This window comes from Culex pipiens, chromosome 1 (assembly GCF_016801865.2).
Source record: "Culex pipiens pallens isolate TS chromosome 1, TS_CPP_V2, whole genome shotgun sequence".
NCBI classification, from domain to species: domain Eukaryota; kingdom Metazoa; phylum Arthropoda; class Insecta; order Diptera; family Culicidae; genus Culex; species Culex pipiens.
In genome coordinates this window covers 48,357,787-48,462,156 of record NC_068937.1, presented here as the reverse complement: position 1 = coordinate 48,462,156, position 104,370 = coordinate 48,357,787, and the positions used below count along the sequence as shown (strand labels likewise).

Sequence of the window (104,370 nt, the reverse complement as noted above, 5' to 3'; positions counted from 1 at the left end):
TTTAGAGGCCGGATCTCATATATTTCGATGAAAACGTTGTCCGGATCTACCATGCGACTTGTCGTTGGATAGGTAATCGAAAGACCTTTCCAACGAGTTCAATAGATTGCAGATCTGATAACCCTATCAAATGTTATAAGCACTTAAGTGTTATTTATGAACTTTTTTCAGGCCGGATCTCATATATATTAATGAAAACGTTTTCCGGATCTATCATGCGACTGGTCGTTGGATAGGTAATCGAAAGACCTTTCCAACGAGTTCAATAGATTGCAGATCTGACAACTCTATCATAAGTTATAAGCACTTAAGTGTTATTTATGAACTTTTAAGAGGCCGGATCTCAGATTTTTTGATGAAAACGTTGTCCGGATCTATCATGCGACTTGTCGTTGGATAGGTAATCAAAAAACCTTTTCAATGAGTTCAATACATTGCAGATCTTACAACCTTATCAAAAGTTATAAGCACATAAGAGCCCTGAATTATGAAGATCTTACTACCCAATCTGATGGTATGAATCAAGTTGATAGAACACTGAAAGGTCCGTCCTTTTGTATCTATTTTGGATAGCATTACTCTCTAAATGTGAGGAAGGCACCAACTACCTAAGGGTAGATAAAGTAACTTTTTTGAGTAATATTACACAACAAATGTGAGTTCGGTACGAGACGTCGTGCGGTGCGGTTCGCTCTGGAGCGAGTACTTTTATAGACTCGAATATCGGTTGTATTAGGCGTGCGATTTACCTAAAAAGTATTCAGGATTGTCCAGAAAGTGTTGTGTGATGTGTGTTGCCTTTAAAATCTGGAAATTTTCTCGGTTTTATTAGAAAATTATCATTTTATTTGAGTTGTGTGATTGGTGTCGGCCATTGTTCGCATTGCGTCGGTTGCGCCGGAGAAAAAATCTTCAGCTTGGTGAAAAAATCACACGAATACAAGGCCAGGCAGTAGTGTATTGGTGTGATGTTGTCTTGTTGGCCACTGGAGGAAAAGAGAAGGATGGCCATGGCGAGTTTTCGCGTGTTAGTGTGTTAGCGAACGGAGAGGAAAAGAAATTCGTGAGTGCAGTCGGCTATCATCGGATGTCATCGCACCGAGCCTCTCATGCCGGCTTGGGGAGAGTTGATGACGCTAGCGATTCGTCATCGTCATCGCGGACCGCTGAGCCAGCTGAGCAAATGAATGAGCGGAGCAACAACATGAGTGTGAAAGAGATGGCCTTTCGAGTTGTGTGCTTTGAAGGAAAGTGGTGTAAACTTGAAGAGGTGGCAGTGTTGTTAGCTAAGCTTAGTTTCTTAAAATTTCTTCTGAATCGCTTTTTTCTGAAGTGGTGGTGAAATTGGTGAAAAAAATTTTCTATCGAGATTGGGATTACCGTTACGGCTGCCGCCCTCTAACTGCACTGGTATTGGTGACGACACCGATGACAGATGTAGATGAAATGAAAGAGAAGGAAAATGCCGCTGCTGTCAAGATGGATGCGTGTTTGGTCAAAGTGATCAGTGCTGCCATTTTTTCGAAAGAGACTAAGTGAGACAAACATAGGTGTCTCAAGTCGTTGCAGTGGACAAAACAATTCCAACGGATGCCTAAGATGATAAACTTGGTGAGGACTTTCCATTATTATAGTATTTATTTCAATAATATTGAATATGCCGATTAATCACATTACACATAAAAGTTTAAACATTAACTAAGTATGCTTTTTGAATCGGTCGTTAATATTAACTTCTAATTCTTACATTCAAATAAAACAAATGAATAAATAAATAATTGATGTTCACTCTGCATCGCTGTAAGAGTTTAAATTCAAGATTTTAATTATGCGTTAAATTACTTTTAACCTCGAATTCCGCTTAAACACATGATAAGTTATAGAAAAATATATAAACATCGCTTTACTCTTACAGTCGATAGCATGAGTTTAACAGCAGACATGTTAAAACTGTGTTTAATCGGCATTGTTTTTACCTGAGGAAATGGTTGTTTTAGTATTACTACAGACAATTTAATCATGCACGGCTTCGTCGCGTTGTATCTGCCGTGGCTTTAAATCGAATATATATAAATCATGCATCTTTTATACTGTACAATCATCTGTATAAGTTTAATAATCAAAAAACTAAATCTACTTGACTCGCCCGCAATACCTTTCGGGGTATATCCTAGGGTTCTACCTCTCCTACTAACATTGAGTCCAAAACCTCCCTACAAACATCTATACCACTAAGGTGACGTAGGGGTCCCTGCGCACTTTAGATAGGTGTTTACTAACATTCCGTCATTTCCCCGAGGATAGCTTGGACCCGGCGTGGACCCCCTTATGCCCTGGGCTGTATTACACACTCATCAAAAGATGAAAACATGGTATCTCCCGTGTTGGATTATTATTCCGGATGAGGGTCTAACACAACCACACCAAACAGTGGGATAAGCGTTGTGGAGCCTTCCGGTGGTGGGGCGTCCTCCAAATGCTAATGCTAATGCTAATATTACACAACAAATGTGTAAAAATGTGAACCTGATGAATATTTATCAAAAACTGATGACTTGGGTAAAATTAATCATTTTTTTTGCCACAAAATTTGTCACCATTTCCTGATGAATATCACCATCATTTTTTTTCTGTGTAACCCCTCAGCAAATCAATAATTTTGTGATAAATTCCACTGTTTTGCAGTTACATGAAAAATAAAGGAAAATCCCAAAACCAATAAATCACTAAAATTTCAAGGTTTAGCGAAATCTTATCACAAATTCACTTAACGTCAACAAAATTTTCTACCAAACTGATAATCTCATCTCGCCGCGTCGCGTGTGCATCACGATAATCACTCACCCGTCATTCGGCAACTCGTGAGTTGCGCGGGCGCGCGTACTTCTCTCACTCACTCACCGTGAGTGCCCCAAGAACACGCTGGCCGGTACTTGTGTATTGTGCTTCTGACGAATGATAGTAGGTACCACTTACTACACGCATATGGTTTGCGCCGCCGCGAATCAATTAAAATTTGCCACCGGCCGCGGACGATCCTTCAGTCAGCTGTCAACGTGCCGCGAGGGAAGATCCTCCTCCGAGAGGTCTCGAAACGAAAGAAAGCGAAAAGTTAACCTCAAAGTTCTAGAAACGGTTTCATTTTGGGTGTGCGAATTGTTCACAAGCGCGAGAGAAAAAAGTGAAATTTATTTGATTGGAAGTTCGCGAAAGCCGTCGTGATTTGCGAAGAAATATGTGATTGTTTTCGGCTTTTAGCGCCCGGCGTGTGTGACAGTGACAGTTGTTCGGTTAGTTATTGTTTTGGTTTTGCCTAGCCGATCAGGGGACAGAGTGCAAGCAGATTTAATTTTTTTTTGACGAAAAGTGACAGATTTATGTTGTGAACGACGAACGACGACGAGGGATCGTGATCCGAAAGTGAGCCAGTGGCAGTATTTTATTGCGATTTTGGCTCGATTGTTTCTAAGAAGGTGCCTGACTTAGCAGCAAGATGTCGTAAGTGTAAAGAACTTGTTTATTTTTATTTTTCCGTTTTGTAAAAAAAATCAATTTACTTTGTTATAAAATTTTAGCAAAAAAAAAATACAATTGATTGCATTAATCAATATTTCAATTATAAAAAGTAATTTTCTTACGAGTCGAGATCATCTGTCAGAAAAGTGAAATTTAGCACACACGTGTTAAATTTTTTTGTCAGTACATATGACACGCACAGATGGACCAGGTGGGCAGAAGAGTATGCTTATTTTTAGGAACGAACCAGACTTTGGGGCATCCTGTTGTGAAACGTCAGGTGACCAATTGTGTCACATTTGTATGATAGAGAAAGTTATTTTCATCGAACAAATTACTAAGTTTCAGCTGGTTATCTATTTCCACAACCTTATCTGAATTTCCAGACCAAAATTTTATTTTTTCAGCTTCAGGACTTCCCGGGACAAATTATAAAAAAAATCGGGGTCGAGAATTCCTGGTTTTGGAAAAATCCCGGGAATTTTGTCCCGGAAATTTCGGGGATATATGCACTAGTTGTTTGCAACTCGTTGGAAAATTTGATTTTGATGCTCGATTGAAGCTCCAAAAATACTATTTAGGCTATGAACTTACCAGGAACAGCACCGCCTCAAGTAAGCACGCAAATTTATGCCATTTACTGGCCAAAAAGATCAAATTTAATGCACTTTTGATCATAATTTCTATTTTACGAGACCATTTCTCATCATTTTGGTGGCACACACATCCTCACGTAAGATGAGAGGTTAACTGCTTAACGAAAGTCGCCATCAATATCTTTTCACTTGCGCTAACGTTTTCAAAGCGCATAAGATATAAAATTGCTTCCAACTGCCGGCAACATGTTCCTTTGCACATTAGTTAGTCACTCACTTGAAAAATAATCCCGAAAAATGTAAATAATAAGCAAGCGCCATCAAAAAACAAACGCGCCAAGTCTTTTGACGTTTGAATTTTGACGACCTATTCCAATCGAAGGCTGCAGAAAACCGAGCGAGAAGCGAAGGCAAATAAAGAACAAAGGGTGGCCACCAACACCATAAGCAGCGCCTGTTGAAGTGAGCTAGTGATGCCAGGAAATTTTCTCTACAAATGCTACTTTTCGTGAGTGTTCGCTTAAAATTTCATCAATTTTAGCAGCACTAAGCAGACCTAAAAGAGCGCTGGACGAAAAAAAGAACTAAGCTGAAAATAGGAAAATGGGCGTAGCCCAATGCACTTGACTGGTTAGAATGCATTTGGTAAACATTTATTTTCAATGCTACTTTTAATAAAAGTGACCAAAATAAACAGAAATATTCACAAAAGTTTCTCTACTCGTTGTTGTACTTGGTTTTAGTAAATTTCAAGGAACACTCCAGATTATCCAGCATCATTCAAACACGACCGCTTATTAGGCTTAAATTGGGTATATTTCCCCTAGTTAACCAATATGAGACATATTTTAAAAAGACTTATGTTTGGATATAAATTTTCTGTTTTTTTTTCACATAATTCACATGTGATAAAAAATGATTGCTTTACCGAGCTAACGAGTTTAAAAAAAAATGGGAAAAAACAAAGGTGTTTTCTTTTATATTAGACAAAAGTTTTTTTTCACTAATAATCAAACAAAACTACACAAAATATGGTAAATCCTTCGAAATTGTTTATACTTTCATTTTGGTTCCTTGATTTTTATAGGGGGCGCTTCATAGCATATTTATAAAACACAATATTTTAACATAAGATTGAACAGTCAACCAACATTCTGCATCAATCTTAACCAAAAATCTTTAAATTTTCTTTACATTTATTTAATTATCACTATAAAGTGTTTTTTTTAGGACAATTTAAGTAAGTAAAGTTGATTAGTCATTTGCTTCGTACTCGGTTGCTTCTTTATAATTTATTGTTTTTTGTTTACATAAACATCCGATTAAATTGTACAGATAATCTATTGTTTTTTATTTATTTTTTTGAAACTTTACCTTCAATTTAAAGCGTTTTAAAAAAAAATAGCTTGGCTTGGAAGTTTAATTTTTTTAAACCTAATTATTAAACCACTTTCAAGCATAAACAAAAATAAGTTTGGATAAACTTAACAAACTTCACGAACAATCTAGATTCGTTTAATATAGACCCAGATAATTTGACTATACTCACCTAACACGTAATCTAAAATTTTATATAAATTGTTGAAAAATGTTGCAACCCCAATGTCATCGCCCCCATTACAGCTAATCTATCAATTTCTGTTTTCGCTCTCAACCGAATCAAATGGCCACTTTATTGAGTTTTAATGATATTCGCGAAAAAAAAACCCTGCCCCGCGATAAGCCCCGAATAAAATTCGCAATGAGGGCAATATAGGTTAAAAATATCGCCATTTTCTACTTCACCCGATTGTCCCACCATTATTTGCCGGACCTTTTGAACAGTTTTATGGTCCGTTGTTTTGTGTGGGTGGAAAAATCGGTTGTTAAGGTGGAGACAATCATCGATAAGAACCATTTGCGGAAGTTATCATTGTTATTGGATTTAAGTAAGGTAGATGATTATTTTTATGCAGTGTGTAAACAAATATTTGAAAAAATAAAACTAGCTGCATGTGCAGTTTCAAGTTAAGTCACCTCGAAAAATTCGAAATTTTGGGAAAAAATAACAAAATCTTTCCAGACTGAATCGTAAAACAAATCCAGCCGAATCCAGTATTGATTAAGTGAGTGCAAATCCGGTGTAATTGCTGGCCCGTGTAGTGAATCGTTTTATAACACCTTAATCAAATCGTATCACGTGTTTAATTTATGGTCGGGCTCTCTTTTGTCATAAAATTGAAATCAAATTTCTTTTATCGCACAATCAACGCTTGTAATGCGTCAGCCTATGAAATGTGTAGGCTACGCGTTTCCAGGCTGGTAAAGCGCCTAATTGTTAAAGAAGGCACTGCACTTTCAAGAATGTTTTCGAATGATTGCAGGATTTGTATTTTTCAACTTAAAGTTTAATTTAAATTGACATCTTAAAATCAAAACCTCAAAAGCAATCGACAGAAAAATAAACATTCAGGAATTACCTTTGATGACGCGTGCACCAACGTCAATTGCATAGGGATTAAGGCTAAAGTCTTTATTGCCCCCTCCCCTCTCTCGTGGCTTATCAGGGCGCAAACGTATCGGCTTTATATCAATGATTTGTTAACCATTCACTTTTTAAAGAGTTGAAGGATTTGACATTTATGGCTTTTCCCCTGCACTCTTCAAGTGGAATTTCGCGTGGTCTAGCCAGGATTAAGTGGTGCGCTCTTGGCGCGGTGCAGATTGTGCCACCAACGCTACTGGAATGATTACACCTTTTAATGAAACACGTGTATACGTGTGTTTGATAAGCTGATTAGTTGATTGTTACACGAGGCTGCATCAATTTGATGTGATGCAAGTTGGGTTTTGACGTTTGAAACATTTTAAGAGCAGTGAACTTTTTAAACGTACCTTAAAAATGTGACCATTCATTCGCAAAAAGCAAAAAATCTAGTACATTCTTTTACATAGTTTTTTTTCTTTTCAATTTTTAGGATTATCGATCTTGTGTCATGTTTTTAGCTTAATTGATTTTAGGAAAAAAAATTACCGTTAATTTTAATCGATTTCTTTAACGTTAACTTTGTTTCGTCAAACTGCTGAAGGTTGTTTTCAAAATATTAAAAACTAATTTAATCCGCCTATGTGGTTGGTGCCTTCCTCACTCTTTACCAACAATTGGTGATTCGATGGGTTTGGACCAGTGCACAGTGGTCCAGATCGCAAAATTAAGTGGAAAATGGATTTTCCGAAAAATGGTGACGTTTTGGAGCTTTGGTGTCTTGAGAAGAGTTGTTGCAAATGGAAAGGGGCAACTTTTGGTTTGGTTTAAAATTAGGGTGGTTCACGATTAGGGTGATTTTGAAAATCTAACTTTTCGGGAATATTTTTGGGAATTTTTATGTCTTATAAAATGTTGTTGGGCTGGCCAATTCAAGCAACTTTGTCGAAGACACTAAAATTTTATCTCGTAATCTACGCCTTCTATGACCAAATTTATAGAAAGCATCTGAGCAAACCTGCAAAAATCAGTTTTTTGAACGTGACAATTCAGGGTTAGCTTTTAGAGAAAAGTGATATTCGGAGCACTTTTAGAGCTCTACAAAACGAACATTTTCATTTTTTGACATGTCAATTTGGACTTAAGGGTCAAAAGCTACAGCCATTTTAAGGTAAAAAAGATGCAAATTTAAAACTTAAATATCTCGAAATGGCGCAAGCCAAATTTTAAGCACTAGGTTGCATTTGAAAGAGGAGATCTAGCACTACAAACGCTGAAAAAATCTCAGGGGTGTTTTTCTTTAAACTTGAGATATCTTCATTTGAAAAAGTCTAATTTTCAAGGGAAAACCATATGGGACCACCCTAACGAAATTCGAAAATTGTCCAAATATAAGTTCTTCCATGTAATTTTGCCAACTGAATCTGAATCTGTCCTCAGAATTGAGCCAAAATGTCAACAAATCGATTTTTGGTCATATTTTGGGTTTCCAGGTAAAATTATCATTTAAAAAAACTGATTTTTGCAGGTTTGCTCAGATGCTTTCTATAAATTTGGTCATAGAAGGCGTAGATTACGAGATAAAATTTTAGTGTCTTCGACAAAGTTGCTTGAATTGGCCAGCCCAACAACTTTTTAGAAGACATAAAAATTCCCAAAAATATTCCCGAAAAGTTAGATTTTCAAAATCACCCTAATCGTGAACCACCCTAATTTTCAACCAAACCAAAAGTTGCCCCTTTCCATTTGCAACAACTCTTCTGAAGACACCAAAGCTCCAAAACGTCACCATTTTTCGGAAAATCCATTTTCCACTTAATTTTGCGATCTGGACCACTGTGCAGTGTTGCAAATGATTGATAGAAAAGCTATCAATTGATTATCTCTGCCCCAAAAACATCCGAGCGAGAGTATAGCGGCCGTCACTATAGGTTGCGAGATCTCTTCTTGTGTCTCGTGATTCCCAGCGATGTCAATCTCTCTCTATCATTCCTCCCCTTTTCCTCGACTATGCGCTCTCACCGCTGAGTCTCTCAATCTCTCCGAAAACTGCAATGAACTAACGCGAGATGGCGATTAGGAGCCGACCACGCACACAGAAAAAAATAATTTAAATTTGGAAGCTTTAATTTTGGAAGGTTGAATATTACCTCTTTTATGATGTAATTTTACCTCAATTTAGAATGAAAAAGTGACATTACACCAGAAATGTGGTAAAATTACACATTTCCAGAGGTAAAATTACACCTTTTTTTTACATAAAAGATGTACCCCTTCCCAGATGTAATATTACCATGATTTTTTTTTCTGTGCATGACGTCCCGTTAAACTGCGTTTGCGAAATTGGTTTTGTGGCGGCTTTTGTGGTTGAACGCTGTTGTGGTAGGATGATCGTGGAAGCGGGAATGAGAGAGAAAAGGAAAATGTCAATCGCGAGTGGGTAAACACGAAAACGTGTTCGGCTATGTTCGGAACTGAGAGTTTCAATAAGGAGAGAAGAGCAGTTGTCAGTTGAGGCCTGAAATTTCATCTAGTTTTCATCTAGTTTTTTTTCTTAAAATCCGCAATAAAAAAGTACAAAAATATAAAAGGTCAAAACTCGTGACAGGGTTGCCAGATCTTCAATGTTTTGGACTCGATGGAAAGGTCTTTCGATTACCTAACCAACGATTTATAACATGATGGTATTTGAGTCTATTCCGGTCACTTTCTAACATAAATTCAAAAACAAATTTTTACACATAACTTTTGAACTACTTATCGAATCTTTATAAAACAAGCCTTACCCGAAAAACTTTGTCTTTTCCTTTTTCGTTTGTTGACGTTTTTAATTTTTTTCCTTAGGCTGAGGCTGCTGTGATCAAAATTTGATTTTACGCAACTTTTCCCATACAATCTGCAGATTTTCCGGAATCGGTTCCAGAGTGGCCAAAGTTGTAACTTTTCAGCGTAAGAACCTTCCTTAGACTTATACGAACCCAACGCAACAAAGAGCACCTCGATCCGACGTTCCGTGTTGAATTGATTCGCGTTCGAACAAAACCGTCGAAATTTTTTATATATATAGATTGAATAGGTAGGGGAAATATACCCATTTTAATCACTCTAAGCCGTTCGACCAATTCTCATCACTTTTGCAGTTTTCCGCAATTAAATCAATATTTCAGATGTATCAACAATGGAGAGTTGCTTGCTCACTTTTATTACAGGTATTTTTTACTTTGGAACAGTCAAAAACACTTGATGAAAGCTGTAATTCATGATCAAAGTGCTGATAGGCCGATAATAGAAATAGGCTGAGAAAGGGTATAGTTCCCCTACGTATTGGACCTTAAACCAAATCGAATGCAACTGGTTTGACCAAAATCGGTTCGGCCAGTTCTGAGAAAAGAGAGAATTTTGGTCACAAACACACTCAGACATTTGTTCATTTTTCGATTCTGATTCGTTAGGTATACATGAAGGAGGGTCTACGAGCTTTCTGTGACAAGTTCATTTTTAGAGCCGGCCTTACCTCAGTGAGGAAGGCAAAACAACTTAGTATATTTTAATTATTTCAAAACTACGTTTATTTTTTTCAATTCAAGGGAGGGATTTATCTAAAAAGTCCCCAGAATCACATGCATTTTTTTAAATAATGGAGCACTATATAATTTCGTAAAAAATAACTATATTAAATTTTTATATTTATGTTTTGGATAAATCATTGTTCACCGATTCGTTTGGTCAAAGTAAGCCATTGTCATCATTGATTTCTCCATACAAGTATCCATACAATTTAGGGGGCCGTCCATAGACAAGTGAAATGCAATTATTGAAAAATTTATATCTGTATCGTTTTGGTGTCTTCAACAAAGTTGTAATTTATGGATTAGGTCTATTCGGGGATAAGTACCCGTAATAGTAATATTTTTTTTCATTTATCTTTTTATCACAAAACCTTGATGTTGACAAAGTTTGACCATTTCGATTTTTTATATGTTTTAGTGAACAAAAAGTGCCAACTTTTGAGCTATAGGTTTATGACAAACATTTAGTTTATCGCCAAAATAAAGATTTTTGGAAAAAAGTAACTTTTGGAAAGAATCGATCCAAAAATATTTTTTGAATGCAAAATTGAATTTGAACTTTTGCGTATTTCTGATAGCGGGCTCCTTTTTCGAGTTAAGCTATTTTGAGGTAAAAAATATCAGAACAATTGTTCTTTTCTATTTTTTTAAAATAGAGTCCATCCTCGTCCAACTCTGAAAAAAAGATACTAAAAAAGTTGCGAAAGTTTTCTACAATTGCCTTATTTGGACATTGTTTATCCGAAACGAAGTTGACTTTATAGCTGTCGGCCACCATTGTTAGTACCAACCACTAGTGTCTTCCTTTTTATCTAGAAGGACTTCGCCGCCCTGGGCTCCTAAGTGTATGAAAGTATGGCACGGAGCGACGGCGCCGAATACCCATATTTACACAAAGAATTTTAGAGCGCCCGCCGCGGGATTCGAACCGGCGACCTCTGGATTGTAAGTCCAGTGCGCGGTCCGATTGATCCACACGGGTGGGACTCCAGAGTTTATCCAGACAAATAAAAAAGATTGATGAAATTTGTTTCCGTATATATTGCTTCAACTCGAAAGCGTTTCATTTAATCGAAAAATCACAAAAATACTTTTTCATTTCAAATTCAATTTTTAAGCCAAAAATGATACTTGGATTTTGTTTCACGAAGAATTTCGTTAGGTACTTTCCAAAAATCACTTTTTCAAAATTCTTAAAGCCGTTGCAAATATTTTTCAAAGTTTATGTCGCCCCCCTTGAAAATTGGTCGTAAAAATCAGGGGGCAAAAAATATTTACCATGTTTGAGCTTGTTTAAAAATGTTTTTAATTTTTATGAAATTCCAATGTACAGCACCGCAAAAATTATATTTTTCGCAAAAAATAAAATTTTCGCCAATACTTAGATATTTTGGAAACTAATGATGGCAAAACAACTGGACAGGTATATAATGCATTTAAAAACACTTTTTTCATTAAAATGTTGAAAACATGGCTTGTAATTTCAATTTTCAATTTTCAATTCGGTTTTATTGGTGAATATAATCAAGATACAATAAGTTCTTTTGAGGTACATTACAGAGTTTTAGAGTTTTTTTCAGCTGTGTGTTACATCATAATCAATTTTGGAACAATAATTGCTTGTAAATAAAGGTGTCACCAAGAGTCAGCAAAATTAAGAAAAAAAAAGTTACTAAAATTGCAAGGGAAGGCTTGTAATTTCATTTTTTTTTTTACTTTTGTAAAAAACAATTGATTGGTTCGAAAAAAATTGTGAAAGTTTGAATAGATCGATATAAATTTAAAAATTCTGTTTTAATCATGGTAATTAAATTTTTCTAGATACAGTATTTTTTTCAATTACAAAATTTGTAAGAAAACAAAAGCGAAAAAATATGTTTAAGTCAAAACCTTTCACAATTAATTAAGCCTGTTTATTTGATGAAAACATCAGTGTTTAGTATGGAAGCTACCAGATATGTGATGTTTATGAGCCAACTCTAGATAAAAACAACAAAATCTCATTTATGGCTCTGCAATGTTTACATGAACCCCACAACCTACCTCAAAATGTGTCATTTCTTGAAAAAAAGATTAAAATTTGCAAAATTCCCAGAGATAGAGGCATCATGTACGGTGGATTACATCTTCCAACAATCTCATGTGACAATGATTTGTTGTTTTTTTTCGCCTGCGCAAACTTCCTAATCTTCTTGAACATTTTCACCTAACGTCATCTCCCAAGACATAATGGTAACGCAGTGCGAAAATTCCAACCTGGCTGACCAAATGACGTACGATTCGTACGAATGACTTATTTTCATTCATGTGCTCGCACACCTCCACATTCAACAGGATTGCGGGCAGACTTGTCGGTATGTTTAAAACTAGAGATATTGAAATGTTTCCCCTCCCTAACTGGTGATTAGTGCAAATGGTGATGCCAACCAGGAGATTTTAAGAAAGGTTAGAACTTTGAAGAGAAATTTGGAATTTGAATGAAAGGAAATTAAACTGCTTTAAATTTTACAAATAAGACACAAGATGGTGCCAACCTTAGCAGGCAGGGTCTTGGACGCCAACGACCGTTCGTTTGGCGTCGCGTCGCATGCCAAGATTTTTCGACTCATCTTGAACTTGACAGTGATCCAAGAAGTTTGTGGCCGCCCACCACCACAGCCAACCATCAGACTTGGCTACCGTTGGGAAACCAACTACGGCCCATTTGAGATGGCCCTTTCGGCGAACAGCTGCGGCCAGTGAACGGACGCCCATGAACTTGCTCGGAAGTTCCGTTAGGTGGTTTTGTACTGTAGAACGGGGAAGCAATTCGTTGAGGTTATGTTCTCAAGTCACATTGTCAATGTTGACTTAGAACTTCTGCATCAAAACGTCAAAATTAATTTATGCTATGCTATGCTATGCTATGCAAGCATTTCTTGACAAAAGAGAGTTTTGCGGCAAGCGAGCATCACCAAGTCAAATTTCCCACTTGAAAGCATCGCGAAATTTTCCTAGTCCTAGTGTCTAGTTGTTTGGCCATGTGTTGGTTGGTTTTTGCTGCCAAAAACGGAACATGACCGTTGGGATGGATGTTGCAACGGAAATTTGTGGCTTAGATTTAGTCGGGGTTTGGGTCGCGGATCGTTGCGATCGCCGCTAGGGATCGTTTAGTCGGGAGAGATACCGCGGGCGGGAGTGCGCCTAGATAGTTGGTTCAACTACTATTTGTGGCGCGTAATTCAGGTGGCGGTGCGAAGATGGATTTGAAGATTCCTCGGATTGAGATAAGGTGAGAGGTTGGCGGTGGTGAAGATGTGGGAAATGTCCGTTATCAGTGCGCAAATATGGAGGAGATGTGCGCCGTAAGGGGAAAACGTGCAAGTTGTAAACAACAGGAGAAGTGAAAATGTCTCAATTTGTTTTGAGGGGGATTTTGACATTATGTAATGATGATGATTTTTTTCACGACTGGTTCAAAATATAGCTGCTTTTAAAAATTCATACTAGTCATGGTTTGCTTTTATGCTAAGACTTAGAGCAATAATGTTTTGAGTTTATGATTTTGCAGCTGATTTTGGAATTTTGCCAATAGTTAAACCTGATATTTTTTTGCCTTTCTTATCAATGAAAGGTATAAGATTTGTTTTTGGCTTTTTTAAATCAAATTTTAACTTTATAAACTAAATCATCTTACCATAGACAGAAGAATTGAAATCAGGCAAATATTAGAAAATCTGTATCTTAAGAATGGATTTTCTAAACAATTTGGCAAAGTTGTGGACTATGATTAGGACTTTTCAGAAAAAAATGGGTACATGGAAGAGGGAGGGAGAATTTCCATACAAATCCCACCTCTTTCTCGAGCTTGGGAGTTTTGTTGATAAAAAATGATCACAAAAACTCGATTTTGATAAACTTTATCCCTCTTGATTTCTATATTTTTACAAATATAATCAAATTTTGAGCTTTAGTGTATTACGGAGGTTTAGGTTTTCATCATGTTATATGTTTTTGAATAATAGTGGTTTTTGAAAAAAATAAGAGCAATTCCATGTCAAATAGGGAATCGGTTGTACCGGACCCTCTCTGATTTCAATGAAACTTTGGAGACATGTTATCCTACGCTTATGTAAGCCATTTTTGTGTATATGGAGCCAATTTCACTCGATAATGACATTTGGGAAGGGCGTAAGTGTTTACAATATTTTTATGTTTCGTAATTTAAATATCGCTATTTCTCAAAGCCGTTGCATAGTATCAAAAAGTGGTCAAAGACAAACTTGTAGGATATTTGACGGGTTTACGAAAAAAATACACTGAAAGAAATAAACACGACAATTTTATGAGATTTTTTGATTTTTATGTTCAAAAGTCAAATTTAAAAATGAGCCCACGTTTTTTTGTTCAAAATTTTTGTGAAGATAGCTTAATGCAGGATTGAGCTATATTCACAAAAATTTTGAACGAAAAAAAATATATTTTAAGCTTAAAAATCTAATAATCTCATAAAAGCGGCTTTGAGATACAGAGATATTCAAATTACGAAGTACAAAAATATTGAAAACGCTTACGCCCTTCTCAACTGTCTTTATCGAGTGGAACTGGCTCGATATACACAAAAATGGCTTACATAGGCGTATAATAACATGTCTACAAAGTTTCATTGAAATCTGAGAGGGTCGAGAAAAAAAGAACCTAAAAAATTCCTGTTTTGGGCTGGAATTGCTCTTAAATGGAAATTCATCCTAAAAAGACCAAAAAAACTTGTTTGTTGCAAATTTTATTTTTTATAATCAAACAGTTTTTTTGCGACTTTTCGAAAAAAATGCGTAATTTTCGAGTAAAAGTCATAAGGGCTGTTGCAAATGTGTTTCAAAGTAACTTTGAAAACCTTGAAAATATTTATTTGCATCGGCCTTATAAGGATGAATTTTCAAAGCAAAATACCTTTTTTTACTTATTTTTAAATTGTTTCAGTCTTGTCATTCTCTGGAAAAAAGATAAATCTGAAAAAAACATCCCTACAATTTTCTTGTTAAGACATTGTTGTACGCAGGTTGCTGCTACAAGAACTGAAATTTAGATTTTTTGATTTCGAACCATTCGATCATGAATTTTTAATCGATGGTATCTTGGAAACTATCGATTTGAGTTTGAAATAATAATGAAACTCGTGTGAAATTATCTGATTGCTTTGGAAAAAACAAGTTTTTTTTTAAATCAAGACTTACTGTTGCCAAACATTCAATTTAAGCCCTTTTTGGATGATAAAAATAAAAAAATAAACAGGAAGCAGAAAACAAATCTCGATTCTCAAATCATTCTAAAAAATAATCCAATTTTTTGCAGCTAAATTATTTTCGTAAAAAATACTGTTAGTAAAAAATAAGCCATCAAAATGTGTTTAATATTTAATTTTGAATAACTTTTTCTTTAATCTTTGTCATATTGTTTTTACTTATTATTATGCATTGATTATTTCTAAGTAACATTTACAGATTCGTTTTAAATGTATTGTGGAGTCTTTTTACGTGGAGAAAAAACATCAAGCGTTCTCAAATTCGGAACCATGCTCAAAAATGGTGCGTGGTTCCGAATTTCATGAACACTTGTTCACGATTATCGAAACTGTTTTTCTCCATGTAAAAGGTACTGAATTGTTACTAAATTTAAGCGGCTGCAGTCGAAGAAAACCCTTAAATGCAATTTCATGCGATTTTCTTATTAAAACATTACTTAACTCACCTCGAGATGGTTGGCGCTTTCCCTATATTTATGTAGTACATTTATCAAAAAAAAAACTTTTTCCGCCTTTAAAATGTTCTATAAGCTAAGCTTAATCACTCGTTTTTTTATAAGGTTGTTAGATGTTCAGATAAAATCGATTAAAATATTTAGATTCTGCTTCCTTAAAGGGTATAATCAACACATACATGCTCACAATTTTTAAAAAAGTTCTCAGATATTAATAATAATAATTTCTTGGCTCATCGAAAAAAAAAATCATTCTATTAATCAATCAACGATGGATCGCATGATTAATCCGGACATCATTTTCATCAGAATATCTGAAATCCGGTTTCAAAAGAGTTTATAAGTTACATTTAAGTGCTCATAACTCTTGATAGGGTTGTCAGATTTTCAATATTTTTGGCTCACAGGAAAGATTTGTGTGTGAGGAATTGCCTTGTTGGCGTTAATTTTGCAATCCCAACAGAATCAAGTTCTTGTTAGATCAAATGCAAAGCTGACTACAAACATAACGCAGAATACACACCTCCAAAAAATTGCGATAAGCACCTCCAGGATTCGCGTGCTGTTTTGTTGTTGATTTTACGTGTCATTTATTTGTTGCTTTAATTTTGAAAAGTACCTGACCGAACCTTATCTAAATTGATGCTGCAATGGCGCCTTGTAAAATGAAAGATGTGCAAAAAAAGCAAAATTTTCGTCCTGATAAGGCTAGCAGAGATAAACAAAGGGCAATTTTTGAGTCATTTTTTAAAGAAGAGGACCCATCAACGGAAATCGTTTTATAAGGCGGTCATATAAGTGTAGAATAAATCAGCTGAGCTCACTTTTGGCAGTTGTGTTGCCAAGAAGCACGTTTAAATCACCTGTGGTGGCGCGAGTCTTATCAGCATCAGGCGAGCGAATTTCGAGTCGATTTCTAGAACAAATGTTAAGAAGTTGAGAAAAAAGAAAAGATTTTTTTTTAATTTTCTTATCATATTGGTAACATTGCACTCTTGTTAATTTTCGTTTTTTTTTTCATTTTGACAGCTCAAAAAACTGCAAGTCATTACAATTTCCCTTCTCACAAAGTCGTCCCGTTAGGTGGTACAGTCATCCCTCATATTCGGAACAGTTTACAGATCGGTCAATGTTCAAAAAATCATAGCAAATCGATAATTGAACATAATCACGGTGGGTAAGAAGGGGATTATTATGTAACTTGCATGCACCTCGTAAATTCCTCCTGGAGGTTGTTGGGGAGACTATTCTGAGTCAGAAAAATCGATTTCCAAAATATTCTGTCGGTGAAAACTGATTTTATCTCGATTTGAAGTTAAAAAACCTAATATTTCACCTAAAACCTCAAACATACGTCTACAATCTCGGTCTAACTCTGGACAAAGATGTCAATTTTCATCAAAATATCAATTCTTATTTCCCAAAATATATTCCTGACATAGTGCACCTTAAATCGGTCCATTACTTGAGTCCCAGCGTCATGAGAAGGTGTACAATAGTGTTTTTTCTTAAAAAAATATTTTCAAATTGCTCTGGTAAATAAACTGTCATGTCTGAATTCCAAAACTAACGTTGCAGCATTGTTGCAAACAAAATGAAGAACAATTTTGCAGAAAAAAGAATGAAATTTTATCCATTTTCAGTAATGTTATGTCTATTTTAGTGAGGAAATTGTTTCCAATTTTCAAAATTCTTCGATATTGACCTCATTCCTGTTATAAACAGCTACTACGATCATCCTCAGTAGGATGTAACAAAAATTACTTTTTGGCGTGCATTCATGGGCTGGTTCCGGTGGGCGTACTGAGCTCAAATCCCAAATATGAGCTTGATTGAACTTAATAGGAGCTGTCGCTTTGCATTTTAATTTTAAATAGGATTCAACTCGTAAAAAAATGGTTTTCAAAAATGTAGATTTTTAGGCACTTTAGCCACTAAAGCGTTTATCTTCAACATCATTGGCATGTAGGACAGATCCTTGCGCATGTTTTGGTATATATAACATTGAATTGAAGCACTCTGGAGCTCAGGCCTTCAATGTCTTGATTTTTTTTTTTCAAAAAAAAAACAGCTCAGCAGAAAAGATAGGCGACGCGCCATTTCATTTTGCTCAAAACTTCAATGTTATTATACCAAAAAATGCGCAAGGATCTGTCCTACATGCCAATGATGTTGTAGATAAACGCTTTAGTGGCCAAAGTGCCTAAAAATCTACATTTTTGAAAACCCATTTTTTTAATGGTTAAATCCCATTTAAAATTAAAATGCAAAGTGACAGCTTCTATTAAGTTCAATCAAGCTCATATTTGAGATTTAAGCTAAGTATGCCCACCGCAACCAGCCCCTGAATGCCCGCCAAAAAGTAATTTTTGTTACATCCTACTGAGTATGATCGTAGTAGCTGTTAATAACAGGAATGAGTAAAATATCGAAGAATTTTGAAAATTGGCAACAATTTTCCCACTGCAGCGACCTCAAATTTAAATCATTAAATTTGTCCATTTTCGATCCTCACCACAGTTCTGACCATGCGCGCTTACGCAAGCATAAATAATTTTACACGTCGACTCGCGTTGCGCGACAAATAATTAAGCTTATGTACAGGTGTGGATCATGAGTCATTCTCACCTGAAAAGCCCTTTATTAAATTTCGCCAATTGTTAGGCAATCAAAAAAATGGTTAAGCTTTCAATTATGAATGTGCGATGTTATTCGACAGGGGAAATTGAGGGTGTGGCTTAACCAAATTCATGGGCATGTTTGTTCAAAGGAGAATTCGACCTTCTCATTATTGACTTACATTTTTGAGAATGTTTTAGGAACATAATTTTGATATTCCAATAACATATTTTAAAGTTTCACGACAATGGTTCGAACCCATGACTTCCGATTTTGAGGTGTACTCACTACACCATACGGAAAGTCATGAAGAATTGCAGAGGTCTGCATAATTTAATTCATGAGGTTCATCGATGCTTCTCATCGAAACGGACCACTTTTAGTAGAACAAAATTTAGTAGAGTTTTCGGGGACTGACTATAAAAACCCCAAAATTCTTGAGGAGGGCAGTTAGTTCCAGTTAGTTCCAGTCAGTTCCAGCCAGTTCAAGCCCAGTCCAGTTCCAGATCCTGAAGAAGCCCCAGACCAGCCGGACCCGCCAGCAGCCACCAGTAGCAGAGGCCCCAGTCCAGCCGGACTTAGCGGTGGAGGCCGCAGTCCGCCGGGACTTAGCCGCTGTGAAGAGTCCGCCGGGACTTAGCCGCTGTGAAGAGTCCGCCGGGACTTAGCCGCTGGGAAGAGTCCGCCGGGACTTAGCCGCCGTGGAGTCAACCAGGGACGTAGCAGAGTTCGGGTCTGGCATGGCTCGGCGAAGAGGTCTGGAGGACAAGTCTGGAGCAACATTTGAAAAGGGCGCATGAGCATTTTGACAGCTGCAACTATTTTACAATTTCCCAGGCAGTAGGCAACTATTTTACGAAACCTATTCTGTTAAACGGTAGCTGGGAAGGCCAGCTCTTGTTTCAAACATTAAATTTTGAGAAAAAGTTACCTGTAGCTTGAGAAATAGCAAAATAGTTCAAACTGTCAAAATGCTTATCCGCCCTTTTCTCGTGTTGCTCCAGAAGTCTGGCTTCAACGTAGAGAACTGGTTCGACGAAGATCTCAATGCAAAGTGATGTGATCGTGCGCGTAAAAGTTGAAAGTGTTACCGCAAAAATGTAATCTTCAAAAAGTGTAATATACAGATAAGTGAAGTTTACTGATCTGTTTTGACTCTACGAGTAAATATCACAAAAGTCCTGAAAGCCTAAACCGCTCGGGCCGTTCACCACTAAAATGAACATAACTTTACTGAAAATGAATAAAATTTCATTCATTTTTCTGCAAAATTGTTCTTCATTTTGTTTTCAACAATGCTGCAACGTTAGTTTTGGAATTCAGACATGACAGTTTATTTACCAGAGCAATTTGAAAATATTTTTTAAGAAAAAACACTATTGTACACCTTTTCATGACGCTGGGACTCAAGTAATGGACCGATTTAAGGTGCACTATGTCAGGAATATATTTTGGGAACTAAGAATTGATATTTTGATGAAAATTGACATCTTTGTCCAGAGTTAGACCGAGATTGTAGAAGTATGTTTGAGGTTTTAGGTGAAATATTAGGTTTTTTAACTTCAAATCGAGATAAAATCAGTTTTCACCGACAGAATATTTTGGAAATCGATTTTTCTGACTCAGAATATTCGCCCCAACAACCTCCAGGAGGAATTTCCGAGGTGCATGCAAGTTGCATAATAATCCCCTTCTTACTCACCGTGATAATGACCGCCATGTGAAAGCTTTTCTTGTGATCTTTCGATTGATGTATAGACTGGCTGTATTTTTTTTACGTTTTATATCAAGTTTTTAAAGAAAAACATTGACCCTTGAAATCCACAAATTCGGAACACTTTTTTCTTACGGATGTAAACAAACTTTGGTTCTCCCAAGGAGCACATATTTTTTACAAAATAATGACTTCACACACTGAAACCAATGAAACTCAAGCTTAGTTATGTTTAATGAATGGTCTAATAACTTTTTTTGTGAAAATATCTGTTAATTTTAGGTGTTCCACAATTGTGGGAGGCACAATTACATCCCACAATTATGGAACAAGCAATTTGGAGGCAGTGTTTTGCTGCTCAGAATAAAATAGTCTTGAAATGCAGTTTTTTGTTGGAAATGTACTACTTTTACTAGTGAAATAGCAAGAGAATGTCCAAATAAAGGTCCTACGAATAGTAGGGTCGCCAAAAATATGCATTTGGCATGCTATTGACAAATTATCTCAAAAGTGTTCCGAATTTGTGGGTGTTCCGAATATGTGGGATGACTGTACATTCTTCTTGGGACATTTATTGTCATGAACTTGATCTTCAGTATAAAGCCGCCGCCGCTGCCACAGCAGTGAAAAGATTCGCGAATGAAAATTGTTTCAAAAGAGGCTTACATTTATTTTTATCTCTAACAAAGGGCACCGTACGATATTTTTCGGTCTCAGTGAAATTTGTAACTGAGAGAGGAAAAAAGCATTATATTTCATGTGATTTAGTTAAATTTATCACTAATAAGCTTTTTAGTTATCTCTTAATCCTCCAAATGTCAATAGATATTTAAAGTTCATCTGTTTAAGCAACGCATTCATTTATCTTTCGTTTTTCCAATATCTCACTAAAGAGAGAAGTGTTTCGTGCAGCACGTTTAATATTGATTCTTTCAACCCTGTTCATGATTTTGAACGACTTCTTTTCACTATTTCACTAGATATTTTTCAGTTCAACTACGATTGCCAAAAAAAGTGTAATCGTACTGTTGAACTGAAAAATTAGTGTCAGTAAGGGGGAAAATGAACTCATTAAAGTGTAATTTTTCAATTTCTGTGTAGAAGGTTTAAATATCAATATTAATCAGAATCAGACAAATTTTCCAAGAAATTTGATAAATTAGCACAATCAACAAAACATTACTGCAAGATTCAATTTGCCTCCTCAAAATGCGTGCATTTGACTACGACATAAGTGACGATTGCCACGAATCAATCAAAATCAATTACTGATACCCTGACAAGGTAACATTCAAAACTGGCGTAAAGCCCATTATTGTCAAGTCAAGTCGTCGCATGCCGATGATAGCTATCGTCACCGTTTAAATGCGTGATAAGGTAATTTTCCTACATCAAGTCGTCAATGGATTCTCTCCCCGTTTTTGTTTTGTTCCTGGTCGTTATCAAATTGTATGATTTGAATCATACACTGGTTATTTTTTTCGAATATTGGCGCCAAAAATGCCTCTTTTGTGTTTCAGTTAATGTTTTGCTTAAAAAAAAATCCACCTAGTATGACCTTCCAGGGGGGCTTAGTTAGGCCATTCGCCTACGATGTCCTCCACTATTAAGTCATAGATAGTATGTAGTTGTTTACGCCAGGTGAATCGCTGTTGGAGGCTTTTACACGGTGAGGGCGATTGTACTCTATGCGTGTGTCATTGGCGCTCATCAAACTGATAAAACGGCAAATGTGTGTCATTGGCATCCGACGGCAGATTCCAGAAACTCTCAATCACTCGTTGACACTTGTTCGATTTGAGGGATTTTTCTCGAAACCATATAAGCTAGATGAATTTAGGTCACAGCACTTGTCCAATTAGTTTGATGTATGGTCTGTTGCCAAGAATATCAGATTATTTGACAGGAAATCCTGTCATAAATTGAACCATCGCCTTAACCTTGAGGCACACCCTGTTGGCGTGCAATTTGCTCAAGATTTTTAATTTGCCTCTTATTATGACACTAAAAGAGCTTATTATTGCAGCACAAAACTTGTACGTTTTTCTTGAACTTGATTGATCCATTCAAATTCTAATGTTTTGTAAATATTGTGTTAATGTGACCTTTTGGATTGAAAATAGAAAAAAAGTTAGTCAAATTAAAAACAAATAACAATTCCCTAAATAATTTACTTTAAGTGAAATTTCTGGATTAAGTTAGGAGATTGAAGGTTCGAGTCCTGTCACGGTCGCCAGACGGTTTGTGAATATCCACTGAAAAGGCCTGGAGGCTTGTGAATGTCCACTGAATAGGCCTGGCGGAGTGATGGCTTGTGGATGTTCACTGAATAGGCCTGACGGAGAGATGGCTTGTGAATATCCACTGAAAAGGCTTGGTGAAGAGGAGGCTTGTAGATGGCTTGTGACCATCCACTGAAAAGGCCTGGAGGGGTGGCTTGTGAATGTCTACTGAATAGGCCTATCGGAGAGATGGCTTGTGGATGTTCACTGAAAGGTCAAACTCGTCAAAGGGCTTGTGGGAATCAACCGTGCTTGTGAGAAATCATTGAAAGGCAATACTCATCGAAGGGGGAATCCACTGAAAGTGTCCTGGAATGAAATCGCAGAAAGAGGGGATAAAACTGGATTAAGGGAGAAGAGACCAATGGAAATATCAAATGTTGGTTGGCATCAGAGAGAGCGCATCGAAATAAATTTGTATTTCTTTTTAATATGCAAATGTTAAAGATTTTAGGTGTTAACGGAATATATATATGGAAAAAAGAGTTTCATGTCTGTTGAGGCAGATAGAAAAGTGTTATTGGATTGATAGTGGTTTGTGGGAACGGAAATCAACATGTAGCAGGATCGGCAAGAGTTGGTTGTCGAAATACATGTTTGTATATGAGCGTCAACGTTCTACGTTATCATAACTTATTTGAGTTGTTAATTATTTTAGAGAGGGGGGAAGATGTGTGGGCCCGAATAGCCCCTCGGTTTGGTTGCTTCGAGTGACAGCGCACGGACGCATCTGACAGTTCGCGGGACAAAGTCAGCCGTCGTCCTCTTTCATAAAGCAACCGTCGAGGAAGCAAGGTGATCGTCACGCTGCGGGGATTCCTCCAGCTAACCAACTTCTCCACAATAACGAATGCCTAGGGGAAGAAGAAAAGGTTATGAACCAAACACTTATTATATCAATTGTCATTAGAAAATAAGAAAATACTAGTTTTTGAACCCAGATTTGTAAAGTACATATTAACAAAGGCTATTCTCTATAACAACGAAAGTGCTGAAAAATTTATTTTGAACTGTTTCCTATTAATTTATATTTGGCTCAATCACCTTTTTGAAAATATTTAATCTTAGAAAAAATATATATTTTCCTCAAAAATTAATGGCAAACACTTTTAAAATTTTTGTGTAATTAAGGGGTTACAAATCACCAAAAATATCAAGAGTTGGTATGAGTGAACATTTAAACTTTATGAATCTGTATTCAGGGCTTGGTTCAGTTCACACATTTTCGACTGTTAGCAAAATAAATTTGAAGATTGGTGTTTGTATCATTGCTAAAATAAAGCTATTTGAACTAAGTAGCTCAAAAAAAAAAAAAGAAGTTAAAACAGTCCCGTAAGCATGACGAAAACCCAAAAAAATGGTTTCCAGATAAAAAGATCATCAGTTTTTGATTTTTGTATTTATAAAAAAAAACAAATTGGGCTTCTTTGTGCAAACGAGATATCTCTTAAGAGTTTTCAATTTGGTCCATCCCATCTCGAGATACCGTGGCACCCGTAAATCAATCCGGTGTTTCGAGAAAGACGCTCAGAAAGTTTGAAGTTCACTTTGCGCATGGCAAAAATCCAAGCATAAATCGTCTGTTATTCACATTCATAATGAAAAATCTTCATGAAACTTTGAAGAGTGATTGGAAATCATCTTTTTAGTGGATTTAATATTTTTTTGTGATATATTTTTTCCAGATTTTCAACATGTATGTGAGTGTTGATATTTAACAAATTTAATGTTAGTAGAACAAATAATACAAAATAACATAAAAAAATCTAAATGAACGAAAAGTTTGTGCTTTTGATTTAACTACAAATTGTATTTTGCTGTTGTCATCAGCATTTTGACTATATACGAAAGTCGTCTTTTTCAAATCCCATTTTTTTAAGCAATTATTTAAAAAAAACTAGTACACAATATAAATAAGTTAAATTTTTACCTCAATTTATGTGAACAATTGAAATTAAATCATTAATATATAAATTTACGTATTTTGTACGCATTACAAATTGTGTCAACAATCTCTGACGTAAAATAACCATAATTGTTTAAATGTATAGTCTACTTTTTTATCATAAAATCTTTGAGAGCATTTAAAAGAGACCTCTTTTTAAACGTGAAATGTCAGTATGCAGCCGAATCTAGATAAAAAGTGCACCGATTTGGCTCAAGTTTGGCTTGTGAGTACTTTGCCCAGAATAATCAGACCCATATTTTTTTGTGATGAGGGTTGTCCTATCCAAATCAGATTAGTGCGGTGCCTGTGGGAACGCGCAGTCTTGTTTTTTCGTGTTATTTTCAATTTCTTTTGTGTCACTGTTTGTGTGCATGGGATGAGTGGTTATTATAAATAGGTGAGGGGATTTGATTAAATGATCATTATATTACCTTTTTTTTATTTAATTGGTTTAACACTATATTTAACACTAAATACATCCTACGAAACACATATAACTGTAATTAGGAGCGTTTGGTACGGTATGTCCACGCATCCTTCCTCCTCTGTAGATTCTGTGAATTGTGATCCTTTCTCAGAATCCTCTCTGCGGTAAACACAACGTAGTAGGGCTGGCCGTTTTAATTTTTGCAATAAATTTTCGGGTATTCTCGGATGTACTGCAATTATTAATAATGACAAGAAAAGTGCTTGGGGCGTAATCTAATCACAAAACTTTCCAGCGTGCTTTCATCGGACTGGCTGCGTTTGAGTTAGATTAGATTAGATTAGATTAGATTAGATTAGATTGGATTAGATTAGATTAGATTAGGGTTGTCCTATCCAAATGAGGGAGGTTCAGGAATGGCGTTTTCAACAATTTTCGCAAAAAAAACGTATTTTTTTAAATAATTTTTCTTTTTTTTTCGAATTAGACAACCTTAATCGCCAAACAAAAAAATACTGGTCTTATTTTTTTGTCCAAGGAATTTTCATGCCAAGTTTGAGCCAAATTGTATTTTTGAGATTATTTCATATCTGCTACTCATTTGAAGCGAAATTCAAAGCAAGTCGCTCTATTTCGCGAAAATAAAAAAAAAAAACAAATGGGTAATTCTCTACCAACTCACACGAAATCGGGAAAAGTTGCCCAGACCCCTCTTCGGTTTGCGTGAAACTTTGACCTTTTCACAAATCCGTTTTTTGATATCTCGTGACGGAGGGGCGGTACGACCCCTTCCATTTTTGAACATGCGAAAAAATTGGTGTTTTTCAATAATTTGCAGCCTGAAACGGTGATGAGATAGAAATTTGGTGTCAAAGGGACTTTTATGTAAAATTGGACGCCCGATTTCATTGCTCCGGCAGAAGTCTCAGCGGTTAGTCGTGTTTTTTCGCGGTGTGTTTGGTGCGTTTTTCACGGCGATTCCGAGGCGTGTGCGAGCGGACAAGCCCGTTCCGGTGGTCAGAGAGGCCACAATCTGGTCGTCGTAGACACGGCGGCGGTGCAGCAGCGGAAGAGGAACGAGTTCCTGCATCCGAGCAGCAGCAGCAGGAGGAGTGAGCAGCAGCGGCCGCGGAGGCAGCTGAGGCGAGAGACGGTCGTTGGTCGGTGGAATCGGCCCCGGAGAGTCGACTGCGGTCGGCGGACCAGTTTTCGGCCAGGCCAGGTCGGAGACAACCCCGTTGTTTACGTGGCTGGCAGCAGGCAGCACAACAACAACAACAAGCGCGCGCAAACGAGCTTCCCGCGCATCCCGCTGCGGGCGGCAGCCAGTGCGGCCAGTTCGGCGGTGAGTGTAAAAGGCGAGTTAATTAGTTTTTTTTTTTTTTTTTTTGGTCATAGTTTTTTTTCCGGTCAGTTTTTTTTTTTTCTTCTCGTAATTTTTATATTGTTCCTATTTCTTTTGCGTCATTTTAGTCTTATTATTTTGGGTTTTGATTAGTTTTCTTCCGTTATTTCCTCAACCATGGATCCGACCGAGTCGGACCATGAGGAATCCGACCTCAATTCAACCCTTGATGGTGACGAGGACGTGGAAATGGAGGACTCTGTCTCGGGAGTTCCTTCAAACACCACCAACAGGGACCACTTCCTGAAGGATAAGGATGCTGACGGTAAAGGGGGATCCACGGACGGGTCTAAGAGGAAGAAGCGAAAGCGTCCTAAATCAGATCCGAATCCGGTTCCCCCTCAACCACCGATTCCTCCCTTGACTCCAGACCCGATTCCCCCCTTGACTCCAAACCCAATTCCTTCTCCCAATCCAGATCCAATTCCTCCTAAAACACCGGTGCCGAATCCGGATCCAAATCCCCCCCCGCCCCTGAATCCTCATTCCCAAAAACCGATTCCTCGTCCTCGTCAGTATCAAGAGGGATCGCAAACGGAATGGGTGGTCTTCTTCCGGCCCAAACAGAAGCCGTTAAACTTTGTACAGATCACCAAGGATTTGCAGAAGCACTATCCTGGGGTGGTCGAATGTACCAAGCTGAACAAGAGCAAGCTCCGCGTGATCGTGAACTCCGCGGTGCAAGCGAATCAGATCGTAACTGATCTGCGGTTCAGCATTGAGTACCGTGTTTGGATTCCGGCCCACAAAGTCGAGATCGACGGCGTGGTGACCGATGACAGTCTGTCGCTTGTCGACCTCTCAAGGGCGGTGGGACGCTTCAAGAACCCTAAACTTCCAGCTGTGGAGGTACTCGAGTGCCGGCAACTGGGCAACGTCACCTCCGAGAGTGGCCAGAAGAAGTTCATTCCTTCTGCCTCGTTTCGGGTGACTTTTGCAGGGTCAGCTCTGCCGGACTACATTGAGCTGTACAAGCTTCGGCTTCCAGTTCGATTGTACGTTCCGCGAGTGATGAGCTGCGAAAACTGCCAGCAGTTGGGACACACCAAGACCTACTGCAGCAACAAGAGCAAGTGCTCAAAGTGCGCCGGCCCCCACAAGGACGTGGATTGCCAAAAGCAGGCTGAAAAATGCCTGCTTTGTGGCGGGGAACCGCACAAAACTCGGCAGTGCCCAAAGTACAAGGAGCGCGAGGACAAGATGAAGCGATCCTTGAGGGAACGCTCCAAGAAGTCCTTCGCGGAAATCCTTAGTCAGGTGACCCACCCCAATCGCTTCGCTCCTTTGGCGGACGAAGATTCGGGGGACGAAGATTCCGATGTGGAGGTCCTCTTCCAGAGAGACGAGGAAAGTGACTCTTCCGGGCCAAACCCGAAGCGCAACAAGGCTTCCAAGTCCAGGAAAGCCGCTGGCGGCAAGGGTAAGGAAAGTGACTCGTTGAACTTCGAGGAGGATTTTCCTTTCGGTCCGTCGGGTAAGCCCGCTCCGAAGCCGGCACCGAAGCCGGCACCGATTCCTCTCAAGCCGCTGAAGCCCGTTCCCAAGCTGCCAAAGATTCCCCTGAAACCGGTTCCTCAACCGAATCCGATCACCGATGCCTTCAAAGGAGTCCTTCCTTTTTCCACAATCGTGGAATGGCTGTGCTCTTTTGTGAGTGAACCGACGCGTTTAATCATAAAGCGGTTTGAGCCTCTCGCTAGACACATCGGGAAACAGCTTGCTACCACGATGCCCCTCTTGTCGTTCATTTCCTTTGATGGGTAATACACCAAAAACGAAAAACGGCATCTCCTTTCTACAATGGAATTGTAGAAGTTTAACCCCCAAGTTAAACGATTTTCAACAATTCGCATTCGAACGGGACTGTGATGTGTTTGCGCTGAGCGAAACGTTTCTTATCGGAGATGAGACGCCAGCTTTCCGGGGGTACAACATCATCACAGAGAGCAGGCCAGGGCCAAATAGAGGTGGAGGCGTACTGATTGGGGTCAGGAAATGCCACACTTTTAGAAAGGTCACGCTCCCGAAGCTAGGAGGAATCGAAGCAGTCGCAGTACAGGCCAGGATCAGAGGACTGGACATTTGCATTGTGTCCGTCTACGTTCCCCCACAGGTGTCGTTAACTCGACAAAAGTTGTGGGGTATGCTTGAGCTGTTGCAGGCACCGCGACTGGTTCTGGGTGATTTTAATCTTCACAGCACCGAGTGGGGAAGTCACAAGACAGACCCTCAAGCATATCTGATTCATGAACTGTGCGACGACTTCCAGATGACCCTCCTAAACAGGGACAAGCAAGTTACGCGGATTGCAACTCCACCAACGCCAACTACGTCCGGTACGAAGGCGAGTGCCATCGACTTGTCGCTCTGTTCCAACAGTTTGGCAGTTCTCTGTGACTGGAACGTGCTTCAAGATCCTCGTGGCAGTGATCATTTGCCGATCGCTATTCTGGTTAGCCACGGCCCACAGCAATCGACAACGGTGGAGATGCCTTACGATCTGACGCGAAATATCGACTGGAAACAGTACGCGGAGGCAGTCTCCATTGGAGTTGAGTTGCGAGATGGGTTGGCACCGCTTGAAGAATATGCGTTTTTGGCTAACTTGATCTATGAAAGTGCTATACAAGCTCAGACGAAACCCGTCCCGGGACCATACATCCGAACGCGCCCTCCACTTCCCTGGTGGGACAAGGAGTGTACGGATCTCTCGGCGGCCAGGTCAGAAGCTTATGTGGACTTCTGCAAGTGTGGAATCCGAGCGAACTTCCAAAAGTACAGAGCTCTTGATCGCAGGTACAGTAATACTCTGAAGCGGAAGAAGCGAATGTACTGGCGGGAGTTCGTTGAAGGACTACCAGCAGATACGTCCATGAGCACTCTGTGGCGCGTTGCGAGGGCCATGCGTAGAGGTTCCGTTCCGAACGAGAGTGTGGAAAAATCGGACAAGTGGATATTGGATTTCGCCAAGAAGGTGTGCCCGGACTCGGTGCCGACACAACCATCATTCGACGTTGTTGATGGGAGCGATTCTAATCCTCCCTTCTCGATGGTAGAGCTCTCCATAGCACTATTGACGGGCAACAACACTGCTCCTGGTCCGGACAAGATCAAGTTCAGCTTGCTGAAGAATCTTCCGGACGTCGCCAAGCAGCGTCTGTTGAAACTGTTCAACACGTTGGTGGAGCAGAACATAATTCCACACGAATGGCGACAGGTCCGGGTGGTTGCCATTCAAAAGCCCGGTAAGCCGGCGTCCGACCACAACTCGTATCGTCCAATCAGCTTGCTGTCGTGTCTACGCAAGTTGCTTGAGAAGATGATCCTCGACCGCCTCGAACCATGGATGGAACGAGAGCACTTGCTGTCAGACACGCAGTATGGCTTCCGGAGAGGCAAGGGAACAAGCGACTGCCTAGCCTTGCTGGCCACAGGGATCGACATAGCCCGTGGTAAAAAACAGCAAATGGCTTCTGTCTTCCTAGACATCAAGGGTGCATTCGATTCAGTCTCCATCGGTGTGTTGGGAGTAAAGCTGCGGCGGAGCGGTCTTAATCCGACGATGTGCAACTTTCTCATCAACCTGTTGTCAGAAAAACACATGCACTTTGTGCAAGGTGATCTGGCAATCACCCGGATAAGTTACATGGGTTTGGCACAAGGCTCACGCCTAAGTCCATCCATGTATAACTTCTACGTCAGCGATATCGATGATTGCTTGACCGGAGACTGCTCCCTTATACAGTACGCAGATGACGCAGTGGTTTCAATCGCTGCCAAGAAGGAAGTCGATCTGCTAGAACCCTTGCAAGATACCCTGAACAACTTGGCCCATTGGGCAGTTGGAAAGGGTATTGAATTCTCTCCGGAGAAGACGGAACTGGTCGTTTTTACGGGGAAGCATGAACCGCCGCAGCTCAATCTTTCTCTCTCGGGAAAGACTATCGAGCAGTCGGACCACTTCATGTACATGGGTACCATCTTCGATCAAAAGGGAACATGGGGGAAGCACATTAACTACCTGAAGCAAAAGTGCCTGCAAAGAACTAATTTTCTGCGCAGCGTCTCTGGCAACCGGTGGGGTGCTCATCCTTCTGACCTGCTTCGACTGTACAAGACAACGATACTCTCGGTGCTGGAATATGGCAGTTTCTGCTTCCAGTCAGCTGCGAAATCACGCTTGTTGGTTCTCCAGCGGATACAGTACCGATGCCTTCGCATTGTCTTGGGATGCATGCACTCAACTCACAACATGACCCTCGAGGTCTTGGCGGGAGTGTTGCCTCTGCGAACTCGTTACTACGAACTGTCTTACCGGTTCCTGATCCGGTGTGATTACAGGAATAAACTGGTAATTGACAATTTTGAAACGTTGCTGAACCTTCACGTTGAGTCTCGGCGCATGCTTCTATATTATGACTTTATGTCATCGTGGGAGTGGAGCCCGAGCACAACGGTACAGCGCACGCCTCCGTTAACCAGCAGCACCCTGATTGGCTTCGACACGTCCATGAAAGCCGATACTCGCGGCATCCCAAACCATCTTCTGCGGGGAGTTGTACCGTCGATCTTCGCATCTAAGTACAACCATGTTCCTCCAAACAACAGATTCTTCACCGATGGCTCCAAGCTCGACGGCTGTACGGGCTTCGGTGTTCATCATGAATCTCATCAGCTGTTCTTTAAGCTGAAGGACCCGAGTTCGGTTTACGTCGCAGAGTTAGCCGCGGTTTACTGCGCACTGCGAATCATCGAGACCATGCCACCTGACCACTACTTCATCTTCACCGATAGCTTTAGCTCTGTTGAGGCTATCCGGTCTCTGAAGCCGACCAGGGAGTCTACGTTTTTCCTCACGGAAATACGTAAGACTTTAAACAACCTGGCGGCTCAGTCATTCAGCATCACGGTGGTATGGGTCCGCGCTCATTGCTCGATTCCGGGTAATGAGAAAGCGGACTTGCTCGCCAAGAAGGGTGCTGAGAGTGGAGACATTTTTGAAAGGCCAATTAGCCTACAAGAATGCTACGGTTTTCCGAGGCAGCGTGCGCTCCTGGATTGGCAAACACAATGGGACGGCGACACCAAAGGACGTTGGATGTATTCCATACGACCTAAGGTGCAAAGAAAAGCCTGGTTCAAGGGAATGGACTTGACGCGTGGATTCATCAGAACGATGTCCCGCCTTATGTCGAACCATTACTCGTCCAAGGCTCATCTTTACCGTATCAACATGAGTGATACGAACTTATGCGACTGTGGGCATGGTTATCAGGACATCGACCATCTCGTATGGGCGTGTCCAGATCACCAGGCTCACAGAATTAAGTTGAAAGATACCCTCAGGGCCCGAGGAAGACCACCAGAAATCCCGATGCGAGACGCGTTATCTCAACTTGACCTTGATGTTCTCTATCCGATCTATCAGTTCCTCTCAGATTCCAAAATATCCATTTAGTTTTCTTCCAGTTTGTTTTTCTTCAGTTAGTTTTCCTTCTGTTAGTATAACTCGCCTTCGTACAAAGCCGTCGTTTCTGGTTGCACCGGAAGCAAAGCAAGAACGCCCCAGCAGCTGGACACCGAGTTGCGGCTGAGGACAAAACGCAAAGGCCAGCAGAGCCAACCAAGACCCCTACACAATCCCCCTTCCCTTCCCACGCCTCGTCTTTAACATCAATCCCTTCCCTACTAACCCCGAGTAGGCCGCGGGTAATCGGCTCCCCTCCCACTAACATTTACACACAAGATCCTCTGTAATTATTAAGCCAAATGTAATTACAAAAGCCGACTCGGTCCTAACCAGGTCCCAGTACCGAAAAGGACCTAATAAAAATAATTTTATGAAAAAAAAAAAAAAAAATTGGACGCCCGATTTGATGGCGTACTCATAATTTCATCGAAAAAAACTTTAAAAAAGTTTTAAAACTCTACCATTTTCCGTTACTCAACTGTAAACAATTTTGGAACATTTCAGTTTTAGGGAAATTTAATATACTTTTTGAAAATACATAAACCCAGAAGGCTCATGTTTTCATTTAGAATAAAAAAATAATTTTAAAGTTTTGTGTTTTTTTTTCTAATTTTGCAGGGTTTTTTTTAGAGTGTAACAATGTTCTGCAAAGTTGTAGAACAGACAATTACAAACATTTTATTTTATAAATATCAGGGGGTTGGTTGTAACCATCACGAGTTATCGCGATTTAACAACAAAAAGTGTTGAAAAAGTTACTTTTTGGTTTCTCTTTGTTTCGTCGTTCGTGTCTGTCGCGACCATGAACGGCCATGATCAACGACGACCAACTTTATCAAAACTTTTTCTCGTAAAATCGCGATAACACGTGATGGTTACAAGCAAACCCCTTATGTTTATATTTTTTTTTTTGTAATTGTCTGCTCTACATTTTTGTAGAACATTGTTACACTCTAAAGAATAACCCTACAATGTTAGAAAAAACACGAAATTCTAAAATGAAAAATTTTGTTCTTAATGAAAAAATACCTTTCTGGGTTAATGTAGATTCAAAAAGTACATTAAATTTCCCTTCCAAAATTTTTGACAGTTGAGTAACGGAAAATGGCAGAATTTTTTATACTTTTTAAATGTATTTTTTGATGAAAAATACGTTTTTTCGGAATTTTGAGTACGCCATCAAATCGGGCGTCTAACTTTACTTAAAAGTCCCCATTGACACCAAATTTCTATCTCATCACCGTTTCAGGTTTCAGGCTGCAAATGATTGAAAAACACCTCTTTTCCGCATGTTCAAAAATTGAAGGGGTCGTACCGCCCCTCCGTCACGAGATATCGATAAACGGACCTCGGATTCGTGATCAGGGACAAAAGTTACCCCTTGGGACAAAGTTTCACGCAAATCGAAGGGGGGTTGGGGCAAGAATTACCCAAAAATCAATTTTATTTTTTTATGAGAAATTTAAATTCCACTAATTAATGAAACCATTTACCTAAAATAATTTTGATGTGCCGACTCCTCCTCTTTGTTCCGACTTACCTGAGAGTCTAGTTGTCAAAAAATGTTAATTAATTTTATTAAACACTAACTAATTAATTTAAATCTCCTCTCCCCTCACATCCACTTGATCAGCTGATCGTCTTACCTTTCAGCAAAACTCATTTCATTGTCCGCTGAAGCTCATTTCCTTCTCCTTGCTCTCTTCCTCCCCCCAAGCAGGTTATTTCGGTACAATCCACCATTCACGTCATTACGTGTAGATTCTCGCGCTCAGATGTTCTGTCCGCTTGCTTGCAGTCCTCATCCCAAGAGGCAGACTTCTCGATATGAGACAAGTTGGCTTGGTTCTATTTTAAACCAAGCATCTTTTTTTTCTCTGACACAGTATTTTTCCTTTCGATTTCCGATGACAAAAACGACGACGCCAAGCTCATAAAGCATACTCGGCGGAATAAAAATGGGCGAGATTTTCTGGCTTCTGGGGAAGGAAGTGGTCAACCACCTTTTTCGCGAGCTCGGGTGACGTAGCTTAGGAATGACCTCGAAAGCAGCAGCTTGTCACCGAGCTGCGTTTGAGCCATCCGTCTTGGATCGGGCGGTTTGAACCGGCGAATCTTTTGTTGCTCTTGTGAGCTCTTGAAAGTTTTTAAAACAAATTAAAAAAAAAAAACGCGATTCTCTGTTACCAAGAGGGTTGACCCGATTCTTACCGCTGAGAGCTAGAATTACTAATTTGGGACACTTTCTTTTTTTGCCTTACTTGCAGACGAACATCGAGCGACTCGCAGCTGGACAAGCCAAACATCCAGAAATCCGCGGTTTACAACATCCATGGCTTGGGCGGTTCACAAGCGTCGCTCAGTATTCCAGCAATCCACAAGGACGTTCCGGGGTACAGAGGAAGCAATGAGTTTATATGTGAGTAATTAGAAAACATCAAGTTGATGAATTTTTTACCTTCACGCAAAACATAAGTACTTAAAACAATAATTTTACATTTAAATGCTCAACTTCAATTACCTTTAAAATAGTTGTTTATGCAGAAAGTTTGCAAAAACTTGTCATGTTTATTAAGCAGGCGTAGGGACACTTCGTATAGACGCCCTTGCTTCTATCACGTCACTAAAGGAATTGACCTAATATGACCTTGCTCTATCAAATTTTGGTTCATCCATCTAATCAATGCCTTTCCATCTCGCCCCTTTCCAGTATCCGACGGCAAAAAGTCCACAATGGACCACCTGCGCGAGGTCGGGCCCTGGTGCCGGCGCAAGTACCAGCAGGTGTTCCGCAAGAAGATCCTCTACAAGCGCGTGCCCGTGCTCAGCTGGCTGCCCAAGTACAACACGGACGACTTCGTCGGCGATCTGGTGGCGGGCTTCACCGTCGGCCTGACGGTGATTCCACAAGCGCTGGCCTACAGCAGCATCGCGGGACTTCCGGCGGCGGTGAGTTCACTTAGGCTGCTGAAGTTAGTATTGTTGCTAATGATTGTTACTTTCGTTGCAGTACGGTTTGTACGGCTCGTTCCTGGGTTGTTTCGTGTACATCTTTCTCGGCTCGAGCAAGGACGTCCCGATGGGACCGACGGCGATCGCCTCCCTGCTGACGTTCCAGGCTACCCAAGGAGTGTGGCAAAAGGCTGTCCTGCTCTGCTTCCTCAGCGGTGTCGTTGAACTGTTGATGGGACTGTTCGGACTCGGATTCCTCATAGACTTTGTATCCGGACCGGTCAGTTCCGGGTTCACTTCGGCGGCGGCGTTCATCATCCTCAGCTCTCAAGTCAAAGATCTACTCGGAATTACCGCCAAAGGTAACACCTTCGTCCAGCAGTGGAAGTCGATCTTTGCGGACATTCACCACACCCAACTTGGAGATGCCGTTATGGGATTCACCTGCATTGTCGTTCTGCTGCTGATGCGCCTTCTGCCGCGACTTAAGGTCGGTCCTCCGGACGCGGATCAGCAAACCACACTCCAGAAGATCGTCAACAAAACGCTCTGGCTCGTCGGAACCGCTCGTAACGCGATCATCGTGATCGTTTGCGGAGCGATTGGGTTTGCGATGTACACCGAGGGCCAGGATCCTCCCTTCAAGATGATTGGTGACGTGCCGAGTGGACTGCCGGCGGTTCAGCCACCGCCGTTTTCGATTCCGGAAGTGGTGGACGAGGCGGGAGTGGTGATTCAGGAGGCGCAGAGCTTCGGCGATATGTTCAGCAGCTTGGGGTCAATGTTGATCGTAATTCCGTTGATTGCGCTGCTTGAGGATATTGCGATTTGCAAGGCATTTGGTGAGTTCTGCACAGTAATTCTCAATTTACTCCACTAACTGCAACTTCTTCTCTCCCATTCCAGCCGACGGCAAATCGGTGGACGCCACCCAGGAACTTATCGCGATCGGTGTCTCCAACATTGCCAACTCGTTCGTCCAGGGCTACCCGGGCACGGGCGCCCTCTCCCGCGGTGCTGTCAACAATGCCAGCGGTGTCCGAACGCCCTTCGGCGGTCTCTACACCGGAATTATCGTCATCCTGGCGCTGCTCTTCTTCACACCGTACTTCTTCTACATCCCGAAGGCCGCCCTCGCGGCGATCATCATCGCCGCTGTGGTTTTCATGGTGGAGTTGCGCGTCGTCAAGCCCATGTGGCGCAGCAAGAAGGCGGATTTGATCCCCGGATTGTCCTGCTTCATTGCCTGTTTGGCACTGCCCATCGAGTACGGCATCCTGGTCGGAATCGGGTTGAACATCCTGTCGATCTTGTACCACGCTGCCCGGCCCAAAATCCACATGGATCAGCTGATCACACCGTGTGGCATCAAGTACCTGATGCTGACCCCCGATCGCAGTCTGATCTTCCCCTCGTCGGATTTTGTGCGCAACCTGATCAACAAGCATGGCCTCAAAAACCAGACGCCTGTCGTAATCGACTGCACGCACATCTACGGTGCGGACTTTACCGCCGCCCAGGTCATCGACACGCTCATCAAGGACTTCAAGAGCCGGAACCAGATGCTGCTCTTCCTGAACCCCAAACCGTCCGTGTGCAGCGTGTTCGAGGGAGCTGAGCTCGAGTATCGAGTATTTTACGACATGGAACATCTGGAGAAGGCGATCCAGGAGATTCGGAGGAAGAGCTTCCAGGCCTAAGCAACTAGAATAAGAACGTTTTCGTGCGGTGACAGAAAAGACAGAAACTCAGGACCAAGCGATCAAACGCCCCGAAAAACACACACCCACAAACACACAGTTTAGCTTTAGAGGTTAGAATTTAGCGATCGTTTCAAATCGTGTTGTGAACCTTCTCCTCCACCTCCCCTTTTCGGAACAGTGATTTAGAATTTAAGAGACGTAACGAGTACGTGGAGGTCGAGAAAGCCCGGAAAGGCGGGAGTTGTGTGTTGCGTAACTTACTGTAGGAACGACGACGATGAGAGGGCGATGCAGCCAAAAATCTTTTGTAGGTGTTAATTGTACAGTTGATTGTAAGATGAAAGTAAATAAATGTTAAGTTCCTAAACTTTTAACGGTGTTAAATTGATCGAGTTCATTTATTCTTCCAAAGATCCCAAATAGCGATAGACATTTACCTATCACCTATCATATTTATTATGAATTCCGGTTTTGCTGACAATTTCATCCAAAATTTACAGTTTTACAACAAATCCATCGGAAAATCCGGTTCGATCCAGAACCGGGTTGTCTCTCTGTGGTATACTTTTCGAATAAGGAAAACGAAATTCCTTGCAAAATTGTTTCAAACACTGAGAGTTTCATTCTATCCCGATGGGCCTCTTTTTCTGACTTTTCGATGGTCTTAGGTATGTCGCCGGCATTTTGAACTTACAAAGTTAAGACGTTCATCATTTGTGATAAACGAGAAAAAATACCTACAGTTAATTGTTGAATGCATAAGCATACTAGAGTGAGAAACTTAAACTCTAGATTTTAAGTTTTCATTGCAAAACCAACCATAAAAATCGAGAATAACAGTCGTTAGTCACCAACGGCCCGCGCCATGTCAGTTTGTAGATCTCAGAGGGAAGGGACAGGTATATTGCTGTTGTTGTCGCCGGACATTTTCAGCAATAACGATATTGTGGATTTAGCTGGTAGCTGGATTTCTGGCATCTTCTCACGGTCATTTGAAACGTTCGTGAATAGACCGAGGGGTTTCCAATTGGAATAAAAAAGTTTAAATTATAGAAAAAAAATATGGATTAAAATTTTGGTTTTTTAATCACTTCTCCGGTACAGGAATAATTGTTTGAACATGCTCGCAATTTTTTTATGCAGTAGGAAAGATATAATTTTTCTTGAAAAAACTTTCATTTTTAATCACATTATCATGGGTTTCTGGCTTGATGCCGTCATCATGCGACCGCGTGCTCCGTTTGTTTGTCAACAAAGCTGCAGCTGGATGGTGAGACGAAGTGAGGGGGGGAGAGATTTTGACATTTCTAGGAACTGATCGTCTTTTTGAGGCCCAAAATCAATTAAACCATCCGAATTTAGCATCTTCTTGAATTATTTCATATCATCCCACTTCTTCCTTTTTCCCAGATTTTGTTGGGTACTTGATCAGATATTTTCAATTTTGCCCTGGCAACCCTGCTTCCTCACGATTCGCTACCGAAAAATTCTCTCTTTGCTCTCTCTCTCTCATTCCAATCAGGTAGTATAGCGAATTGCTCAAAGAGACCGATTGCGCAATGTCGCTCAAAGCTGACTCAAAATAGTCTGCGATCGGCTTTATTTGGATCATTTTTAAAACTGCTTAATAACAATGTTATCAACAATATTTTGCAATTTTGTTGATAACACAAAATTATTGACACATTTAGCATACAAATTTACGACAAACTTAAGTAGCGCAGGCCAAGTGAGTGCCACGCTGGAATTTCGTTAGATTCTCTCCTCTCTGAGCATATTCGATTGTGACTCGGGTTAACGTACGGAGTAGGCAACGAAATTCTCGAAGTATTTGTATCGCTGTATGAAGCGATTGAGCATGCCACAGCTAGCGAGTTGTGTTTGCTCGCAAGTGGTTGCGCGCTCCAGTCGGCAAAGATGCGTTCGGCGATGAGTGAGTGATTTCAGGTCTTTGGCACCAACCATATAGGAGGGTGAAGTTTTTCTTTATTTTTTAAGCTTTGGGATATAAATAATTGTGATTTTGTAATGATGTCATCCAGAAGAAGAGAAAAAAAATCAGATTTTAATATAAGCATTTATTTTATTATTTCATATTTATTCATCATCCGTTCTAGCTCTAACGATTATAAAAGAAGGAAATCATTCTGTATATACCTCAGTGTGATATTTTGCTTGCTTGTACTGAACTCATAAACCAACTGTTTTTGCTGTTGAAAGTAGGGTTTAAAATCGAGATAAGTTGGTAGTATCTGGACACTATTTCTCTAAGCACTGCTGACTGGAAAGCGACTTTACCACACATAAGTGTGTGAATATTTACTGACTGAAAAATACCAAAAAGGTGCCATCACAAATACTATTTTCTTTTGCTTTGTAAGATACAAAAATATTTTGGTCTGCTGTTTTTGCTTTTGCAATTTCTTAGGATTTGATCCTTAATTTTTACTTTTTGTGTGTATTTTTTTGTTTTATAAAAATGCTTACAGCGAATATTTGCGCCCTTTTTAATGGATTTCTAAATTCTTTCACGATTGTTTGGTTTTCCAATTCAGCTTTCGGCGCTTAATAATTTCAGCTAGCTTTCCAATTGAGAATTGACAAATTAAAAGATATTTAATAAAAAAGAAAAACAGTTCAACCTAATCCTCCAGGGTGACGTTCTTAAACAGGTAGGACATCGATTCCTTGTTGTGGATGCGACGGATGGCCTCGGACATGAGCACCGAGATGTCGACGGTTTTGATCTTGTGGCACTGCATCTTCTGGATCTCGTGCGGAACGGTGTTCGTGACGACCACTTCGTCGATCGCCGAGTCCTCGATCAGTCTGGGCGCGTCCTGGCTGAGCAGACCGTGGGTGGCCATGACGTATATCTTGTACGCGCCCCTCTCCTTGAGGACTTCGGCGGCCGCGACAAACGACTGGACATCGTCGATCAGGTCGTCAACCATGATGGCGATCCGACCGCCAACGTCTCCGACCACGTTAATCGGGGGCTTCTCCTTGGCCGGATGGACCGGAACTCCACCGGAAACGTCCATTGTGCGCGACTTGGGCAACGTCGGAGGCGAGTTCCTGCCGTCGACCTCGTCCGTCTCGGACTCCTTCTGCTCGCCGTGAATCACGGCAATTCCCAACCTCAACCGCTCGGCATAGCTCGTGGCCTTCTTGGCCGACCCGGGATTGCGGGCCACAATCACCGAGTTCCTGTAGTCAGGAATGCTCTCCTGGATGTACTGCAGCAAGAACGGCGACGCCCTCAGGTTGTCCACCGGACAGTCGAAGAAGCCCTGAATCTCCTTCTGGTGCAGATCCATCGTGATGATGTGGGTCAGCCCCGAGGTGCACATCATCCGGGCCAGCAGCTTCGACACGATGCAGCCCCGTTTGCGCATCTTGCACTGCTTCGAGTACGGCAGGTACGGAATGACGCCCACGATCGACTTGGCCGACGAGGTTTTGCACGCGTACGCCATGATCAGCAGCTCCATGATGTTGTTGTTGACGTCCCTTGAGGAAGTGAAGGATTAGTGGATTGAACGAGGCTGAAATCTTTGTGCTCTTACTTTGTTCCGGTTTGGATGATGTAGATGTCCTTGCCGCGCACGGAATCGCCGATCTCGACCATGGTTTCCCGGTTCGTCTTGTGGTAGACAGAGCAGCCGCCATTTTTGACGCCCAGGCGACTAAAACATGATATAGAAAATCATTAATTTCTGAATAATGTCAAATTTTTATTTACTATTCTAATAAATTTTTGTCATGCCAAATTACAGCTAGCGGAAGCGAGCAAACTGGCAGGTCTCAAATGCAACGCACCCGCGGTAATTGCTGGTGTGATTACCTTCACAGTTCGTGCACTTAGTGCGCGATTTAACATTCCAACTCCCAAGGCTCCAAAAAAGTTGGAACGGTAACTTCAATTCGTTGGTTCTCGGGCATAACTCAACCAATCAAGGCGATTCTTTTTTGCAGTGATTTGTTAGGGGACCATCCATAAACCACGTGGACACTTTTTTGGAAATCTCGAACTCCGGTCTTTGAAAAAACCATTCCAAGATGGAATGATTTTTAAACTATTGTTTATTTTTAAGTTTATAAATATAGGTCTATACAAGCCAGATGACACATGTCGCCATTTTGAATTTTCTTTGTGCTAAAATTTAGTGCTCATTTAGTGCTATTTAGTGCCCTATACCCCACATTTAGTGCCCTTATAGTTTCCATACAAATTGCCATACAAAATTTGAAATACAAGCCAGATGACACATGTCGCCATTTTGAATTTTCTTTGCGCTAAAATTTAGTGCTCATTTAGTGCTATTTAGTGCCCTATACCCCATATTTAGTGCCCTCATAGTTTCCATACAAATCGCCATACAAAAATTTGAAATACAAGCCAGATGACACATGTCGCCATTTAGAATTTTTTTTTGTGCTAAAATTTAGTGCTCATTTAGTGCTATTTAGTGCCCTATACCCCACATTTAGTGCCCTTATAGTTTCCATACAAATCTCCATACAAAATTTGAAATACAAGCCAGATGACACATGTCGCCATTTTGAATTTTCTTTGTGCTAAAATTTAGTGCTCATTTAGTGCTATTTAGTGCCCTATACCCAACATTTAGTGCCCTCATAGTTTCCATACAAATCGCCATACAAAGTTCAAAAGTCAAATTTCAGATGTCGCCATTTTGAATGTTTTTTCGTGCTAAAATTTAGTGCTCATTTAGTGCTATTTAGTGCCCTGTATCCCACATTTAGTGCCCTCATAGTTTCCATACAAATCGCCATACAAAGTTCAAAAGTCAAATTTCAGAAGTCGCCATTTTGAATGTTTTTTCGTGCTAAAATTTAGTGCTCATTTAGGGCTATTTAGTGCCCTTTATCCCACATTTAGTGCCCTCATATTTTCCATACAAATCGCCATACAAAGTTCAAAAGTCAAATTTCAGATGTCGCCATTTTGAATGTTTTTCAGTGCTAAAATTTAGCGCGCATTTAGTGCTATTTAGTGCCCTATACCCCACATTTAGTGCCCTCATAGTTTCCATACAAATCGCCATACAAAGTTCAAAAGTCAAATTTCAGATGTCGCCATTTTGAATGTTTTTTCGTGCTAAAATTAAGTGCTCATTTAGTGCTATTTAGTGCCCTATACCCCACATTTAGTGCCCTCATAGTTTCCATACAAATCGCCATACAAAGTTCAAAAGTCAAATTTCAGATGTCGCCATTTTGAATGTTTTTTCGTGCTAAAATTTAGTGCTCATTTAGTGCTATTTAGTGCCCTATACCCCACATTTAGTGCCCTCATAGTTTCCATACAAATCGCCATACAAAGTTCAAAAGTCAAATTTCAGATGTCGCCATTTTGAATGTTTTTTGTGCTTAAATTTAGTGCTCATTTAGTGCTATTTAGTGCCCTATATCCCACATTTAGTGCCCTATATCCCACATTTAGTGCCCTCATAGTTTCCATACAAATCGCCATACAAAGTTCAAAAGTCAAATTTCAGATGTCGCCATTTTGAATGTTTTTCAGTGCTAAAATTTAGTGCTCATTTAGTGCTATTTAGTGCCCTATACCCCACATTTAGTGCCCTCATAGTTTCCCTACAAATCGCCATACAAAGTTCAAAAGTCAAATTTCAGATGTCGCCATTTTGAATGTTTTTCAGTGCTAAAATTTAGTGCTCATTTAGTGCTATTTAGTGCCCTATACCCCACATTTAGTGCCCTCATAGTTCGCCATACAAAGTTCAAAAGTCAAATTTCAGATGTCGCCATTTTGAATGTTTTTTCGTGCTAAAATTTAGTGCTCATTTAGTGCTATTTAGTGCCCTATACCCCACATTTAGTGCCCTCATAGTTTCCATACAAATCGCCATACAAAGTTCAAAAGTCAAATTTCAGATGTCGCCATTTTGAATGTTTTTCAGTGTTAAAATTAAGTGCTCATTTAGTGCTATTTAGTGCCCTATACCCCATATTTAGTGCCCTCATAGTTTCCATACAAATCGCCATACAAAGTTCAAAAGTCAAATTTCAGATGTCGCCATTTTGAATGTTTTTCAGTACTAAAATTTAGTGCTCATTTAGTGCTATTTAGTGCCCTATACCCCACATTTAGTGCCCTCATAGTTTCCATACAAATCGCCATACTTAAATTTGAAATACAAGCCAGATGACACATGTCGCCATTTGGAATTTGTTTTGTGCTAAAATTTAGTGCTCATTTGGTGCTATTTAGTGCCCTATACCCCACATTTAGTGCCCTCATAGTTTCCATACAAATCGCCATACAAAGTTCAAAAGTTTAATTTCAGATGTCGCCATTTTGAATGTTTTTCAGTGCTAAAATTTAGTGCTCATTTAGTGCTATTTAGTGCCCTATACCCCACATTTAGTGCCCTCATAGTTTCCATACAAATCGCCATACAAAGTTCAAAAGTCAAATTTCAGATGTCGATATTTTGAATGTTTTTCAGTGCTAAAATTTAGTGCTCATTTAGTGCTATTTAGTGCCTTATACCCCACATTTAGTGCCCTCATAGTTTCCATACAAATCGCCATACAAAGTTTAATAGTCAAATTTCAGATGTCACCATTTTGAATGTTTTTCAGTGCTAAAATTTAGTGCTCATTTAGTGCTATTTAGTGCCCTATACCCCACATTTAGTGCCCTCATAGTTTCCATACAAATCGCCATACAAAGTTCAAAAGTCAAATTTCAGATGTAGCCATTTTAAATGTTTTCAGTGCTAAAATTAAGTGCTCATTTAGTGCTATTTAGTGTCCTTTACCCCGCATTTAGCGCCCTCATTGTTTTCATACAAATCGTCATATAAAGCCTTCGGCTAAGTGCATACTTGATTTAACATATTTTCACACTGGAATGATTGAAAATATTTTCACACTGGAATGATTTAGTGCCTTTGACTAAGTGCAAGCATCGTGCTGAAAATGATATTTTCTTAAAATTCAAACATGATTAAATATATTTTCTTACTGGAATAATTTAGTGCCTTTGACTAAGTGCAAGTATCGGACTGAAAATGATATTTTCTTAAAATTCAAACTTGATTAAACATATTTCCACACTGGAACGATTTAGTGCCTTCGACTAAATGCAAGTATCGGGCAAAAAATTATATTTTCTTAAAATTCAAACTTGATTCAACATATTTTCACACTGGAACGATTTAGTGCCTTCGACTAAATGCAAGTAGCGGGCAAAAAATGATATTTTCTCAAAATTCAAACTTGATTCAACATATTTTCACACTGGAACGATTTAGTGCCTTCGACTAAATGCAAGTAGCGGGCAAAAAATAATATTTTCTTAAAATTCAAACTTGATTGAACGTATTTCCACACTGGAATGATTTAGTGCCTTTGACTAAGTGCAAGCATCGTGCTGAAAATGATATTTTCTTAAAATTCAAACATGATTAAATATATTTTCTTACTGGAATAATTTAGTGCCATTGACTAAGTGCAAGTATCGGACTGAAAATGATACTTTCTTAAAATTCAAACTTGATTAAACATATTTCCACACTGGAACGATTTAGTGCCTTCGACTAAATGCAAGTATCGGGCAAAAAATTATATTTTCTTAAAATTCAAACTTGATTGAACATATTTTCACACTGGAACGATTTAGTGCCTTCGACTAAATGCAAGAAGCGGGCAAAAAATAATATTTTCTTAAAATTCAAACTTGATTGAACATATTTCCACACTGGAATGATTTAGTGCCTTTGACTAAGTGCAAGCATCGTGCTGAAAATGATATTTTCTTAAAATTCAAACATGATTAAATATATTTTCTTGCTGGAATAATTTAGTGCCTTTGACTAAGTGCAAGTATCGGACTGAAAATGATATTTTCTTAAAATTCAAACTTGATTAAACATATTTCCACACTGGAACGATTTAGTGCCTTCGACAAAATGCAAGTAGCGGGCAAAAAATGATATTTTCTTAAAATTCAAACTTGATTCAACATATTTCCACACTGGAACGATTTAGTGCCTTCGACTAAATGCAAGTAGCGGGCAAAAAATTATATTTTCTAAAAATTCAAACTTGATTGAACATATTTCCACACTGGAATGATTTAGTGCCTTTGACTAAGTGCAAGCATCGTGCTGAAAATGATATTTTCTTAAAATTCAAACATGATTAAATATATTTTCTTACTGGAATAATTTAGTGCCTTTGACTAAGTGCAAGTATCGGACTGAAAATGATATTTTCTTAAAATTCAAACTTGATTAAACATATTTCCACACTGGAACGATTTAGTGCCTTCGACTAAATGCAAGTATCGGGCAAAAAATTATATTTTCTTAAAATTCAAACTTGATTGAACATATTTTCACACTGGAACGATTTAGTGCCTTCGACTAAATGCAAGTAGCGGGCAAAAAATGATATTTTCTTAAAATTCAAACTTGATTGAACATATTTCCACACTGGAATGATTTAGTGCCTTTGACTAAGTGCAAGCATCGTGCTGAAAATGATATTTTCTTAAAATTCAAACATGATTAATAGTAGTTTATGCAACAAGTTGCAAAAAGAGGATTTTTTCAGCACGAGTCGTACATTTATCCAACGAGGTTCACCGAGTTGGATAAATACGAAGAGTGCTGAAAAAATCAAGTTTTGCAACGAGTTCCATACAACATTTTTTGCAATTCCGAAAAACACCCATTGAGTGAAATTTTATGTCAAATTTTCATGTATTTTGTCAATAAATCGTTTGAATCAAAAAAATGTTGAAAAGTGTTACTTTTCGAAACAAGTGCTGAAAAGTTCAAATTTTCAGCACCCATTTCAGTGCTGAAAAGTAGAACTTTTCAGCATTTATTTTGAAAAGTGTTGCTATTCGGTTCTGTTATTTTTGGTACAGAAAAGTAGGCTATTTCGTCGTTCAAGAATGACAGGAAAAGTAAGTAGTTTCAAAACGGAATTGCAAAAATATATTTTCTTACTGGAATAATTTAGTGCCTTTGACTAAGTGCAAGTATCGGACTGAAAATGATATTTTCTTAAAATTCAAACTTGATTAAACATATTTCCACACTGGAACGATTCAGTGCCTTCGACTAAATGCAAGTATCGGGCAAAAAATGATATTTTCTTAAAATTCAAACTTGATTGAACATATTTTCACACTGGAACGATTTAGTGCCTTCGACTAAATGCAAGTAGCGGGCAAAAAATAATATTTTCTTAAAATTCAAACTTGATTGAACATATTTCCACACTGCAATGATTTAGTGCCTTTGACTAGTTCCCACTAAATTATTCCAGTAAGAAAATATATTTAATCAAGTTTGAATTTTAAGAAAATATCATTTTCAGTCCGATACTGATAGTCCGATAGTCGAAGGCACTAAATCATTCCAGTGTGAAAATATGTTCAATCATTCCAGTGTGAAAATATGTTTAAACATGTTGAAATTTTTAGAAAATATCATTTTCAGTCCGATACTTGCACTAAGTCGAAGGCACTAAATCATTCCAGTGTGAAAATATGTTAAATCAAGTATAAATTCAAACTAAAAACAATTTTAACCCCATACTTGCACTTAGCCGAAGGCTTTTTTGACGATTTGTATGAAAACAATGAGGACGCTGAATGCGGGGTATAGGACACTAAAAATCACTAAATGAGCACTTAATTTTAACACTGAAAAACATTCAAAATGGCGACATCTGAAATTTGACTTTTGAACTTTGTATGGTGATTTGTAGGGAAACTATGAGGGCACTAAATTATTGGTATAGGGCACTAAATAGCACTAAATGAGCACTAAATTTTAGCACGAAAAAACATTCAAAATTGCGACATCTGAAATTTGACTTTTGAACTTTGTATGGCGATTTGTATGGAAACTATGAGGGCACTAAATGTGGGGTATAGGGCACTAAATAGCACTAAATGAGCACTAAATTTTAGCACGAAAAAACATTCAAAATGGCGACATCTGAAATTTGACTTTTGAACTTTGTATGGCGATTTGTATGGAAACTGTGAGGGCACTAAATGTGGGGTATAAGGCACTTAATAGAACTAAATGAGCACTAAATTTTAGCACTGAAAAACATTCAAAATTGCGACATCTGAAATTAGACTTTTGAACTTTGTATGGCGATTTGTAGGGAAACTATGAGGGCACTAAATGTGGGGTATAGGGCACTAAATAGCACTAAATGAGCACTAAATTTTAACACTGAAAAACATCCAAAATGGCGACATCTGAAATTTGACTTTTGAACTTTGTATGGCGATTTGTATGGAAACTATTAAGGCACTAAATGTGGGATATAGGGCACTAAATAGCACTAAATGAGCACTAAATTTAAGCCCAAAAACATTCAAAATGGCGACATCTGAAATTTGACTTTTGAACTTTGTATGGCGATTTGTATGGAAACTATGAGGGCACTAAATGTGGGATATAGGGCACTAAATAGCACTAAATGAGCACTAAATTTAAGCACAAAAAACATTCAAAATGGCGACATCTGAAATTTGACTTTTGAACTTTGTATGGCGATTTGTATGGAAACTATGAGGGCACTAAATGTGGGATATAGGGCACTAAATAGCACTAAATGAGCACTAAATTTTAGCACTGAAAAACATTCAAAATGGCGACATCTGAAATTTGACTTTTGAACTTTGTATGGCGATTTGTATGGAAACTATGAGGGCACTAAATGTGGGATATAGGGCACTAAATAGCACTAAATGAGCACTAAATTTTAGCACGAAAAAACATTCAAAATGGCGACATCTGAAATTTGACTTTTGAACTTTGTATGGCGATTTGTATGGAAACTATGAGGGCACTAAATGTGGGGTATATGGCACTTAATAGCACTAAATGAGCACTAAATTTTAGCACGAAAAAACATTCAAAATGGCGACATCTGAAATTTGACTTTTGAACTTTGTATGGCGATTTGTATGGAAACTATGAGGGCACTAAATGTGGGGTATATGGCACTTAATAGCACTAAATGCGCGCTAAATTTTAGCACTGAAAAACATTCAAAATGGCGACATCTGAAATTTGACTTTTGAACTTTGTATGGCGATTTGTAGGGAAACTATGAGGGCACTAAATGTGGGGTATAGGGCACTAAATAGCACTAAATGAGCACTAAATTTTAGCACTGAAAAACATTCAAAATGGCGACATCTGAAATTTGACTTTTGAACTTTGTATGGCGATTTGTATGGAAACTATGAGGGCACTAAATGTGGGATATAGGGCACTAAATAGCACTAAATTTAAGCACAAAAAACATTCAAAATGGCGACATCTGAAATTTGACTTTTGAACTTTGTATGGCGATTTGTATGGAAACTATGAGGGCACTAAATGTGGGGTATAGGGCACTAAATAGCACTAAATGAGCACTAAATTTTAGCACTGAAAAACATTCAAAATGGCGACATCTGAAATTTGACTTTTGAACTTTGTATGGCGATTTGTATGGAAACTATGAGGGCACTAAATGTGGGGTATATGGCACTTAATAGCACTAAATGAGCACTAAATTTTAGCACGAAAAAACATTCAAAATGGCGACATCTGAAATTTGACTTTTGAACTTTGTATGGCGATTTGTATGGAAACTATGAGGGCACTAAATGTGGGGTATAGGGCACTAAATAGCACTAAATGCGCGCTAAATTTTAGCACTGAAAAACATTCAAAATGGCGACATCTGAAATTTGACTTTTGAACTTTGTATGGCGATTTGTAGGGAAACTATGAGGGCACTAAATGTGGGGTATAGGGCACTAAATAGCACTAAATGAGCACTTAATTTTAGCACTGAAAAACATTCAAAATGGCGACATCTGAAATTTGACTTTTGAACTTTGTATGGCGATTTGTATGGAAACTATGAGGGCACTAAATGTGGGATATAGGGCACTAAATGTGGGATATAGGGCACTAAATAGCACTAAATGAGCACTAAATTTAAGCACAAAAAACATTCAAAATGGCGACATCTGAAATTTGACTTTTGAACTTTGTATGGCGATTTGTATGGAAACTATGAGGGCACTAAATGTGGGGTATATGGCACTTAATAGCACTAAATGAGCACTAAATTTTAGCACGAAAAAACATTCAAAATGGCGACATCTGAAATTTGACTTTTGAACTTTGTATGGCGATTTGTATGGAAACTATGAGGGCACTAAATGTGGGATATAGGGCACTAAATAGCACTAAATGAGCACTAAATTTTAGCACGAAAAAACATTCAAAATGGCGACATCTGAAATTTGACTTTTGAACTTTGTATGGCGATTTGTATGGAAACTATGAGGGCACTAAATGTGGGGTATAGGGCACTAAATAGCACTAAATGAGCACTAAATTTTAGCACGAAAAAACATTCAAAATGGCGACATCTGAAATTTGACTTTTGAACTTTGTATGGCGATTTGTATGGAAACTATGAGGGCACTAAATGTGGGGTATAGGGCACGAAATAGCACTAAATGAGCACTAAATTTAAGCACAAAAAACATTCGAAATGGCGACATCTGAAATTTGACTTTTGAACTTTGTATGGCGATTTGTATGGAAACTATGAGGGCACTAAATGTGGGGTATAGGGCACTTAATAGCACTAAATGAGCACTAAATTTTAGCACAAAAAAAAATTCAAAATGGCGACATGTGTCATCTGGCTTGTATTTCAAATTTTTGTATGGCGATTTGTATGGAAACTATGAGGGCACTAAATATGGGGTATAGGGCACTAAATAGCACTAAATGCGCGCTAAATTTTAGCACTGAAAAACATTCAAAATGGCGACATCTGAAATTTGACTTTTGAACTTTGTATGGCGATTTGTATGGAAACTATGAGGGCACTAAATGTGGGGTATAGGGCACTTAATAGCACTAAATGAGCACTAAATTTTAGCACGAAAAAACATTCAAAATGGCGACTTCTGAAATTTGACTTTTGAATTTTGTATGGCGATTTGTATGGAAAATATGAGGGCACTAAATGTGGGATATAGGGCACTAAATAGCACTAAATGAGCACTAAATTTTAGCACGAAAAAACATTCAAAATGGCGACATCTGAAATTTGACTTTTGAACTTTGTATGGCGATTTGTATGGAAACTATGAGGGCACTAAATGTGGGATATAGGGCACTAAATAGCACTAAATGAGCACTAAATTTTAGCACGAAAAAACATTCAAAATGGCGACATCTGAAATTTGACTTTTGAACTTTGTATGGCGATTTGTATGGAAACTATGAGGGCACTAAATGTGGGATATAGGGCACTAAATAGCACTAAATGAGCACTAAATTTTAGCACAAAAAAAATTCAAAATGGCGACATGTGTCATCTGGCTTGTATTTCAAATTTTGTATGGCAATTTGTATGGAAACTATAAGGGCACTAAATGTGGGGTATAGGGCACTAAATAGCACTAAATGAGCACTAAATTTTAGCACAAAAAAAAATTCAAAATGGCGACATGTGTCATCTGGCTTGTATTTCAAATTTTTGTATGGCGATTTGTATGGAAACTATGAGGGCACTAAATATGGGGTATAGGGCACTAAATAGCACTAAATGAGCACTAAATTTTAGCACAAAGAAAATTCAAAATGGCGACATGTGTCATCTGGCTTGTATTTCAAATTTTGTATGGCAATTTGTATGGAAACTATAAGGGCACTTAATGTGGGGTATAGGGCACTAAATAGCACTAAATGAGCACTAAATTTTTGCACAAAAAAAAATTCAAAATGGCGACATGTGTCATCTGGCTTGTATTTCAAATTTTGTATGGCAATTTGTATGGAAACTATAAGGGCACTTAATGTGGGGTATAGGGCACTAAATAGCACTAAATGAGCACTAAATTTTTGCACAAAAAAAAATTCAAAATGGCGACATGTGTCATCTGGCTTGTATTTCAAATTTTTGTATGGCGATTTGTATGGAAACTATGAGGGCACTAAATATGGGGTATAGGGCACTAAATAGCACTAAATGAGCACTAAATTTTAGCGCAAAGAAAATTCAAAATGGCGACATGTGTCATCTGGCTTGTATTTCAAATTTTTTATGGCAATTTGTATGGAAACTATAAGGGCACTAAATGTGGGGTATAGGGCACTAAATAGCACTAAATGAGCACTAAATTTTAGCACAAAGAAAATTCAAAATGGCGACATGTGTCATCTGGCTTGTATAGACCATAAATATAACTAATTGAATTCCCAACAAATTGCAGCATGAAATTTGTTTTTGAAAATTGAAAATGTGATTTCATTTTTTTCAATGCTTATGAATTAGTGTATAATTTGTCAAAATTATATACAAGGTGTACTTATTCAAGTACTTAAATTACTTCAAAAGTGAATGATTTCCTAAAAAAAATGCACATCTCATCGTAAAGATATAAACTTAACCCCCGGTGGTTGGTCACTTTTTCGTTTGACACTTTTTAGTTTGTACCCCGTTGGTTGGTCAAAGTCAAACTAAAAAGTGACGAACTGTCACTTTTTACACGGCGCTCACGCACACTATCAAACAAACGTTTGGTAGTGTGTGTGAACTCCGTGTAAAAGGGGTGTCAAACTAAAAAGTGACCCCGTTCGTTTGACAACAATTGGGGTTTGAGTGTACTAAAGAATGACCCGATTCCAAATTTGAGCCTTTAAAAATGCTCAAAACCTTGAAAAATAATACCGAAAAACTAATAGAAATAAACGCAATTGTTTATATTAATAGCAATTTTCTCCAAAATCCTTGATTCAAGGTTGAACATTAAAAATCACAACATTCATCAAAATAGACTTTTCACCAAAATTTTGATAAAGAGCGAAAGAGCCGTTCAAAAAGCGGCACATTTTAATGAGCGAGCGAAAATGAGCGGTTTTGCCCACCTCTAACCTAAATTAATCTACATTGGTCACAAATAGGTAGGAAAAACTATGTTTAAAACGAGGGCAGATTGTCCAATAGGGAATGGAAATGTTTATGTACAACGGAAAAAACACGATTCAAAGCCATTTCTGATGTTAAAAATAAATTGACAAGACAATATTTTCTCGATGGATTAACTATTGTCTCCTTGGAACGAGCTGTCAAGTAGGACCTTTTCTTTCAAGAAGGCCCGCAAAGTATTTTTTTAAATTGATTTAAAAATCTATTCCACAAAGGATGTAATTTGCGGTCGTTCGAAGGGTCATTGTACTCAGAAAAATAAGCTTTACATTGTGAACAATAATATCACAAATTGAAGCTTAATTTTAGGACCTAATTGGGTCGTGTAGTCCTTCTAGTTGTCAGCACGTCTTGTCTTGTCTCGGGGTTGTTCCTTCCAGTGGATCAGGTATTCCGGGGGAATGGGGGTTTGTCCCTAATGCGACCTTGCCCAGGATTTTCGGGGGCTCGAGGGTTATCCCCAAGCACCCAATTCTTCAGATGGCGTTTCGTGTCTACTATGTACCCCGGAGGAGCTGAAGGGTTGTCGCTATTCCACTCTTCCAACTGCATTTGGTGCAAGAAAACTAATTAACCCCTCTTAAGATGCTTCCGATATAGTTCCCTTCAGGTCAGCAGGCAGCATGTTCCAGTTTACCGCACCCAGAGAACTACGTGTTGTTTCGTGGAAGAATTAGGTTTTGCTGGCGACGGTCTCGGAAGGGTGCAATTTTCTGGTACAGGAACGGTGGGAAGCGCTTTGCGATCAGCTTCCAGATGAAGAGGCAGGAACGGTGTGCAAACAGTCTATCCAGAGGACAGCCACTTTGAACATAATATTCGTCTGAATTTAACATTCTATATTGATACGTAGTTTATGTCTTTGCTTTGTAAACTGAGCCTGTTTGTTGGCATATTTACTCGCGGACTAGCTGATGAGCTATTTGCCTAAAGAATCGATTTCAGTGATGGTTTGAACTGTTCCCACGAATGTACAAGTTTCAACTTATTAACTCAAGTTGCATGCAAAATTCCTAAAACTCTATCCCACATCCAATATGCAACCTGAAACGTTGCCAACAACAAGGCCGCTCCCGACTTCGTGACGTAGAATGTTTGATCGATGCTCGAAATTGATTAACCAATACACATGCTGGAAGCAATCTGAAACCAAAAAAACATGCTAAAAAATGCACCAAAACATCCCACTCACCTCGCAATCAGGTTCGCCAAATCCGGATGGGAGTTCCCGTTGATGATGACGATGTCCGATGTGATGGGAGCGTCCATCTTTTCCTGCTTCAAGATCTTGGCCGGTCGGAAGCCCCCAAATCTGCAAACAGAAACACCAATGAATTACGGTTGCTTGCGGGCAATCTGGAAGTACTGTGAGGCGAGGTTATCATGCAAGAGGAGAACTTCAACAGCAACAACAACAACAACTCGGGAGGAGGAAGGAACGAGGGACATATTCACAAACACTTGAACGAACGGATGGAATTCTGGGTGCGGAAGAGGAGGGAAAGAAGCAAGATAGAGGTTTGAGAAGCATGAAGTCCAAAAAAGCGAGGTTATTTTGGTTCCCGAAGAAACTAGCGCGAAGCATTGGCAGCAAAATCGAAACTCAAAACGACGGAAGTCGAAGAAAATCGGAATCAAATAAAAATATGTGTGTTCGAGAATTACTTATTTCGGTTCAGAAGCATCGTACTTTTGCGGTCTTCCTCTGGAGCTTAGCTTGAGGCAGCGGTAGCGCGATATCTCTCAATGTTTCTTTTGGGAAGGGAATCTCTAGCACCGTCTACGTTTACTTATATAATTCAATTAGCGACTCCGGCACAAGCGGGCGGAGGTTCCACTTGACAGATCTTACGCACTGCCGTAGAAGTCGTGAAATCTGGACCACTCGGACTCGAGAAAAAAAAATGCAACTTTGGAATCTCTAAACACGTTCAAAACACGACGACGACAGATGGAATGTGCGACTTAACCAAAACGACGACCAAAACGATAACACACACGCACAGAGAGAGCAAACTTTGGAGAATATTTTGACAGATTCAACACGCTTAGTACCATTACCCGACGGTAGGCGCAGAGGAGAGCACGCATGTGAGAGCGTGCGGCTAAAAATGAGTGCGAAAGAAGAAAAGAACAACAAAAACCATAAAAAATATTACGCACACCACCAGAGCACTCCTGTTGCGTTTGTCTCGAGAGAGCGGAAAACACGGCGAAGAGTGTGGTCAAAGCAAACTGAACGTGACTTGTAAACCAGCAAGCTTGTGCTAATTTTACGCTGATTAAGGAACACTACCACAACCTGCACTCGGAACACTAATCAAAGAAGGCCCCCCGGGCTACGTGTGTTTCGGATCGAATCGAAACAGTGAATGAAGGGCTGTCAAATAATAGTCGTAGAGAGGGGAGAGAAGTGATAACAAATCTGGCGCTAGGCGAATGTCAGATTTATTAGGGAGAAGGTTAAGCGTTCGTTTTAAAAAGAAAAATGCACTATTCCTAGGACACGAACCATGGAGTTTGTGTCTTGGGATTGTGAAACGCTAAAGTTACGTGTGTCGGAGTTGGAAATGAAAGACTTTTTTGTAGCGTACATGTTTATTTTAAATAAGGCCGTTGCAAATATTTTTCAAAGTTTATGTCGCCCCCCTTCAAAATTGTTCCACGCAGAAAAATGTTTTGTAGAATCAGCCTGTACAAGGTTTGTTTCAACAAAATTTTTGTAGAATATAATCAACGTCGATTTTGCGTTGAAACAAACCTTGATTTTCTCAATTCCACAAAAAGCTTTTGTTGTTTTGAAAAAGTTGCTTTGACGTTTAGCGTTGATTCAACAAAAATCTTGATTTTCAAATCAACAAAATGTTTTGTTGATTCAAATATGCCTTATTTTTCTGCGTGTCTGAAAAATCAGGGGGCAAAAAAATATTTTTCCAAAAAACATCAAAATTTTCATGAAAATATAAGTCTAATCAACTGAAAACAATCGAAAATGCATGTTTCTGCATTGAAAATCATATTAAGCATGTTTGGACTTGTTTATAAAAGTTTTGAATTTTCATGAAATTCCAATGTACAGCACCGCAAAAAAAAAAAATTCGCAAAAAATAAAATTTTCGTGCATACTTAGATATTTTGGAATCGAAGATGTCAAAACAACTGGACAGGTGTATAATGCATTTTAAAACACTTTTTAAATTAAAATGTTGAAACCATGGCTCGTAATTTCAATTTTTATTCTTTTTTATTTTTTTGCCCACCCCTCGACTTTGGTCAGAGTCGAGGGACATAAACTTCAAAAAATATTTGCATCGGCCTTAAGGTGTTTTTGTCAGGATCAGTAATTTGTTCCTAAGCTTCAACTAGAGTTGAAGGACAACAAAATAAAAATATGTTATAAAAATTATGAATTAATTGATTGAAAACCATCAAACTCAAATTCAGATTTCTCAAAACAGACACTGAAACCCACGGAGATATTTTCTGGAAATGTAGTTGAAAGTGTGTACTTTCAGATGCTTTGAATGCGCCATTTTGAAAACCAAACAACTTTAAAATAGGCTCAAAATCACTTGAAAATATTTATAACTCCTCAATATAGCTCAAAACATTAAGATGTATTCAAAAATAATGTGTGATTTTATGTCACAAACAACTATTCAGAACTTAGTAGGCCGCTAAAATGCTAACCTTTTGAGTTACCGTCATCTGGGGCGAATCGGGACTACAGTCTGAGTTCAGAGCACTTAAAGCTTTTAAATTTGGAAGCGGATGCACACATTTTGTTGGTCTGAGTTTTTTCCAACCAAAACCAACCGAGAAATTAAAATTGAGAGTGTGTGCGTGCAACATGGAGTTAAACTTTTCAAAGTGCCATGTTAATCTTCACAGAAAGTTTAACTCCATGTTGCACACACCCTCACTTTTAATTTCTCGATAAGAAAAATCAAAATATTGTGCTCCAACATGGTTAAAACTGCTGTCCCAATTCGCCCCATGTGTCCCGATTCGCCCCAGTTGACGGTATCACTACAAAAGGGCTTTTATGGACAATTTTCGCAAAAAATAGCGTATATCTCGTGTACATCAAGGGAAAGAAATTTGGAATGTTAAACAAACATTCGTGAAATTTTCCTCTACAACTTTGCCGAAGACACCAAAGCCCTAAAACGTCATCCAAAATGGTTAAATTTTGGTTGACACCCTGGAAGTTCGTCACCCTGGAATGTTAACACCTTGGAATGTCGTCACCCTGTATGTCAATAGCTCCAAAAGATAACCTGTATCAAGTGGTACAACAACTCTTCCGAAGACACCATTTGGCAGGACGTCAAATAAAGGAGTTAACAATTTATTCCAAATTTACAGCAAAAAATATTAAAAAATGTATGTGGCCTAATTCAGTCTAGCTACCACCAAAAATTGGCAAATTATATTTACAGTCCAGACTCGATTTGCCTAATCTTTGATAATTCGAAGTTTACAGAGGAACTTCAATTGACCGATTTATAAAAAATCTCCACGTGGGTAATGGAAGGCCCCTTTGAAGTTATTTGTGGAGTCATATTTTAGTCCATAAACCCAAAGTAAGACAGCTTTTTTTCATGATTCGATTATCCGAAGTGATTTTTTTTTGGGAAGACTTCGTAAAATCAAGTAAGGCCTGTAATTTTTTTCCAAAAATTTAATGTTTGGTTTCGGTTTGGGAGATAAACATTCCAAATGTTTAAAAAGTATCTCATTTGATTGACAAGGGGAAATTAACCGATATTAAATGTATATGGAATGTATGCTGGATTCGATCAATTATTCAAATTTTTACATTTAATATCAAAATACAGTATGTAAAAAAATATTTACACCCCTTCGCCACTATGCACATTTTGTAATAAAACATGTAATCAATTTAAAGTTTGACAGAAACCTAGTACTACGTTTTGTTCAGAAACTCATGCCGAACATTTTGCTATAAAAAGCTCATGAAAAGATGACTTCTATAAAAAGTTATATAACAAATACTATTACATAAATCAAAAAAGGTGAAAAAAAAAGTTCGTACACCTTTCGAAAAATTAACATTAATAAAGTTATTTGTTGACAAATCACCGTAAATCCAGTCTCCCAACTCCAAATGAGCATCCTTGACTGATTAAAAAAATAATTAGGATTGAATATAAAGTTTACTAACTACTAAGTTTAAAAGTTTATATAACTCTGGAAATTCTATATAAAACTTATCTAAACTTAATTTTGCAAATTTTTGATTCAACTAAATGTCAATATATTACCATAGAATTGCTAAATAAAAATTTTGGAGTGAGTATAACATCGTTTTGGGGGTCTTTGTATCGATAGAATAGATTTTTCGTTGGAATTTCGTACCAACCCGGAATTACGTCGTCGGAAAATCCGCCGGCATCTGAACCGGTTCACGATTCACAAGTCAACCTATGTGGCATCGGAAAGGGCATAAAATTTCCGATCTTTATATACCAAAACATCTAGGTGTTTTATAAAACCCACATTTTAAAAAACATGAGCAAAAAGCAAGTTTGATGCACGAGAACAAAAATTACGAAAGTCCATACATTTTTAGTAGGTTGCTCAAACGAAACCATTGTTTACATGTTTATCACAAAATGCCATAGTGACCAAGGGGTGTAAATACTTTTTTTACATACTATATTGTAGGTAATTTGTTTTTTGTGCCTGCTGTTATTGTAAACTTTTTCAAGGAATTTCAAAAAATAAAATTAAATTAAACATTATGACTAGAAATTGTTTCTAGTTTAAACGACAAAATTGCACATAAATGAAAAAGACCAAAAGATCCAAAAAGTTCTTTTTTTGTTTTTGATTTTAACCTGGGTAAAGAAAAATTAAATTCAAAGGAACAATTGTAACATTTTTAATTGTTTATTTAAAAAGAAAAGAATAGAAAAACACGGTGTGTTTTTATTTTTTATTTTATTTGCGTAATAAAATAATTCCTCACTCTAATTTTGTTAAAATTGTATCCTTGATTTTACTGTTTTAGTTTATACATCCAGGTATTAATTTATATTACCACAACGAATTCGTTTGGTAAACTAACTCACACAAGCTAAACAAAATGTTGATGTATTATTAAAAGAACTTAATATTTAAAGACTTTAAATGACGTATTGGTGAATTTGTGGAACCATCTTGCTAATGAGCTATCATTAAATTCCTTGTTCTAACAATCTCACGTTCAAATTCAATTTAAAAGCACTTAATCTACTTGACACCTTTCCCCCTGTCTAAGCTTCCTTCACCAAATACCTAACAACAACTCCCCAAGAGCCCACCGGGGTCTTCCAGTATCCATCGGTATGCAAATGTCCCCACCCCTCAAGACCATCGCCGACGCACATTTTCCCACGTCTGCGAACTCCCTCATTCCGCGTGGAACATTGAACCTCTGGTAATCATCGCACTAATGAACGCGTTAATTATTGCCGTGCCACGCTCCCTACTTCTCCCCCACCTTCCTCAGACACAAATCGCAATTATGATATGATAACACCACACCGCTCGCGCGCCCGCAAGGTAGGCAACGTGCGCGACGCACGGCAGAAACCAGATGTCGGACATAAATTCCTCCTTCCACGTTCCGAGTCTGCACACTCGATGTCCCCAAACAAGTGGCCGCCGTGGCTAATTTGCTCTTTTCAACACAGGGAGGGTTTCCTTAACTGCGAGGGGGGAGGATGAAAAAAAAGGTTCACCTTAATTTAATTAATCCGTGACGCGACGACGGCTTCCATGACGGTTCAGAGGGTGGAGGTCGCTGTCGCGACGTTTCTGCCAAATTGAGCCACTCTCGGTTGATGGTGTGTTTTTGGTATCAAGATCTGCGGAACCAACGCCGAAGGGTTTCAGTGATTATGATATTAAACAGGTTAAAATTTTAATTAGATTCCACCGTTTTACGGCGCGGTACGACACGCGATAATGGTTCTGTTTGAGCATTTTGAGGTTATAAAATCCTAACCTCAAAGTGGCAGACGCTGTCATTTCGACGGGCGCTTCACGCACCTCACTTATTAGCATACTTTCGGGCGTAACGGAAGAGGTGAAATGGCTTCCTTAAACCGTAAAACTGCTCCCCAATCGGCAATCATCGGGGGCACAAATATCGCACCGTCATCACCGCGCCTGACACTGTCTAATGTCAAAGGTCCCGTCATTATCGCCGCGTGATGGCGCACAAATTTACCGTTGCGCCCGGGAGGTAGGCAACAAGCGCGCGCTCGCCACAAAGCCATTAATTTCGATTTATTAGGTACCTTTGCGGATCGATTCGCTGTCATTCTGGAAACACGACGAATCAATTTTCGGGGACAGTGTCTTGGCGGTGGTGGTCGTTAGTGTATCGAACACGGTGTCGTTTTAATGGGCCGTTTCCAAATTGCCACCGCGTGTTTTGTGTGGAAGTGGGTGGAGGGAAATTGATGACGAAGGTTATCGGGGAAAGATGATGATGCTGTGATATCAGTTTTGATAAAAATATGAATTTTAGTATTGTTGAAAACGACGGTACTTTCAAGACGAAAAATCTCTTTGATTCTTTATGAACTCCATCGTCATAGTTCATACTGAAGTTCTCTTTCAACCTCATTGCTATAGAAACTTGCCCTTGAGGGACGTTATTCTTCAGAAAAAAAGATAGAACTTACCAAAAGGTTTTGATACGTGATCTGCATGAATTTTCTTTCTTTTTCGGAAGACCAGATATGCAGGTATACCATTCAGCACTGAAGTCTTCCATTATTTTCCCTCAGGAGATCGGTCAGAAGTGGATGCGATTTTTATTTACCCCTGTGTCTTTGGAAAAGGTAGAAAAGGACTAATATCTTATACAGACGTCTTTGCCTCGAGGGATATCAACATGTGGATAATTTGAACAAAGTGTAAGGATTAAATATGTTTTCCATACTAAAATGAAAGGTACATAAGTTGGAAATCTATTGGAATGGACTGAAATGAGTATATGTTTCTTATCATTTTGTTTTGCTGCAAGTTTTTATTTTTTCACTAAATTTATTTAAATTGGAAACAATGTTGTCACTTTTGACAATATTCACTTCAATGTCGAGAAAATATTTAACCATGATGAACAATCTAAAAGTATAAAGTAAATTAAAAATACGTTATACGTATAAAAAAAAATTAAAAAATACAATTCGATGCTGTAAATACTCAATTATTAAGTAAAGCAGATTCAAAAAGTATATTTAATTGTCAATCAAAAATAACATGTTAAATAATTTGTTTATAGTTAAGGCAAGAAATTGATTTCTCAGAACAGAATTTAAAAAAATATTGCATAGCTCTCTAAATATTTTCTCCGTAATTTCTTATAAAAAAAAAATAAAAACATTCTTATTCTCTGCAAACTCACACGAAATCGGTAAAAGTTGCCCCGACTCCTCTTCGATTTGCGTGAACTTTGGGACATTTTTGTTCCTGTTTTAGTGGTTAGACCCATTTTTTGAACATTCGAAAAAAAGACGTCCTTAAAATGGCTGTAACTTTTGACCCTTAAGTTCAAATTGACTAAAAGTGCTCCGAACAACACTTTTCTCTAAATTTAAACCTGAATTTCTACGTTCAAAAAACTGATTTTTGAAGGGTTGCTCAGATGCTTTCTCTAAATTTGGTCGTAGAAGAGCAATTCTCTACGAATTCGGTCTTTTTTCTTCAATTTTAATTTTTGTATTTTTTAATCCGACTGAAACTTTTTTGGTGCTTTGGGTATGCCCAAAGAAGCCATTTTGCATCATTAGTTTGTCCATATAATTTTCCATACAAATTTGGCAGCTGTCCATACAAAAATGATGTATGAAAATTCAAAAATCTGTATCTTTTGAAGGAATTTTTTGATCGATTTGGTGTCTTCGGCAATGTTGTAGGTATAGATACGGACTACACTGGAAAAAAATAATACACGGTAAAAAAATTTTGGTGATTTTTTTATTTAACTTTCTATCTTTAAAACTTGATTTGCAAAAAAACACTATTTTTAATTTTTTTTATTTTTTGATATGTTTTAGAGGACATAAAATGCCAACTTTTCAGAAATTTCCAGGTTGTGCAAAAAATCTTTGACCGAGTTATGAATTTTTTAATCAATACTGATTTTTTCAAAAAATCGAAATTTTGATCGCAAAAATTTTTCAACTTCATTTTTCGATGTAAAATTGAATTTGCAATCAAAAAGTACTTTAGTGAAATTTTGATAAAGTGCACCGTTTTCAAGTTATAGCCATTTTTATGTAACTTTTTTCAAAATAGTCGCAGTTTTTCATTTTTCAAAATAAGTGCACAAGTTTGCCCACTTTTGAAAAAAATATTTTTGAAAAGCTGAGAAAATTCTCTATATTTTGCTTCTTCGGACTTTGTTGATACGACCTTTAGTTGCTGAGATATTGCAATGCAAAGGTTTAAAAACAGGAAAATTGATGTTTTCTAAGTCTTACCCAAACAGCCCACCATTTTTCAATGTCGATATCTCAGCAACTTATGGTCCGATTTTCAATGTTAAAATATGAAACATTTGTGAAATTTTCCGATCTTTTCGAAAACAATATTTTCAAAATTTTCAAATCAAGACTTACATTTCAAAAAGGCCAAACATTCAATATTACGCCCTTTTAAAATGTTAGTCTTGATTTGAAAATTTGAAAATATTGTTTTCGAAAAGATCGGAAAATTTTACAAATGTTTCATATTTTAACATTGAAAATCGGACCATTAGTTGCTGAGATATCGACATTGAAAAATGGTGGGCTGTTTGGGTGAGACTTAGAAAACATCAATTTTCCTGTTTTTAAACCTTTGCATTGCAATATCTCAGCAACTAAAGGTCGTATCAACAAAGTTCAATGAAGCAAAATATAGAGAATTTTCTCAGCTTTTCAAAAATATTTTTTTCAAAGGTGGGAAAACTTGTGCACTAATTTAAAAAAATTAAAAACTGCGACTATTTTGAAAAAAGTTACATAAAAATTACTATAAATTGAAAACGGTGCACTTTATCAAAAATTCACTAAAGTACTTTTTGATTGCAAATTCAATTTTACATCGAAAAATGAAGTTGAAAAATTTTTGCGACCAAAATTTCGATTTTTTGAAAAAATCAGTATTGATTAAAAAATTCATAACTCGGTCAAAGATTTTTTGCACAACCTGGAAATTTCTGAAAAGTTGGCATTTTATGTCCTCTAAAACATATCAAAAAATAAAAAAAATTAAAAATAGTGTTTTTTTGCAAATCAAGTTTTAAAGATAGAAAGTTAAATAAAAAAATCACCAAAATTTTTTTACCGTGTATTATTTTTTTCCAGTGTAGTCCGTATCCATACCTACAACTTTGCCGAAGACACCAAATCGATCAAAAAATTCCTTCAAAAGATACAGATTTTTGAATTTTCATACATCATTTTTGTATGGACAGCTGCCAAATTTGTATGGAAAATTATATGGACAAACTAATGATGCAAAATGGCTTCTTTGGGCATACCGAAGGCACCAAAAAAGTTTCAGTTGGATTAAAAAATACAAAAAAAATCGAATGACCGAAATCCTAGAGAACTGCTCAGAAAGCGTAGATCGCGAGATAAAATTTTGGTGTCTTCGACAAAGTTGCTTGGATTGGCGAGCCCAACAACTTTTTAAAGTCGAAAAAATTCCCAAAAATATTCCTGAAAAGTTAGATTTTCAAAATCATCCTAATAATGAACCACCCTAATTTTTAGAATGATAGATTAGGATGTCAGGAACAATGTTGCACGCGGAGCTTGAATGACAAAAGTGCCTCTTTCGAGTAGGGGAAGGTGGAACAATCGCTCGTACGGCCGTAATTTTTACAATTTTGATTATTTGCAGTATGAGGGATTGTTGCTAGGAATGCAATTAGCTGATTCTACTACCACATAACCGCCAAAACGACGTAAACGCCACGGGGCATAAAATTTATTAAGGTTTTTTTTTTAAGACCTTTGTTTTCTTATAATATTTCGAAAGTACAAAATAAGGCTTAAGGTTCGTTTTAAGGCTCATTTTATCAAAATGCTAATTTCCTAGACTTCACAGCTAAAAAAGTAGTAATCCAGCTGCGTGTAATAGGCCTGGGTGTAAAATAAATATTGCATTATTTTATGCAATTTTATGTGATTTTACACCCAGAAATATGTAGCCCATCAGTATGGGAAACCTACTTGACCGAAATGTCAAGCTCATATATGCGTTTATCCTTACAGCTGTTCATCGGTCTGATGGCCGAGCGGGCTAAGGCGCCAGTCCTCACTGATGGTGCTGGGTTTGAATCCCGTCGGTTGCAACTTTTTTTTGTGTTTGCAAAAATTGTACATGCAGTGTGTAATATTAAGTGTTTATTTTGACGAAGGTGATGTGCATGCTTTTGCATGCGATTTTACTATCGGATTTTTTGCTGTGTTGCAACTATTATAAAGTATGATTTAACTTTTGGTTATTTTTGTTGAGAGCTTTTAAAAAAACTTGTTCAGGTGGGGCAAGTGTACCATATGGATTTTTAGTATGGAAAAAATTACGAATTGCTGCAACAACATATTTTATTGGGAAATAAATACATTGAAGTACTTAAAAACTGATAAACAATTGTTTAAAAAAAATTGTCCATACAAAATATAGTGATATTATGAAAATTTACTATTTATCATCTAAGTAATATTTTGTTTTTCGTAAAAACGATCAAATTTTTAATAAAATATTTTTATTTTATCTAAAAATCAAAGAAACGTTGCAAATACATTCTAATCTGATGTATCTAAGTGATAAAAGTTCAATTGTTAACAAATTAACATGTTGTTTCATGCATTGTTCCTCTTGCCTCAATGGTTTGTTCGTCTTGCCCCACTAGTTGAGTAGAACGCACTGAAAATCAAAAATTTTAAAATATTTTTTTTACAGTAAAAAACTGTATTTTTAAGAAACTTGTTCTATCAAAGTCTTAGTCAAGACCTGGAATAAGACGATTATAAAAAAAATCCGAAAGATTTCTTAACGTTCTTAATGGGTTACAACGAGCATTTCCTTAGCTTGTTACACTTGCCCCACTTTCCCTTATTTTTCAGAAATGAGCGTTTCAAACGTACTTAAGTCATTCAAATTTGATTCAAAGTTTCAAAGTTAAGTCAAAGTTAAGTCAAAGGCTTCAAGTTATAGTTTAATGTTCCCTGAACAAATTCCTGTACAGACATAGTCCATAAAAGCTTGTGTTTGGGCTTGGCTTAGTGAAAAAAAAAAATGCATAAATCACTCCGCAAAACGAGCCAAAAAATTTCGCAGCCAAAACAAATGCATGCAGCTTGTAGGAAATTTTACGGAGAACATTTCCCTTTTTTTAACATTTTATTTTAGTCCACGCAAAGCCGAGATATTTGAATTTTAGTGAGCAAAAAGTAACGAATTTTCAAAATACTTAGTATATAAGCGTTTTTAACGTAAAACAATGGCTACTATGATTACAAAGGCAAAGGCATATACTTTTAATGGTTTTTATTTTTCTCGCTCAAAAACGATATTTTTCATAAAATTTCATGCAAAAAACATGAAATTTTCTCACGACCGAAAATAATTTAAGCATTTAACGATGCAAAACTTATATTATTCAATTAATGAGCTGTTTATTAACCAATAGGTTCTCTAAATGATTTTTTCAATCCTCTACCATAAAACACCACATAATTTTAAAACATTTTGGAATCAATTAAATTGTAGAGAACAGTTTCCTGAACAAATTCCATAAAAAAGTATTAGTTTTGGTTCAATGTAAGCAGAGATATGCCTTTCACAGAGCACTGGCTACCTTTCAGGATTTACCGTTTTAGATTTTTTGTCTCACATCAAATTTAAATATATTTCTTAAGTTTAGCTTAGAACTCCTCGAAATGTGAGTGATAACACAGACAACAGACGTAGCAGCTAGAACAAAATAATTTGAAAATCGTGTGTAAAAACATGACGGATGACAAACTAACGCCATCTCGTAGTCTATTGCTACTTGCAAGAATAAGTCTGAATGTAGACTGCATTGCACCGCAGCTTTTGCAGGAGCCGCATTCTGATTCTCACCAACATAGTTTTTATGAGGCTATGTTTTTTTTATAAATTGACTTTTTTGCTCTGAATTTAACTTATACTTATCTGAAGCGATTATCAAAATAATTACCTTCGACATTTTAAAACTATTTTCAGTCTGTACATCAATTTTCTCGACGGAAAAGATGCATAAAAATTTTGATGAGAATGAGAATGCGCTCATCCACGTGCTTTTCAATGTTGTTGTTTACACTCGAGAGCAGCGCGGGAGATATGTCAAATCTCCTCTGCGACGGCAGCGCCACAAACGGTTTGCCATTCTCAATAAAACCGTTGCAAGCTTTTACACAAGGTGGTGATCGAGCCAAAACGTCTGTTGTCTGTGGTGATAAGTAAGCAGTTTGGTTTTTCATATTCAAGCAATATGATAAATGGAGCAATTGGGTTCGAATAATTCAAAAATGACAAAATATTTAAGTTGGACAACTATGCCATCATGGGCAGATTAACGATTTAAAGTTTGTCTGGTGGTATAGACAGCTGCATTGTTTTTTTCTAATTTAATTCAATATTATATTCTCATATTATCTGTTTTTTTTTTTGTTCGGCTATTGCTAACCAGAATTATATGTTATTTTCGATTGTAAAGTTTAAGAGAAGCTTTTTTAAACAAAAGGAATTGCAGATTTCACACAAAAAAGGGAATTTACGAGGGGCGCGACAATAGTAAAAAATTTAATAATTTAATTAATTAACTGCCAAAATTAATTAATTAACGAGAAATTAACGTTTGTTTACGATCAAAACATCGCCACCTCTTTTTCCACCACATTGATTTGACAGTTTGACATTGCGAGTGTTGTTGTTGTGTTTGGTGAAATTTGTTTGGCGCCGAAAAGTCGGTCTTACGGAATGTTTTCTCCCGGTGGTGGTCCATCGTGAGATCACTCCGGTGGACATTCCGGCAGCGGAGACTCCAAATTCTTACAAAAGTAGGAGGCGGCGGCGAGGGCCGTTTCATCGATCGCAAGAATAACTACAACCCAGGTGGTTGCTATAACAATCGCGACGGCGTTGGCAGTGGACACCCGGATCAGCAGCACCACCTGCAGCAGGAGCTGTTTCCCCAGGTGAGCGTTTGATTGCGGCAGGTGATTGTATCACTAACTTCGGTGAAACGTGGCACAATCCGGCAGGTTTGCTCCTATTTTTATGTGTACTTACTCGTTCCAGGATCATTTGCCACAAAATGAGTTTCCGGAAAGTGGTTGTGCCAGCCTTCCCGTCGGCAAACCTTTAACGATGATGTTCCTCGGCAGCAACACCACCACCAGTAACGGGTGGTAACTGGCATAATGGTTCTCGGGCGGTCCCAGAGTTTTCGTGATAACCGTCAGCCGGAGAACGACTCTGGCATGAGCACTGGGCCAACGGCGGATTTGACGGTGGATACAGGAACGATGCAAGTGGTGGCCAGAATTTGATGAATGAATTTGCTTTGAAATATAAACTAAGGTATAAAATAGCTTGTATATATTTATAACAATGGGCAAATAAAAATCACTATTCAACGCAAGTTCCGAGCGCGGAACACGCAAAAAAGTAATCGTTGTAGTAAGGTGTGATCTTGTTCCGCTGCGACAGCTGAATCACCAGCTGGTAATGCTTGTCCTGTACGCTCATCAGATTCGCGTACGCTTCGTACTCCACGGATCGGTTCAGCTTGCCACGATGGTGCTGCATCTGTTGCTGGTTCTGGAGCAGGTGCAACGGCGGCAACGGGGGAATCATTTTAAACGGAGAAAAGTTCAGTGGAATCGTCGACGGCGGCTGATCAATTATGTCAGGAAATCGTCTACCGAACAGATGCGCATCTAAGCCGGATCAGACAACGGAAGCTTGGCGGAAAACCGACAAAGAAACCACCTAAAACAAACACAAAATTAATCAATAATCTCTTATCGTTCAAAATCCCCTCCTTACTTTGCTCCCCGCCTATGGTGCTGCTGCAAACTCTCCAAATAATGCTGCTGCATCGCCGGAGGTGGCGTCGGACACTGCGACCTCGGCGGGTCTGGCATGCTCGGCGTCGTCAACACGTTCAGTTCCAGCTGCAACCTCGCCTCCCTCTGTTACAATCGGACCAAATCCTCGTGCACTCCTCCCAGTCGTTCAGCCGATGCCTCCGCCTCTGCAATTCTCCATTGGATGAGTTTCGAAGCCAAAGACTTATGGCAACGACCTCAAATCCCAAGTATTTCGCGACGTATCTTCTTTCTAAAACTAAATCAAAACAAACTTGACAGTTGTGCGAGCAAAAGTGACACGAGACAAATCAATGTTTTCAAAGCAGGTGTGGTGCTGTCAAATATCAAATGACACGAGGAATTTAATTCCTTAATGTATTAAATGGAAAAATTAATACATTAAGGCCAATGTCACGCCCCTCGGGAATTTACAAAGCAACACCCAGAAAACCGATCAATTTCCGCCTGATTTGATTCCTCCTCTCTGATCAATCGTCTTTTCCTTCCCACCCACACATCCAACCAATTCCGGAAGCAAGGTGAAAAATCACTTTTATTACATCAACCGTGTAAATTGCTTCGATTTATCCCCCGTAACAGTCTCCGTCCACCGTCCACACCCGGTGATTGCCCTGATGGTCCCATTGTCGGATTGTCCTCTCTTTTTTCCCCCGCAAACATGGGACGGGAAAGTGTGCGTGTGTGTGCGATGTGTGTTATCATCCCGTGGCCAAAGCCCCGATTCACCGTCACCGTTTTGAGGTTATGTCCAGTTATGCCACCCTAACACGCGTCACACGTGGTACCCTGTGTATGATGTAGCAGAGGACAGTGGCGGCGGCTTCGGAAGGGAAAATTTATTGTCCGCTCGATAATCCCCGGAAAATGGTATCGCTTGTCGGGGAGTACCCTTAAGGTTAGGGTGGAAAAAAGGTACACGTCTTTTATCGACGGAACGGACAATCTGTGAGGAGAAAGGGATAAACGGTAAACGTCAGCCGAAACAAGGTGATTGGATTGTGATTTTTATTCTTTTCCCTTTTGGCGGGAATATCCCTCAGGAGATATAATAGAGGCCAATAATGGACCATCTTTGGGAGGGAAAACCGTCCTGCTTGGCTGACTTTATTACCGGGATTATTTATCGAGCTCGAGAACTGGTCAGGTTCGATTCGAAAAGTCTTCTCAGCGCAACGTCTCAGGTCAATTCTGTGAAGAAAGCAACATTCCTGCCTCATTCCGTAAACAGCGAAACAAGATGTTTAGAGGAGCACTTTGTTGGCTTATTAAAATTCCTCTCCCATCAATATGTTCGATCAAAATTCTGAACGTCTCGGGTCCTCTTGAGAGTTAAATTAACAAAATTTCTCAAGCAGCCCCTCACCCATGTAGTCGAGCCCGTGCGTGACTTACGGGCCAATAATTTCAAGTGAAAAGTGTATTAAAACGTTTCACGAAAATCCCACACCCTCCCGTAAAAAGCCAACTGAGGACGGAAAGATGCAAATTTCACCTCAGCCGAGGGAAAACAAGATGAAATTCTCATTTGCACCCCTCCCCGACATAAAACACGGAGCAAAGTGGTACAAATCTCGCTGTAAACATCGCGCACACGTTTCTTATCGGTTAAACGGAATTAAATGAAACTTTATTGCATTATAAAAAATGAAATATTCAAATATGGTCGAGCTATGGCAGGGCGACGGTGAGGAACGATGCGGAGACAGGGGGTGTCATCTCTAATCATAATCAGTGAGTGTGAGATGAAGTGAGTGAGGAAAAGTAGGATTTCTTTTTGGTTAATATCTGGGAAGAGCACCCTGAACTGGATTTGAAGGGAAAATTAGTTAAGAAATTTACAAAAATAGAAATAGAAAAAAAACTTGAAATAAAATAAGTGAGACAACAGACGGAGAGACGATCATACACGAAAAATATGATACGGTGGGACGCTAATATATAAGATAAAGGGAGAACTATAATCTAATGTGGCAATGAGACGATCAAATAATTAGATATTTAGACAATAAGACGTTAAAAAAAATACTAAAGCAATGAGATGCTGAGGCGACCAGACTCTCAAATGTGGAGGCAAATGGTCCGTAATGTTTAAAAACTTTTAAAAATGAAATGTTTTAAAGTCACTTTTCTAATTTTTGCTTGTGTTTTAAATTTTTTTGATATAGAATGGCACCATTATTATTAAAATGGTAAAAAATGTGTACAGGAATAGTCTGGGACACTACAAAAATTACTGCATACTTCTTTTTACGTAAAATATAGCAAATGTTAGTAAAAAAACTCAGCCAAAGTTGACTCTAAAAAAATGACATTTTTAAAACATTGGCAAAGTCACATAAAACAAGTCAAACTTCCAATGTTTAAATTTTCTAAAATTGTAAGAGTTCTTCTTTCCAATGCTTTTAAAGATCAAAATTGGTTGACAAATTTATTTTTGGTGAATTTTTAGATTGAAGCCCGTTTAGAACCGGGGTTGGGTGGGTTGTAGAGGATTAAAGTTAGTAATCGGACTTCATTTGTCCACGCTCCATACAAAAAAGATTCGCATCTATTTTTTTTTTGATTTTGTGTTTTTTCTGTTCATAAATGCAAATGTAGGAAATTTTATTAACTTTTCAAAAACAAATATTTAACTGGGCCACTATGGTCACTATTTAAAAAAAATTATAGTGGTGACTTTTTTTTATTAATAACCTTAAAGTGGTTTTAACTAAAAAATCATAAAATTTTCCCTTAGTAATTTTTGATAACAAATTTAATTTAAGACATCTTTTGCATTTTGAATTTTGAAAATCCGTCCACGGGGAGCTGAAATACAGCTGATAAAAGTTAGACTTCCGATTTTTTCGCAAGCATGGTTATGTGTTAAAAGTCCGCAAGATAATTTACCTGGCATCATTTTTCCGGTGCCTTCTTCATTCATATTTTATACAATTTTTCTGAAGACACCAAATTGATACAAAAAAATCCTTTATAAGACAAAGTTTTAGAATTTTCACATATCATTTTTGTATGGACTGCTGCCGAATTTGTATGGAAAAATTAATGATGAAAAATGGATTCTTTCAGCATACAGAAAGCACCTAACAAGTTTCAACTAGATTTAAAAACAAATACAAAAATTAAAATTTGAAGAAATTTTTTAGAGAGCTGCTCTTCTGTAATCGAAATGATAGATAAATACACTCAACCCCCGGTGGTTGGTCACTTTTTCGTTTGACACTTTTTTAGTTTGTACCCCGTTGGTTGGTCAAAGTCAAACTAAAAAGTGACGAACTGTCACTTTTTACACAGCGCTCACGCACACTATCACAACAATCGTTTGGTAGTGTGTGTGAACTCCGTGTAAAAGGGGTGTCAAACTAAAAAGTGACCCCGTTCGTTTGACAACAGTTGGTGTCAAACCATCGGGGTTTGAGTGTATGCTTACTTTTCGACAAATCAAACACATCTTACAGATGATAGCAAAACATTGAATTTGAATTAAATGTGAAACGAATCGGTCTGTTTTAATTGTTTGCTGCAAAATAGATTTTTAATATGTGGCTTCACTGGTACATGTCAAAAATGCATTTTCTTAAAGTATAAAAAAATGCCAAAACATTATTCTTGAATTCAATTCTAACTTTTTATACAGATGGGTAAAAGCTGAGGGTTGAATAGAGCGGCTCAAAAGCGGAACTGTCAAAGTGGAACCATTTTACTGTTCGACAGAAGCAGCAAGTATTGTAATCGATTAATAAAGAAATTAGTGTAAAAAGCAATTGTTGCTTATGATTTTTTTTATAAGGGATGTGAAGTCGGGAAACAAAATCTTTTTCTAGACTAGACATTGGAAAAGATAAATTTTAGGTAGCGTGAGTTGAAGTTGACTTCTGGGATTTTTTTGGTAATAACGTTGTTGGAGTAAGAGGAGTTTCATTTCCACGCAAGAAACATGGGAGATTTCAAGCTCGCTATAAGAGGGCTCATTACTAAAAAAATCATCGTCAATTTCTCCATTTTGTTCCGAACTGACATCACAAAATTTCAACCACTTCAAACGCAGTTCTTTGTCTTCCGGAAACCGTAAGAGACCTCTTTTATCCGACCTCCGTTTGGTATGTGTGCAGAAGCTGGCGAAACACTTCATACTTAACCGAAAACTAAAACAAAATACACACAACAGATTTCAAAACAAATTATTCAAGTGCAAGGAAAAAGTCACGCGTGTGCTTGAACCATCTCTTACTTTGTTGTAAATAAAGAGGGATCATTCGAAAAAGACGTTACACATTCTTTTCACCCCCAGGGTAAAAGCTTCCTCAGTTCCTTATTTTACCCCAAATTCAACTATATTTTGCATTTTTGTAAAGTTATATAGACAAGATAACACGATGTTCTGAAGGACAGATAATACTCGCACATGAATATACCTTACAGTTTCAATTTTTTATTCTTTATGTGTTAAATCATGATCCTGGTGAAATTATCAGTAAATTTGGTGCAGATTTTGTATAGACAAATGAGTCGCTGAGACGATTAAACGCTGGCGCTTGGATGCCTTGGATGACGAGACGCTAAGGTTTTATGAAGACAAAAAAAAACAAGTATTCAATGAAAAGATGACATGATTTGACAACGAGACGCTAAAATATTGAAATGCTAAAACGTTTGAACGCGGATCCTGAAACGAAATGATGAAACAATGATGAGATTGGGTTGGATGCGATTCTAGGACGATTAGACGCTGAGATTATTAAATGCTGGCGCTAAGATGATGAGACGCTAAGGTATTGAATGAGAAGAAGAGACGAGAAGAAGACGAAATGAAGAAACAGTGATGAGATTAGGCTGGACGAGATGCTAAGACGATAAGACACTGAGAAGACTAGCTACTTAAAAGGGTTAGACGATGAGACAATTTGACGAAGTTAAGACGATAAGATGGTGATGGTTTTGCTACCTGGGTTTTTGAAGTCATCGTCTAAAAATAGACGGCGTCCTATCTCGCCCAGCAAAATGAAGTCGATAAAGTCGAAAAAGTCGATAAAGTAGTCGTCACGTTTTCCACTTTTCCTCCAACGAAACCGACTTCATTTTGCTGGGCGATATAGGACGCCGTCTATTTTTAGACAACACTTTTCCACTTTTACACTTAAAAAAACAGATGACAGCTAGATGTAACGCCACGTCCCTATTAAAACTGGAACGCCCAACATATGTCCAACTTACATGGACGCCCAAGCCCTGCAAAAAAAAGTTGGAACGGTAACTTCAACTCGCTGGTTCTCGGGCATAATTCAACCAATCGGGACGATTCTTGTTTCCGAAAAAAAAAGTTGTTTTTGATCGTAAAAATTTCAGATTTTGGTCAAATTGAGTTCTGCAAAGTTCTAGGATCATCTAGACATCTTAACTAGAAAAAAAAAATGTCCCGATTGCTAGGGTTATGTCCGAGAATCAGCTAGTTGAATTTACCATTCCAACTTTTTTGAGCGCTTGGGAGTTGGAATGATAAGATGATTAGACAAAGAATGAAACTTTGGGAAGATGAGAAGGAACTTCTTGCAATTATCACAGCAAAAAATCCGATGGTAAAATCGCATGCATAAGCATGCACATCACCTTCGTCAAAATAAACACTTAAAATTACACGCTACATGTACAATTTTTGCAAACACAAAAAAAAAGCTACAACCGATGGATTCAAACCCAGCACCAACATCAAGGACTGGCGCCTTAGCCCTCTCGGCCATCAGACCAATAAAAAGCTGTAAGGATAAACGCATATATGAGCTTGACATTTCGGTCAAGTAGGTTTCCCATACTGATGGGCTACATATTTCAGGTGTAATATTACATAGAATTTCATAAAATAATGCAAAAGTTATTTTACACCGAGGCCTTTTACACACAGCTGGATTACTACTTTATTTGCTGTGTAGTCCGTTGATTTGACGAATAAGTCATGTGAAAAACGAGCCAAGGCGTCATCCATAAAGTACGTACGCTCTTAGGGGGGGAGGGAGGGTAAACGTAGGTGTGGCAAGATATGACAAAGGGGAGAGGGGGGGGGGGTTTGCGAGACTGTGACGTCACGCTAGGTTTTTTATGATTGCATAATATTAATTCGAAATGTACACAATTGAATTAAATCCTCTTTTCTAAATTTGTTTGCGTCCTATTATTTAGAAGTATCACATTATAATTTATTATATAGTCACCTTTTTTTTTATTCATCTGGATCTTCAATATTTTGCAAATTCTTGATCGATAAAAATAAATGCTTTGAAAGCAGGGTGTTCATAACAAAACTGCTATAAATGGTTTGAATCTATTAGATACAAAGCTGTGAAAAACAGTTTTTAAGATTTTTTAATACTTGAATGTTATACTAGGTTTTCTAATTTTTAAAAGATACAAACTGTTTTTTTATATCGCAATGTTTATTCTAATAAAAATAATAATTAGACAACTTATTATTTATTTTTCATATTAAAATTGGAAAAATACCAAAATTATGAGAGTTTAAAGAAATAAAAAATATAAAACATCCCACCGAAAACAAGGGGGGGGGGGGGTCTGGCAAAATGTGACGTACTTTATGAGGGGTGGTTCAATCTTGTGTGACAAAGCGTGACATAGGGGGGAGGGGGGGTTAAATTTGGCCGATTTTTGCATGACATACTTTATGTATGACGCCCAAGAAGCTTCACTTTTTCCGTCATTCCAACTTTTGAGTGTCAAAATTTCTTCAAAACCCCGTGATCATCTGGTTAGTGGGATGACATCGGCTGGATGCTCAAACAAAGGACAATCCTGTCGGAGGGTGGTTTTGCCACACGGGGAAGATTCCGACAGGTCGTAAACATCTCGATGAACATCCGTCCCGTTCAGGAGCTGTTCCGTGGGACGCTGCTGCATTTCATTTTCGTCCCTCTCTTTTTCCTTTCCTCTTCTCACTGTCGGGATGATGGAAGAGACTATTACGGGAGGGATGAGCTCCGGGGAAAATGCTTTTGAACAGAGCAGGGAACGCGGTAGGCTGCAGCAATGATTAACAGATTACTTGTGAAAGGACCACGTGGAGGTATTGAGGCTGTCGGAGGGGGAGGATGCATAATTGAGTGAGGTGATGAAAAAATTTAGAGAATATGAAATTATGATGATTGCTTTACGGGAGGAGATTTGACAGAATGATTTTTTTATCTCTCTAAAAAATGAAATAAATAGAAAAAGGTTTTTCAGGAAAGCTCATGCAATAACCTAGAATTTGTATTTTTGTGATCGTTGAATTTTAATTTCTATATTTTAATGTAACTATCAATTAAAAATTCTAGATCGATGAAAAAAAACTAAAACATAAAAAACTGTTTCCGCCCGGGTTCGAACCGGGGACCTTCTGCGTGTGAAGCAGACGTGATAACCGCTACACTACGGAAACTGATGGAAAGTTGGATGATCAAAAGGGATTGGAATGTACTTAGCAAATGTGAAAAAAAAAATTAATTCAATACAAAAGGTTAATAGAAAATTCACTTTAAATTTAACTGAAATTTTCAAAAACAATTTTGATGAACGTACATAATTGAGTTATTATAAGAATAACAATTCAAACTGTGCAAAACTAAGGTGTAACGGCATATGTTTGTGACACTTCCCATCCATTTCCGCTCCCTTGAATGTTCCGTGGCGTGTCCCAAATCCGGTTTTAAAGATCCTACTTACACGCTTCAATTGCAGCACGTAACTTTTCCTATGTGCTTGTGTGAACAGGACCATTTCCTCACAACAACCTGTCGCTTTTCCCGGTTTCTTGCTGAAGATTCCGACGACCGACGACGACGTCGAGCTTTGTTTGTCATCCTCCCATAAATGTATGTTTGGCAACTTTTTGAACTTCTTTCCCGACATACTTTTACGTTCTTTCTTTTTTAGACTTTCTTGCCCTGTGTCTTCGTTTTGAACTTAGGGGAAAATACACTTCTTCTTTTTTTCCTTCTTCTGCAAGGAGAGAAGAAATTTCTTTATTTTCCTTTATCTTATATGTAAATAGAAAAGTTAAATATTTTACCTTACCTCCGTACCCTCTCAGCCAAGTCGAAGAAGGGAAAAGTGAAAAGTGTAGTGAAAAAAAAAGAATGTTGCCAACCTTGCAGGAGGGGACGGGAAGACTTCCTCCCTTTTCCAGCAGATATGTACCTTTCGAGAACAGAAAACGACGGTGTAAGTAATAGCAATCAAATTTATACGTACATTTCAACGTTAAGGAAGTCTACATCATTGGCCTTTGGACGACGACGAGGGGGAGAAAAGTTTGACTCTCTTTGCTTCGCAAAATCCCGCATGTTTATTTATTTATTAAGTCGACGAAATTTTCCCCGGTCCTGAAACGTGGGCGCAAGGTAAACAGGTGTCAAATTTCTTTTACTTTTTGTGACGGAAAAGTGGCAAAGCTCGGCCCGCTGGGAGATTCCCGACGGTAAATTGATACCGCCCGGGCAGAGATTTGCCCTCTCCGACTCTGATTGAGGTTTGGGGCAGCAGAGTATCGATTGCCATTTATGGTCTGACCGCAGGGAAAGGTGCTTTGAGATGAAATAAATTCATCGTACATTTCGCTGTGGAGATGGAATAATGTTGCTACAAATATTTAAAAAAGTTTTTTTTATCATGCACTTCTAATTCAACTATCTCGACATTGTTAGATAAAAGATAATGTAAGAATTGAATGCAATACCTCTTTCAATATTGGTGCTGTTATTTTTATTATGTACCTGAGGCCATTGTAAGGCCGTTGCAAACATTTTTCAATTTTCTTTTCATGCGAATTTGTTTCTTCAATGTTTAAATATTTTGAAACCAATCATTGCAAAACAATTGAACTGGTGTACAATTGATTTTAAAACAGATTTTTTTTTTTCTTATAATTGAAGCATAGCATGAAAATCAGCTGACAACATTTCGTTGACATTTTGACGTATTGGGTAATATTTTTTGCTCTCTGATTTTGTGGGCCAATTTTGTAGGGGGGAGACAAAACATTTAAAAAAAATTGCAACACACACAAAGAAAAAATACTCTAAATTTAAAAAGATCTTTCGTTGGATTAGAAGTTCGCGTTGGTGAATATTCGTAGAAAGTTCAAACTTTTTAATTTAAAAGTTGGAAATTTGTTGATACTACCATGCATTTCTGGAACAAAATCGTTGTATCGGTAAAAGTTTTTTGCTTTTAATTTAAGAAGAAATTTTTATGGCATGAATAAATAACATTTAACATTACAATGATGATTTTCGAAAAATTTGATCAATTTTATTTCAATATTTTAATATTAAAACAGTTGCTTCCGTTTTTTTTGTATTCAACGCATCTGCTTATGGTAGGCTAACTTCCGCGTCCAAGCTGAACTGATTCTTACGGTACGCCACCGGTCACGTCCGAAGGCCCCAGCGTTGTAGAGAACAGGGTGGTCTCGTTGCCGGCCATCATCAGGACAGGCTTGGAGGAGTTGGCCATTGGTTGTTGATTCGGGAAGGGAAGTCGACGTTTTCCGGCTGGGAAGTAAAGCGCCTGAACGGATAGTTCCCGATCACTTCGTCCTCCTTCGAGAATGACACAGATGTTCCAACTCGCCGTCAAAGTTCATCCCGCCGAACACACTGAACACATTCTCAATACTCACCGGTGACTTCTTCGGTATGCCAGGTAGATGTTCTTGATCAGGTTCGTCAGATCTCGCTCCAACCTCTGGAAGTAATCCGAGTACGTCAACTCCAGGACTTGCGGCTTTCGTACAGACGGTCCATCCAGAACTGGTGCAACTGTTCTTCTGGATGTTTAGGTAATAATCGTCAAACATGTCCCGAAACGAGAAATTGACTGCGGACCCTCAGGACATCCCACTCTGTCCCGTCATCACTTCCGGCATATAATGCTGCTGATGGTCGTAAACCGCCGGCACCGAGTGCAACATCCGCGCTGACTACCTCCGATGATGGCGCTTCTCGTCGTTTCCTTCTTCCGTCGGATCCTTCTCCTCACCGTTAAAATTTGCTTTATCATACTTGTTCAAAAAGCGGATGTAAATCTGCTTCAACTTCAATTTCGTCCACCTGGCCACCACCACCGAATACAACCGGTGCAAATCCACATCCCGACCTCCGATCTTCGGCAACCGCATAAACTGTGTCCTACAAAAATTCGCAATTCGCAATTTTCAGTGTAAGAACGGGCCTTGACCGATCTTATGCACTAGGTTCCCGACGAACACGCACTGCCCTTACACCTACATCTCACCCTTGCTCTGAGTCAGTACGAGCAACACGCTAGAACACGCTTTGAGTGTTCGTGCCAGGCATGCACACCTTCTTTTCCGGTTACGCATTTTAACTCGGCCGGGGGTGGTACATTACGTAGGGTTTGATGTAAGTATAAGCGCCTAACCATTTAAAGTGTGCCTATCAAAATTCATTAAAGCAAGTACTGTTTTATTTTTAGTTTGAATTCAAAAAACTAGTTGTTATTTTACTGTGTATTGTTTTCTCCTGAAATCTTTCCTAGTGTTGAGTATCTGTTGCTATTTCTTTTGTCGCGGTGTTTTGTTATAATATTTTGGTCCTAAGCATTTTGAATTTTTTTTTCAAAAGTACAATAGTAAAATTTGTGTTAATCCTTTAATCATTCCATACATTGAGTAAGGGCTCGAACCTCACTTGCTTAAGAAAAAGGTGAAGTTTCAAAACAATGGACAGTGAAGAAAATATACTATGTAAAGAATCAATAGTAAAAGAAAGATAGAAATTTATGAAGTAGATAAAGATATTAACAATAGTTAATAAATAGAGGTAACAAACAAGCATAGATTCCCAAGTAACAATTTTTTCCAGGAGTTCTACAAGAGCTCTTCAAGATAGCTACAGCATAGCAGTTTGGACCGCGGTAGGATAAAACTCTCTTCAAGTACTCTTCCAAACTCCTGAAGAAGTTTTGAAGAGAATTTTATCCTACCGCGGTCCAAACTGCTATGCTGTAGCTATCTTGAAGAGCTCTTGTAGAACTCTTGGAAAAAATGTTACTTGGGTTGTATTGAGGGCAATTTACAGGGAAGATGAGAAATTATTCAAATAGATAAATAAAGAAAAGGCACATGATAAACAAAATTGACATCGCTGTCAAATTGAGGGAAAGCAGACAGTTTGTTACAGCAGCATCAATTGGTAAAATTGAGTGAAAAGCGTTGAGAAATAAGAGAATCAAATAAGTAAAATCGAAATCAAATGGAGGATAGTAAACAGAAGCCATTTTAGAAAATCAGTGAAACAAAATAAACAGAAGATAGCTGTTAGCTGAAATGGAAAGAAGAGAAACCCCGTTCTGCGATGCCTAGGTACATCCACAGCAGTTGACTCAATATACTGCGAATCAAAACAATACCGTCTACAATCACAAATTACTTCCCTTTCCCACATTGACGCGCCCCTTTCTTCTAGCCGTCTCGACTCTGACCCTCGCTGGTTACAACTTGTCATCATGATGACTAAACCAAGCCAACGTGGAGGTAAGAAAATAGGACACTTGCAAGGAACCAGAGCCATGCTGTTTTGTCCAAACAGCACTATGGATGTAGTTGGGCTCCTTCCGGGATGTTCCTCGCCTGGGTGTCAACCGACGAGTATCATCAGTATCATGCACCCTTGGCCTGCAAACTGCGTCCTACAAAAACAAACAAAATTAATCACAAACGCCACCAAACACCCAAGCTTCCTTCTTACCAACTCCGGTCGTGAAACAGCTGCAGGTCCTGCAGGAAGCTGGCCTTGTCCTTTTTCGAAAACCAACTTTCCCCCCGACCTCGTCCCGCACCGGCACCACCCACCTTCCGCTGCTGCTGTTTTGGCTCACAAAGGTGTCCGCGTCCGACTCCTGGCTGTGGCCGCGTCCGGATTTGATTCGCTTCGTGGACAACTAACTCACCACCGGCACTACCAAAATGTTTGTTTACATTTTGGACCTAGGCGTACACGGTTACACGAGAACGACGAAATGAAAGAAATTATGAAGTCGAATTAAAAGTAAAAACTTTTAAATCAGTTAGCAATGAGACTTTCAAAAACTGTAGCAGTAAAAGTTTTCATATTCAAAACAAGAAAAAAACTTTTAATGGAGCAAATTAACAACAGTAAGTTACTTTTGACATTACAGTAATATTTTTTTGTGTGCAGCCTTATCTAGAAAAAATAGTTTCATTTATTTCAGTTATAGATTTTGCTGAGTTTTTTACCACCCTTTTCCTAGATTTGAAGATTTAAAACAAACAATTTCTATGCTACCAAGTCAGTATCTGAAACATTCATAGTTGTAAGGAAAATCCAAATCTCTATACAAGCACAAAAGAAACAAAATTGTTACATGCTATCTCGAAAAATAAAAATTGAATTTAAAATAGTTTCATTTTTTAACATTGAACATCAAACAAATAATTTCTGAGATATCGTCAGAGAAGAAATGAGGACTAAACTGGTGACACTGAGAAAAACTTTTTTTTTCACAAAATTAAACCGCATTAAGTTGTTCAATCCACTATGTTTAAATGGACAAATTATAAGAAGTGCCTTCCGAAAAAATGGAAATATTTTTTACTAACAAAGAAAATGAAAATTTTAACGCGATGATGCCTATAACTTGAAAAACGCAAACTTTTCTTTTAAAAATCTTGAAAATTGCAAAAAACAGCAGGTTGAATCTAAAACATGTTTTTTAGCCACATGTTCATTTATTTTTCCAAAACTCATACATTAACAAAAAATCATTAATGTGTACCGGATTCTGCAACAAACTTGATGTAACTCTAGTGTAAAAAATGCCTGCATTATGTCTTCTGAAGGAGTATTTTTTTCGAAAATTAAATAAGACATAGGTATTTGGGATTTTTTGTCTGCCTGTGTGGATCAATCGGACCGCGCACTGGACTCACAATCCAGAGGTCACCGGTTCGAATCCTGAGGCAGGGCGACTCGGTCCTAACCAGGTCCCAGCACCGAAAAGGACCTAATAAAAATAATTTTATGACAAAAAAAAATCCTGAGGCAGACGCAAAAATTCTATGTGTTAATATAGGTAGGTATTCGGTGCCCTCTCCCCGTGCCATACCTTCACACTTAGGAGCCCCGGGAGGAGGAGTCTTTTCGCAAAAAGAACGATACACGCCTGTGGATCCGCTGATGAAATCGCAAGGTTTAAGAGGGTCACATTATAATTTGTTACGTCGACTCCGTTTTTTTTTCATTTAGGATTTTTATTTTTTGTGATAAGCAGCAAAATTGGAAAAAATCCGGGGTTTTCCGTGTCCTAATAAAAACCTCTTAATTTGTCAAATCCATCAAATCAATTACAAACCCTTTTTGAAATATATAATGTTTTGAATATTCACAAGAATAATTAAAATGATAAAAATAAATGTCAAACTCCGAAACAGTATCAAAACGAGTGCTGAAAAAATCAAGTTTTGCAATGAGTTGCTTACAACATTTTTTGCAATTACAAAAAACGCTTCTTGAATGGAATTTTATGTCAAACATTCATTTGTTTAGTAAATTCACCGTTCAAAACAAAAAAATAACGAAAAATGTTACTTTTCAGCACTGTTATTGAAAAGTATTAATTTACCATTCACTTTTAGTAGGGAAAAGTAGGCCGTTTCGTTTCTCCAGAAGGACAGGAAAAGTTGACAGTTTCACAGCGGAATTGCAAAAAGTACTTTTCAGTACTGTTATTTTTGGCAATGAAAATAGACCGTTTCGTCATTAAAGAATCACATGAAAAGTAAGGTGATTCACAACACAATTTCTATGTAAAATAACCGGATTTTCTACTTAATATAATCAGTTTTATCATCTTTGAGTCAACAATAGAATGTCAGAAAAGTAATTATTTGTGTTTAAATTTATTTAAACCCCTGCATAATCCTAGCATGAATTGATAAAGCTGTCGTGAAATATAAGTTGCAGCTTTTTTTTAACCTGATTGTGTTTATTACTTATTATTAATTAATTATGAATAGTAAATTTGAATTTTTGACTTTGAGTATCACATCTAAAATTAGGCAGTATTTGATACTTAAATTAGTACATGGATATAAAAAAAAACTTTGCTGAGTTTTTTTTGGGTAATTTTAAACAATGTTAAAAAACGGTCCAAACAAAAATAAGTTATATATTATAATAAGTTTAGTGAAGTAAGTTTTGGGCATGTTTTAAAGCAAAATTAAATATATACTACAATTTAACTTAATTTTCCTTAGAATCTAAAAATGTGGTTCCTCCGGAATATTTTTTTCAATCGTGACACTGTATTTTTATATTTAGCTATTTAAATCTTATGACAAGTCTTACGTTTTGAATAAGTTTTATGTTATGTTTTGAATTAAGTTTTAATGGTCTTTTCATTAATTATCATAAAAAAACAAGAAATGAAAAAAAAAATACTACGATCTTTCACGTACAGCTATGAAATCTTCACAAATCACGAAAGAACAGCAACCATCCCAAAAATATTCACGCGCAATGAATATTCATCGCAACGGTCTCTCCATTCAACCAGGTTGGGTCATCAATTTGATTCTTGGGGGTGCTTTCAAAGGTGTCCGGTTCGATTCTGTTTGGCCTAGGAATCGAACTTCAATAAATTATTCATGTTTCTCCTCACATGTGACCCGGGGTTGGGAGAACAAAAACTTATTCTTGGCCGCCAATTCTCCGTGACGCACTGATGGTTCACTCATGAATATTTTGGTCATATATTCCGAAGATTGGCTTTTCTTTTTGTGTTTGGGTTCACGTGGGTTCGGTGACATCGTGGACACACGGGAATGCTTGCGAATGCTGACATTTGTCGCTTCAGCGATTGCAGAATTCGAGGATGAGTTTATTTATTGTTATTTAGTTTTTTGCTTGTTTGAAATTCAACCAAATTAAAGCAAAATACTTTAAATTTTTATGATAACATCTGGGCTAAATCATTTCATGTAACACACCACGCGTGGAAAACAAAGAACTTCCATCAGCCAAATTAAAAGTACGTGCGTTATCCCTTGCCCTTCAACCTTAAGTTCACTCCATCACTGTCACTGCAAAGTCTTACTGCTAACAGTCTCGGAAGAAGCAAAGTTACGTTCAACACGTTCTTTTCCGGCTCCTCTCGAAATGAAGATGTGTTCTGTATTCGTTGTTGGTGTTATTGCAAAAGACAGATAATTTATTTTAATTATTTTTAAATTAAAACCCGGTGACTGACAATCGAAACTCGACGTCGCCCTCCTTCCTGTAGCTTCCGGGTCGAAGTAAATGAAAGGTAAATAAATGGAAAGGATTCCCCCGTTGCCAAAGGGGTGCCCTCGGTGCCTTCATTAATCATTCTCTTTAAAGGTGACTAAATGGAGTTTTTTCGAATACCTCTGCTGTGTTGTTGGCATGATGGAGTTTTTGTTTCTTCTAGGTTAAGTCCCAGATTGGATCACCTAATCTTCTGGACGTGCCCCCGTAAATTTTGCGTGAACTATCAATCTTCACTATCATCCCTCGAGATCATCTCGAAGCTCTCATATTAGTGAGCAATTCAAACTAATTGAATATCTCAGCGCTCGTCTCATTTCACTTTCATCCGGCGTTCAAACCAAAGAGTCTCGAAACGACTCCGGGCCGAAAAGTTCGTTCAAGTTTTATGGAAATTGGCCGTGTGTCAGCCTCAGCCATGCTGGTCAACCTCAAAGGTTAGTCCAAGACGACCCGGGCTTGACCCTTCATCTGAAACTTATTAAAACCGGCCCCTTCTTTGGGCAGGCTCCTCCCCGTTCTTTATATGGCGATGATCCCACCCGGCTTGGGTTCGGTCTTAAGATGTTAAGTGAATTTTCGCCCTTATCGTCGAGTTAGCATCTTCCTCCGTATACAGCTTCCGCTTCTGTTTTGTCCGTTTGGTGGTTTCCGCTTTTCCTTGATTTTCTTTTAAGGGAAAATTGGGGTGAATAGGCTATTGGAACTAATGATTAATACAGAGTAAAAATATTCATTTTCATATCGACATGATCGTGATCTTGACGTTTGACGCTTTTTATATACTATTATATTTATATACATATACTATTTAATTTTGTGTGTGTATTTTTAATGATCACATTTTGTTTTTTTTTTATTGTTTTTAGAGAATATTGCCCAAACTAGATTATCCTAAGCCTCGAGAATGCGAAGTATAGGAACTTCGGATAATCAAGTAATCTTTTTTTTACAGTGGTCAATTGCCTGTTACGTTGACAAATGCATTTTCCCGATATTTCTTGGGCCTCAAATTACTTGATCAATTTACAGCACATTTTTGGATTCATAATATAGCTCAACTACCCAAAATAAGAAAACGAATTTCTCATCGATTATCCCAAGTGATTTTTTTACAAGGACTGCGGATAATCGAGTCAGGACTGTAGTTCATGATTAATCATTTGTAGTCTATTTAGTGTTTGAATTCGAAATTTGACGACAATTCTTATATGATTATTAGGGCTAGTGATTTTTCATGGCGAAAATAATGAAATTACACAGTATGCCAGTTTCAAAACATTGGAATTTCATGGTTCTGCTCAAAATCAACGCAAAATGGGTAATTTAAGAATTAAACTGTACAGAAAAATTACTGAAAAAGTTCTCAATTGTTTAATCCTTTCAGGCCTGATGGGACATATATGACCCAAAAATGAAAAAATTCAAAAAAACAGCCTTTAACTTTTGTATGGTCATAAGAATCATTTTCCTATCATTAGCTTAAATTTTTATTTGAAGTTCAGGCTTCAAAGGGTTAAGATACAAAATATAACCCTCTGGCACAACATATTCTTGACAAAAAATAATTTAGCTCAATTTTGTGATATTTGATTTTCATCAGCAGAATGTACAATTTTGCCATTTATTATCAGTAAATTTTTAGAAAATTTAATTTGCTGCAATATATTTAAAACGGAGCACACCCTAATAGAAGAATTTACCAAATGTAGAATCAATAAAGAGGGTGGAATATAATCATGGTTTTAAGCAAAATAGAAATTTGAGCATTTAAAAAAAAATAGGAAAAACTTCATTTGTAACAGTTTTTTCTAATGTTTGTTAATGATAGCTAATTAGCAAACATTGCAAGGTGCTTAAAACATGCAACATGTGCTGTATTTTAAACCAAATTGATTTTAAAAATGCTATGTTTATGACAAACATACTTTTGTTTATACTTGAGTAGCTCAAACTGCTCTGAGTTTTCTTTTATTTCAGTTTTGTACAACGTTTTTTTTCATTCTATTTGAAGTTTTGTGCAATACGTTGTTCTTGTTGTAGTTGTTAGTTCATTTATTTCTGGCAGCTTTAGCCTTATTGATCATTCACTGCCCAAGACTTATTTCGCTGGATATTTTCAATCAATAATCTACATTTCTTATAATATGTTTACATACAATATGTTAAAAATCAATGTTAATAACGTAGTAAAATTTTACCCCGTACAATTTGTTTGAAATTCTGGAAATGTTTATAGATTTCTATGTTTAAATTCTTAAAGATGACAAGTTAAATTATTCCAAGCCATAATAAATAAATTAAGTTTCAAAAATGTGTCTTGATTCATTTATAAAAAAAAGTTTATAAGCATCCAAGCAGTTTCCAATTGTTTACACAAGTTTAAAAAAAATATTTAGATAATTTATAAATGTTTTTCGTTCTGGTTAAAAATATTTTTTTTTTATCAACTAGCCTTTTTTATTCTAACGTAAGAACATAAAAAAATGGAAATCATAAAAAAAGTTATTAGTATGGGCTTAATTTTTTCCAAAGGTTATTTAAATCGTGTAGAAAATTAACAGACACATTCTCCGGTCTAGTATACCAGTGGGAAAATTTTAAAACTTTATTTACTGGAAAAAAATATATTCTGGGCTTCTAAAACAAACTTTAAAAAGCTTTAAAAGATTTATAAACTTCATATTTGATTCAAGAGAAGCATTAGCCCTCTACTGCCTAAGTTTTTTTTCGAAATTTTTTATTTTTCCCGTGTACAGGAGGTCGTTTTGAGCAACTTTTTATCTACGAAAAACTTTACTTCTCTTGTTTTATATTTTGCTTGTTTTATTTTTAGTATTTTAATTTGCATTTATCTTGTTAAGTTTATGTTTGTTTTTGGTAGTATTTGGCTTATTCTACACCTAACATTATTACATTATGTCTGTCTATTTTTTTCACGTTTTTACAGTCACTTTTTTTTTGTATTTTCTTCTATAGAATGGCACCATCACCATATAAATTGTAAAAAATGCGTAGAAGCTCAGAAGTGTGTCTCAGACTTCTTACACTACAAAAATTACTGCATACTTCTTTTACTGAAAATATATAAAATGTTAGTAAAAACACAGCCATAGTTGACCCATAAAAAATATATTTTCAAAAACATTGGCAAAGTCACATAAAACAAGTTAAACTTTCAACCCTAAAATTTTCTAAAATTATTAGAGTTCTTCTTTCAAATGCTTTTTAAAGATCAAAAATTGGTTGAAAAATTGAATACCAAAATATCGTGTTTTCAGGCACCTCAATCATCAAAAATCACTTCAAAACCACCTCCGGAAACCCGAAATCTCTTCGGTGGTCAGATTCCATTTTTTCAAAGTTGATCATATCCTAAAAATAGAATTAATTTAACGTCGAATGCCACAGGGCAGATCGAAATTGGTCATTTTGTTTGCAAAGATACAGCATTGAGCATTTCCGTGACGTTACAACGCATGCAGAACACCCTTTATGTATAAGTTTGCATTGTAACGTCACGAAATATAAAGCTGATGCAAACAAAAAAACTTTTTTCAAAAACCAATGATGAAATTCGATTCAGCAGTAGGGTGACAATAAAAAAAAATCGACATCAGAGATACCCTCTGACTCGATTCCTAATGCAAAAATAAGTATCTGTGCCAATTTTGAGCCAAATCGGTTAAGGCTAAGGGGTCGCTTTTCATCGTTGAAGTTTATATGGGGAAAATCACGAAAATGTATGGGGAAAAAAATCGTTTCAGTAATTTTCTGCTAGGTGGCGCAGGTCTCGCCCAAAATTGTCCAAGTGTGAGATTCTTGTAGGAAATTAAATTCCCTACAACTTTGTCGAAGGGTGCAAAACGATCCGAGTTGATCCTGATTTTTGGTGATTTTTCTAGAAAAATTTTTTTCTTATATACTTCCTATATACCCCTTGTATACTTTCAAGTATATAAGCCGATTTCTTTTCATCGCATTGCTAATAACTCATCAGGATCAACTCGGATCGTCTTGCACCCTTCTACAAAGTTGTAGGTAATTAAATTTCCTACAAGAATCTCACACTTGGACAATTTTGGGCGAGACCTGCGCCACCTGCTGCAAAAATCCTGAAGCGATGTTTTTCCCCATACATTTTTGCGATTTTCCCCATATAAACTTCAATGATGAAAAGCGACCCCTTAGCCTTAACCGATTTGGCTCAAAATTGGCACAGTTACTTGTTTTTGCCTAAAGAATCGATCCAGGGGGTATCTCTTGCGATTTTCCGAAATTTTCAATTTTTCTTATCACCCTATTTAGCAGTCAATTTTAAGTTTAAAAACATAAAAAGTTTGATTTATGTTGATTAGTAGAGCAGAATCTCAGCCTTTTAAAAAAATATTGAAAAAACTAAATTCTCGTCCGTTGTAACGTCACGCTACATATTCGCTCGTAGAACAGAAACCAAAGGGTCAAATCCTAAACTCAAAGTTGATTCTGATGTAATTAACATACTTTCAGAATATGTAAAAATATTTAGGTGTTTCCCTTAAATTTTCGAGTTGCAGCCAAAAAACTGACAAAAAAAACTTCAAACCGTTGTAACGTCACGACAGAATGTATCTACTAAATTTAAACAAATGTTGTTGTTTAATATATTTTACATACATTTTAAACAGTCAACATAATATTAGAAGCTCATTTCTGCTCTCCCCTACAACCCGAACGTAGCAAGCTTGTAACGACTTGTCCACTCTACCACACACTCTCTCTCCTCCTGCGTGAGGAGTGTTGTGTGAGTGGACAACTCGTCGACTCTCACGCACAACCCGACCGGGCCAGCCAGCATGTTATGGACACACCGAATCAACATCAAATTAAATCACTGAATTTAATTAAAAGACATGTATCTTGGACCATTTCGGCCCCCTCGTCCTGATCGTGGTCGTAGGAAGGAAAGAGCCAAGCTTCGACCAGTTGGAGATTCTTAATTGTTCCGATTTTCTTCTCTTTTTTTTCTATTCTTAAAAGGTACCAACTAATTCTTACAACCAAGATGCCAATGGCCACTATCATGGGGCCATTATCTGGAAGCTATGCTCGGGGACATCGTTTTCACCGAGTTTCACCAGCAAGGAATTGTAGTTTTCTTTTTGCTTTCCACCCACAACCCCCTTTCGAGACGGGTAAGGATCAAAAGTCATTGCCACAAGAAGATAGAGGTCCTCTCCTCACAATGGCTTTCGGTGCTTCCGTTTATCTTCGCCCTGTAATCTCTATAATAAATATAAATTAATGTTTATATTTGTTTTACACTTGACTTGGTCGTTTTTCCAGGGGGAGGGAAACCCTTCAGCAGTCTAAGAAAAGGTTTACCTTCTTCTAACTTCCTCAAGAAAGTGACCATCGTCAAGTTTGACTGTCGGCGAGCAGAACCTGCTGCGTCCGGGGGGTAAGGTTTATCTAAATGCAAAAACTTTCCCACTAAAACCGGTTTGGATATATCACGAGACGAATGGAGGAAAACCCTTTTGTGGACCAACGTCAACATCTCCGGACAAGTTCAGCAGCACCTTTTGACTGTCCGAGAGGGTTCCCTCCCTTCAAGATGAATTAGGACGAATCTTCAAGTAATCAAATTCAATTAAGAGTAACATATTCGCCTTCAAAAGAGATTTGGGAGTGCGTTGAGGCGTGTCCTGCTCGGCCCTGAATGCACACTATTTCCACGTCTAATCCTTGCGGTAATTACGAGAGCAAAGTTCTTTGAACGGACATCGAGGACGAATGTTGTTTTATTGAGCGGTGAAATGAGACCCTTTTTGGAGCCGGGATTTTGGTAAAACAATTAAGATTTTACAAATCAGTCGCAAAAGTTGGTCTTATATTCTACTTTTGTTTTGTCACCTTAGTGTAGCAGATTCGATAAAATAAGATAATATTTGAAACTCGACTTGAATTGTCTGCAGCTTGTTGTTGTTTTTTTAAGCTCCATTTTTGAATATTGATAAAAAAAATCAAATCATTTTGTTCTGTAATTGAAGCAGTAGGGGAAATATACCTATTTTAAGCCTAATAAGCGGTCGTGTTTGAATGATGCTGGATAATCTGGAGTGTTCCTTGAAATTCACTAAAACCAAGTACACCAACGAGTAGAGCAATTTTTTTGTGAACATTTCTGTTTATTTTCACTTTTATTAAAAGTTATGCTTTTCCTTTTACAAGCATTTAAAAAATATATTTCCCAAGTGCATTCTAATCAGTCGAGTGCATTAGTTCTTTTTTTCTTCCAGCGCTCTTTTGGGTCTGCTTAGTGCTGCCAAAATTGATGAAATTTTAAGCGAACACTCACGAAAAGTGGCATTTATAGAGAAAGTTTCCTGGCATCACTGGCTCACTCAAACAGTCGCTGCTGGTAGTGTTGGTGGCCACCCTTTGTTCTTTATTTGCCTTGGTTTCTCGCTCGGTTTTCTTCAGCCTTCGATTGGAATGGGTTGTCAAAATTCAAACGTCAACAGACTTGGCGCGTTTGTTTTTTTGATGGCGCTTGCTAATTATTTACATGTTTCGGGATTATTTTTCAAAGGAGAGCAATTCTCTACGAAATCGGTCTTTTTTCTTCAATTTTAATTTTTGTATTTTTTAATCCGTCTGAAACTTTTTTGGTGCCTTCGGTATGCCCAAAGAAGCCATTTTGCATCATTAGTTTGTCCATATAATTTCCCATACAAATTTGGCAGCTGTCCATACAAAAATGATGTATGAAAATTCAAAAATCTGTATCTTTTGAAGGAATTTTTTGATCGATTTGGTGTCTTCGGCAAAGTTGTAGGTATGGATACGGACTACACTGAAAAAAAATAATACACGGTAAAAAAAATTTGGTGATTTTTTTATTTAACTTTTTATCACTAAAACTTGATTTACAAAAAAACACCATTTTTAATTTTTTTTATTTTTTGATATGTTTTAGGGGACGTAAAATGCCAACTTTTCAGAAATTTCCAGGTTGTGCAAAAAATCATTGACCGAGTTATGAATTTTTTAATCAATACTGATTTTTTCAAAAAATCGAAATTTTGGTCGTAAAAATTTTTCAACTTCATTTTTCGATGTAAAATTAAATTTGCAATAAAAAAGTACTTCAGTGAAATTTTGATAAAGTGCACCGTTTTCAAGTTATAGCCATATTTATGTGACTTTTTTGAAAATAGTCGCAGTTTTTCATTTTTTAAAATTAGTGCACATGTTTGCCCAGTTTTGAAAAAAATATTTTTGAAAAGCTTTTGAAATTCTCTATATTTTGCTTATTCGGACTTTGTTGATACGACCTTTAGTTGCTGAGATATTGCAATGCAAAGGTTTAAAAACAGGAAAATTGATGTTTTCTAAGTTTCACCCAAACAACCCACCATTTTTTATCGTCAATATCTCAGCAATTAATGATCCGATTTTCAATGTTAATATATGAATCATTTGTGAAATTTTCCGATCTTTTCGAAAAAAATATTTTCAAAATTTTCAAATCAAGACTAACATTTTAAAAGGGCGTAATATTGAATGTTTGGCCTTTTTGAAATGTTAGTCTTGATTTGAAAATTCCGAAAATATTTTTTTCGAAAAGATCGGAAAATTCCACAAATGTTTCATATATTAACATTGAAAATCGGACCATTAGTTGCTAAGATATTGAAGATAGAAAATGGTGGGTTGTTTGGGTGAAACTTAGAAAACATCAATTTTCCTGTTTTTAAACCTTTGCATTGCAATATCTCAGCAACTAAAGGTCGTATCAACAAAGTCCGAATAAGCAAAATGTAGAGAATTTTCTCAGCTTTTCAAAAATATTTTTTTCAAAACTGGGCAAACATGTGCACTAATTTTAAAAAATGAAAAGCTGCGACTATTTTCAAAAAAGTCACTTAAATATGGCTATAACTTGAAAACGGTGCACTTTATCAAAATTTCACTGAGGTACTTTTTTATTGCAAATTTGATTTTACATCGAAAAATGAAGTTGAAAAATTTTTACGACCAAAATTTCAATTTTTTGAAAAAAATAGTATTGATTAAAAAATTCATAACTCGGTCAATGATTTTTTGCACAACCTGGCAATTTTTGAAAAGTTGGCATTTTATGTCCCCTAAAACATATCAAAAAATAAAAAAAAATAAAAATAGTGTTTTTTTGTAAATCAAGTTTTAGTGATAAAAAGTTAAATTAAAAAAATCACCAATTTTTTTTTACCGTGTATTATTTTTTTTCAGTGTAGTCCGTATCTATACCTAAAACTTTGCCGAAGACACCAAATCGATCAAAAAATTCCTTCAAAAGATACAGATTTTTGAATGCAAAATGGCTTCTTTGGGCATACCGAAGGCACCAAAAAAGTTTCAGTCGGATTAAAAAATACAAAAAAAATCGAATGACCGAAATTCTAGAGAACTGCTCAGGAGTGACTAACAAATGTGCAAAAGAACATGTTGCCGGTAGTTGAAAGCAATTTCATATTTTTTTTAAATTTATATTTATTCAGATTTTCTTTTCCATATACATTCATTCAGTTAAAATATTATTGAGTGTCCAATCACAATCGATGACTTTTCACCTCAATTTTAAATACTAGCAACTTTCATTTATTCATGAAATATTGTAGCTTTCGCTATTCAGTGATTTCAAATGTAGGAGGTCCTACATGTACAAAAGGGAAAAGAAATACCTTAAAACTAACTTATAAACTATATAAAGAGCGGATCAATGCAGCTGAAGACTGCAATGATTTTTGTCGAAATGCATCAATTATCTTATTGGACATAACATCCAAAGTGTTAACTTCGGCTAATTGATGAAGTTCACTGGTGCTGAACCAGGGAGGAAGTTTCAGAATCATTTTCAGAATTTTGTTCTGAATCCTCTGAAGTTTTTTCTTCCTGGTTAAGCAACAGCTTGTCCAGATCGGCACAGCATAAAGCATGGCAGGTCTGAAAATTTGTTTATAAATTAACAGTTTATTCTTGAGACAAAGTCTAGAATTCCTGTTTATAAGTGGATACAAACATTTAATATATTTGTTACATTTAACCTGAATACTTTCAATGTGATCCTTGTAAGTAAGGTTTTTGTCAAAAGCAAGTCCAAGATATTTCACTTGATCCTCCCACTTTAAATTTACCTCATTCATCTTTATAATGTGATGACTTTTTGGTTTAAGAAAATCAGCCCTTGGTTTGTGAGGGAAAATAATAAGTTGAGTTTTTGCAGCATTTGGAGTAATTTTCCATTCTTTCAAATAAGAATTGAAAATATCCAAGCTTTTTTGTAATCTTCTTGTGATGACACGAAGGCTTCTACCTTTGGCGGAGATGCTTGTATCATCAGCAAAAAGTGATTTCTGACATCCTGGGGGTAAATCAGGCAAGTCAGAAGTAAAAATATTGTATAAAATTAGACCCAAAATGCTTCCTTGAGGGACGCCGGCACGTACAGGTAGTTGATCAGATTTGCTATTCTGATAACATACCTGCAGAGTACGATCCGTCAAATAATTTTGAATAATTTTCACGATATGAATCGGAAAATTAAACCTTTTTAATTTCGCAATCAAACCTTTATGCCAAACACTGTCAAATGCTTTTTCTATGTCTAGAAGAGCAGCGCCAGTAGAATAGCCCTCAGATTTGTTGCTTCGAATCAAATTCGAAACTCTCAACAACTGATGAGTAGTTGAATGCCCAAGGCGAAATCGAAACTGCTCATCAGCGAAAATTGAATTTTCATTAATGTGCGTCATCATTCTATTAAGAATTATTCTTTCGAATAATTTACTAATAGATGAAAGCAAACTAATGGGCCGATAGCTTGAAGCTTCGGCAGGATTTAAGCAATTTCATATCTTAAGCGCTTTCCAATCGTTAGCGCAAGTGAAAAGATATTGATGGCGACTTTAGTTAAGCAGTTAACCTCTCATCCACCAAAATGATGAGAAATGGTCTCGCAAAATAGAAATTATGATCCAAAGTGCATTAAATTTGATCTTTTTGGCCAGTAAGTGACATACATTTGCGTGCTTACTCGAGGCGGTGCTGTTGCTGGTAAGTTTATAGCCCAAATAGTATTTTTGGAGCTTTAATCGAGCATCAAACTCTTCATATGACGAAGATAAGTGTTTGATTAGAAAGTTTATATTTCTCCTAACTGTATTCTATTGAGCCTGAGATAAAATTCCTACATGATCATCCTTCTTCTTCAGGTGACCCAGTTTATTAATCTCTGTTGACGAACAACACTAAGCTACCTGTCAAAACGAACATGACTAATAGATTTCTCCTCGACGGTGTGGCGTAAAACAGAAGACTTATCTGTTCCCCGCTGCACGGAGAAGCCAGTTCGTCACAGCTCTTCACGGAATCTTTCTTCAGCCAAATCGCGACTAAATCAATAAACGTCGCCAATTTCACGGCGCTCCAAAGCTGTTCCCCGTGCAAGGTGGGGTAAGAGTGACACTAATCCGGTAATAAATTGATTCGGCGGAAAATTGACACCTCTCGTTGCCGACGACGAACTTACAGCCCGGGCGCAAGGTGTCGCAACGTGGGGAAGGTGGCGCTTCTCCCAGATGTTCCTGATTCGATTAAACGAAACCGGGCGAAGACATTGAAGACAATAACAAGATGCTCAGCGCTAAAAGAAGGTTGTGACGGTGAAAAATGGTTAAACCTCAGCTTTTGGAGGGATGTCCTCGGGGGCGTTGGGGGTTACTTTGGAAAGGGGGAAGGTGCCGGGGCAGGCTTCTCATTATAATAAAGAATAATGATCGGTAATATTTTCAAAAGTCACACAAACACACCGGAAGTGTTCGATGGATGGCGAACGATGAAATGTGGACAGCCAACATAGTTTATCAAATCTGTCAATATTAGAAGTGATCGTTTGAAACTGAGGTGACTGACGTAGGGATGTGCCGAACATTGACACATTTTTCATCTGCACTAGATTTTCTTATCGTATGTGATGAGTGCTTGCGCATAATAAATCCAAGAGTTGTTGAAATGCGCGTGGGTCAACAAATTGATTTTTTTTTCAACAGCATACAAATCCATTTATTCACTTTAACCTGGTGTTAAACAAATGAAAAATATGAGGTTATTAAGGTTTTGGTTAAGTCTCAATTATATTTTTTGGAAAAAAATTAATGAAAAAACAAAAAAAAATCAACACAGGTTAGAATTTTGTACTGTGTATTTTTTTTTTGAAAATCGCAAACAAATAAAAAAAGAAACATCAGGACTGGCAACACCAGCCAACAACAGTCAAGTGTTCGGAGCTCTTGAAACTTTTCGATTTTATCGCCGTAATTTACCGCGATTACCCGCGAGTTTGCTGCTCCAGCATGCCAAGGGCCGGCCGTGGCCGTGGCAGTTCGAGTGCGGCCTCGAAAAACCCGCGAAGCTCATCTACCGGCAGAGTGCAGAAAGGTAAACACACCAACGCCGCATCGACCGCCATCGCGCATGGGAGCGTGCCCAGTGACGTCATCGATGAATCGCTATTACACGTGTCATACCGTCCACGTGAGTCCCCTGTACGGACGAGACAATCGACCCGGGCATCCGGAAGCACTTCCGGCCAGCAGCAGCAGCAGCAGCCGTCCACAAGCACCACGACAACAACCACTTCCAACGTTCCCACCAGCAACGAATTTGAGATGCTGAGTGGAGAAGAAAACAACACCGCCAGTGACAGCAGCAGTGCTAGCGACGACGATGACTATGATGAACTTGCGCGCAAGCAAGAAAAGAAGAAAAAATGTAACTCTCCGAAGGAACGACGTCCACCTCCAATTTTTATTTTGGATACGCTGGCAGACGATGTTGAAGAGTTGCTTGAGGGCCTCCAATATTGTCTGAAAATAGGTAAAACGTCAGTGCAAGTTATTACACATAACAAACTGAATTTCGACATGGTGGTGAAGAAGTTGAAGTTGCGAAACTTCAAGTTTTTTACATTTGACCCTGTAGAGAAGGTCCCAATGAAGATCGTCCTTCAGGGATATCCGGACCGCCCGATCTCCGACCTGGAAGAACACCTGACGGGCATCAAGGTTAAGCCTCGAGAGATTAAGGTGCTCTCAAAAACGACAACGGTGACAGGTACGTACACATTGTACCTCCTGTACTTCGATCGTGGGTCCGTCAAAATCCAGGACCTTCGGCGGATCAAAGCACTGGACGGATTCTTTGTGACGTGGCGATTCTACATGAAGAATCCCGCCGACGCAGCCCAATGCCACCGCTGTCAAAAGTTCGGACACGGTTCAAGAAACTGCAATCTTCCGCCCCGGTGCGTAAAGTGCGGTGAGACCCACTTCACCGAAAGGTGCAATCTTCCGTGTAAAGACCAGCTGGGGGAAAACGCCCAGCAGCACAAAGCGCGCGTCAAGTGCGCGAACTGTGGTGGAAACCACACGGCGAATTTCCGTGGCTGTGCCGCGCGGAAAAAGTACCTCGAGGAGCAGGACAAGAAGAAGAAAGCGCCAGCGTCCCGCCAACCTCCGAAGACTTTGAGCTCGAACGCTGCAGCAGCTGGCGGCGAAGGGGTTCCATCGACCAAACCAGCGTTCCCTCCCGGTTGGGGAGGTTCGTACGCAGGAGTAGCCGCTTCTGGCGTCGGTACTTCCCCGGGACAAGCTGATGTTACCGGTGATGATCTCTTTACGCTTCCTGAGTTTTTCGCCCTTGCTGGAGAGATGCTCACGCGCTTTCGTGCCTGCCGAAACAAGGCAGAACAATTCCAAGCTCTCAGTGAGCTGATGATGAAGTACATCTACAAAGGATAAGCTGTCTTGTGCAGCGAAGTTTTTCGACGTCAATAGACAAAACACACTGTGATTTAGTTTTAAGCTTTTCTATTTCTATCCTTTTCCTTAGCAAATTTAGAAGGTTTTTTTTCTAAATTTTTCCTTCTCTTGCCAAATCCATTGTTAGAATATCCAATTACATCTAAATGAATTATAGTGTAAACCATAGTTGAAAGGAACTCCAAAACTCTATTAGGTTATAAGAAACACGAAATTGTAAATTGATTATTTACTAATGAACACTAATTAAATTGAATAAAAAAAGAAACATAATTACAAATGGGTCATTTCACCTCAACTCAAAAAAGTAAAAATTCGGAATCGACTTTTTCTGATAATGCTCAAATTTGGCGAAACTGTTATTATCAAAATATACTAGGAACACTGCAACTATCTCAAAATACATGCGATTGTGTTCCCCTGTCGATTTTACAAAACATCTTTTTTCTTATTGGGCAAAATGAAATCTTTTGTGATAACAAATTTTTAAGCTAGCAATTGCAAAATTTACCTACCAGTCGAGTATTGCGTTGTATTATTTTTCGTTTTAAAGATATGATCATTTGAGAACAATGTTTTTTTTTTGAAAAATTTACGAAAATTCCAAACCTTGGGCGGTGTCTAAAAAGAAGGAGAACTCCGATTTTGCTGAAATTCGGGATTCTTGATAGCAGCGATGGAAAAATCTTCATCAAAAGAAAATCTTTTGACGCTCATCAAGAAAAAAAATGGAAGGGAACTTGGCGCTCCTCGTCCACGCACGAAATATCAGTAAAAGAAAACTGAAAAAATTATCACCGGAATTATCCGGCGGAATCTCGATTTCTCTACTACACTTGCAGGTGTAATGGCACACGGCCAAAAATGTCCTGTTTTAAGATGAACAATTTTTGTAAACAAAACGAAATAAATTGATTTAAGTGGTGTAGCACTGAAGAATCACATAAAATCTTGAACTCTTTGATATTATTCGTAAAGTTCGGGAACGATTTTCATTTGTGTGTTTCGTCTCCACCTCGGTATCCACTCAAAAAAGGGCATGAAAACTTGAAATAAAATTTACATATTTTTGTTTTTTTCTCACTTTTATAATATTTTTCATAATTTTAATTCTTTGAAATGCTATATGTATTTCAGCAATCAAAGATCGGATTAACAATGCAAAAAAAAAGTTCTAAAGATTTCCTCTAAAAAAATTCACCTAGAAATGGCTACTTATGGAAAACGGTACATTTAATTAATTATTTCATTTAAGAATCACAAGGGAGTTTTTTTGGTAATGTTACGATACTTACCAAAGACTTAAACCAGGGGTGCTCAAAGTTTCTGGATGCCGGGCCAAATTTGAAACTCAAATTAGCTTGCGGGCCAAATGTACAATATAGTTAATTTAAAAAAAATAAATTGCGTTATTTTAATTTAAATGGCTAATATTTACATCAATAAGTTGAAGTTTATTAAAATTTCTGTTATATTTTGAAAATTTTTGCTATTTGAAAATAATACAAAACAAAAAATTGGTTTTATTGTTTTAATAGTTCTGGTAAAAAATGGGAATATGTTGAATGTGCTTGTGTATTTATGGAAATTGCATGTATTCTATTCAAAATAGTGACATAAAATCTGATGAAAATGAACAAAATTTAATGAAAAATCGTTGCAAAATTACTGTCCAACTATTAGTCCTCTGCAAATATTTATAAAAGTTTTTGTGAACGCAAATAATAGCAAAAAAAATATAAAAAAAATAAATTATATGCCAGAATTTTAACAATTAACATTCAATATTACGAGAAAAAAAAAGTGCGGTGAAATGTCGAACATTTTGAAAGACAGCAGCCTCATTCCTTCGATTTCAACAATAATTTGTCTGCCTGAATCAGATCGTAGCTAAGCATTCGTTTCGTTATTCGTTATCCAACTTTTATGAGTTAGAATCCCAAGGTGGAAAAAAGGATTCTAAGTACAAAGTAAGTCAGATTTGAACGTTTCATAAATCATTTCTGGAAATATTTGATTAATGTTTTCTTGAATTTCACTAAATATTTTTGCTCACATTGAAACTATGATATAATATTTGTATCGTTTAAAAAGGATCACAATATGGATAAACCATTAGTTTTTGATCAACAAAAATAAAAAAAATAGCATAAAATGGTTTTGAATGAACATTCATTTAAAAAATAAAAATAAATCATTATACAAATGATCAAAGGGCCAATTTACATGATCATTCAAAATGGGTCCGCGGGCCACCAAAAATCACCTCGCGGGCCACGTTTGGCCCGCGGGCCATACTTTGGTCACCCCTGACTTAAACACATAAAAAATCAAATAAAAATCGAATTTGACCCCTCAACTATGCTAAAGTGATTGAGCATGCTTAAATACAAGATGATGATAAAATTTTGATTTTCAACCCAATCGTGCAAAATCCCAGCTCGAAATTTTGTTTTTGATTGTACATAATTGCTTTACTTTTTCATATACAGTCCAGACTCGATTATCCGAAGCCTCGATTGTCCGAAGTTTTGATTATCCGAAGTTAGATTATCTGAAGGTTTGGAACTTAGGATAATCGAATCACGAACAAAACAATTTTTTTCGTATTTTTTTTTATTTTCTTACACAGTAAAAAAATATGTAATTTTGGAAGGTTGAATATTACCTCTTTAATGTTGTAATTTTACCCCAAATTAGACTGAAAAAGGGCATTACATCAGAAAAGTGGTAAAGTTAAACATTTTCAGAGATAAAATTCTACATTTTTCTGACTTAAAACCCGATTTAATATGAATACAAAGAGACGAGTTGTTCCTTTTAATTCCGCTGTATATTTTTAATATCTTGACAGATACGTATTTCGTCTACTACTTGCAGACTTCATCAGTGTTCTGTTCTCGCCGAGAACAGAACTCGTCTCTTTGTATTCATAGTAATGCATTCTGCTAAAACGCTCAACCAAACCACAATTACCCGATTTAATATCACCAGAGGTGAAATAGAGCAAAACTCCGACAAATATATTGGTGCAATTAATTTTTAAGAAACATAATGATACCGCCTAGTGAGAATTTGACGTGAATCCTCGAATCTTTTTAGGCTAAACCTCGAATGCCATTTTTTTTACATTTCAGAGGTACATTATAGGTCACAAGATAATTATATTTAACACTGGAACGCCCAACGCATGTCCAACTTACACGGACGCCCAAGTCTCCCAAAAAAGTTGGAACGGTAACTTCAACTCGCTGGTTCTCGGGCACAACTCAACCAATCAAGATGATTCTTCTTTCCAGTGATTTGTTAGGATGTCTAGATGATTCTAGAACTTTGCAGAACTTAATTCGATTAAATCTGTAATTTTTGCGATCAAAAACATCGTTCCAACTTTTTCAAAAAAACTGCCTCCGCGGAATTTTTGGCGAATTTTTTTTTACACGCGAAAAAAAAAGTTGGAACGATGTTTTTGATCGCAAAAATTACAGATTTAATCGAATTAAGTTCTGCAAAGTTCTAGAATCATCTAGACATCCTAACAAATCACTGGAAAGAAGAATCATCTTGATTGGTTGAGTTGTGCCCGAGAACCAGCGAGTTGAAGTTACCGTTCCAACTTTTTTGGAGCCTTGGGCGTTGGAATGTTAATTAAGAAAAACATATTGGATTGACATTATTAGAAAAAACCTTACTTAATCCACCCTTAGGTGGTTGGTGCCTTCCTCACATTTAAAGGGTAATGCTATCCAAAATAGACACGCTCGTGGAAAGGTCTTTTAATTACCTATCCAAAGATAGGTCGCATGATATATTTGGACAACGTTTTCATCAAAATATCTGAGATCTGGCCTCCAAAAAGTGTATAAATAACACTTAAGTGCTTATAACTTTTGATAGGGTTGTCAGATCTTCAATGTTTTGAACGCGTTGGAAAAGTCTTGTGATTACCTATCCAACGACAGGTCGCATGATAGATCCGGCCATCGTTGTAATCAAAATATCTGAGATCCAGCCTCCAAAAAGTGCATAAATAACACTTAAGTGCTTATAACTTTTGATAGGGTTGTCAGATCTTCAATGTATTGGAAAGGTCTTTTAAATACCTTTCTAAAAATGTATAACATGCCGAGTTTTCTTACAAAAACCACCCTTTTTACAATCTTCCGGACATTTGTTAAAATCGTTTTTTTAGTATAACTTTTGAAGTACTTAACTAAACTGCATAATTTTTAATAGCGACTTGTAGGACCCCAAGACGGATCGAATGACGCCAAGATGGACAAAATCGGTTCAGCCAATGTCGAGATAATCGAGTGACAATTTTTTGATCAACATCCCACCACACACACAGACATTTGCTCAGAATTCGATTCTGAGTCGGTAAGTATACATGAAGGTGGGTCTAGGAAGTCTGATTGAGAAATTCAGTTTTCGAGTGATTTTATAGCCTTTCCTTAGTAAGGTGAGGAAGGCAAAAAGGGTACTCAGTCTTTAATTTTAGTCTATGATAAACTAAAAAATAATATATATCGATATTGCACTTTATCTATCAATTATGAGAAGCCAGAAAGAACATTTTCACGCGCAGCGTAAATGCTTCGACTTGACGACTTGTCGATCTTTCGAGCGAGAACGAGCCGAGACTTCGAATTTGATGTTCAGTAATAATCGAGTCTGGACTGTAATCGCTTACAATATGTGCCAATTCAGTGTGCTTACTCAAGATTTTTCTGTTACTGGTAAATTCGCTGTCTGAAAAACTATTTTGGAGCTATAATTCAGTATCAAACATTCGATATGACAAAGATATGTGCGCGATGGAGTTTAGTGTCGTTTCCCTATTCAAATTTGACTTAAATAGTGTGACGGAACTCGAATTTCCAGATAAAGGTAAGATATTTTTTTGTTAATGATTCGATTATCCGAAGTCACATACAAACCATCTGATAATCGAAATTAGGATTGAGAATACCAAAATAAGTGTCCACGTGGTCCCATTACATAGCATAGCTTTACAGGTCTGCACCAGTCTGTATAATCTGGAGTCTGGACAGTAGTCCTAATTATAATCTACAACTTTGCGAAAGACACCAAACCGATCAAAAACCCTTTCTGATATTTCAGATTTTTGATCATTTGCATAGCTCTTTTCTATTGGAGCTTTGGACCTAAGGCATCGATCGAAAAAGCATCATGAAAAATCATTTTTCGAAAACGTCAAGAATTGCTCATTTATGAAAAAATAAGGATTATTTTTTTCTAAATGTGACATCCCCACATAAAACACACTGCAAAAAATGTCACCAACATGCTCAACACGGTGAAGAGAACCTTCCACCATCCTTGCCGGATTCACTCCAATTTTCAATCAAAATCTCTTCTGCATGCAACCAACCTACCGAGTCCCGGGAGCCCCGGTGAATCATTGCTACTCCTACAAGAAAGAGGAGTGACATTTTTTACCATAAATCATCTTCCTCCGGTTACACTTTGCATACTGTTTTGTCTAGCTTCCTACTTCGAGAAAAGGGAAAAATCGAGGGAAAACTGCATCCCACAAAATGACGACCATCGCCTTTGTAACGTCCCTTGTTCTAAAAAAAGAAGCAAAGTCCGTGACCAAAATAAGACGATGATTTATTGGACGGTTTATCAGAGTTAAATTGAGCGGAAGCACATTCTTCCTTCCAACGTGAAGACAAGTGAAAAATTGCGGCCAACGAAGGATTTATCGATTCCGGAACGCACCTTGGCACGTCGGGAGTTGAACCTATCGATTTGTTTCAGATATTTTTTTTTGTTTTTCCCCCCGATTCCGATTGAAACAGGTGCAGCTAATCTTATCTCCAGCCGGCCAGCGTTGGGGAAAAATCAATCTACCGTGCAAACCTATTCTCTCGAGTCTGTCCGACGGAACGTGGTCTGGCCAGTTTCGATTCAATTTCGTTAACTGCCGCGTCGATGCCAATGCCAACGGACAAGGTGAACATCGGCTGGGAGTTTCCATCTCGGGAGGGTCTTCTTAACCCTTGATGATCCGGCAAAAAATATGTTGTTTTTAAATTTAGTTTTTTTCTAAGTAATTACGTTTTTATCGTTTTTTTTTAAACATGATCACATTACAAAAATATGTTAAGGGATATAAACTAGAAAAAAATGCAATATCAATTGGCCGGTGTAGCATCTGCGTTGCAGCCGTCATTTGGAAGTTCAAGTTCGTACTAGGGCGTCCAAATTTTCCGGGTTTTGAATTTCCCGGGAAACGGGAAAAATATTGTTGGAATCCCGGGAATTCCCGGGATCCCGGAAAATTTTTTAAACAGTAATAAAATCTAAGTTTTCATTATAGGGTAATTCTCCGCCAACTCACACAGCAGTTGCCCCGACCCCTCTTCGATTTGCGTGAAACGTTGTCCTAAGGGGTAACTTTTGTCCCTGATCACGAATCCGAGGTCCGTTTTTTGATATCTCGTGACGGAAGGGCGGTACGACCCCTTCCATTTTTGAACATGCGAAAAAAGAGGTGTTTTCAATAATTTGCAGCCTGAAACGGTGATGAGATAGAAATTTGGTGTCAAATGGACTTTTATGTAAAATTAGACGCCCGATTTGATGGCGTACTCAGAATTCCGAAAAAAACGTATTTTATATAAAAAAAACACTAAAAAAGTTTTCAAAATTCTCCCATTTTCCGTTACTTGACTGTAAAATTTTTTGGAACATGTCATTTTATGGGAAATTTAATGTACTTTTCGAATCTACATTGACCCAGAAGGGTCATTTTTTCATTTAGAACAAAATTTTTCATTTTAAAATTTGTGTAACAATGTTCTACAAAGTTGTAGAGCAGACAATTACAAAAATTTTGATATATAGAAATAAGGGATTTGCTTATAAACATCACGAGTTATCACAATTTTACGAAAAAAAGTTTTGAAAAAGTTGGTCGTCATCGATCATGGCCGTTCATGGTCACCCGCGACAGACACGGACGACGAATCAAAGAGAAACGCAAAAAGTAACTTTTTCAAAACTTTTTTTTCGTAAAATCGCGATAACTCGTGATGTTTATAAGCAAATCCCTTATTTCTATATATCAAAATTTTTGTAATTGTCTGCTCTACAACTTTGTAGAACATTGTTACACTCTAAAAAATAACCCTGCAAAGTTAGAAAAAACACGAAATTTTAAAATGAAAAATTTTGTTCTAAATGAAAAAATGACCCTTCTGGGTCAATGTAGATTCAAAAAGTACATTAAATTTCCCATAAAATGACATGTTCCAAAAAAATTTACAGTCGAGTAACGGAAAATGGGAGAATTTTTAAAACTTTTTTAGTGTTTTTTTCGATGAAAAATACGTTTTTTCGGAATTCTGAGTACGCCATCAAATCGGGCGTCTAATTTTACATAAAAGTCCCTTTGACACCAAATTTCTATCTCATCACCGTTTCAGGCTGCAAATTACTGAAAAACACCTCTTTTTTCGCAAGTTCAAAAATGGAAGGGGTCGTACCGCCCCTCCGTCACGAGATATCAAAAAACGGACCTCGGATTCGTGATCAGGGACAAAAGTTACCCCTTAGGACAAAGTTTCACGCAAATCGAAGAGGGGTCGGGGCAACTTTTCCAGATTTCGTGTGAGTTGGTAGAGAATTACCCTATATTTGTTATGTTTTCAAGCATAAAATCATAGAATTAGCTCAATCATATAAATTGCTGATAATCTACACTTCAATCTATACAAGGACGACAGTTTTTAAAAAGCCTATATAAAATTAAAATAAGTTTTTTTGTTCTTTGTTGTGCTTTGGATTTTAAATGAACTACAATGTGATTCAAATTAAATAAACTTATACGCATATATTTCTTTTTTATTTGACATGATCAGAATTTCTGAAAAATTTCTTTGAAAATATCTTTAAATAACAAGAGGCGACAACAAATTAAATGACACCATCCAATGTAAAATTTAAGATAAGTTTTGAATTTCATGTTTTACATAATAAAAATGTATGCAACAAGTGGCAAAAAGAAAAAAAAATCAGCACGAGTCGTACATTTATCAGATAAATCTAGATTACTTTTTCAAAAGGTCCTATGTACATAGGAAACTCTTGGCGCATTTATTGTTTTGAAAAAGTTATCTAGAAATACGACAAGTGCTGGAAAAATCAAGTTCAACATCTTTTGCAATCCCGAATAAACGCCTTTCGAATGTTTTTTTTGCAAACATCCATGTGTTAAATAAATTCACCGTTAAAATTAAAAAATACTTTGAAAATTTTACTTATTGATACAAGTGCTAAAATGTTTAACTTTCACAAAAAACATTTGCAAAAACATAACACATAAATTATTTTTAAGTTACTACCTGGATTTTGGAACAATAAATTAAAAAATCGGTGTTCTGTGAAATTGTTTTGTTCTGTTCCTGTTTTAACCAAAGTAATTCATAAAATCATGCAAAAAAAAAACTCAATAGCTGTCTTAATTCGTTTCATTTGTCCTGATTTGCCCCACATACCAGTGCTTGATGAAACAGTTTGCCCTCATAAACTTAATTAATGCTGATATATGCCGGATACAAATTATAACCGTAAAAAAAATAAAACAAATAAAAAAAAATAAAAATAAACTGTTCATATATTTCCATAACCAAATCAGAATTTCCAGACTAAAATTTGTTTTTTTTTTCGGAAATTCCCGGGACAAATTATAAAAAAATCCCGGGATTCGGGAATTCACGGTTCTGGAAAAATCCCGGGATTTTTGTCCCGGGAATTCCCGGGATGGACGCACTAGTTCGTACAGAAGTGAGAAAACACAGAACGATTTTGGAGTTGCAGAAACAGACCTTCTTGGGCGAAAAGTATAGGACACGAAACAAAACGAAACTAATTTTGCCTTCAATCAAGTTTTATTGCACTTCACCGCGCACAATCAACGGAAAAATAAGGTGCTTCGGATGACGTCTGTTGATTTTTTCCGCTTTTCAATGAATTTAAGAAAAAAAAAATAAAACATTCAATCTTGTTATGGAATATTGGAATTGACTTGCTGAGTTCGATAAATATAAAGAGTGCTAAAAAAACGATCTTTCAGCAGTCTTACGAATGTCGAGAAGAACTTTTGACAATTTCGTCTTAAAAAAAAAATACTGTTTCTGTCATTCTGTAATGACAAAATAGCCAAAATATCGTGACCAAATATACCAGTGCTGAAAAGTTCATTAAAGCACTCTTTTGAGATTCATGACGCTTCAGTAGATAAAGTAATTGTCCACTGTTTTAGCGGAAAGATTGGGAGGTCTGCTGATTCTATCGCTGACTAAATACTTTTTTGGGACTGTCATTACAGGTCGTACGAAGAAATTCAGGTGAATCATTTTCTAAAGAGCTCATCTATTTCTGTTACATCTTTACTGTGGATTATTCTCTGTTGGATGACGCATTGCACCTGGACCACCAAATCCAGTAGCACCACCCGTCAAACCTGCTCCGGGACGATTACCTCCAAAACCTCCCATCAGACCCTTGAAGCCTCCAGTCGGCATTCCACCTTGACCAGGCTTCTTCTCGCCAAAGCCTCCCATGGTCATCTGAAATGCTGGTC

At 37.6% G+C, this 104,370-nt stretch overlaps 3 protein-coding genes and 1 non-coding gene across 9 annotated transcripts in view; 1 reads left to right on the top strand and 3 right to left on the bottom strand.

Moving 5' to 3' along the window:
• Window positions 1-3,036: 3,036 nt before the first annotated feature.
• LOC120416402 (sodium-independent sulfate anion transporter-like) lies at window positions 3,037-36,785 on the top strand. 2 transcript variants are annotated; one of them, XM_039578153.2, is made up of 5 exons: window positions 3,037-3,498; window positions 34,014-34,165; window positions 34,457-34,695; window positions 34,757-35,540; window positions 35,605-36,785. In XM_039578153.2, exons 1-5 carry the CDS (start codon window positions 3,494-3,496, stop codon window positions 36,396-36,398), a joined length of 1,974 nt encoding a protein of 657 aa, XP_039434087.1. In that variant the 5' UTR covers window positions 3,037-3,493; the 3' UTR covers window positions 36,399-36,785. The 2 variants fall into 2 exon arrangements, with proteins under 2 accessions (XP_039434087.1, XP_039434086.1); XM_039578152.2 differs by lacking the exon at window positions 3,037-3,498 and adding an exon at window positions 13,252-13,416.
• A 1,679-nt stretch (window positions 36,786-38,464) lies between these two features.
• On the bottom strand, window positions 38,465-53,761 carry LOC120416425 (phosphoribosyl pyrophosphate synthase-associated protein 2). 5 transcript variants are annotated; one of them, XM_039578179.2, is made up of 4 exons: window positions 53,743-53,761; window positions 52,633-52,752; window positions 39,971-40,090; window positions 38,465-39,914 (listed from the first exon to the last, which is right to left on the bottom strand). In XM_039578179.2, the coding sequence occupies exons 2-4, from the start codon at window positions 52,707-52,709 to the stop codon at window positions 39,044-39,046; spliced, it is 1,068 nt and encodes a 355-aa protein (XP_039434113.1). In that variant the 5' UTR covers window positions 52,710-52,752; window positions 53,743-53,761; the 3' UTR covers window positions 38,465-39,043. The 5 variants fall into 5 exon arrangements, with proteins under 5 accessions (XP_039434113.1, XP_039434112.1, XP_039434110.1 ...); XM_039578178.2 differs by lacking the exon at window positions 53,743-53,761 and adding an exon at window positions 53,604-53,734; XM_039578176.2 differs by lacking the exon at window positions 53,743-53,761 and adding an exon at window positions 53,106-53,464.
• A 20,187-nt stretch (window positions 53,762-73,948) lies between these two features.
• Trnav-cac (transfer RNA valine (anticodon CAC)) lies at window positions 73,949-74,021 on the bottom strand. The gene has a single exon. It is a non-coding gene; the product is annotated as a tRNA-Val (tRNA).
• A 30,118-nt stretch (window positions 74,022-104,139) lies between these two features.
• The window catches only part of LOC120416383 (keratin, type II cytoskeletal 2 epidermal-like), a 677-nt gene continuing 446 nt past the window's right edge, over window positions 104,140-104,370 (bottom strand). The window contains exon 2 of the mRNA XM_039578118.2: window positions 104,140-104,370. This exon is cut by the window's right edge and continues 106 nt beyond it. Coding sequence (XP_039434052.1) covers window positions 104,177-104,370 — 194 coding nt within the window. The 3' untranslated portion in view covers window positions 104,140-104,176.

Excerpts from the sequence above, each read along its gene's own strand:
- LOC120416402 (XM_039578152.2), top strand. The coding sequence starts at position 13,385 with ATGGATTTGAAGATTCCTCGGATTGAGATAAG. Across the intron at positions 34,696-34,756 it reads TCGCGGGACTTCCGGCGGCG|TACGGTTTGTACGGCTCGTT; the intron begins GTGAGTTCACTT and ends CTTTCGTTGCAG. Across the intron at positions 35,541-35,604 it reads TGCGATTTGCAAGGCATTTG|CCGACGGCAAATCGGTGGAC; the intron begins GTGAGTTCTGCA and ends CTCCCATTCCAG.
- LOC120416425 (XM_039578176.2), bottom strand. The coding sequence starts at position 53,125 with ATGCTTCTGAACCGAAATAA. Across the intron at positions 40,091-52,632 it reads TTGGCGAACCTGATTGCGAG|TCGCCTGGGCGTCAAAAATG; the intron begins GTGAGTGGGATG and ends ATCATGTTTTAG. Across the intron at positions 39,915-39,970 it reads ATCATCCAAACCGGAACAAA|GGACGTCAACAACAACATCA; the intron begins GTAAGAGCACAA and ends CACTTCCTCAAG.